The 144,179-nt window shown below is 40.2% G+C and overlaps 5 protein-coding genes across 6 annotated transcripts; 3 read left to right on the top strand and 2 right to left on the bottom strand.

The window, feature by feature from the left end:
• Nucleotides 1–1,426: 1,426 nt before the first annotated feature.
• Nucleotides 1,427–81,634, top strand: ptc (protein patched). Its single transcript, XM_065235702.1, has 7 exons — nucleotides 1,427–2,739; nucleotides 75,602–76,152; nucleotides 76,218–76,698; nucleotides 76,767–78,128; nucleotides 78,200–78,407; nucleotides 78,475–78,746; nucleotides 79,154–81,634. Exons 1-7 carry the CDS (start codon nucleotides 2,602–2,604, stop codon nucleotides 79,871–79,873), a joined length of 3,732 nt encoding a protein of 1,243 aa, XP_065091774.1. The 5' UTR covers nucleotides 1,427–2,601; the 3' UTR covers nucleotides 79,874–81,634.
• A 628-nt stretch (nucleotides 81,635–82,262) lies between these two features.
• On the bottom strand, nucleotides 82,263–83,222 carry LOC135712786 (uncharacterized). Its single transcript, XM_065235843.1, has one exon. The coding sequence runs from the start codon at nucleotides 83,220–83,222 to the stop codon at nucleotides 82,263–82,265; it is 960 nt and encodes a 319-aa protein (XP_065091915.1).
• Nucleotides 83,223–102,880: 19,658 nt separating this feature from the next.
• On the bottom strand, nucleotides 102,881–105,070 carry LOC135712798 (nischarin). Its single transcript, XM_065235855.1, has 4 exons — nucleotides 104,092–105,070; nucleotides 103,911–104,032; nucleotides 103,440–103,842; nucleotides 102,881–103,376 (listed from the first exon to the last, which is right to left on the bottom strand). Exons 1-4 carry the CDS (start codon nucleotides 104,840–104,842, stop codon nucleotides 103,150–103,152), a joined length of 1,503 nt encoding a protein of 500 aa, XP_065091927.1. The 5' UTR covers nucleotides 104,843–105,070; the 3' UTR covers nucleotides 102,881–103,149.
• A 4,723-nt stretch (nucleotides 105,071–109,793) lies between these two features.
• LOC135712719 (uncharacterized) lies at nucleotides 109,794–116,857 on the top strand. Of its 2 annotated transcripts, XM_065235743.1 has the most exons (6): nucleotides 109,794–110,030; nucleotides 110,092–110,832; nucleotides 110,897–111,697; nucleotides 111,757–112,554; nucleotides 112,627–112,807; nucleotides 116,780–116,857. In XM_065235743.1, exons 1-6 carry the CDS (start codon nucleotides 109,908–109,910, stop codon nucleotides 116,836–116,838), a joined length of 2,703 nt encoding a protein of 900 aa, XP_065091815.1. In that variant the 5' UTR covers nucleotides 109,794–109,907; the 3' UTR covers nucleotides 116,839–116,857. The 2 variants fall into 2 exon arrangements, with proteins under 2 accessions (XP_065091815.1, XP_065091816.1); XM_065235744.1 differs by lacking the exon at nucleotides 116,780–116,857 and having other exon boundaries at nucleotides 109,795–110,030; nucleotides 112,627–113,905.
• Nucleotides 116,858–129,178: 12,321 nt separating this feature from the next.
• Nucleotides 129,179–131,781, top strand: LOC135712728 (uncharacterized). Its single transcript, XM_065235762.1, has 4 exons — nucleotides 129,179–129,381; nucleotides 129,438–130,184; nucleotides 130,248–131,075; nucleotides 131,133–131,781. The coding sequence occupies exons 1-4, from the start codon at nucleotides 129,259–129,261 to the stop codon at nucleotides 131,355–131,357; spliced, it is 1,923 nt and encodes a 640-aa protein (XP_065091834.1). The 5' UTR covers nucleotides 129,179–129,258; the 3' UTR covers nucleotides 131,358–131,781.
• The last annotated feature ends 12,398 nt before the right edge of the window (nucleotides 131,782–144,179 follow it).

The following is a 144,179-nucleotide window of genomic DNA, read 5'->3' on the forward strand; positions in this document are numbered from 1 at the left end:
TAGAAGTAATACTAAAAACATATAGTCAAAGTATTATATATGTTTTCAAAAAGAATATTAACCTTAAATTGTAAGTTTGACTAACCTTGTGTCTAGTTTTTGTTTTGATCGTGTGCTTTTTTTTGAATGTTTGTTAATGTAATAGTTGTATAATTACACTGCGGATAACAAATTGAATAGGAATAAGTTCATGTTTTAGGAATAATGAAATATTTGTATCATAAATCATAGCTCAAACCTCCTTCTCCCTCTCCCCATCCATAAAACTGTAAATCTCTACTAACCTCGAGACGACCGCGAGTAATCGGTTCAATTCCTTTAACTCTAGATTTAAGACATGAATTATGTATACCGCAAATGATAACTTGGCTCTGTAAAGTTTATTCGATTGAGCCTGTACAAATAAATTAATACAGGGTTGGTTGGAAATGCTAACATGAAGCTTTAGTGTGATGATTTATTAGCTAGAGAATGATCTTTAGAAGAGGGTAGGTGGATAGTTCCGTTAGAGTACGGCAGTATGAAAATTGAATAGAAGTTGAAAATGAGCGAAGGGCCATTAATGCGACAGTTTTTTATGTTAGACGCACATCTTTTGCCTAACACGTACGATGCACGCGGAGACTTGAAGTATGTCATGAAGTAGTCTCTCTAGACCCTCTTCTAAAGATCATTCTCTAGCTAATAAATTATCACACAAAGCTTCATGTTAGCATTTCCAACCAACTCTGAAAATCGTTAACTTCGCGTATGAAGTAACATAAAAACACTTTGAATGTAAAAAATTAATACAAAAAAAAAACAATGCGTCCCCATCAGGTTGATACTTTTGGAGCAGCTTTTATAATACTATTAAATACTTAGTTATTTATTGAGCATCTTAACTGGCAACACCGGATTGTTGTTTTCAACCGAACCTCGAGTCAGCAGCTTCGTTGGTGATCCTCCTGCCGCAAGGGTAAAGTAGCAACACAAGCAAAAAAAAGTTCAACATAAAAGTTTCTTTCAACTCTCTCCGCTGCTGCTGCCATAGCCTCACACTCATCCACCACCCATCGAATCGAACGCCTCCTCACTCTGCGTTCGACCACGAACAAACATCCTTCGCATATGTATGAATATGATCTTCGCTCTTCTGCTGAGCTTGCCAGTTCTCTCCACACCATGCTCTTGCTCTCTTCCCAGCACGGATACAACCTAGGAAATCTGTTCCAAGCTGCGTGCGATCTTCCAACATCTACACACATAGAAAACCACCTACCGCCGTACATACCAGCAACAGCATGGGAGGAGGTGGACATGTGTCCGTGCTGAGAAATTTACTCACCACCTATCCCTCTCTGCTCTCAATCTCTCTCTCACGGTGAGCACTCGCTTGTACAGATGTATACGTACACAACATAAGTCTAAGATGGCCGACTTTATTTGATCGAAAACAATCGCGAAGTGCGGACGCAACTTGAGTGCGATCCTCCTCAGGCAAAGCCTGACAGTAGAAAAACCACCCAAGTAGAGAGAGCAACTCGCACTAGAACTCCAAACCCGTACGGTCTCGAATCGTCAACCCGCCCAGAGCAAGTGTTCAAGTCTCGTTTTTCTATTATCGATTGCATTCGCGTTACAACTGGATTCTAGAATTAAGTTAGAAGATTAATCGACCGATCGTGAGTGTAGATTGCTTGTTTTCTTTTACGGACTGTGTAAAATTAGGCTATCTAGGCGATCATTGGGAATTGTGTTCAACGAAACCGTGTGACTGAATCGAAAAGTTCAAAGTGGATTTTGTAGTTTGATGGTTTGATTCGACCGAACTTCTCTGCCGAACCATACACGCTAGTGCAACAGGGCAAGGGAATACCCAACGATCAACCAGGAAAGAAAACGAGAAATAAGATGTCATGAAACATCATTTTGGCGGAGTTTGGCGTACATCTACACCGGGCTGGTGAAAAGTCGGCCTACAGTATTTCAACTAGAGGTGAAGAGTTTCGTTCCTGGAAGAGTGCGGTGATCCGAGAAGGATGTTGTAAATCCCGCACATGCTGATCCTCGTATGTCAGTAGGAAAAACAAACCCAACAGAAGTAGCGTGAAGTGAATTGTACGGCAGCATAATAGGGTGAAGAGAAGTTCTGTTCCGAGAGTGCAGAAGAGTGTGGCTGAGGAAGTGACGACCGGGAAGGCCTCAAAACTAGAAATAGTGTCAAAGCCGAAGTGAGTGGGAGTATCAGTTCTTTTTCTTTGCTCTTCTACTGGTCCTTATTGATCTATGCTTCTGCTGTTAGGAGAAGTTGGATATGTAAACCGATCCATAGAAAAATATGTTGATTGAGAAGAGAAAAATATCTTAAACCGAAAAGAAAAAAAATCGAAAACAACAACACAGCTGCCAGTTTTGTTCGGAAATGGAGAATCCAATCGAATCGAATGCTACAGTGAATTAATTGATACAGTGAGTCAATCGCAGAATACGAAAACAAATCAAACCTCAGTGGATGCGCGCAGGTTTCGGTATGTTTTAGCCTCGTTAGCTAAAGCTCAATTCTCAAATAAAAAAAAAAGAAGCGAAGTGTGAAGTGTATCAAGCTTCAGCAGCAAAATTATGGTAGTACCAACGATGGATAGCCTACCACGAGTACCTGACACCCATGGAGACACCGTGGACGAGAAAGTGTTTTCCGACCTGTACATTAGGACTAGCTGGTTCGATGCCTCGATCGCGCTGGATCAAATCGAAAAGGTATGTGATGGATTTCGACTCGTTTGTTTGCGGACGTTTAGCTGCTTCCTGTGATATTTTTTTCTGTTGTAAATTTGATTTCCTTGCTGGTTCATTCATTGCTTTTCTCTATGTAGGCTAAGTCGCCCATTTTCGATACTGTTCACATGTTCCTAATTTTTTCTAATGATTGATTGAGTACCTAATATTGTATGAATATTTGTATTTTCAAGAATAAATTAGGATAACTTTTTTTAATCCATTTCACTGAAATTGTTGCACAAATAAAAAACCTTTAATTGCTTACAGATTGTCAACTTTCAAAGTCACGTGAAACATAAAGACCAATGAAATCAAAATCATGCTTGATTACGAAAATCCCCTAATATGCTGGTACGGTTTTGCATTCTGCCGCTGATTGCAAGTCGGTCCAATTTGCGTTTTTGTCAAATCTGTGTTTTTCAGTGGAAGTGGTAGCATCCATAGTTTCATAATACTGGATAAACTCAACAACTTTGTTCTGGAAAAGTTTGGAAAAAACAGACAACCGGGTTGTCCCATTGTATAAGAAGCAATGGTATAAGCTAACTTAAATCGCGTTTTTCCTGGCTTGCTGACGAACTTGTCATGAGCGACAGTATTGGTATAACTTAAAACGCTAAATCACTCTACTTGTCACAGTTTCACATCTGAGCAGTTATAGTTAATTTTCATAAAAAAATATTTACATCTTCGTCAGTTCCTTCACCAATAAATAAGCATCGCATTTCAAAGTATTTCATCGCTAAAAAAATGACTATAATGTAACTAAGTATACAAACTGATGGAGTCGTTCTATCACACTATCTTTATTTAATAAAATTGGCTTTTTGATTTCATTCAAGTACCATTTTTAAAGAGGAACGTGGAAATTCAAACAAATTGGAACGGGGAAATAAGCTGCTAAATTCTGATAATCAACCTCAAATATCGTTTAAAAAAATTAATACAGTTAGATCTCGATTTTGGCAACACGTAGTTTTTGCCTTTTTTTGCGTTCCACATGGTTTATTATACGGAAATCTTCTAATCGGTTTCCTGTTAATCCTTGGGAGTCACCCATAAATTATGTATGGGATTTCAATTGATTATTTCACCCTCCATTGCAAGACACTTACGTTATCTCTCTTCCCCCTTAAATTTTAGTAAGATTTCAACATTTGCAGAAAATCTTTGAATAATAAATTGGGAACACTTATATATAAATTTATCACTTTAATACAAACATAAAAACGGCAAAGATCAAATTATTTTCTGCTAACTATTAAATCTTTATCTACTCCCATTGTAAGAAACTGTAAGATTTTTTTTTTGTATATCGTCATGTTAGGCATGTTTGACGACCTTGAGCCTTAATTTTTTTTAATCTGGTCTTAAATTTAATATATTATATCTGCTCACGATCTTGATGATTCTCTGGATGCGAGAATGAGGCAAACTACTTCCATTTTAAGATTAGATTTTGTTTGTGGATTTGCATAAAAATACTCTAAAAATCAGATATTTGAATGCAATTTATTCATCGAAATTTAGATCTATTTTAAAAGATAAGTTAAAAAAATTAAACTCTGCAAAACACTCCCTACAATGTTAATTATAGATTGTATACTGGGGACGGACTCAGCGTAGTGTTTAGTATCCATACATTTTATGGTAAAGGTCATGAGTTCAAATCTTACCCCAGACAAGTCAAGAGTGATAAAATGTGCTAACCAAAGTACGCCCACGCAAACCAATACCAATATCTAACTTTCGGAAAGGTGAGAGTTGCTCCTATCCGATGATGTTGTTGGTTAGCGTGAGCGAAACTTCAGTTTGCGTGTAAAGGGTCTTAAAAAGTTTGTTTATAAAAGCTTTTGTGCTGTTATCAAATGTTACGCCTGACATGAATTAAACTAACAATTTTTTTTAGACATATCACCGAATTTGTTAAAAATTTCAGCTGATGAACATTTGGCAAAACGTTGATCCTCATTTCAACATTTTTTTTAAAAGGAAACAACTTCTAAACGTTGTTGAAGTACCGGAAGAATCGGGTATTAACCGTGAATCGAAAACAACCGGGAAATAACCAAAAAAAAAAATTTACAAGCTTACAATATTTTGTTGTGCCTTTATTAATCGAATGCTGTTAAAAAACATTCTAAGTATGATGTCTTGAATATTTTTCCTAAAATCTTAAATATTTTTTTTTATTTTCCATGGCACAGGATACCAAAAACTAAGCCCGAGATCTTTTTTTTTTTCCTCTGTTCGGGACCTAACACTACTGCGACCAGTAAATTGATCTATTGTAGTATATCCCGTGTCCTTAGTTTAGTGCATGTCGTATTACTCCATCACTATTGAGAAATGATGAAGTATTCGATTTTTTTACAGTTGCCACTCTTGCATTTATCGCAAGGATCCGAGTCTAATTGAAAGGTCCCGCTATTTATACCCTTCGGAGTGTTGAAACACCCTCCAAAGGCGCGCCCCTTTGTCAGTCAAAATTGGATTCCTTAGCAACAAAATTAAGGTATGACACCGATAATAACCATGCATCAGCACCCTAGTCTTAACCACTTCAAACTAGGGAACAACGAAGAGAAGATTAGGAATCACATAGATGAAGACAACTAACTCATTTTTTTTGCCTTGTTTCAAGATCATCCTCGGTATACAAAGCCGAGTCTTGTCACTATCAACAAGGCATAAAAAGTAACAAAGACTAAGATGTGTTTCTTGGATTACTGAAAAATCCTGTTCCCCTAGTTTGAAGTAGTCAGGACTAGGAATCGGTGGTAGATCTTACATCCCTTAACGTACCACGAAAAGGTGATCTACCCACGCTACGGGGTAAGTCCGAGATCTAAACAATATTAAAAATGTCCCAGAGACTGGCATTTAAAATATTTTCGATAATTTGTTCTCAATCAAAGTCTCACAAATTTAAGATATTTTTGTTAATCCTTGATCTTCAATTTATGTGCATGGAATATTGAAATGTTTTAAATGTATTAATTTACTAATTGTTTCTGGATATCTTTGCAAATTTGTCAAGGATTTACTTAGGATCATTCTAAAAAGTCTTCAGAATTACTTTTACTTTCATGATTGCCCTCAATCTTACACTTAGCACTTTATGAATTTTCCTTATCTCTATAATTTTATTGGAATAATCCTCGGAAATTTCAAGGCATGTCATTTAGAATTTCAGAAATTAATTCTCTCAAAAATTTCCTAGGATTTCCCCTCAGCATTTTTCTTAAAATGCTCTAAAATGATCTCTTGGAATTATCTCGGAATTATCTAGAAACTTCTCTTAGTATTTTCTTGGAAATGTCTTCAGATTCTCTTGGAGCACTACTCAATATTCTTTGGAAATATGCTCAAAATTACTTGCCAAACTCGCCCGGAAAAAACCTCGATATTGAAATTTATGAAATTCTGCTATGAATTTTTTGAGTTATTTATGAATTAGATTTCCATGGAATTCTTATCCATATTTCCTTGCAGCTCTCCTCAAATTGTCACTCTTATTGATTGATTGATCAACATTTAAGAGATTTTCATCCGTAGTTGATCATTAGGCGAAATATCAGAATTGTTCACTTTGAAGAAAAGAGGCTCCGAATTCCATTAGAATTGTTCCGAAAATTCCTTTCGATTTGTTTTAGACTTCCGTGGAGTTATAATCACAATCCCAATAATAGCGTCATCAGAACTACTCACCTTTACTTATCCTCACTATTTTCATGAGATACATCTAAAAATTACCTGAAATTTCTACATACAATCAAAGTGTGTTGTTACTTCGTACGTGAAGTTTACGATTTTCAGAGTTGGAAAGAATTGCTATAATTATATCAACATAAGGCTTCAGTGCGATAATTTATTAGCTCGCGAAAATTCTGAAGAGAATAGATTGAAAGTTCTCTAGCGGAACTTGTGAAAATTGAACAGGAGTGTAAATTGAGCGAAGGGATATGAATGCGACAATGCTAATTTAACGCGCACTTCCTTACCTAGCTCATATATTGATGGATGAGGGGATTTGAGGTATGTCCTCAAATCCATAGGCAAAAGAGTGCGCCTAGCGACGTTTATCACTACCTAAAGCCCCACGTTTCCAAACGATGGTGTGTTATAATGCAACTCTTCTTTACCCAACTATTGTTTTGCTTCTTTCGTCATGTCCAACGTAGTCATCTCAGAGAGAAGCAGTAGGGTGGTACTGCATGCTATACCAGCATCAGCATTGTTGACGGTGACTACCGCTTTGAGTTATTACATTAAATCAAAGTGTGTTGGTACTTCGTACGTGAAGTAACTCTATAAGTAAACTTCTAGTTAAATTCCATCGGGATTCTCCACAAAGTTCCTTTAGAATTATCTCTATATTTCCTCTACATCTATCCTCAAAACTCTTTTTAATTCTCATTATAATTCTCTAGCCAATGCTACATCGTAGCAAAACCCTAACATTTTATTCAAGTCGAAGAGCCATGATTTTTTTTTAATATGAGAATTGTAAAGTATCGCCGAAGATGAACCAGCGTCTGGCTGAAAATCTGCTTACCAAAGACAACCAACCAACATACCAATCAACCAAAATACGCATCATTTAAAGTAAAAACACTCACAAAGCTCACGACCGGCCTTGCCTCATAATCTTAATAATTTTGTCATGCAATCTTCGAACAAAAGTTCAGTCCGAGTATTTAAATTGTTTTCTAAAATTATTTCCATTTGGGTCTAGTGTCCTTCCAAAATTTTACATGTGATTTGTATAAAATTGAAAATTCTGAGACTATTTATGGCCTTTATAAAATGATCTAAATTATAGAGCATAATTGACAATTTGTTGCGATCTAAAAACTTAATAAATTTTCAATTTTTTTAAAATATATGTTGTGTTTTCAGTAGAGGGGAGAAGGTTTTGGTGCAGTTTTCTATTTATTTTTTTGTATGACATCAATCTAGCCGGTATTCCCTTTTTTTACCATGTTAAGCTATTTGTATGAAATCTGGAAAAATATGTTGAGCACTCGAAAAAACCGGGAAAAACCGGGTATTGTATTTCTTAAATTCAGTGGCTACACTGCATATCTATTGAATGTATTAAATATTGGGTAGTTTTTAAACTTCTCGACTAATAAATAGAGATGCCATAATTTAACCAAACAGTTCGGCTTTGAAAGTTTCCTAAAAAAAATACAATATGATTATTACAATGGGGACGACCCTGGTTAATTTATTATAATTAACTTCACACGCTAAGGTTCTGATTCCAATTTCATCTCCAGATAAGTGCAAAGATACCGCCAAAAATGGCAATATTTGTACAATAACAATCAGGAAAAGTGCACATAAATCATTCTTTAGTACCTATCAACATAAACATAAACGTTTAACAAGGTTGTCTTGTCTCCCCGTCTCGATGAGTCTCATCGTCACCCACTGGTCACCATAGTCGGTCGAACTCCAGACGAATCTAGTACCACACTACCGTTCATCTTAGCGACAACGCTCTGATGGGACAACAAAACCCCCCAAGCTCCTTCACGATCCTATCCTTCGACAAAGTACCCCTCTAACCTCGAGTAAGCCGCAAGTATTCGGCCCAACTCCTACTAGAAATTAGTTAATTTTGACACAAACAATGAACAATTAATTATCGGCTCCGTAAAATTAACACGATTGAGCCTTCGAAACGAACAAGATAAAAAACAATTCTATAAAATGCTGCTAATGGGTCATATACAGTGTATCACGAAATTGTTCGTATAGCTGTCCTTATAGTATCTAAAAGCAGCTGTAAGGGCACACTTTCAATCAATAGATTTCTAATCTTGGCTGCTGGTTGATCAAATATTCCAGATTTTTTGGTACAATTTGTTGGGCTTCATGAAGCCTTAGCAGTAAAGCACAGTATGACCAAGTCGGAGTCGTCGGGTTGGATTTCCAGTCCGGTCTAGGACATTCGTTAATAACTCTACGCTCGCTTAACGAAATACTGTTTTCTTGAAGCAACTGATAGAAAATAGTTTGAGGTTTCTATTGGTACGGTAAAACACAGGTGTATTCAGGCGAAAAGCTGTTCTCATTTTTGCGACATAAAAACGAAAAGAGAAATAAACAGTGCTCATTTCGGACTTTCAATGACAAAATGCATTGGTGTGAATTCAAATGTTTTGATTTAACTAACGGCTGTTCAATAAAAAATGAGAATTTTTTCAGTCATATAGCTAGTAAAAAAAATTTTGTTTTTCAACGAATTCGGTATTTTTTATTAAAAACATAATGTTTATTCTTCAAAAAAATGTCAATGAATATTGGAGATGGGGCCCTGGTCAGCCGTACGATGCAACTTAGTCGCGATGCTCTCACAAGAGCGCTGGACGGCACTGAAATCATTCTCATTTTTCACAACACTTAGTAAAGAGCAGACGGAACGAGGAGCGTAAAAGCCAGAAAAAAGAAGCGGTTTAGTTATTTGTTTGATTCTCTAATTGTTCATACAGTGAACATGCGTTTAAGTTATTTTAGTAAAATTTTAGCTAAAGGTTGAATGAACAAACATATCGTAGTTGCTACAGGCTATCCCCCTGCTTAATCCGATCCCAACTCTACCTAATACTATAAATCATAAATGTATACGATCGACATTTAAGAGCAGGCAGCCCGATATATCCTTAAAAAATGAAAACCACAGAAGAATGCTGAATTATTCATAACAATTGTATAGATATGTATTGTAGTGTATATTGTTGCACAATTTCTAAAATCAACAGCAACATAAAAAAAAATGTATAAAATAGCTTAAAACTAATAGTTGTACGAACTATCCACAGTCAACTCTCTACTACTCGATATTGAAATGACCTGGAAATTAATAAATTAGATGCAAATCTTGAAAAAAAAAGTGCGGATAATTGTCTAAGCAGAGTGACAGGGAGAAGGTAGCCCACAGTTTATGTGCAGCGCATAGCTAATTCAAAATTTAATTATTATACTTTCCATGATCTAAGAAATCAACTTGATAAATTTAATCATTGTCCGATAATTATGTCTAAAATGGTCACGTGGTTTCTTGTTCAGTTATAAGTTTTGCAGTACATTAACTTACATAATTGATACAATTTTAAAGATTAGTTCTTTGTGGTACCAGTGGCACAGCCAGAATTGCTGTCTGGAGAGTGCTTTGTAAAAACTAACATGATTTAAACTCTTTGTAGAACTATCAATAAATCAAGATAAATTTCCAGTGGAAGCTGATAGAAACTTTTTAGAGAGGTGACAAAACAGTTCAAGAGAAGTCGAAAGAAACTTCCGGGGAAAGTTGAAAAAACATTCGAGGAAGCTGACAGAATCTGTCAGAGATAAACCTTCAAGGAAATTCGGAAAAATTCCGGGATAGTCTGAAAGAGCTTTCAGGTCAAGTAGGCAGAAACTTTCAGAGAAAGTTTAAACAATCTTCCAGAGGAAATCGGAAGACACTTTTGGGCAAGTCAGCAATACTGAAGTCGGAAGGAGCTTCCAGGAGAAATCGTAAGAATCTTTCTCTAATAGGCAGAAGAAACCCAGATGATTCGGGAAGTTGCATTTGGAGAAAGACAGTGGCAATTCTAGGGGAAGTCGCAATAATCCTCCAGGAGAAATTGGTGGAATCTTCCAGTGCAAGCTGTAAGAAGTTTCCTAATAAAACTGGAACTAGCCTCGGCAGCAAGCTGGGAGAAACTTCCGGGAAAAATTGAAAGAACTTTCAGCCAGAACAAACTGCCTGAAAATTCGGACAGAACAACTGTAGAAAGTATGAAAAAATTCCGTGTTTTGTATGAAGAACCGTTCAAAAGAAACCGGTAGAAACTTTCTGAGATAGTTCAAAAAAACTTCGGAAGGAAGTCAGAAGACACCAGAAAAACTCGATATTGAAAGGATCATTGAGTTACGGAGGAAAATTTTGGTAATTTTTATGGGAATATTTGTTGAAGCAGTCTGGATTTCCATGAGATCCAGTTGGCTATGTGAAGGAGTGCAAATGTCTTTTTTTTGGCTCAGGAAGTACCATATTTTTGATTTCAAGCATTCTGAAGCACTCCTTAGAACATAATATTTCTACGACCCCTTGTTTGCTTTGACGTCCAGTGTCAGCAGGAAAAATGTGAGATAAAATCTAATCGGTCAGTATGGGGAGGTTTTTCATTAAATAAATGCTCATAAGTTTTTTTTAAATCGTAATAAACCTTTAAATATTGAATTTATTGAATTTTACTGTCATGATGCTAAAATTAAACATTACTGTTTTCAAACACTCTGAATCGCTCCGAGCATTGGGAGGGAGTCTTATCTGGAAATGGATTACCGTATGCTGTTAATTCTAATCTCACAACTTTAGCATAGGGGCCAAATGTTGAAAGTTATGGCGGCCTACGTTCGGACTATTGAATATTTTTATGAACTTATTAATAAATCAGCTCTCTATAGTTTTAAGTTATAAAGCTACTGAAAATATCAAATTCGTACATAATAGGGTATGCGTACTTATTTTAGACCTACTGCTATTATTCGATTATCGGATACTCATAAAAAAAATCAATCTATATATCGTGTTCAAACATCAACATCAGATGCTGCTGACAAATTAATACAATGGATATTTGTGTAAGTATCTAATAATGCATATATGACGATGTCGTAGCATTTTATAATAGGAGAGTTGGACGAAAATGTGACCGGCTAAGTATTTGGTATAGTAAAATACGCTACGAGGAGGAAGGGGTCTCGAGTAACATTTCTGGTTTTATGAGGGTTCAGAAGACTCTGATTTAAACATGTAGAAATCCTCGATTGCGATGTTGCTTGGAGTGTCTACATGCTACTTAATCGAAGTATGTCCTCTTAGAGCATTTCCAGGTCCAATAGTAATACAAAAATCAGACTCGACATCGTCAGATATGCATTAAACTATGCTTTATTCTTTTTTTTTTTTGAGCTAAAATTCGGCCATTGTCGGGAAAACATCAAAATGTCGAATTCGATATTTTTCAACAAATCATAGTTCGAAAATGTCACTTCAAATTCAAATTACGTATGAGACATTAGTAGGAATGTAATTTTGGATAAAAAAAAATCAAAAAGTGTTTAAAATTTAAATAACAAAAAAATACCCTGTTCTATATTTTTTGAATAATTTTCCTCTGAGAGCTTCTTTTTCATGGATCATATTATCAATTCTAACGGTGCATACTAACGGCTGCCATCATGAACGCTATTATGAGAGTTCACAACACTAACCCGTCAACTACTACGAGTTCTACTAAACACCCCTCATGCTCCGTCCTTTCATCGAAAAATTGCATCCGATCTCAAGTCCCTAATCTGACGAAAACTACAAATCCAGCAAAGAAAATCCATCAAAACCTACGGGGTGTTCACAGTAAGCCATCGAGCACTGCCGGTTGCTTGATCGGACCGCCTAGCTAGACCAACCGGCCGGACCGAGACAGAGATATACTCTTGACCTATTTGCAAAAAAAAAACGATCGTTTCGCTTCACAGTGCCACATCGGACAATGCCACACACAACGTTTAACATTTTTGTTTTAGTTTTCAGTTGTTGTTGCTGATGGTTGCTTTCTACCCGCTTCCATGATTCCCTCTGGGGGAATGTAGCGAACGGTGGAAGGGAAATTCCATTTCCCTGAATAGTCACTTCCTGGTAACGCAAATTCCTCAACCGCTCAGGCAGGGGAAAAGTCACGTAATCTTGTTTGTTTGTTTGTTCGTTTGTGTGCCTTGTCTGCGGTTAATTGGGACCACCGACGTTGTCGTCGCTGTGAAACGCAAAAAAAAAAACAAATTTGCTGCCCAAAGCGAAATGTGACAATCGATTAAGTACATCCCTGTGTAAGAATCTCTGGCTGTTTCAGTATCAATGAATAAAAAAAGCAAGCATGGCTCACAACTTGAATGGATTGCGCTGATTTCATGAATGAGCCATCCTATGCCTATCGGTTCGCCTCTATCAGCTTATGGTTGTTATTGTTATTAGCTCTGCTCGACAGTGAGTCTCGCTGCGGCTGATAATTGTATTCCGCTACGAAAACAATGACATTTCGGCAGCACCCTGATGACGGTCTAGAAACGTGCACAGCGTACTGATACCGGTATGGTCATTGGATTGACCGCTGTCGGCACTGCAGTTGACAACACACTACAACCACAGACATTGGAGAGCTGGATCAAGGTGACGAATGACGCGATGCCTAGCTTAGACGAACACTCTCCGCCCTGAAAATGGGACTGGGTGTGGTTGATGAAGAAGGTGACCGATCGGAGTTTTGCATTATCGTTTACGCCGCAGGCACGTCCATCAGTTTCCACTTTTGGCAATGAAACTTAATTGGACCTCCATCGAAGAGACTGTAGTGGATTAATTTCCGTCCAAAGGGAAAAGCAATATCAAGATATATCGGTTGCTTGCTACTGGGCACCACTACGGTACGGCGGCTACTGGAATTGACTGAACGCCTCCGAAACAACAAAATACGATCGAAAATGATTGCATTCAATCGATGCTGACCGTTCAAAGACTGACAGCTACTAACGGACCTTTCAAGAAGTATAGAGTTTAGTCGACCCTCCTGCCTAATGGCGTGAAATGTGCCACGCCGGGTGGTCCCGGCTACATTTAATGTATTGGCACATTTCTCGTTTCCTTTTCCTTCTGATATTTGAGATTTCTTTCCGCGCATCGCCAAGTAATTCAGGTAGCCGTGTGCACAGTTCAAAACTTGTTTCTTCCTACCCCTGATCCTGTCCGAATCATTCCACTCCACGTCGTCCAACAGGCGGTTTGCAGCTTTGATTCCGATGGAAAGAATTACACCGAACAGGCAGCGTATTTGTTTAGATTGTAAAGCTGAAATCTCGAACGGGATCTCTTGAATTCACCGCTCGCGCGTGGAATGAGGTCCGCCGACCAGTAAGATCTGAATCATCGATCGTCGTCGTCGTCGTCATCATCGTCATCTCAGTCAGCAGAGCGGACTCTCGGACGTCACCGTCCATCCAGGGCGACAGTAGTCTGCAGTGTCGACCGTGACTGATACCGCATACAGAGGAAAAGAGATCGAACCGGGCAGAACAAAAATCTCCAATTCCTCCTATTCCCGGCCTTCTCGGAGTTTACAATTCAATTCAGCCGGGACCGACCGTTCGTTTCGCTTTAATTTTTCGCTTTTCTTAATGTTTGTTGTTCTGCTTTTTCTCCCTGCCTCGCATCCCATGTTTGGATCCACAGGAGGTTTCTGCTTTTTGTCCCACACACTTCTCTCTTGCTTTCATTCGGAGAAGATTGAGTTGTAATGGCTAATGGAATAATATCTGTGCTGAGCTCGACGACTTGGGTGAACTGATGACGACGACGACGACGACGACGACGACGGAGCGGCACGGGAAGATTGAAATGGACCGACGGCGATCCCGTTGTTGTTGTTGTTATTGTTGATGATGATGTTCAGGAAGAAGATATCTGCTCTCGTTGATCTTCCCCCGGTGTAGGAGCGTATAGGAGAAATGTCGGTCGGTTTGTGTGGCTCGTGAAAGGAAAACAACAAACCGATTCCGGGTGGGATTCGCGTGCAATGGAGAGGTAAGGCATGTAATATGTGTGTGGCGGCGCGGTTTCACTTCGCTCTAAAGGTCACTACCGAGCGTTGTGCTGCTTGTCGTGTTTGTGCGACAGTAATTACAGCAGATGCTCAAATGTAAATAAAGAGAATGGGACCGATTTGCAACCTGCTTTTAAGGGGTAATTAGCTTTGAAATGTACGATATTTGCATGCTGATTGTTTGAGATGAAATGGACTTTTTGTGTTATGATAAATTGGTGTTATTTGTTATTTTCCGTTAGAAACTCCAGGACGTACTTGAATCTACATTCTAACAAAGTAGATGTGATTTTCATTTTCGCTGTCATACTTTCATTATGATTTCAAACAGTTGTACACGTAAAATAGATAGATGTCTGAAATTCTGGCTGCTACTTGATCAAATATTCAAGGTTTAACGGAAGAGGTTTAGGCTTGAATGGCCTTGTGCATGACATTGTAGCGATTTTAGTGGGCACTCCAAATGGCTACAATTGGACTGGTTTTGGAATTCTCATGTGATTTGAAGTATCGCATAATGGATTTAAACCATAGTCATAAACTGGTTACCTCCCCAGTGTTTTCTCGGAATATGGCCGGATGTGACCAGTGTGGTCCTGGGCACTACAAATAACTACAATAGAATTGATTTTGGAATTCTCATGTCATTTAAGGTATCGTCTTATGGATTTAACCATAATAAAAAAACTGGCCACTTCACCGGGGGTTAGGAACATAGCCGGATGTGGACAGTGTAGTCCTGATTACTTCAAATGACTAACATTGCACTGATTTTTTTTTTTTTTTTTCAAGTGTTGGGTTTTATTTTATTCGTTTCATGTCCGATTTAGTATCATGGCCCAGTTTCCGGAAAAATAGCGAGAAAAAATTAGTTTTTGAATCAAACTTCTCCGATTCGTATGAATTTTTGCGTAATTATTTGTTATGGACAATGATTCACATTTTTGTTAAAATTCGGCCATTTTGGACAACGTAAAATTTTAAATATGGCGCCCATGATTTTTTTTTCAAAGCATTGTTGCATGGAAACGGCATCTCTTCTTGAAATGACGGCTGAGACAAACTTGTAGAGAAAAATAATGTCTTTCTGGAAAAAAAATAAGCAAACAGTGTTTTTTTTAAATAATTTATAGTAAACATTTAAAATAAATATGAAAACTCAAATAGGGTAAAGACGGCTTTGGCACCCATTGAACAAAATTTAAACGTTAATTTCAGTGGATTTTCCCATCAAAACACTTCGCTGAATGTAATCAAACGATTCCTTAGTCTTTCAGCTTCAATCTTATTACATTTTTACAACTGAGGATTCCAGTTATGCCAGAGTTTCCTTTAAATTAAATATACGCACTACAAAATGCGGCTGATTTCTATATGTCGATAATAGAACAACTTGTTAACTTACAGTTCAAATGGAAAGGTTGCCGACGAAAAAGAGGCTACCGACAATAGGCACACTCACCTGAGAAGTTTGAAGCGTTGTAAAATCGCTTTCAATCACGTTTGAACAATTCTGTCGATTGGAATGTGTAAAAAAGCAAAAAGCTGATAAATATAAACAAAAAAACCCGTTATATGTGTGCGTGACGCTGATAAAATGCTAATAGAAACAGGGACACTGCTTAGATTGACGAGAGTACGTAAATTCTCCTATCTCAAAATGTCTTGGTCCGATGTTTTAGATTTTTTTTAAGAAAAGCTTATACAAAAATTTTTAATCTTCAAAATCATAGACACTTGGAAACTTACCGAAATCGTAGAACAAGAACGTTTGGTCAAATGTTTTAACTTTTTGTTAGTACGCTAATTTACAAAATTAGGAATACACCATTTCAAAAACAGCCATAAACTTCAATTATATAGAATTGGTGGTGGACTTAGATTATGTCTAGACTAACATTTGAAAGGGGCGTAAGAGCCAAAATGTAAACAAACCATATTTTGCCACATATAGAGAGAATAGTTCACAAACTTCTCGATAAACACGAAAAAGTAGAAGAAAATATCACTTCAAATCACCAAAAACGTTTCTTCTTACATGGCGTATTTCCAACTTTCAAATCTATGATGAATATGGTTGTTACGCCTTGCACCAGAACAACGAATTATATTGTTTTAATATGCCAAACGTATTGACTCTGTAGTATCTAGTCACGCCCGATTCATTTGAAACGCATCCGATTGATATTTCACGTGTAAACAACGAACAAAAAGAAGACCAAAAAATCTCCGGGCGTAATTCCACTCTCACAAAATTTGCGAACGAAGAACCAAGGCGGAACAACAAACAAAAAATCCCGAGGGTGTACTTCCACGGCGTATCACCAGTGTTGGCAGTTCAAAGGGTGGATGATCTGGGGGGTAACAACATGTATGAAATTATCAGGGCGTATGATGTTTTCTTCTCAATTTCACGACAAAGAAAACTTTTTTTGAGTTTTTAGTGATGCACGATGATAGATTACACTATTAACTATATGTCAAGCTTATAAAATCAACCAGAAAATCGAAAGTCGTCTAATAGGATTAATTTTTAGGTCAACAAAATTCAGAAGCGATTTTCTCGATATGGTCATTTTGGAATTACGCCCTTTTCAAATGTTAGTCTAGATGTATTGGTGCTTGAGTATTTGGCACTAAGGTAGTCTACAATGTACTTTACATTATAGTCGCTATATTCATAGTCTGGCTGATAGAATCTCGGGAACCAATTGAGCTGTCAAATAGCTGAACCAATCGAGCAAGTCACGACCAACAACAGAAAAGAGCCAATCAGCTATTGCGAACAAAACTTCGGAAACCCGTTTCTCGTGACTCAAGGCTCGCCTACGCAAACTAACACCATCTTTGGGTTGGGGAAAGTTATCCGATGATAAAGTAATTTGCGTTCGATTGGCGAAGAAAGAATAATATGGACGAAATACGCGTATACGTAAAAAATTATGCAATTAGGAAGCATCTATAAATTACATCACGCGTCTAGAAGAGGAAGGGTGTTTAAGAAAACGTGGTCAAATGTGAAAAACGAGGGAGGGGGGGGGGGGTTTGTTCAATCTTGACGCCACATCAACATATTTTTTAGTGTTAATTTGGTTTTATAGCATGAGTACATTGCAATAAGTCAAATTTGCTAGAATTCACAACATTTTAACATCGCTGATATGTGAAACGTTTATTCACTTTCAAAATGCACAGATAGCTCACTAGGTTTAAAATTTGTTAAGATGTAATTATAAGGTTTTTGGTCCAATTTCCGTCCTACTAAGCACAACCCACGCTTTACCTCTCTTTCTAGAACGGGATTTAAGAATAAATGAAATGTTTGTATCAAAGATGACTTCTAAATTTATTCCCCTTTCCATAATTACCGTTGAATTTTATAAAGATCCACTCATTGTTGATATATTGTTAAAAATCTAACACTGCTTTTTGATTCCAAAAAAAATTAGAAAAAATAGTGTAAATATTCACACAATAGGTTGTAATAGGCTGTGTGTTCTAGCTTTTTAACTAACGCAACGATTACGATGAAGTAGCGCTCTACCCTACCATGAATTCGACAATTTAGAATAACAAAGAGGGAAGTTCCTTGAACTAGTTGGAGAAAACCTAAGAAACATTAAGAGTTTCGTGAGCCAGTAATTCGTAAAAAAAACGTAAAACTGTCGTAAGATCCATGAATCAGCCAGACCTTACGTTGAACTTTTTGGAGGTTCCTTGTACTTTTCGTATATCCGTGAGTGTTTCGGAAAAACTTATCGGAAAATCTATGAAATTTTCACATGTTTTGTGAACAATAGAGTTTTTCAAACTTGTCAGACGTTTCGTGTTGTTCCTGTCTGGGTATTGTGGAGATGAAGTTATAGATTGTTGAACTTTGAGAAGTCTGTAGAATATCTGAGGTGCCTGCACAATATCCTAAAAATCCGTAGAATTTCCGGGAAGTCCATAGAGCTTCCCAGAAGCTCATCGATCTTCCGAGAAGTCCAAAAAACTACTAAGTCCGTAAAACTTCTGAGAAGTTTGTAGAATTTCCGGAACATCCGTAGAATATCTGAAACGTCTATAAAACTTCCGAAAAGTCTATAGAGCTTCCGAGAAGTCCATGGAATATCCGATAAGTCCGTATAAAATCCGAGCAGACCGTAGAACTTCCGAAAAGTCCGTAAAACTTTCAAGAAGCCATAGAAATTCCAAGAAGTCTGTAGAGCTTACGAAAAGACCGTAGAGCTTACGAAAAGTCTGTAGAACTTTTGAGAAGTTCGTTGAACTTTTGAGAAGCTCGTTGAACTTTTGAGAAGCACGTTGGACTTTTGAGAAGTTCGTTGAACTTTTGAGAAGCTCGTTGAACTTTTGAGAAGCACGTTGGACTTTTGAGAAGTTCGTCGAATTTTTGAGAAGTTCGTTGAACTTTTGAGAAGCTCGTTGACGTTTTGAGAAGATGGTTGGACTTTTCAGAAGTTCGTAGAATATCGGAGAAACCCATATAACTTCCGAGAAGTTCGTGGCAATGGATCAAATCATTCGAGCAGTTTAAATGACGTTTCCTACCACTCAAACTTTACCGAGGAACTCGAGAACTCGAGAAAATAGGGTCTTACTTAAACTAAGCTGGAAAAATCTAGAATTTATTTCTTGATTTTATTATATTCGTTGGTAGAAGGTCGTCCTAAAAGTGCTAGGCAATGTGATTTACTTCGAGAAGTTAATAGAACTTCCGAGGGGTCCGCTGATCTTTCGGAAAAAAAAACCCTTGATCTTCCGAGAAATACGTTAAACTTCTATGTTGTCCGTAAAATATTCGAGATGTCCGAAGCACTTCCGAGAAGTCCGTATAACATCCAAGAAGTCCATAAGTTGGGCAATGATAGCGTGACGTTACAGCGAGGAGGGAGGTCGAGGTAAATGTGAAAATCTGTGAGAAAGGGTGGTGAGGGGTTTATTTTTGGTAAATTTTCACGTTACGTAATTAATTGATACTCCCTTATAACGGAATTAAAAAGAAATTACTCAACCCACCAAAACCCTTTAGCCTGAACCATTTTCTTCCCAGAAGGTTTTTTGTTGATTTGAGATGTAAAAATGTGTTTATGAAAAAAATAGGAGCTAGAACAAAAGATGTTCCATACAGCCTCAAATTGTTGTTTCAAATCAGTAGTATATTAATTGTTTTTCAATAACCTAAATTGATCGATGAGCGTTTTAGTAGAATCATTGTTTACCTTATTACGTTGTTTTTCATTTTAATTCTACTACTATTTTCAATAGTAGCTCAGTTGAACTCTCAAGAATACATATGGCTGAGAACAATGAGCTTGGGGCAGCTTAAAAAAGTATTGACTATTTCATGGACGATTGACAAACAAGAGACACACCGAAAAGTTGTGGATCCCCTGTGCTATCATGGGAAGGAGATGGTTAAACGGTGAGCAGCTTTCAGTCTTAAATTCTGCGCAGTTTTTCAGGGTCTGAGAGGAATGTGAGATTTTTGAATGCCCTAGAATTACAAAAATTATATTGTCCATCCAGAATCAAGAAAATCACCACGATCTGGGACGCGAACATATCTGCCAAGCCTGGCATGTTTAAATGTTTTCCTATAACGAGGCAAAATTTTAAAATGTTTGCCTTGGATATATAAATTTGTTCTAAGATTGAGATTTAAAAAAAGAATCTTGATTTAACAATTGTAGAATCTGTAATTTTTTTTTTAAATTTCCAAATAAACCAAGAATCCATTTAATTTTTTTTTTATATTCCGAAATTTTGTCATTGATGAGTTTCTCAGAGAGCCACACGATTTGTTTAACTCTTGAAGCTGAGAAAATACATAAAATTTGAATTATCAACCTGAGTTGGTCTCATCGGCTGTGTATAACAAATCAATGTGACCCTCGCAACATCTTATTGTAATGGAGCTTCGGATTGACCCATTGGACATATAACTACAATCCACAATGATTGCTTCGAACACCTAGCTCGTGTGTTGGTATTGCCGTTCAAATCCGTTACGACGACGATTGTCACGCAAAATTAAGCAACATAGTAAGAAAATGACAGAAACGAAGGCATTGACGTAGAATAACTTCCTCAAGTCAACCATAATCAGGATCGAGCGTGCGTCGTTATACATCACAAATGTCGCTCATCTCATAAATAAAGGCTGAACTCTATAATAGGTATCAAAGAGGGGCAAATAACTTGGTAACTTAATAGTTTTTTTGTAATTTTGAGTTCAAGATTGTTGAGAAAAAGTAAGCTCCATCAAAACATCGAAGTTCCAGAATTAAGGTATTTTTCTGTGTCTGATTTATTTTTAGTTTTCAGAGTTACAGAATCATTAAACCTTGTTGATGGCAAGGAATGCTGTTGGGCTGAATAAGTCATTAGAAAGAATTTTGGAAAGAAGAGATTGACCTTGATTTAAAGCGTCTTAAACTATTAAAATTCAGATCCATTTACAAGCTATTGAGATTTTTCGGCCTAAGAAGAATGTTCAAGATTCTGAGACATAATAAAATCGTTACAAATTTAACAAAAACTTCACTATCAAATTCATTCGGAGCTTTCACCGATTGTATGATGAATCATAAGAGTGAGTCTTCCGCATATGGTGTCTTCGTAAATATTCAAGATGTCAGCCTTTTAAATTTTCACAAGAACCAAAATTATTATTTTTTGGTTATCACAAACACCGTACGCTTCTTTATTTTGACTTAAATTTTATGCAAACCAACACACAGTGCACTACCATCAGACCAGCAATCATATATGCTTGTTTAAAAGAAAATTAATTAAGGAACCCGGTTTCCCAGTTCACCCTACTCAATCTCCCTGTATATTTTTTTATTTCATACCGACACGATGGTGGCGGCTGCATCACTGAATTGCTCCGCTAAATAATGATCGTGATCATAAATTTATGCGTGCATACGCGGATGACGAGTCGACTCCGCCGGCTTCTGTGCTATTAATGCTTGATGAAGTAGCCGCCGCCACTAGCCACCACCATGGCAACGACGACGTCGTCATTACAAGGGGACTTTCGGCCGAATCACAGTCGACACTAATAAACACATAACCGAGCAGGAGAGGAAAAGTAAACATAAATATCCGCAAAGAGTTCAAATAAACCCACCAAATAGTGAGGAAAATAAAACAAATCGGTTCCATGTGTATATTTGGCATGTGCGGATCAATATTAATAAAATATAAAATGCTAGTATGTGCACAAAGCGGCGGCTGGTCACGCGGAAATCTCATCAGCAACAAGGCGACGCCACAACTGTAAACGAAAACAAATTTGCGATTGAGAAATCCGGTAGCAATTTATGAGATGGCAGAATTTAGATAACGCAAATGACTTTTTTTTTGCTTTGCGCTTCGTCGCATCGTCAGTGGCCGCCACCGTCGCCGTCGTCTGATGTCGTCATTCAACATAGGCCGCTGCCTGCTGCTGGAGCCTCCAATATTCGATTGAGAGACGGCAGCACGACAGACCACTATGCTGCATTCCTCTTGTTGTTTGTGGAAAACTGTCCATTCCCCGGGTCTCCCCGAGGGTACGGTCCCCGTGTGTAATCGAACATCAAGTTTGTTCGTAGCTATAGACGGTACCACCACAGGATGGCGGTGGTGGTGGTCGCTTATGACGCCGATATTTAAATAATATTAATTTCCAAACGAGCTCAAGGCGGAATCTGTGCGTATATTTCTGACCACGGCAGCTGCTGGACATGGACATACGCAGAACATGTCAAGAGGGATGATGCTACTGGTCTTGGGAGAAATGTCGAATAGAGGATTTGCGTATACAACGGAGTGAACAATTTTAGTTTCTCCACAATGCTTTTGTATTATATGCTTATGAGATAATTTGTTCACAATTTCATTAAGTAATGTACCGCTCTAAAAATAAAATGTTATGGAAGTGGTGAAATATGCAACTTTTAACTGAAATTCCATATTTTTACAAATCTTTTAATTCTACGATGATCTCTGAACATCTTTGCACTTCGGGAGAGACATCTACAAATATGCTTTAACATCTAGAAAGTTCCTTTAAATTTAACGAAGTTCCCAAAACCTCCAAGAAGTTCAAGTAATATCTTTGCCAAACTAAGTTCCCTTATCTGAAGCGAGGATCCCTGAAGTTCTGAGGAGTTTATGAGATTCTAGATCTTCTACAAAATTCTATGAACTTTTTCGAAATTCCTTACACTTATAAAAAGTTTTACGCAGCTCCTTAAAATACTACAAAATTCGCAAAACTTCTATACAGTTTGCCGCACTTGTACGTTTCTCGTTTTTTTTGCGAAGTTCCACGAACGAAATTTCTTGAATTTGGCGTAATTTCCACAACTATGAGGCTTCAAAACAAGAGCTCTAAAATTATATAAAGGTTCACAACCAATAATAAGCTTCCCTGAAATAAAATTATGTTTCCTAAACCCCTACGAAGCTCCTCAAACTTAAATAAATTTTCCACTTATACGCAGTTTTCAGAACTTTTCCTTTCTTCTACGAATTTTTCTGAAGATCTATGAAGTTTCCAGAACTTCTACTAAGTTTCCTCAATTTCTACGATGTTCCCTGAATTTCTTAGAAGTTCTTGAAGTTTTACGAAGTTCCAAGAAGTTAAAGAAAAATCACTGGGCTCAAGGCCAATTTGTAGAGCCTGAAGACGTATTATTATGACATCGATTAAATATCGATATAATATAATTTATCAAAATGGTTTCTAGTCCATAACAGGAGAAAGGTAGTCAACATAAAGGACTTTAAAAGATATTTGTTTGTGTTTCACTTATATATATCGCTGTTAAATAGTAACAACGAACTTGACTAGCTTCACAAAATACCAGTGACTCATAAAAAAAACCCAAAATTATGATAGGGTGGCTTGATTATTCTAGAGGGGGCCTGGCCCCCTTGGTACCCCCATTTGCTACGCCAATGTATATTATTAAAAAAAGTTAAACATGCATTTTAATAATAAATCATTACATTGGAAACGCATTTGCTAGTAGTACTGGTTTGAGAGGTGTCTATTTGTGTGCCCCCCCCCCCCCCCTCACAGACCTGGAGCTGGCCCACCTCGAAGAATTTAAAAAATAAATACCGGAGCAATCTATTTTTGCTTTGCATAGCGCAATTGAAATATTCTTCCAGATTATCTAAAATAAAGTCTGCTGCGACTTTGAATTTTTTAATTCATTCACAGCAAAAAAATAATTTTGATATCACGTCAAAGTGGATGCACTACAATCATGTCGAAAATATGGTGTAATATTACTTGCTAAAAAGGACAAAATTATCATTAATACAATGCATGAACTGACATTACGCTGCTTTTACTGCATTTGTTTATTTATGTGGTCATAAAAATTACATGAAATTTTCGACATGATTGTAGTGCATCCACTTTGATGTGATATCAAAATTATTTTTTTGCTGTGTTGCCTATTCAAGGATTGGCCTTCATCTTTTATTCAATTTTTGCTAAACGCAAACGTATCATATAAAGGTTGAATCTCTTCATTCGTTTCACTTAAAAAATCCATAGATATCATCTATGTTCTATAAATCTATATGAAAGGCTCCTGAACTTCTACAAAGTTTCATTAATTCAATTCCACGTACTCAAATAAAGCTATGGAGTTCCCTGAATTTGTGGAAAGTCCTGCGAATTGCTGGAAAGTTGCGTCCACTTCTACGATTTTTTCAGTACTTATAAAATTTGAGTATAGCTTACACAAACTTTTGTTATTTGCTCTTAGGAAACTAGGCTGGACCTCTTTTCCCCTTCCTTCTTATGAGTTCCGTTGCATGTTGATAAACATTGAAACACTTAAGAAACGAAGAGAAATTTCCATGATTTCCTTTGTTAATGATATTATCTCACAACGCGTAAATTCAGAAAAAAATATTAGCAAGCTTAAATTTTTACGTACCATCACGCATGTTAAGAATTCGAAATGTATTTCAACTGTCACTTCACAGAACGAATTATGGTAAAAATGGACCAATCAACAGAATGATGAGAGTTTATAATAATTATTGTGAGCGTATAGATCTAACGATGTCTAAAGATACAGTACCCGGAAATTTGACCAATGTTGAATTTCTACAACATTCCCATCTATAATACTCCCTGAAATACACGGAAATTTTAGAAAATCTACGCGAACTTCTATGAAGTTCCCTGAACTTCTACATAATTCCTTGCGAAGTCTCTCGATTTTCTGTTTAATTCGCCCAACTTGTACAAAGATCGCTGAACTACTATGAATTCGATGCCCTTTTTGAAGCTTTCTGAACTTTTAAGAATTTCGTTTATTTTATTTTTTCGCTTAAGTTCTATCAAAAATATATATTCTATTAAATTCCCTAAACTAATCTAAAATATATTTTTTAAGAAGAAGGTCCTGAAAATTTAATAGAGTTTCCTGCAATAAAACAAAGTTTCATTAACTTCATTGGTGTGTCCCAAACTAGTACATGTTCCCCACTTTTACAAAGTTAAAAAAAATCGAAGCTCTTCAAATTTTTATTAGATTAGCATATCTCCACTAAAGTCTAAAGAAACTTAATGAAGGTAGAGAAAATTGCCAAAACTTTAACGAGCTGCAGAGGTTATGAGGTTTCTTGAAGTTTTTAAACATTTTCCCAACAATAACAAGTTTAGTTTAGCTGTCGAAACAAACAACTGTGTGTTTTTTCGGTGCAAGACACGCCATTGTATGTTTTTCGATAGCAACTCATTGTTGTGGTGCCTGCTCATTGTTTGAAGGTCATTCGCTTTTTCCGTTGCCCCGTTGGAAGCAAACAACTAGTGGAGATGTCAGTGGAAATAAAACTGACGATAACATTCAGCTTCGCACATACCAGTGAGAAGCCATCTTTGGAAAAAAATTGCAAATTTTGAAAAATCGATGGATGCGGGATCCGACTCAGGTGGGAAATCAGTCGAGGTACGCATGTCGCCTGCTGGGGGCACCGTTCAACGTTCAATACGTGAGAGTTTACGACCTCCCATCAGAAGTCCCGGATTGCGATCTAACTTCGGTGCAAATACGGTTATGTGAAGCGTGAGGTTTGGGAGAAATTTTCAGCCACCTTGGGACTCGATATGCATACAGGTGTGCGGGGTCTATATATGGATATAAAAAGGAGATTCCCAAGATTGCAAGCAGCCAGTAAAACAACGAACGAAAGAAGCAAATGAACAACGAAATGAGGAAGATACCAATACATACGCTGGTGAAGTGTATGGGGTGCATCGTCGAACGAGGAAACGGTTGAAGTCCTGGAAGGAGGTGATAGTGATTGATGTGACGTCAGAAGAAAAGTGGAGAGGAATCAAGTGATGCTGAGAAACAATCAATATTCCTCATTAACATTTTATTGTAATCATAATATTAATAATGGTTTTCAACTCCATGCAGACTCTTGGACATTTGAACCTAACAAAGAAACTAACATACAATCAGCAAAATTTCCTGAAATCCATCTCTTAAGTCATAGCTTCTACGAATTTTAATTGATTTCTAAGAATGTTCCTGAACTTCTGTAAAAACTCATTTTAAAAATTTGAAAGAGTGTACATATTTTGCCACCCGCATTTTTTAAATTTAAAGGTAAATACATTTTGTCGATACCCGATAACCGATGGTTTATGATTTATATCTAATCAACTAGGGTCATGGCCCCCCTAATCCCAACATCCTAATTACGCCTATGCTCACTCCAAGCATAGTTGTCTAAAGACGAAACATAAATCCAGCTCAGAGAGGAAGAAGAATTATGTTTCGCATAAAAATACACACTCTTATGAATTTAAACCACTTTCGAAAAATTATTCTGAAATAAATAAGATATCATATTTTCGCGTGTTTTAAGGTATTCGTGTGCTATTTTTACACAAGATGTAAATAATAGTTGACGTAAACAAATATGTCATGTACAGTTCGTAAAATTAAGCTTTCCGAAACCGAAACATACGCAACTCTACGAAAAGTGCGTTTGATTGAATTGACTTACTCGTCTCTTTCAACGGATTCTTATGTCATAAAGGCCGCTTACATGGGTCGGTCTCAGGGCACCGAACTTTACCTGTATTTTTCCTAGTGTTCACACGCCAGTATCATTTAGGGATCAGAAAAAAAACAGCTAAAAAGCACACTAAGCACTTAAGGATCCTAATCCACCGGACGAACTCATTAGAAGGGTTTACCAATCATAATCTGTGCATTCTAACCAAAGATAATCGATGATTAATAGGGCTAAACAAATTCAGAAAATGCATTAATTCCAAGCAAAGGATGCTAATCCCTGCTAATGGCAGCTAAGTCAGCTGTCGGCAACCCGGGCAAAGACGGAAAAGGTCGAAGCCAGCGATTAAAATTAACCCACAACTCATTTGGCCGGATTTGAAAACATTAACACTCACTGTTTGAGCTTCGTCGCTATCAAACAGGTCGCCGCGAAATGTCACACATTGGCGCTAGTGCCGATTATGCGCGCGATTCGCCCGTCTCCGCGAGCCCACACACGAACAAGCGAACTGCCAAAACTGCACGTACGCGCGCTCCTGCTGCTGCTGGGCCGCCACTCTCGCTCGCCTGGTAAGACCGCGTAGCTGCGGTTCTCTCATCGTCGTCGTCGTCGCCGTGCGATGAAAAAAGGTCAGTGATCGTCACTTCGATACAGACAATTAATTCTGTACACAAACCGCGCACAAACAGTCAACACAACAACTACAGCAGATTTCCAGAAGCTCGCAGTCCAAGACGGATGAAGAGGAGGAGGATGATGATGCTGCTGTAGTCGGGAGGACTTGACGACAATAGCAAGACAGTAATAGAAATGAATGGACTATAATTAAAATAAATATTTATTATGTAATTATTCAGATCTCACTGCACTGCAACTGAATGCGGCAGGAAGGGACAAACCTGGCTTAAGGCATAACGAGAAGGGCAACGGGGTTTCCTGAAACCGGTTGAGCACGGTGCGGGGAGTAGTCTACCGCACAGCGAGACAACACACCGCGAGAGAGATAGTGCGAGCAAAACTGAATGACGGCGAAGACGACCGAGGTCACCTCCGTAGAAGAAAAAATGTTTGGCTTATATTAATATTGCCTATATTATTATTATTGTTATTACTATACATATAGTTGTAGAGCGGGATTCCCTTCAGAGAGTTGACTGCGCTCGTGCTGCACCCAATCACCACCGCTCTGCCCCTCTACGGTCGCACACTACAGTCGTTCGTTCGCTGTCCATATTTGGCACAGTGGACCACCCCGGTTCATAATTCTTTTTCGTTCTGAATTTACTACAATAATAAAGACATTTTCCGTTGAGGTCGGGAGCCGAGGGCCGAAAAAGAAACGTGTAAAACAAAAGCCAGCACCACTACAGACACAACTTCCGTAGATTTGTTCAACGATGTATGCGTGCGATGTCCGGTCGGTCTCTCACGAATAGCCGAATTCCTCTCACATGGTCACTCTCACTCTCTCACTCGCGCGCGCGATCAGTTTCAAAAGAAAAATCCTCGATCGCCGTAGTGTTGGTAGACGTTCCGTGGAACAATCACCACAAGGCTGTACATAATACGCGATCGCGTTCTTCTTCTCTCCTTTTCATGTGTTCTCTCTCACTTTTAGGGAGAGATTTTAGGTGTTCAAGGGACGGCACGGGGATGGCCATTCGCGGGGTGGAGTACACGTCGCGGCAACTGTGCCGATGCGGTAGGTCCGAATATCAGATTAAACAATTCCACATATCCGCGCGCGCGGTCGGTCGCGTGTAAAAAAAAAAACAACAGAAAAGAAGAAAATCAACTTCTTCACGTCGACGTACAATGGTCGAGGGGGATGAAAGCACAAGAACTATAAATTATACGGTATTTTTGGTATTATTAATTGAGACCTACTTTGCTTCTTCTTCATCGTCATTGATCTTCTTTTGGATGAAGCTGAGGCGTGTTGTAGTAGGCGATGGATCATAAATTATGTCCAAGTTCAAGCACGGTTTGTGACCTCCAGATTGGGAATGAAAGCATTCTGGACGGGAGGCTTAAGCTATTGTGTAACAATTTATGGCCCATTTACAGTTAAGCTTGAACAGTTGAAAGAGTCAACCAAAATATTCCCCGGCATAAAACGGATAATATAAATACCATACGCTTATCGTGTCTCTCCTTTATCCACACATTCTACGCTGCACGATACAGGTTCGCAGGTCTCCGGAAAGTGCGGAACTCGTTTATGCTCAGCGGATGACCTTGACATTTTTTCCCCTCTTTCCGTGTTTCACGCGGCCATCCGCATGTAAGGTTGACCTGTGCATGCGCATAGGAACTTCTAAGCATTGTTCAGTCCTATAGCCGATATGGGATAACCTTGCCAAGGTTTCACCCGTAGCTAATATCGCGTACATGCAGCCGATCAATGAATAGCAGAGAACGCAAGAAGAAGAAGAAATTACCGTCAGTAGACCACCGCCAACGAAGTCGCGGTGCGAGCACTGTAACAACTTTTATGGTCAGGAAGGGACTTCAGGCCGACGGGACGGGTGGAAGGGAGCCACCGTAATCGAATTCACTCGCGCAGTGTGGCGCTTTTCTGGTCTGCTTACGACCCAGCTAACGAACGGGCCATAATTCAGCCCGTAACATGCCTCACAGCACGAACTAGCCCGGCTAGAAATCGCGAGGTGAGTGGGTTGCTCAATCAAATGTGGCCGCCGCTGTAGCATAGAGCAGCCGTGTGACGTATGCTCTAAAGCGCGCGCAGTCGATCGATCGTGATCGCTGTTGTTGTGGTTACCGGCTGACTTCAATTTCCGAGTGCTGCCACTACGGCGGCTGGAGAAGGAGTGCAGGGCAGCTATCTTTTCTAAAGAAGTCATTATCGTAGGCAATCGAGGTGGATTGCAATAAAAAGGCAGCCGAGAGTAAAAACTATTGAAAGGAAAATAATAAAAACGGCAAAAACTTTACGGGGAATCCGAAGGGAACGATGAGCGGGCGGTGAGAGAGATAGCAAAGGTGCGGCAATCAACTGTGCACAGTGGTACAAAGCAGAGAGGGAGAAAAACTATGATTTCTTAATTTACATCGAGGCGAATTAAGTAAATCGAGGAGCGCCCGGACGCGGCAACGGAATCGGTAGGAGGAAAACAAAACCCACTATAATAACAGATTTATTATTATTCACTTCTTGGTTGAGCCTTTCCTTTCGCCCTCCGTCTATCGCTGTCGCCGTGCTCGTAGCAAACATCGTTGGAGCCCCTGATATAGACACACAAGACGACGATCAACGACGACGACGACGACGACGACGACGACGACGACGACGACGACGGTGGTGATCAAGGTGGGATGCTGCGATCGAATGCCAGCAAAAACGCTTCAAAACAAACCAAACATCTTAATTATGTTTTATTTCTTCTTTCGTCATTCCGTTTCTCTCCTTCGCGTCACAGCTACAACTCAAGTCAATCTCTTTCGCTGACGGTCGCTTCTTCTGTTTGACCGCGACCGGAGATTCGCGCGCGCTTTACTTTGACGGTAGAAAGACCGATAACTCTTGTTCGCCAACCGCAGATATTGTGCGACACAGATGATTCACTCGCCCAAGGAATTCCCGGAATGCTTCTGCCGTAATGGATCGCTTCGTGGGAAATTGGACCTTCTTTCGAAACAGCTAGACCGACACAGTGAAAGATCCGGAAGATTAGAAGCCTTCGCAGAAGCGTAGAAAACTTCAACCGTTTCCACTGTTGTACTCTGTTCCAACAAGCCACGTTCGTAAATCTTTTCCCCAATCGTCAACCTCAATCTGAGCCCCGCTATTCGCCCCGTGTGGAGCCCGCAAATAAAAACTTCACCAAAACCAATAATAATCATCTACCTACTGGTACGATTTTTTCCCATTGTAATATCTCAATTTAAACTTTATACTTTTCAATTGAGACATTAGTTTCAGCAAAGTGCTTGGAGCGTGCACGGTCGCCGCCGCTGCCGCTGCCGCCGCCACCATACCGTAGCGCTAAAGCCCGCCGAGTCGCACCGTATCTTTTGCCTTTTATCTTCATTTTCCCTAGAGTTTCTTCGGGTTTCTGTTTTGCCCAGTCTTTTTATGCTCGATTGCATGCGGACCGGGCTGCTTTGGTTCCCTGGTGGATTGCGCCATCTGTCCGTTGGTAGGATCCCCACGAGGAGGTGGTGCACAACGACAACGACGACGACGGTGGAGTTGTCGTCGTAGATTACTCTCGTTGGGATCCCATAGGTGGAGCAAGAAATCGTTTTAAACATTCAGCTGCTGCGGTAGCTTTTATGCGTGTCAATTAAGGTACACTGCACCTATATCGATCAAACTCTCTAGTCAATAAGATCTAGCTACGGTAGGCTTCAAAAGGAAAACTGAAATTGTTACCGTTCTCGCGAAAAACAATGTTTAAGATTTTGACCAATATTTATTCTAGTGAGATCCACTGTGTAGCCATCAATCGTCAACTTTCCTGAACGCAAAGTTTTCAACACCCTATAAACCTACCCTAGCTCCATCACTGTCACCTTCGTCTTCACCTCCCCAGCCATCATCACACCGACCGAACCCACTTGAAATCGTCGAAATCCCCGTGAAATAATAACTTCATCTGCGCCGCGCGAACTTGCAGCAATAGGAGTCGGCAGCAGCCACACATAGTTGTTGTTATTCGGATTTCTCTTTCTCCTCGCCACCAATCGCACCGGTAATGGATGGTGTAGGCTCTGTTGTTGGCTGCATAGCAAGACGTCAAGACCGACCTACACCACGCCGCCACCCAGGCATCTCTCTATAGTAGGTAACTACTTTCAGCAAACGTCAGTGCGAGGCTGGACCAAGATGAAGGCAGGAATCCAGCCCGCTCTCGTTCACACAGCTGGGTATAAGTGAGTTGCTTTCATTAGTCGCGCGCGCGGTTGGTCCTCAGTCTCTTTGCAAATTAATGTCTCAATTCCATCGCTGCTGGTTCACAGAGGAATGGGCCGCCATGGAAAGTACTCGATCATACCTTTACCTATCTAAGCGCTAGTAATTAATATATCGAATGTATGTAAATTAATGTATCTAGATGGTATCAAAAAAAAACGTACAATAAGCGATACCTACGAAAAGTGGTTGACCCTGAGGAAATTTTTGCACGTAAAGCCATTAAACTCGACACATGTGTCAGACAGTCGCCGACAGTGCCAATTTCTAAGGAATGTAGCCATCTACGCTCAACCAGCTACCAATCGATCTTCCCTACTCAGTCAGACAGACAGACAGACAGACGGACCGACAGTCAGACCGGGGAATGAGAACTTAAACTTAAACCAGTAGCGCAATTGTCGCATAACGAATGTCTCGCCATTTGTCTATTCCACGCTACCAAGGTGCCCCACGCACCGGCGAGGATTCACGAAACCACGTAGACAAATAGCGCGCGACAAACATTTTTTATTTCTTGCCGATAATTTATGAATGCCTAATGACCGACCGGTGGGAATGAAATTTATGGCCAAGCGTGCTAAAAAAAGTTTTGTTTGTCACTTTTTTCCGGCTAAACCGTCCGTCTCTCCCCGCTCGATTGCATCGGCATGCTTCCCACTCCTTCCGATGCATGCTGCTCTCTCAGCAAGTCGACGGCGGAGATTAACGTTCCGTGATCCGGTCGTGGCCTCCCATCAGGCACGACACTTTGTCACACGGGTCTTTTTTTCGTCAATTTTCAGTTTTATTGCCCCTTTAATTGCTGTGACCTCCTTTTCGTACCGCAGTGCAGCACGCTGCTCGCTCCAAGAGTTGACAATATGTATACCAACGACATACCTCTCTGAAGGCATTCAATCAAGCCATCAGTCAGCGAGCCGCGGCACCAGCAGTGGATTGATGATGGCACTGATGTGTTGCCGTTATTGTTGTTGTTTGTAGCTTTATTGTGAGCGGTTATTTATTTCCCATGTGTGAGAAAACGAACGACCGCAAGCGCGCGAAGATCTTAATTTGCGGTTATCAACGTAAATCATTGTGGAGTCTTCGGTCGAAGAGGCACGGTGACTTTCCGTCCATCATCATCGGGCAGCACTGCGCTTGTTATCGTTGCTACTTTAAAAGAAACGACGAGGTGGTATTTGATTCCGAATGAGAATGATTTAATTGGTCTAGTCAGTGAAGGCGCAACTACAAAGCAAAACCATGCCGGGGGCAGCGGGTTTGAATCTTAGTCCGGCCGTTGGATTTTTTTTTTTCTGGTTGATCTTCTTTTCTCGACTTTCCTGGACATTAATCAACCCAAATTTTTACGGGAGCATTTTTTTTTTCAATTTTTACAACAGGTCACCCCCAAAAAAATGTGTTATTAAATGAGAAACCACTCGCTGCAAGTAACAGCTCATTTGGTTGTAACACGAGCTGGCGTTTTTGATTTAAAGTTCATATGGGAATTATTGTTGAGAAGTATAGAGCACACTTCTTCACTTTTCCGTGCACAGAACTCGATTAAACTCACAATTTCAGCACTTGTGTGGTGTTCATGAAGTGTCCTTTACTTCCATGAGATTCTCTAATATTTTGTTATGCTTCCTGAACTTATTTTATGATTTCATGGCTTTTTTGAGGATCCTTGATTTCTGCTTAGATTTTCTGGACATTTTTGAAGTAATGAAGTTCCCTACACTTCTTATAATTCTCTAAAATCTTGTTTAGGTTTCCAAATCATTTTCAAGATTTCTCAAACTTTTTATAAGCCCTCTATATTTCTAAAAATATTCTATGTTTCCCTAAGGTTTCTTTGAATGTCTATCTTAAGAGCCCATTTTGTGGATTCTTAACGTCTCTGAAGTTCTCACAAGCTTCTCTGAGGTATTATCTGAATCTTTCGCTGAATTTCTCTGAAGTTCATTGATCTTATTTGAAAAAGCAAGCAATCCCTCCTAAATTTCCCAGACTTCTCTGGAGTTTACCAAAAACCTCTGAAATCTATCTTCCCTGAGTCTTTCGGAGATTTTCCATGCTTCAATGAAGCTCCTTAAGCAACCAGTAGATCACCTTTTTGTGGTGCGTTACTGGTATAAGGTCTACCTCCGAACCCTAGTCCTGACAACTTCAAACTAGGGTAACAGGATTTTTCAGTAATAAAAGGAACACATTTTAGTCCTTGTTACTTTTTATGCCTTGTTAATAGTGACAAGACTCGGATAAGTAGTCACTATGCCTGTTGAATTGTGAAGGTAATTTAAATCAAATTTAAAATTTAAATGAAAATTTCTTGAAAGAAGGGATACTTTCACTGGGTAAATTGCTCAGCGCTTATCTACTATAGTGCAAGGTAAAAGTGGTTGTTGCTGATATTTCTTAATGAACTCGGTGCTAGTTTTGTACCAAATCGGACTTGTGCCTTATCGTATTTAAAAAAATGCTATGTACGCGCCCGGGAAAAAATAATAGTTGTTGCATAAATGTGATACTTTCAAACAAGCATGGACAATTATTTACATTCATTTCATGCATTCATTTACATTAATTTTCCTTTAACCTTTTTCTCAACAAAGTTCCGTAAAATGATGGATGAAGCTATCGTAGGTTTTGGTATTAGCTACAACTTACTCAAATCTGTACCTCTTATGCGTGACGGGCTAGAGCGGGAAGAACTTGTTATTGTTTTTTTAGTGAATGTTTCATCATGTATAAAAGATACAGATTTGAGTTACCGACAAAAGTTGCAACTAATATCAAAACAGAAATTTTACGGAATTATTGTGATAAAATAAGTTAGAGACAAATGAATGTAAATGAATGTACGAAATTAAGGTTCAATTTAATTTGATGCATTTTCGAAAAATTCAAATGCAGTTTTTTCAACGCATCATTTTAGATTGCAAAAAATTTCGAGTCATTATAATCTTTTTGCTATTTTACACATTACAATTTATCCCAGGTTACTATTGTTGAAAATCGTAACCAGGCATGGAAAATCATTTGCATTCATTTGCCTCTAACTTTTTTCATCAACAAAACTCCTTAAAATAATGGTTTTTGTTGATTTTTTATTAACTACAACTTTTTTGAATAGCCCAAATCTGTATCACTTATGTATGATGATCCAGATCGAATAGAATACACCATTGTTTTTCAGTTAATGTAAATTATATTCATTGAAAACAATAACATGTTCTGCTCACTCTCTTTCGTCATGTATAAGAGATACAGATTTAAGTTAGTCACAAAAGTTGTAGCTAATATCAAAACCTACAAACGCTGCATTCATCATTTTATGGAATTCTGTTGGTTAGAAAGTTAGAGGCAAATGCATGTAAATCAATGCATGAAATTAATGTTAATGATTTCCTCAGGCATGGGAAACTATAACTTCTAGATATTGGGAAGAACGCTTCGGAATGTCTAGAAAAAATAGAGCACACGCTTGATCCAGTTTAGGATAAATTATGGACTGATTTCGAGAACGTAATCTTATTTGAACAATCATCACGTCGGTCAAAGCATATTATGATTTGCGTAAAGAGCAAATCGAAACATTGAACGTCGCGTGAAAGTAGAATTTGATGAAGGCCTAAACGCTTTATCGTAGCTTTTAGTTTTCAGATTTGAAAGATCATCGGTTGTAGTGGCTTGCTTACTAAGCAGTAAAACTCGGTCCCAGGTCCATTCCTATTAAAGAGATTTATGATCAAATCGCTTGTTTATTGAGTATTTGTGTGTAACAAATTGAGTAACGGTATGATGTGATATGAGGAGCTCAGTGGCCTTAGAGCGACCGTTTTTGTTTATTGAGCAGAACATCAAACGTCTAATATCAGGCCCATCCACCTTCAATATTCGTCAATCGTTTTGTTGTTGTTAATGTGACTACATGGTAATAACAGCAACTCGATTATTAAAAAGAAGATCTTTGGCCTAGTGGCAAACTTTTTTGCTTACTCAAGTTCCTTCGCGTTATATGATCGTTGCGACATCATTTCAGCTTATCGTTTACCAAAACGAACCATGCTGCAAACCCAACACTCTTACCTAAAATCCCAGTGATTCCTCGAGGTAGGGCAGAGGGCTGCTCGGCTTCCATCAAAGCAAATGTCACGTCAAGACATTCATATCCATTCCTTCCATGACCTGCGCTCAGACGCGGTCGGCGCTGGTATTGACTAGCTTTAGATCACCAGTTTTTACGCATTGAGGATTATTGCTAGTCCTAAGCATCGTCTATTGGTTCTCCGTGTCTGGTCTGATCTGGCAATAACAGAGTATCAACCGTGTGCGGTCAACCATGCTCATGCGCATGCTGAACGAAGCTTCTTGAGCTTCCCAAAATTATCATTTTTCCAGTCTACTGATCTTCTTAAGAATTCAGGGAATTTACCATAAATTGGCACGAATTACCTGGAGTTCATGGAGCACATGGAACTGATACGGTCTGAAAGGTTTCAGTGAATTCAGATTTATGAAGGGTTTCAAATAAGCTCTGGGAACTACAGAAACGTTCTGGATACATTGGGGATCATTGGAAAATTTCATAACACTTCAGCCTTATAAAATCAGAGTATTATTTTAACAATTCCATTAAAAGAAACTTCTTCCGAAGAAGTTATCGAAACTTCTTCTCAGCTTCCATTCTATGGACGCCCTCATTATCATATGGAATGTCTTGTTTGGCATTAGAATGTGATTCAGAAAATGTATATGCCAAGACTTGGCGTTTGTAGACCATAAAAGCACTGGCTGAAAAAAAGCAGCACTAAGAAAATTTCCGCTACCTGTTTGTGGTATTAGCTGGCGAGAAAGCAGTCATGGCAAATTGACGATCAAATCAATTTTTAATAGAAAATTTGTCCTGGATATTATTGGAACGGAGTCTTCAAGTAATTTAAACATAGTTGGATTCAAACTTAGTCGCACTAAGCCATGCCAAAAACACTTCAGAGAATTACAAATTTGGCAGAAATCCGAGTATTTCGAAAACTTACAATCAAACTAGCAAAAAGCTTTCGGATGCAATCATAGCTTTTTCTAGAAGTACGTTATGCATCAAAAAGTTAAATATCTTTGAAACCCTCAACGAATGCGCAAATATGGTCATGTGGTCTATTTTTATGAAACTCTATGATATTCTGTGAAACTGTTTCCCGGTTAATAGAACCAATTTCTCGATAGCTGGGAAACGTGATTTTTGGTAAATATCCCAGAAATGGTTATCCAGACTACCCACAAGTAACCACCAAGCCCGCTAACTACCCGATAATCGCCCTTTTTGCGATATAAGGTAAATACAGAGTTTCCGAACTTTATATCAATCGTATAGCAGCCTTATATAGCAAAACGGGCGATTAACGGACTTGTTGGTTACTTGGGTATCCCGAGCACGAAACATAAACTGGTGTTGGTAGGAAACGGCACGTCAATAATGACTCTAATCTTTGCTGAATCCTGATGAATTCTATTGGAATCGATGAAGCACCCCAATTGAACTCAAATTGCGCCAGTCAGGAGGAAGTAGGCACCTTGCCGATCTCATCCGGAAAAAAAGTTCACTGATTGGAAATCTGGAAAATCCTAGCTGGGATTTGAATCTCGAATTGAATATTGGCTGAAACACGTATCCTGTATACTCCGGAATCACTGCCGAGATTAACCGGAACTACAGTCAAGGTTTTCCAGAATCCCTGTCGAGCTTCATATGAATCTAAAGAATACGGCGATCCTCAATAGTGATTTCTGCTGTTTCTTTAGTTCCTTCTAGGACATTGGATTAATATGGGTTTCAGTAGGCATTCTGTGAACACTAATCGAGGTTCTCTGAATCCAGTATTCGAAATCTGAATCAGCCAACAAACAATTTGAGGCTGAATAAGCTGTGTTGAGCTGCATTCCGGTGTTGGGGGCATTCCCATTGCTAGCCTACAAGATATCGTCGATGGCAATGTCATTATACCTATTTTACCTGCCATTAGTCCTCACCATTCGATAACAACCGATGGTGTCCTAGCCGCAGCAAAATGATTGAAAAATTCCACCAGTTTTGGCCCCGATGACATTCCAGCCATTATCCTTAAAAATTGCATCCATGCAATTGTATCTCTGTCAGCATCAATATTTGATTCTTCGTTGGCTTCTGGTGTTTTTCCTAGCTGCTTGAAAAACTCATTCGTTTTCCCGGTCCATAAAAGAGGATGCAAGCGTACTGTTCCCAAGTATCGAGGTGTTGCCGCCAAAACATTTTGAACTGATTGTCCTGGACATCCTATCACAGAAATGCTCGCAATATATCTAATAAGATTAACATGGATTTGTTCCCAAACGGTCGACTACTACCAACCTTGTGACATTTACTTCTTTCGTCGTTCGCCAAATGGAGAAAGGCTCGGAAATAGATGCGATTTATACGGATCTGTCACCTGCTTTCGATAAAATGGATCACGAAATTGCCCTGGCCAAGTTTGACAGCTTAGAAATTAACGGTAACCTTAACTGTTGACTGCGCTCGTATCTGACTGGACGGAAAATGTCCATCAAGCTTGGTGATCACGTTTCGTCTTTGTTTCTAGTTAAGTCCGGAGTACCAAAAGGCAGTCATCTTGGACCATTCCTTTTCCTGCTATACATGAACAATGTTAACAACGTCCTTTCATGCCACAAAAAATCTTACGCTGACGACCTCAAGCTATATTATGTGATCAACAAACCAAGTGACGCTTTCTTTCTTCAAGAACAACTAGAGGCCTTCGCAGCTTGGTACAAGACTAATTGTATGGTCTTACATGCTTCTAAGTGTTCTGTTATTTTCTTTGGGCGTATGAGACCACTGGCCCTCCACGACTATTTTTTAAGTGGTACCTCTCTAAAATGTAAGAGCACCGTGAAAGATCTTGGAGTACTTCTCAAGATCAAGTATCATACGTCGTGTCAAAAGCCACATCACAATTGGGATTCATGTTCCGATTCGGCAAACATTTCAATGGTGTTTATTGCGCTTTATTGCATTAAGTATTCTGCTGTGGTGTGGGCGCCGTATTATCAAAACGGAATAAATGGCATTGAAGTCGTCAAACGGCAGTTCGTGCGTTATGCACTTCGTAACCTGCCATCGAATGACCGTACTAATTTTCCCAGCTATGCAGATCGATGCAGGTTGATTCATATTGATTCACTCAACGTTAGGAGAGATGTAGCCAAAGCTTCTTTCGTCAGCGACTTTTTTTTCCTCTGTTCGGGACCTAACACTACTGCGACCAGTTAATTGATCTATTGTAGTATATCCCGTGTCCTTAGTTTAGTGCATGTCGTATTACTCCATCACTATTGAGAAATGATGAAGTATTCGATTTTTTTACAGTTGTCACTCTTGCATTTATCGCAAGGATCCGACTCTAATTGGAAGGTCCCGCTATTTATACCCTTCGGAGTGTTGAAACACCCTCCAAAGGCGCACCCCTTTGTCAATCAAAATTGGATTCCTTAGCAACAAAATTAAGGTATGACACCGATAATGACAATGCATCAGAACCCTAGTCTTAACCACTTCAAACTAGGGAACAACAAATAGAAGATTAGGAATCACATAGATGAAGACAACTAACTCATTTTTTTCCTTGTTTCAATATCATCCTCGGTAGACAAAGCCGAGTCTTGTCACTATCAAAAAGGCATAAAAAGTAACAAGGACTAAGATGTGTTCCTTGGATTACTGAAAAAATCCGGTTCCCCTAGTTTGAAGTAGTCAGGACTAGGAATCGGTGGTAGATCTTACATCCCGTAACGTACCACGAAAAGGTGATCTACCCACTTTACGGGGCGTCATCGACTTACTAACATCCAATACAACTGAACGTGAACATCCGCTGACGTACCCTTCGTTCCCATACGTTTCTCAATATAGCTAGATCTAGGACTAATTATGGAATGCACGACCCCATGAAGAGTATGTTTCATGTTTTTGACAATTATTTCAAGTGTTTCGATTTTAACTTGTTTAAACGTATGATAAAACATAATTTTGTGAGAGCCCTATCTGTTTTTATGTTACTTTTTATATGTTACTTAATTTAAGTTACACTGCAAAAAATTAATTTTAATATCACATCAAAGTGGATGCACTTCAATCGTGACGAAAATATGGTGTTATATTACTTGCCAAAAAGGACAAAATTATCATTAATACAGTGCATGAACTGACATTACGTTGCATTTACTGCATTTGTCTATTTGTGTGGCCATAAAAATTACATTAGTTTTTTGACATGATTGAAGTGCATCCTCGTCGATGTAATATTAAAATTTATTTTTTGATGTGGGGTTGTTTTAACCTGTTAACAGTACACATAAAAAAATAATAAAATAAAATAAAATAAAATAAAAAAAAAAACAGATTGTAGTGTGTACATTATAACATGCTTGTGCATTTGCTTTGAACATCGATTTTGAGATAATCGAAGTGTGTGGTAGTAAAATTAAAACTTTTCAAGATATCATGATTTCAACACTTTCAGCAATTTGTCTCCTATTATTGAAGGAATTCTGCATTTTAATCAACTTAGGATTGATTTTTTATTGATCTCTCAATTAACAATTTTTATTTCTTATAATTGCAGGTACTAAACCAATACACCATGTTCAAAATCCGCCGTAAGTAACAACCAAACCAAATTGAATCTGCTTAACAGTTTGAATCTTGTGATCAATTTAACCAAGTCCATTTCCTACACAGCAAAAAATAAATTTTAATTTTACATCCAAGAGTATGCACTTCAATCATGTCGAAAATCTCATGTAATTTGTATGACCACAAAAATAAACAAATGCAGTAAAAGCAGCGTAATGTCAGTTCATGCACTGTATCAATGCCATTACACCATATTTTTGACACGATTGAAGTGCATCCACTTTGATGTGATATCAAAATAAGTTTTTAACTGTGTAATTATTTAACGCTGACGTTGCTCTAGAGTCCGAAAGGATACATGTGAATACCATCATGATCAAGAAATGAATAACCTTCATGTTTGCGAACAACGCCTATTTCATAACACGTAATCCATTCACCTTCCAATTTACACACTTTGTATTACATTTTAACACCTAAATCAAACTGACTGCGGTTGGTATCGGATGCCCCAGGAGATGAACATTCCTCTCGTCCACACGCACATGGGGTTCATAAAAAAAACATTAAAAAACCTTCCACACGATCCATCGCTCTCGTCTCTCATCAGCGCACAACAGCACGACGACGAGGTTCGCTTCAACAACATCTAATAATGACTGCTCAGTCCCCTCCCCCATATGAAAAAGTGGAAAAACTGCCTAAGCCCTTTTTTGTACAAAAAACGAAAAAAAAAACACTACAGAAAAAACGTGATCTATATTTAGCAGTCCCGCTACTTTCGTCTTCCTTTCTCTCCCTGCTGCTAAACATGTCATCATCATTATTTTAAAACCTCGGAGTGGGTGGAAAACCCGACAGCAGGAAATGTGAGAATCTTCATCAACCTCGATGACGTAGTAATTAGTGCACGTCTTCGGTTTCGTACCTCCTCCTCCTCCTCCGTCTTTACAGCCAATCCCGACCAACTTCCAAAGTGCTTTCGGAAATCTACCGTGTCAAATTGGTAAAACGAGAAAGGTCCCAATTTTTCTTTTCACCAGCTCACGTTTTTCTGTTTTATTTGTATTTTGGAAAGGGGGAAGAAGATGGATTCAATGCGGGATTTTTGAACACACAAAAAGGTATCGATCGATCGTGCCGTCACCGGACGGATGTTCGGCACACTATGTAGGAACAATGCGGGTATCCTTCCACCACGTGTTCCATCGCGTGTGCACCATTTTGTATTGACCAGCGTGCGTTGGTGATCTCCAAAATCTTCTGGATTCTTCAAAGGTCATCCCACCGTTTCGTTTTCGAGTGAAATTGTTCAAATTCTTTGAATTCCTCGTATAACAACCTATACAAAGCCACTGCTCAAGTGATGCTCTTGGACAGTTTGCAGAGTGAACTAGAGCGTCTTCCATCGGCTCGATCTGTTTGCTCGGACCGGTGGCGGGACGCAGAACAAATAGTAGCCGGACGTCAAATTGCCGGTGCTCCCGCCGTTAGCTGTGTAAATATACACACCGGCGGCCGGCAGCAAGATTCGACTTCGAGTCTACCCGTCAAGGAACGATGCGATGACTTATGTTTACTTGTTCATTATGAACTTTCGTAGTTTTCATTTTTGCTTGTCTATACCATCTTTCATCATCGGCAGAGGGCTTGGTAATGCAGTGACAACTGCTTCTGAACAGCTACCCGGGAATGGTCGTTAGCCGTAATTTGAACGAAAACATATGTCTGGTAGTGCATTCCCTTTGCGCAAAGATCTAACCGGTTTGCACTGAATGAATATAGGATGTCGTCAGTGGGAGTGTGCTCGCGCCCATTCCGAAACGTCAGAAAGTTGCCTCCAGTCTCATCACATCATTATGCAATTGTTGATCGAGCATCTCATGAGGGGTCTATAGTAGTAGCCAAATACAGCGTGTGTGCGGTCGTCGGTAGCACTGACATTGGTAGCCACCATATAGAAGCAGTTCGTTCGTGAAGAGCAGCAGTCAATGATGAAGTAGTCAAGAGATCCCCGCAAATCTCTCGATTTCCTCCCCCCGTTCACCCACCTTATTGCGTTGGACAAACACATCACTCAAAGGGAGAAGAAAGCCATCGAGCCAGAAGTAAAAGAGTGTTTAAATAAATAAACATGCCGATTTAACTGACTCGAATTGTGAGGATCGAGCTCACTTGGCAGCCACCACCTCCTCTAGGGCCTTCCACGTCACCATTTGCACCCCGTCACGATTTGATCGAAGGCAAAATATTGTGCATTATGCAGTTTTGTTTGTTTTGTTTCGGATTCTCACTAATTAGTCGCTTTAGTAACTCCTCTGGTATATTTACGAAAGAAGACTGGGATATGCGGCACATGCGGTGGTGGTGATGGTGGTAGTGATGATGGTGGTTTTCACGCAGTAAAGCTGATCAAATTTCAAACGGCTTCCTGTGGCAAACGGTGCACGAACGCATCGGTGTCAAACTGAAAGATGCAATTTGGCCGACTTGGTCGGGCAGGAAGTGGGATGAATTATGATGGCGAAGGGAAGTGAGCACTGCGATATTGGCCTGTAACACCGCAGAGGCCAGATGACGGCGAGATGGTAGAAATTGCACTGGCATGGTGCCAAGGCACGACCGGCGAACGATTCTCGTGATGTTGCATTGCACTTTTTTGAACTTCCAATACGATCAATCGTTTTACAGCATAGGAAAAATATGGCAATGCAAACTGCAGGAGTTCAAATAGTTTCTAATTGTAGGTACATCAACAAAATATATGTAATTTAGATGTTTCATAAGTATAGTATTCAGCTGCTCATCGGATGTTGGTCCGATTGGCGTTGTGATGAAAATTTAGATTTAAATTATGTAAAGCATGGCCCACTTAGTAATGGAACAACATCATTTGGGTCTATTTCGGATTTGAATTAACAGATTTGAAAACGGTTTTCACTCAAGTGCATACCATTCCTTATATTTTAAGAAAAAAAAATACGAAACGAATTATTCGTAGCGGTTTCAAAGGAATTATCCAACTTTTCCTTAATATGACCCAGCAAGCGGCGCACAACGGTCTCGTCCACTGTTTTTGGCGATCTTATCTCACTAATGTTTCATCTGAGCTGCCGTTTTGATGACTGTATCTTTTACCTTCAGTTTCTTCTTCATAATTGCCCAGTAGCTTTCAATGGTGCTGAACTGGGGACAATTGGGCAGATTGAGGGTTTTCTGAACAAACTGAACTCCGCTGTCATTGTACCATTGTTGTATTTCCCGGCTGTAGTGACAACTCGCAAGATCCGGCAACAATGTCACCGGACCATCATGTGACTGGATGAAGGGCAGAATTCGCTTCTGGAGACATTTGGTTTTGTAAACCTCCGAGTTCATAATTTTTTCAGTGACGAAAATCTTTGTCTTCTGGCCGTAGCTGAAAATTCCCTGCCAGATCATATATTTGCGTTCGAATTTAATCGCAAAAACAAATTTGAATCTACCAGGGACACTTCAATGCAACCTGGTCTATACAAGGTGTGGAGATCTAGCCCTCACGATGTTTTGTCAGTTCCTGGAGTTCAATATTGTTCCAGATGATTGGAGGCGAGTGAGAGTTTTAGCCATTAAAAAGCCTGGAAAACCCGCGTCAGATCATAACTCGTATCGTCCCATCGCGATGTTATCGTGCATTCGAAAATTGTTGGAGAAAATGATCCTTTTTCGCCTCGACAAATGGGTTGAGACGAACCACCTTCTCTCAGATACTCAATTTGGTTTCCGTAGGGGTAAGGGAACGAACGACTGTCTCGCGTTGCTTTCCACAGAAATCCAGTTGGCTTTTGCTAAAAAAGAGCAAATGGCTTCTGTGTTCTTGGATATTAAGGGGGCTTTTGATTCAGTATCGGTTGAAGTCCTTTCAGACAAACTCCACGCTTGTGGCCTTTCCCCATTAATTAATAACTTTTTGTACAATTTGCTGTCAGAGAAACATATGAGCTTTTCTCATGGAAACTCTACAGCTTCTCGATTTAGTTACATGGGTCTCCCCCAGGGCTCATGTTTAAGCCCCCTTTTGTACAATTTCTATGTCAGAGAAATTGACAATTGTCTAAGTGACAACTGCACGTTGAGACAACTTGCAGATGACGGCGTAGTGTCTATGACAGGGCCCACAGGGGTCAACCTGCAAGGACCCTTACAGGATACCTTAGACAATTTGTCTACTTGGGCTATCCAGCTAGGTATCGAATTCTCCACGGAGAAAACTGAGTTGGTCGTTTTTTCTAGGAAGCATAGCCCAGCACAACCAAAGCTTCAACTTTTGGGTAAGCCGATCACTCATTCCATGTCTTTCAAATATCTTGGGGTCTGGTTCGATTCCAAATGCACCTGGAGATCCCACATTGAGTATCTGAGACGAAAATGCCAACAAAGAATCAATTTTCTCCGAACAATTACCGGAACGTGGTGGGGAGCTCATCCGCAAGATCTTCTAACGTTGTACCGGACAACGATTTTATCGGTTTTAGAGTACGGTAGTTTTTGCTTCCAGTCGGCGGCTAAAACTCACATCATCAAACTGGAACGTATCCAGTATCGTTGTCTTCGTATCGCGTTAGGATGCATGCACTCGACTCATACGATGAGTCTCGAAGTGTTGGCGGGCATGTTGCCACTATCGGATCGGTTTTCGGAATTGTCCCTCAGGCTCCTCACCCGTTGTGAAGTTATGAACCCACTGGTAATCGAAAACTTTGAGAAGCTTCTTGAGCTAAACCCTCAAACTCGTTTTATGTCATTGTACTACGTGTACATAACACAGGATGTCAGCCCTTCACAGCATAATCCCCATCGTGTATGCTTCTCCGACTTCGGCAATTCAGTTAGTTTTGATTTATCTATGACACGGGAGATTCGTGGAATCCCAGAACATCATCGTTCCATGATTGTTCCGTCAATTTACGCTGCAAAGTTTGGCCAAGTTGATTCCGCAAGATCGTTCTTCACAGATGGATCACTAATAGAGTCGTCCGCTGGTTTTGGTATTTTTAACGAATTTCATAGCGCCTCTCGAATGCTTCAAGCTCCTTGTTCCGTATATGTTGCTGAACTGGCGGCAATACACTATACGCTAGAAACGATCGCCTCACTTGCACCAGATCACTATTTTATTTTTACGGATAGTCTCAGTTCTGTCGAGGCTATTCGATCCATGAGGCCGGTAAAGCACTCCTCGTATTTTCTCATGAAAATACGAGAGCTTCTGAGTGCTTTATCTTTAAGATCTTTTGTCATCACCTTTGCATGGGTCCCATCTCATTGCTCGATTCCGGGCAATGAGAAGGCGGACTCACTTGCTAAGGTGGGCGCTATGCAAGGCGATATTTATGATCGACAAATCGCCTACAATGAATTTTTCTTCATTTATCGTCAACAGTCGCTCGCCAGCTGGCAAAATAAATGGAGTGAAGGAAGTTTGGGACGATGGCTATTCTCGATAATCCCTAAGGTGTCGAAGAGTCCTTGGTTCAAGGGGTTGGATGTGGGTCGAGACTTCATTCGTCTGATGTCTCGCCTCATGTCCAATCACTATTCGTTAAACGCTCACTTGTTTCGTGTTGGGCTGGGAGACAGCAATCTCTGTGAATGTGGACAAGGTTACCAAGACGCCGATCACATCCTTTGGTCTTGTGCTGAGCATCGTGGAGTCAGATCTGAGCTGTGCGATTCCCTTCGGGCTCGAGGTAGACAACCTAATGTTCCAGTTCGGGATATTTTGGCTAGACGTGATCTGGAGTTTATGAAACTCATATATGTTTACTTTAAGAATACTAACCTTAGATTGTAAATTTGATTAACCTTGTGTTTAGTTTGTGTATTGTGCGTGTAGTTTTTTTTTTTATGTTTGTTTTCAAGATGAACAGAAATAAGTTCATGTTTTAGGATTAATTAAATATTTGTATAATAAATCATATTTCAAACCTCCTTCTCCCTTTCCCCATCCAAAAAATTGTAAATCTCCACTAACCTCGAGACGACCGCGAGTAATCGGTTCAATTCCTTTAACTCTAGATTTAAGACATTATTCATGTATAATGCAAATGATAACTCGGCTCTGTAAAGTTTATTCGATTGAGCCTGTACAAATAAATTAATATAAAAAAAAAAAAATCTAGCCCTCACGTATGTGTTGGTAGAGGGAGAAAGGTAAACATTGCTGGAGAGGATGACCACGACGTCATAGCAGTCGAAAGCAAATTTGTGAAATATGAAGTACAGCAAATTCTAGATATGTTTGCATGATGATTGCTCTTGCTTGTATGCGTTTGTAAAGTATCCGGGAAATATCAGCAGCCGTTTTGTATTTTTATAGTAGCTACTTACTTGAAAACGGGCAAAAACTGACCAGGAGGCTGCTTTTTCCTGGTATACAGTGTGCTAATAAAATAATCAATACATTATCTCAAAATTCAGTGGGAAAAAAATCATATATGTTGGCTTCATACAGAAATTCTATAATTCATATTCAATTTCCAATGCAAACGCTGATTGAAACAAACGTTATGACGTAACTACGAGCGTGTTTGAGCGTACGGAAGAAGCAAATCGTGCGAAGCCGACTGAAAGCCGAGTGAAAAACGAACTGCACCAATACGCACAGGCCATCAATTCCACACCTTGTATAGACCAGGTTGACCTCAATGAGCCTTCGCCTTGTAAAATGTTGGTCCTGGAAGCTGTCCGAAGTTGGCCTTTACATAAGTTTCATTATCCAAAAGTATGCACCCATCGGACTTAGTCAGCAGGTTGTCATACAGTTTTCGAGCATGGGCTCAAGCTACAGTATTCTGTTTGACTGATCGATTTGGTTGCCTACTGGCGCGGTATACATGTAAGCCTTCGGGTAGCGAATTCGCTGTGATATCATACTTTTTACTCAAATCGCGATCGGACATACCTGGGTTGCTTTTGATAGAACTGTCGACCTTTCCATGGAGCTGACGGGTGGCAGGAACATTCCAGCGTTTACTTTAAGGCTTAAGATTCGCCGTCAAAGTTTCCCTGTTTATAGGAAAATTTAACGCTAGTCAGCTTGGACGCGGACCACTATGGATTTTTTTCTACGCTCCTCTTACATTGTGACTTGCTCCTGTACAAGAGCGTTTTATGGACTTAAAAAATACACTGTTGTTTTTATTGTTGTTGTCAACAAATAGACGTCAAAAGCTTCCGAAAACGTTCAATAGGAGCGCTGTAATAAGCAAAAGAGTTTGTTACATTACAAAGTTGGCCATGGTTTATATATCAATGTATTCAGTAGAACTTATAAAATACCTTAAAGGTCTTTACATATTATTAAATTATTCTGGTATTCCTTTGAAATTCTTCTAAAAATTTCTTTTGATCCTCCTTGGAATTTTTTTGAAACTATACCGAGGCTTAGATTCTTTTGAAATGCTATTCAAAATTTACTTAGAACTTTTCTCTGGAATTCTTTTTAGCATACCTTGGAATTTTCTTCTGACTGTTCTTATGATGTCTTTTAATTTTTCGTCCATTTTTTTAATAATTAACGTCAGAATACGTTTCTTCTTGTAACATCCTTGTAATTCACTTCTAAATTTCCCTCAGTATTTCTCTTTAATTATCGTCAGAACACCCTTTAAATTCTCAAAACGCGACGCGAGACCACTTATCTTTCATATAACGTTCGTATAAACTTGGTAGTTTTTGATCTGTTTTAACGTTGTAAGAACGACTGTAACGACACTGTGTAGTTTTTACGTTAGCATAAAAAACATTCTATTTATTTTAATTATCTCTTGAAATTCTCCCTAACATTCAGCTGCTGTTTTCCTGTATACGACCATACCGTGGAAGCACCATTTTTGACGTAGATCCAACTTTGACGCACTTTTGTACTATGTCCACATTCAGACAACTATTTCACGAAATTGCTCCCCATAATCAGCCAACAGTGTTTTATTAACACTCAACCTTTGCATTTTCCATGAAAAACTGTTTGTGGATAACCTTTTTTAACAAATAGGGGAAATGTCTCTAATGTTGGCCTATGGATCTAAGATTGGGTCCATCGCTAAAAATCTGCTATTTATCAATTTTATCTAGATGAACGCGTTATTGGGACGTTACTAATGGATATTTTTGGTGGCTATTGAAAATTTAGTTGATTGCTGAATTTATGTATGGGCCCAAATTAGGAGCACTTAGGCCGACATTACCTGCATTTCCCCTATATGAGCGAAAGAAAAATTGCATCAGCCAAATGCGTCAAATTTCATCCGCCCTACCAATGAAGCTAAGAAGTTGGTTGATCCTTTTTTATCAGTTTTCGTGTTAAAATTCAATTTTTAGTAATAATAGAGGTGATTTTAACTGGAAGAACATCAGCTTCAAAGACGTTCCGGACTATTAATGCAGTTTGATCATGCTTTTGAATGGTTATATTAGCTATGATATTTGCATTAAATTAGGCTCATAGTGTTCCTAATTACTTTCAGTCTAAAATGTGGAATCCGAAAGGAAGAAAAATCATACGAAAACTACATGACGTCTGACGTGATGATAAATGGAAGTATTGAAAATCCAAAACTTGATAATTAAAAAAAATACTCAATAACGAAACAAAACACATAGGGGAAATAGATGTAATGTCGGCCTAAATGCCCCTAATTTTGACCCATACATAAATTCAGCAATTTACTAAATTTTCAATAGCGACCAAAAATTTCCATTAGTACCGTCCCAATGACGCGTTCGTCAAGATAAAATTGATAAATAGCAGATTTTTAGTGATGGGCCCAATCTTAGATCACATAGGCCAACATTAGAGCCATTTTCCCTAGCTATATTGTTTGATATGTTGTGTAAAAAAGCCTAAATTTTCAAGGAAAAATATAAAAACATATTGCGCCCTCTGTCCACAAACCATGAAAACCATTAAAAAACGAATACATTCAATGTTTTTCAATTCAAAATTCCAATTTTTTAAATATTATTATATTTTTCCTAAAAAGAATTTCTAATTACCCGTCATTTGATAATTTGATCTTTAAAATCGGCTCAGTGGTATTTTTTGACTAACATGAAAATGGACTCCCTAATGACAAAAAAAACGGCGCCGGTGGTGTAGTGGTAAGCGTGATTACCTCTCACCCCAGCAGGCCTGGGTTCAATCCCAGTCGGCGCCGCCGGGATGTTTTGAGGCATAACATCTCTGATCACGCCTTCCTTCGGATGGGAAGTAAAGCCGTTGGTCCCCGGTTCATGAGTTGATGGGTCGATAGGTAGGGTCCAGGTGTGGGAGCTGCTTTCCTGGCACGTCGGTAGCATTGGTGCTCAGCACGGAAAACAAGATCGACGGAAAAAACAAACCAAAGGAAAAAAAAAAAATGACAAAAAAAAATACGGGTCTAATATTTTGCGATAAGGAACAAAACTACAAATTTTAACGAAATTCTAACCACTGTATCGTTTTGCTATGGAATTGCTGTATGTGTATTTGAAAGTTTATCGAAAACGCTAATTTTTCTTTTCTTAAAAATGACACAATGGACACTTCAAAATTGACCAAAATCGTAGAGCATTAATAAAAAAAAATTACTATAAGTTTGTGCTCTACGGTTTTGGTCAACTTTGAAGTGTCCATTGTGTCATTTTTAAGAAAAGAACTCATTTTTGATAAGCTTTCAAATACATACAAGTTAAGTAATCTATTAAATGTACTTTTTTGGATATTGAAGTTCCTAACAATGTTTTGATTTTTAACGAAAATTTTGGAGTTATTGTACAGTGTGTATTTTTTTTTCTGAAGAGGCAATCCAGTTCCTTACAACTTCATGGACAACAAAATGAGCCAAAAATCTGCGTTTCCCGAATGGGTCATTTTCAACATATTCTAAGTACTTGACTAAATTTGGATGGTCGTCAACAGGAATGCTTCAGAAAATCTGACGATCCTGCACAACAATCACATAAGCGTTCAAGGTTCAGTGATACCATCTTAAATCAATCTGACTGATTTCCTAATCTAACTTACCAGAAGTTTTCTTTTTTTTCGGATTGACAACTTCCTCCAAGCCAAATAAATGAGCCGTCAGTGACTCTGTATGCTATAAGTTCCAAACGACCTATCGCTTCTGGCAGCAATGTTTATAGCGTTGAAATTGTCATAAAGTTGGCATTTCTTGAGTGACCACATTTTTTGTGCTGCTCAACTGGCGTTGAAATATGACCCCCAATGAAACCGATGCCTTCCAGTCATTTTCATCGGATACATAAAATACCACACAATCACAGGTCATTAATCAAGAGCCACCCAACAAGTTTCGATATGGACGGATGGCGTCCGCGGGAATTAACTTGTAGCACAACCGTTATTAATTAATACGCTCAATTTTGCGTCTATCGAATTGTTCACTGCACTCAAGCGATGATGGACGAGAACTGCGCTCAAATCCTCGAGAAACTGTCAATTCCATACCGCCCATATAGACGCTAAACTATAATTCACTTTAACGCAGCCTCCAACATTCCACTCATGAAATAATACCCGAAAAACGTAACCTCAACCCCCATAATTTTGCCTTTTTTTAAACGAGCGCTAATGATTTATCGTATTATTTTTTTGTGGGTAGGAGGCTTTTGTGTCTAACAAATCCGAAAACGATCTAAAAAAGCGAACATCAGCTCAAACGATCACATTTCGTGGGCCTCCCGCGAGGTCCTTTCCCTCACTCTCGGAACCCAAAAGAAGGCATTATTGCCAGCCTCTCTTTCTATTGCTCCCCTTACTGGAAACAACATTTTTATGTTAATTGACTAAGTATGTTAATATTTATGAAGCAATGCGCATCCACCAAATCACAGAGAGGTAAAATCAGCTCTAAACTGTTCCACCTATGCTGTTGTAGGAGGATGAGCAGAGGTTTCTTTCGGCTCCTTTTGGTTTGAACGGAAAAAGTCAGGCAGTATTCCACCACCGACTAAGAACCCAGCTTCATTGTTGTCGAATAGCTATAGATCTTCCGTCCAGGTAGGTGCCTACCCGACGACGGAGAGGAGGCGTATTGAAGACACGCACAAAATCTCCAAAGAGGTGTGGCAGAAATGACGACTTCATCATACACACACGCTGTGTGTGTTTCAGACTTCAGTTCAGAGCAAGAGAGGATGGGAAATTACACCGAACTGGTCAGGTGGTCGTTTCTGAGAGTGCGACCGAAGGCTGCCAGCGCTCGAACGGCAAGTGAGGAGAAGGAAAATGCTTCAAGCATTATTTTAAGGCCTAACCTCGGCTTCACTGAAATTGTGTCAAATTCTAGGAAATTAAGTAAATTTATACATTTTACCTAGCAATTAGTTTTTCTCGTTATACGAGTTTTTCTCGGCTGTTCGGCGCACACACGCACACTGACTGCTGGTAGATTCGCCACGGACGAAACCGGCGTACCTACTAGGGTGATCCGACATAACATCTTGTCTCGGATCCTACACGCTATTTCGAAACTATCCAAATTTGGGTAGAATCCACCCAGATCGGTCAAAACTGAAACTACCCAAAAATGGGTAAACTATGTTGACAAATGGACAACATCGACATGAATCCGATCGACTATGTTCATTTGTCAGCTTGCCACCCCCAACATAATAACCAATTTGTGGTTAGTTTTGAAATAGCGTGTAGGAGCTGTTTAAGTGTTTCCGCATATGCTGCATATGAAAAAGTCACCTAGAGGAAATGGCTCGAATGTTGGCCTATGGATCTAAAGATTGGGCCCATCGATACAAATTTCATATTCTTCAATTTTTCTTGGAACAATGCGACAGTACAAATGGATACTTTTGGTTGCTATTGAAAAAATTTCAAAACATGATTTTCTTCGAAATTTATGTTTATAGCCCAATTTTGGTGTCACTTAGGTCGACATTAAGGACACTAACCTACGGAGAAGTAAGATTAAAATATATTGTTGTGAAAATATGTTTACGGTAGATAACTAAACCTTTAAATTAAATAAATTACATGTTCGGAACCATAAATTAAGATTTAGATCAAATGTAATTTTGGCCACCCTAATGCATCGTATCAAGATATAATGAACAAGTGAAAACGAAGGCGGAACTAAGCGTTGATATATTTAGAGTTGTACAGGCAATACCAATAATCATTGAGTGAACCGCATAACTTTCAGTGTTTATTGATTAACCATGATTCTGAAAACTAATGCACACATTTCAATTCTAAACTGACATTTGCAACGCATCAAGTTGAAAATGAAGCAACAGCCCGTACCTACAAATGCACCTGCTTCCATTTCAGGATTCATAAACCTGCAGCCTTTTTCGTTCTTCCTTTATACCGAGCATCCGATCCCCGGAGCTATCTGAGTGATGATTCAATAATTCATAGTAAGACATTCCTTTATTCAATCGGATGCTAAAGCGAAGCGATGCTTCAGAAGAAACCTCCGACCATCAGAAAAATAATACGAAATAAAGCCATTCAAACCATACAAGGCAGAGGCAGAGAAAGAGAAATTATACCCTAGAATCAGCCTGAACTAATGTACTTTTGTTCCCTCCGGCTCTGGTGGGCACTTGGTGCTGGCTGCCGGAAAGCGGCCCAAGGAAGTGATCCTCTCTAATACCCAACACTCCTTCCCGCCTTTCGCTCTTCTTCCCACTCCCGACGCCCGTTGTCATCTACCGCAGACATTGATCGTGCGTTGGGTCGTCTTCGATGGGTTTTCGGTGGGAGGGCAGAGGATTCGGCTGGGGTCGGCACGACCGCCTTTAAATTATGTTCTGATAATTTCTTAATATAATTTCTGTGTGCTGGGTGCACTCGGTGCCCCTAATTCGGACGTTTTACTCCATTTGTGCGTGGCTTGCGTGGTATTTTCCTCTGTTTTTTTTTTGGACCTGGCGTCTCATAATTTTCGGTATTATAATTATGTTGTTTTTCCTCCGGGCGAACGTCTCTATTATAGCACACGGCGATGAACCATGTGTGCGGGCTCACCGTGCACCGCCGAGGTTGGTTTGCGGCCAACGGAGCGGAACCCACGAGGGCGCATCGACGGCGCGGTGGCGGTGGCGGCGAACGATTATTTATGTTTACTCTGAAATTTTACGCTAATGATCGTCAAAGTCAGCTTTATACGATAGGGGCAAGCGTCGGCCAACCAACCGACTGACCGTGCGCGTCTTTGCACCGAACAATAACCAACGGGCCGGCGTTTAATTAAATGTGAGCACCTTTGGTCTTCCCACACATTCGTCAAAACGGATTTTACGTTCCCGACGGCTTCATTTGGCTGCGGCGAGGATTTCGTTAATTAACTGCACACCTACGGAGTCGCTTTGATTGGTGTTGACATGACGAGTAGCATGCTGGTTATATTGTTAGATACGGAAACAAACGAGTTAATTGTTGTGCCGTGTCGTGATCACTATCATGTAACTTAATTGGAGATGGCTAAATGGTCGATTGGTTTGTGTCACATAAAACTGTTGTTTTAATTTTTGGCCAAAATTGACTTTGTTCTCTAAAATAACTGCCATGATACATGCTCTTTATTCTTGAATTCAAGAGAATTAATACAAACCTACCTAAATTTTTGCAACAGTCTAATATCTGACAGTGAACAAAAATCAAAATGAACGAATTAAATTTCTCGTGATAAATTTTTCGGCACAACAATAGAGGCTCCAAAATTCCCTAGTAAAATGATCCAAAACTGAATTTTAAAACACGTAGGATCGCAGAAGAGAATGAACTCAGCACCAGTTATTTATTTATTTATTTATTTGTTTGTATTCCTTCATCTAGATAGGTTTGTCTTAATAAAGTTGGACAAGGAAAAGCCAATTTGAGCCAAGGGAAGCTCAATTTGTCATAAAAATCATGTTTATTTTCTGTTATTATACACATTCACAATGGAACTCCCACTATATTCTGATATCAGTGCACACTACGAAAAAGGCACGTAAATTTCGGTGCCCTGAGACAGACACATGCAAACGACCCATATGACATAAGAATCAGTTGAAAGAAAGGAGAAAATCAATTCAATCAAACGCACTTGTCGGCGAGCTGCGTATGCTTCGGTTTCGGAACACTTAATTTTACATGACATGTTTGTTTACGTACCATAATTTACGTCAAAGTTAAAATAGGTATTTCTAATAGCGAATTCGTTTATTATCGGGGTTAACACCAGTTCCAACCCAGTGCGAAACCGAACTTTTTGTCAGTGTGAACCTCAACCTGAGCTAGGTTTTAAAAACAAACGAGCAAACTGACGTTTGTCAGAAAACAAGCAGACCCAATCTTGATACCCGATCCAGGTTGGAACTGAATAATAAACGAATTCGCTATAAGTGTGTGTATACTTATTTATTACACGGCAAGAAAAAAATACTCAAAATTAAGTATAAAAAAACTCAACGTTGGGTTCTATCATTTGAGGTCCGCCGTTGAGTGAATCAGAAAAGCGGCGTTGGTTAAAATTTACTCAACTATTGAGTAATAATAAATGAACTCAAATTTAAGTTTATTTTCATTGAGATTGCTTTTATGCGCCTTTAACCATTTCATTTTCACAAGCGTTGATAGACGAGTGGTCAACACACGGGTCCGTTAATCTCATCGTCCATGGTTAGGTTCCAGTCTGGCCCTTTTTTTATTTTTTTGTCAACTTGGTCAACGATCAGGATTACTCAAAATTGAGTTTTCTTCTTTAACTTAATTTTACCTAGCCCCACGGAAGCCACGTGATGAGTGAAAGCAACTCAACTTTGGGTACTTTTTTCTTACCGTGTAGGATGATTCAAAATATCGATTTTGCTCCTCCAAGCTAAATAGATTCCAAATCAGGTACTGAGCATTCTCACAAATTTTGAACTGTTCAAGTTATAAAACGGTCATCAAAAATTGTCTGCAACTTATTAATTTTACAATCCAATCCAAACCAAAAATATACATTGCTTAAATTAATGATGATCAAACGCATAACTTCAGAATGAACCATCAAAGCAAGTATTCTCAAAAAAGTGCAATTACATAAAACAAAAGAGCAAAATTTAAAATTTATATATTTACATAGAAGACTTTAGGTAAACATTTGTATACTTTATATTTGTCAGATCATTTAATTAGAACAAAATGTGATAAAATGTGTGTTGACATAGTCATTTTCATTTTCATTTAATGATGTACAAGGGGGTCAGGGGCCATGTCACCGATGTGAATATTCACACCATCCATAATACACCAGGGAAGGGGAGAGGAGTGAGCAACACAGCATCTTTACCCAGGGGGGTTAAAAAAGTTCTGCGAGGTACGCTTATGGTAAACCCAGCTGCTCAGGGATTGTAGAAAGGAAAAGGGTAGGGTAGGTTTAAAATGCAGAATTAGATGCCGTCGCGATTGAATGCGCATGTTTAAATAACGTTTATCTAGGTACCTAACATATAAATATGCATATCATCTAGTTATGATTATTGTCAATAATACTTACATTTCGATAAAGATGATACTTCCTATTTTATCCTTTATATGATACTTATCATCACAGAATCCAACCTTGAATCGCAAACCAGGTCCAATAACAAAACACTCGTTCCAAGAAGGGGCTCATGGTCATCTTCTTCTTCTTCAGGTTCGGTGCGGTTAGTAATATCAAATAGTGTTACATGCAAACGAAAAAGAGATACAACCAGGATTAGTTTTTTAAAGTAATAGTTTCGTTTGAATACCCAGCTAACCATAACTCAGTGACATTACACCAACATGATAATCTACTAAGAAACACCTGAGAATGTATAGAGATAAAACTCAAAAATATAGTTTTAACTGTTGGTACTTTATAAACATCAAACTGTCCAATATTGGACCCTGCCAACACACGGCGCCTGCACGGTAATGTGGGCCGTCAGAATGGTTCATCGGTTCCGAAGTGAAGTGCCTCTCAAACTGAAGCGATACATTTCTCAATTTTTCAACGTTATCCTAACGTAAACTTAATATTATCACCCGTATGCCCGTCCACGCCCGAAACCCATCCACCACACAAAATCAAATAAAAATGTTTCTGTATGGCAAACACGTCCAGACATTAACGATAATATGGGTGTATATCTTCACTGTAACAACTACGGGTAATCATCGAAAGTACTTGCATTTTACTTTTGAGCAAACTGCAATTACTCTCTCATACTCGAAATGTGCCACGACCAAATTGGCACAACGACGCCCTATACGCTATCTGACCAAAGCGCAGGGAAAAAGTGTTGTGACATAGTCAGAACGAAATTAATGTTATGTATTACAAACGTGTACATTAATTTCAAATTTAATGAAAACTGTCACTGAATAGTTTAAAATATTATAGAAACAGAATTTTTGAGATATTATTGTCAGTTTTCCAAAGTTGTGGGACGAAAAATGATACCGAAAGTTATGCAAATCGTACAAACACTTTGCTCTACGAAATTCATATTTATTTTAGTTGGTGTGTATCATCTTAAAAAATTATCTGGCTAGACACAATTGCATAATTTATCCTGGTGTTCAAGTTATATTACTAAGAGTATAAAAATGGCATTTTAGAGCACATGCACATACATGCATAAGTAGAGCTTAAATCTTTCCCAAGAAAGCATTAAGCTAAGTTCAAATAAAAATTTTGGGACTGTAAGTGCGTGTCCGTTTTATAGCTTGAACAGTCCTTAACAGTGCAAGAAACAGTGTTGCCCTGAAAGCAGTCGATGAATCATATCAGCAAGTTATTGGATTCGAAATCATTCAATAACTCATTTTATTTACGTACCATCAAGAAGTGGTCTTCAGCAAAGCTGTAGCTAAGGCTCTGAACCATTTGGTGGATTATTTTAACTTTTGGTTAAAATTTGACAGATGGAAAGTTATCGATTAACCCTGCTATCCGAGCGTGGTTATTTCTGACAGACAAGAAGTTAAATTTTGACGACCGTGGCTCGAAAACCGGTCGATCGACAGCACGGGGATTTTCGAACATAAGAAATAACTTTCGAAATGTCACTTTTAACTACGAGTTAAATTTAACTCGGCAAATGGTTCACAGCCTAAGAATGCAGCATAAATACAGATAGCAAGCTACCCGCGTATCATTATATAGAGAAAGGCTAGGAAGGGTGAACACGAAATTATTGCAAATTATTGGTGATATCTTTATTACTACTAGGCGGAAATTAACCAAACTTGGCATAGTTTCTCTTTGAAGTGTATTGTTTACATCCTGTAAATTGCGTTATTGTCTGTTTCGATGCGGCTAAACGGGAAGTGAGTCAAGTGAAAGCGCGTGACAAAAATGTGTACGCTCACATGGAAAATTCGGATCTATTCCATCGTGCTTTAGGAAAAAATACTGCATATCAATCATTCAACCGTATCAAGAGCTATTAACAGGTTCAAGGATTGGTTGACATTGGATCACAAGCATGGAGCAGGAAGGATACCGAGAGCAGCATGTAGGAAGGCGTAGGGAAAGGTGAAGAGTAATTTCACTCGAAATCCCAACATTTCAACACGTTATGTTGCCAAAAATGTTTCACGAATTTATGTGCAGAAGGTCAAGGCAAGAGCTGGATTACATGCATTTAAGGTTCAAAACTTCCCAAACCGCGATGAACGCCAGCAAACTGTTACCAAAAGCCACGCAAGAGAGCTCTACACGGAAATGTTGACCAGATACAATTGCTGTGTAATTGATGATGAAACATACGTCAAAGCTGACTTCCAGCAAATACCAGGACAGGAGTTTTACACCAGAAAAGACAAGTTTCAAATGGATAATCGTTTCAAGGAAAATAAAATGTCGAAATTAGTATAAAAATACCTTATTTGGCAGGCTACCTGTGCACCTGTGGAAAAAGAAGTAAAATATTCGTTCCAAAGGGCACCATCAATGGTGAAATTTACAAAAATGAATGCCTCCAAAATCGTCTGCTGCCATTTTTGAGGCAGCGTAGTGAAAAACCATTGTTTTGGCCGGACTTCATGTCACTATTCTAGAAGCGTGCTGGAATGGTATAAGGTTAAGTCAGTGCATTTTGTCCCCAAGGACATGAATCCACCGAACTGTCTAGAACTACGCCCAATCGAAACCTATCTATGGACCATGATGAAGTGGGAACTCAGTAAGACCATAGAGGTAACTCTAAGACCAGAAGGTCCCGAAGAAACGAGCTCAACTTTTTGGCTCAGCTCTGGTACTATCTTTGGTCCCAAGCTAATCGATGCACCCCTTGAAACATAGGAAAATCCACGAACCCCTCATTTTATATGTCAAACTTTCATAGCTAATCAAAACAAACATAGTGTAGTACTGGAATTTATACTAGAATGGGGTACGTTGATCGATTTGCTTGGGACCAATAGGCTAGTCAAGTAGTGAGCCAATTTAAAATCGTTAGTTTCGAATTGATTGTTGGTAAGACCAATGAGAAAGTAAAAGATGCAAATGACATGCGGAGCTAATGGATAAAAAATGATAAAAAGGTACCGGATACGACTGTACAAGCTCTTATGGATGGCAAAAGTGTGTGAAGCAAAAGTGTCGTGCAATTTACCAAACAACCCCCACAAAATTGATCCAATATATGTATACTGAGCTAAATACATGTATATAAGCACCCTACAAATTTGGTTTTTATCTGATAAATACGTGAAATTTGAGAGCAAATTAAATGTGTTGCAATAATTTCGTGTTCGCCCTTTACCATAGAGGTAACTCTAAGACCAGAAGGTCCCGAAGAAACGTGCTCAACTCTTTGGCTCAGCTCCGGTACTCTCTTCGGTCCCAAGCTAATCGATGCACCCCTCGAAACATAGGAAAATCCACGAACCCCTCATTTTATCTGTCTAACTTTCATAGCGTATCAAAACAAACATAGTGTAGTACTAGAATTTCGACTAGAATGGGGTACGTTCATCGAAGTACTTGGAACCGATAGGCTAGTCCAGTGTGAGCCAATTTAAAATCATTAACTAATACTTATATTCTTGCTTCAGCTCGTTTTCCGCTACCCTTCTTTTGTTTACTCTCCTCTATTTTATTCGTCCTTGTCATCTTATTCTTCATTGGATCCCTTCATCTACCACTGCCATCGTTTCGCTTCCTTGTTAAGGGCAGGCGTTGTGCTGCTTTTCATCACTGCTTATCTTTGGCATAATTTCTCTTCATCTTTCGTTTCACCATCGATGGACCTTCAGAACATGGTTGATAGAGTTCACAAATGTCCATTATTATCGATGCCTTGCTTTGCCACTTCAATTGTATGGTTGTATCAACACTTGTACACTCCAGCCAGTATCGAATGCATGGTCCCGGTCTTTATTTCCCCGGACAACAGGAATCGCCCCAGGAAAGATTCTGACTGCCATTGAGAAGTGAACAGAATCTGTGTTGCTCGAATGTTGTTTTACCGTTTGTGTTGTGTAAGAGAGACGACGGTAGAGCATGAGAGTACGAATACAAACAGGCTGTCGCGCACGTCATCGGAGCGACATACCCATGATTCTATTTTAAATTGCAAAAGTTTGGAATGCAGTTCAAACTCCTCATATCTGACCAATCGCAAGCTAATAGTAAGATTCAAAGGGAAAAAATCAACCCCTATTCATGCCACATCGGGAGTTCCACAAGGCTCTTATTTAGGATCTCTTCTATTCATCCTATTTGTAAACGATGAATCCTTCATTCTGAAAAAAACTTAAAGTATTAATTTATGCTGATGATATGAAACTTTTTTTACAAATTAAAAATACCGAAGACATCAACACATTCAAAACTGAAATACAGATATTCCACACTTGGTGTAACAAAAACCCGCTACAACTAAATGTAAAAATTATAACTCTTACCTTTAGTAGAAAACGGAACATACCCAAAATAACAATTATCTTACATAGCAAAAAAAATCTGAATTTATGTTTTGATGTAAACATTCATTCACGTAAAATTGTATTTCATTTCACGCAAAGGAGCAACTTGTAAGCAATGTTGATTGCAAAGACGGGCTTTTGTATACAATATTTACACTACTTTTTCAAACTGTGTAGGATATAGGAAATATGTGATAAATTTAGGGGCTTAGGTATTACCTTAGACTCTAAACTTACATTCATTGATCGTTCGAGCCAACAACGCTTCTGAAGATTTGCGATCTCTAAGTAGATGGTTAAAGTGTAAGCAGTTGAAATTGAATACAAGTAAAACTAAATTCATGGTAATTTCGCGGAATCGAGTAATCATCTGTTGTTATTGATGACGAGACTGTTGATCGCGGTCGGGAGATTAAATATCTTAGCGTGATTATTGATTAATAGTTAACATTTAGCTGCCGCGATATTTGTGTGATCAAATTGAAAGAGGAAGTGATTTTCATAGATATAATACTAGAAACGCGGATGAAATAAGAACGCCACATTGTTTGACTTGTGCTTCACAGAATTCATTTTATTTTAAAGGAATAAATGTTTTCAATTCGATGCCTATACGTATTAAACGTGCAACAACACTAGCAGAATTTAAAAGACATTGCATTGCAGACTTCTGGCTTTTTTTAATAAATCTTGATGAAAGGTGCCGGGGCTAGCATTGGGCAATCTTGAGGCATTTTGAATCGATCTATTTGAATTGATCTTTTGAATCGTTTCATTTTTCAAAATGGTACAAAAATGTTTCAAATATAACGGATCATAGGAAAGTTGGTGCAGATTAACGCCAAGTTCAGTCTAAAGTTGATATTTCGTTACATAAGCTATCTTGTTATAACATTTCAAGCTGAACATTGCACTAGGTCCTAAGTAACATTGATCGATTCTCTTCATCGATTTTCTCTTTCGTTAATAACTTGGGTATAGAACCATTTCTTGTCATCCCAAGTAACAATGTAATAGCCTTTTGGCTTTCACTCTGATTTATTGTGGTTTTATAAAGGCAATTAGCAGCATTTAACAGTGCAAAACATTCTTGATTAGTAGTTCAGCTTTATGCTGTTTTAAAACCCTTTTAAAGCCTGACGAGAAAATCAGAAAGTGTCTGGTTTTGAAAATAAATTTAATGCAGCACTCTATCCCTTTATAAAACTGTTCAGTAAATCAATTGGTATTTGTTTAATTGATGTCACGACAAAATTCTCCATAAATGTGTTTTATCATTATAAAAGCAATTACGAAACCGGTCGGTTTCAAACAGGATCAAAAAGCATATATTGATGCGTTTTGGTGTCAATTAAGTGGATCACAAAACCTCCCACTGTTTACAAATAAAACTAAAAAGATGGATCCGCCTAGAGACAGATAAAAACATAATAGAGTGGGGCATTCAAACGCAGAGTCACAAGGAAATGCCAAAGTATAATCGAGTAATAATTCTAGCTATGCTGTTGACGGAAGAGAAAAGGAATCTAATTCCAGAACTTTCTGGGAGGGCAGCTCCAAGAAAATCGGTCAACAACAACAGAGCAGCCGACTGAGAGCAGCGAAGTGAATGGGGTTTACGAATCACTGGAAGCCGTCAAATTAGACGCTTAAAATTGATGGGAATACACAGTATATTTTCAATGGCAGTCTTCTCCAGAAATAACGATGCGATGATGATTCGGACTCGGACTGCGGAAAACTGCTGACAGGAAACTCATCAGGTAGAAGGAAAACTTTTCGGGAACGATTGAGCTTCCACCTGTTCCAAGCTACGTAGACTCACTTCCTGAGTAACTGCTTCCAATAGATGAATTGCCCTTATCAAGAATGTCACGTTGATTGTGTTGATCCAACGCTGGAGTTGCACAACAAAACTATCGAAAGATAAACAAATTTTGACGTTTAACTTTTTCGAGGCAACTTTGCCACCATTAATGCCGTCATAAAACTAAACGGAATAGGATCAAGCAAAATGGCTTCAGATGAAAACAATTCAGTCTGCAAATTATCTTTATAAAAGCCGCATTAAAATGTTTTGCATTTGTTAACGATCTCATGAAAGTAAAACAGCTTTTTCACAAATGACTTATGGAAAATTATTGTTTATGCTATCGCCATCTTGTTATTATTCCATCTTCGTTTTTCAAGATGTTTTTCTTTTAAAATAACTTTATTCTCATCAATTCATCAATGAGCAGTAATAGAAATTACGAAAATCATCAAATTGTCTCCGCTGTGAGCAATGATAAACATAACATGTTTATCATATTACAAGATAGATAATAGCTTCTTTCAACGATCTGTGAGCTGGGAATGTCTTAACATGGCCATGAGGATGCAAAGAGAAAGTTGACAAATTTGATCTGTCATTGTTACTTAGGACCTAATGCAATGTTCAGCTTGGTTTCACTTATAATGGTCATTTAGTGTGATGATTAATAATTTAGAAATAAATTGTGTAGTACGTTCGCAGTAAAAGTTGTAAGTGTAACATACATACATGATGAGAATAAGGTAAACAACTATTTTGATTTAATTTGACATATGGAAGTTTTTGCTCAGAATACTTGATTAGGTGAGTGATTTCACAGGTTATAATATTCGTTTTATTGGTATTAAATGAACGATTTAAAAAACGAAAGATTAACATATGCAACAAAAGGATAAGATGGTCGGAGTGTAAAATCAGGTAAGTACGGAAAGTACTTAATTCAGGTATCCCAAAACTCATCCGAGAAGGATCCCAAGAAAACTAATTGAACCATGCGTTTTGCATTGAGCCAATATCGATTATGTGTGGTTTCACCAGTTTAAGAGAAAAGTCTTTCTGGCGAAACACTTGTTACCATTCTTGATAAATATTCTCGAGCAATAGGGTGTACGGCGATATTCACTACGGATTTTCTCCCATGTTTGAAAAGGATCGACAGAACGTGGGAAAACAGGTTGATGCAAGAAATGTTGTAATTCTGCCGACATGCCCCAATGGCGATCCAGTTCTGACATAGCAGAGGACTGATGAACCAGAAATATGTCATAAAAAGGGAATGTTTGTACATATTTAGAAAAATTACTTTCTTTTCCATTTCATCATGAATATTTTGGAATTTTGGTGGGGACACAGATGTGTGCATGTCATCGTATACTCTTTCGGTACTATATATCTGTTCAGACACAATTTTAACTGCCCGAACTTGAGCTGAAGACTACAGGTACAGTGTCTTGAAACGAGGATCATGGAGCGTTGCAATAGCTAATGTATTCACCAGCTCAACGTCTTTGAACCTCTCGTCAAACTGCAGTGAAATTTTTTCCGCCAAATCTTTCACTGAATCCATGTTCAAGGCAAGTGATGTGATGTTGTTTGGTGAAGACAAAAAAAAATCAATATTAAATTGCAAATGCAAATGTACTGAAAACATTTTTTTGGATCGAAACCAAAATCGAATGAAAAGGATCGATCCAGTCGATTTTTGTCGTGGTTGAGATCGATTCAAAAAATCGATTAATCGAACCAAAAGAATCTAATCCAGAAGATTTTTTGTTATTTCCATTGTTACACAAATCTGTGGAACAAAATAACACAAGGTAAAATAATCTTGTTACCAGAATAGTTAGTCCGAATAAAGGCGTCTATGTAATGTTTTGCTGTACCTATTGTGTACATTTAGTTCATCCTTTCCCTTAAACTTTTTGATGGTACTCTATATTGACTCAAAAGTTATTCATTTTAAAGTACTTATAATAACAGCATAAATTTGAAGACGAATGTTAAGCCCGACATGAATCCTTTTAGGATTCATGTCGGGCTTAACTTGACAAAAAAAAGTCCAAGTGGACATCAGGGGATGGTGGTAGGGGTTGACCCTATGTCAGCTCTTATCCACGGAGGAGAAGGGAGAGTCAAAATAATGCTTTTTCTGTCTACGCGGTGTATATGGATGGCCATTAGAACATTCGGGAAAAAGAAGACTTCAAACTTCCAGAAATGCTCTCTTGCGACTGACTTTACACCGGCTCTCAGCTTAGTGTTCAATTTTTGCATTAGTCAATCATACTCTATGCCTATAAAAATCGTGAAATTTTCCAACGCGAAACATTTCTAGACCGAACCGCGCATCCTGCATGGTCTTGCTAGGCTCCTTTACCGACTTAGCTAAGGAAGGCCCGCAAGTGCATGATTCCTGAATAAAATGGGTTGGCTACCAAATCGGTGTTTTATCCGACTTTAGGTCACATCGTCATAAAAGTCCATAATAGGCTCAAATCCCTAGCTCCGCCGTTTAGCGGAAGATTTCCGCTAATCACATGAGCATGAGTTGAACCACAGATCAACACACAACTTCGCTACAAACGTACTAATTCTGTTCCCATTCAACCGCTAATCCTCAGCTCGTTATCCCAACGTTGAGAAAAGACATTCCGAAGACATCTTAATTAAAACAAATGTTTACTGCTCAATCTTAGCTCGAACCGCACCGCGCAGATTGATCCGCGGTAAACATCTGCACGCGATCGCCGACCCGTGATTTCTGCGATTGTCCGAGTTCCACACCGTTCGTCCGCGCTGCAAAAGACACGCTCACTCAATCCATCAATAAGAGACCCCTCCGGTTCGTCCGCCATCCCCCAACCACCCACCAGGCAAAGGGATCACGTACGTTTAGTTTATCATACGTTAGTACAGCACACATTCACGGACGATGGAAGGAAGCGCGATCCGATGAATACAACTTGGTACCAAGATTAATCGAATTAAAGGAAACCACACGGGAAAGAGAAGGAGGGAAATAAAGACATAACTATAAATAAAGTTACGATGGGCCCGCGTGTTCCGCGTACACACCCGCGGACCCACCGGTTCCACCGCCTGGTCGGGGGGGGGGGAGGGGGGAAGAGGTATAGTAGCTCTCGATCGTCGTCAACGACGTCGTTGAAGAAAGCGTGAAAGCAACGGACGGAAGAAAATGTAAATAAACAAGCCAGCGATCGCGCTCGGTTCGGAATCACTGCGTGCCACACGGGGCTTGGGTTACGCGAGGTTGATCATACGGGATAGTATAGGTAGCTGGCACCTCACTTTTGGGAACCGGATTGGGACATTACGGTGGTGTCTAAGGTCAACGGGTTTCAGGCACCATGCGACACAGATATGAAGCTTAGGCTTAGAATAACTGCTCTCTGTCCGGATGGCTTCTGGTGTGTGTGTGCCCACACGGAATCTACAGCTAACAACTTACGGTCGACTTATCGGATATCTGTTTCGCTTTCAGTTAGATATAAATCACAGATTACCATTCCCCTTCTTCCCCTTTTCCGCAGTTTGGTTCCCAACTCGTGATCATTGAAATGGACACAGCCCGTAGCCCTGCTTATCTCTCTTTGCTCATCACAATAGTAAGGCACGTACATACGGCGTCAATTTCGGTAAAAGCGGAATCGTACACCGGGTTCCATTCGTAGATATTGTTTCCGTTCCCACAGGCACGCACTAGCTATCCGAGGGTCACCGAAACACGGAGAAGCCCATGCGGAAAAGACCCTACCGGTCGGTATCCGTTCAGGTACCGTGGGTTGTACCAAATTTTTACGATCGTAACCTGTCATTACTTATGCACACGTAATTGTCCTTCATTTTCTCTTCTCGTTCACACACACTCATGTAGGCATTAAGGCAGAGGTTCGTTCGATTTCTTGACGTACCATATCCCGCCCTGCACGTCGCGGCGCGCCATAATGAATGATAATTATCAATAAACTGATTTATTATCCTTGGGTACATTTCTGTCCGGCCCGGCGCGGTACCATGTTTCTGGTTTAAGTGAGTCATCCAAGCGTCATATTTTCTTGGTTTCCTCCGAACCACAACAATGCAGGCTATTTTCCTGGGCAGATGGAAGGGAATCATGCAACCACCGCGCACACACGCAGTACCGGCAGCCTCGTCCAGACTCCGGCTTCCATGACATGGATCATTAAGAATAACTCATCAAGAGATATAATTTAAATAAATTTCGAACGCTTACAACATGCGCGGTTTGGAATACCGAACCGAAGTTTTTTTTTTTGTTTCGTTTTGTTCTCTCTGGCTTTCGGAGCCATCTCTGGGCTGCCGTGTCTGTCTGTGCGGAAACAGACATACCTACCACTGGATAATGTCTCTATAAAGGTGCTGTTCTCTTTTGTATACCTACGTTTGGATTTTATCGGATTCTCGTGTTTGCAACAAAACAACCCATTCGACGATCGAGGCTCGCGTGTTCGAAAGAACAAAACATCTTGTAAGGCCGAGCCCGAGCCCGAGTTCGAGGGAGAGGATGAGGAGATATTCCGCATCGACCGGAGATGATCTCGTGCAGATTGCGAGCACCTTCCTTTTAATGTTCAACAATGACGCCACACAGCAGCAGGTCTAGTCGGATCTCCCGCTAAACGGGGAAGGAACATCAAGCTCGGCGCAAACTGCCATGAGTTCGCCGTTGATTGAGACATTATAAGAGCAATAAATAAGAAATTAATATCATTCCGCACCTCCACACGGTTCAACGGGCCTTTCGCAGCGTGTGGATCACACACAATGAATTCCCCGCCCGTTCTTCACCTGTTGACGACTTCATCGGCTTATTCCTTGCGCTGCGCTGAAGAATGTCTCGTAAATGATTTATTCCATTAATCAAGATGTTGGAAAAGGAGATTGCCGCGCCATTCGACGACCGCCAACGATGTTCCTGTCTTCGCGGCAGTTTCTAGTCTGACATCATGCTAGCTGGATTGCGAGATCGCTATAAATCGTTTCCATCAGCTTTTCACTCGTCTATACTGCACACCGGACGACCGACGACGGACGCCGGGGACGATGGATGTGCGTGTGTCACGTGTTCGGCTTTGATGATGGTGGCAAACTCGAATCAAAAAATCGACGACCTTCAAATCACTCATGTTCCTACAACGGACACACCACGACGACGACAGGGTCACTTTTTCCTTGCCTCCCATGAAGCTGGCTACAAAACCATTAAAATTCTCGACCATATTAGAGACGGGGTTTTCGATGGAGGAACCTAAACGCAAAACACCAAGGCCACCCTAGAAGGAGCTCGCCGGGTTTATGCGTGCGTGCCAACTGTAGACGGTACGAGTCTAGAGTTTCACGACTTCCCATTGACGATGTCACACACTAAAGCACCTCTCTCGTTGCATTTTACGGTTATTACTTTAGGACCCCATTTAAGGCTAATGTTTCGCTCCGAAGTCTCCGATCGCTTTCCAAAGGCACTGCAGCAGTAAATCATTCTGTTTACAAAAGTGATCGAGTGATTTGCCCCTCGTAGGTTTTGTTTTCGATTCAATTTTGGAGATCAAGCTGAGATCTCGTCAGGGCAACGAAAGCATTTCACGTACTTAAATGATATAAAACAGTCAACTCTCCCTTAACTCTCTTCTGCCCAAGCCTGCCTTTTGGTGGGGTCAATTTAAAGACCTTACGTGGTTTCCAGCAAATCCCGATTATCAAATTCCCGAGTTTTCACGTTATTTCCCGGAATTCTGAAAATTTCCCAGTATGTCACACACATTCAAATTAAGCATTAAAGCAAATGTCATTGAGCCGAAGTGATCGCAAACTTTATAAGATTGTTTTCTTCAGATATACATTTGATATTCTCTCTTGAAGTCCCTTGAACATGTATTTTTAACAATCCAGAAATTATCTGCAGAACACTCGAAAAAATTCAAGAAATTCCTCCTTAGTAGTTCAAGCATTCACTGAAGCTTCCTTCCAATTTATTAAATTCGTTTGTTTCTTCCGTAGAATTCTGATGCAGCTTCTTATAGCTGTCGTAAAATTTTGTTCAAGATTATCTTGTAGTTTTCTTCTAAATTCACTTAGAATTCTCCTTAAAATTATCTAGAAATTCTTTTCGAGATGCCCTTGAAAATACAATGAGAATAAAAATTCGTTTAAACTACAAATGCGTTCGTTTACCCCACAAAACCATTCGTTGTTTTCCGCAACGAAATAAATTCGTATCTTAGAAGAAGCTAGTTTCGTTAAAATTCGCAAAACTGTGTAGCTCGTAACATTCTTGTATTTTCCGAAACATTTCCACACTCACTACGAATGTTCCATGAAATTAATACGAATTATTCTTATCTAAAAACCTATTGATTAGAAATAGTACGAAACATCTGTACACACCCAAAACAACATGCGTACATAGTAAGAGTAGCAGTACTTAGGATTACGAAAATTGCGTTCAAAAATAAAATTGTGGTTTTGGTAGACAAAACAAAAACTTTATTATTTTTTTATGCGAAAATGTGACATGCGAAAATCGAGCAGCTCTTCCTGTGGCAGCAGGTCACCGATGATCGAAACCCGCTTTGGTTGACACACTCTATACTGCTCCAGTAGAAAGTAGGTCAGAGCCTTCCGGACCGGTAGCAAGTTCCAGAATCTCGGTCCTCAATGCAGTGATCTAGGGGAATGAAGTATTCGATGGTGCATAGAATGGAGGAAGTTCAGGTTGTGGGACAGGTAGCACTTGATATCCATTAAGTTTGCCAGTCACCTTCCGATGGAACTCTGTCAATCGAATCGAGGGATTGCTGATATCAGCCACTAGCCACTACTCACTGGATTAAGCGTTACACAATTAAAGAAAAAATATGTTCGGTGTATCCTTAAAACTTTTTGCATAATTCCTTTGGAACTGTACCCTCTAAATTCGATTCTATTGGTTTTTTCAAGGGTCCTAAAATTCTCTTTACAATCGCCATAAAATTGTCCACAGAGCTACTTTAAAACAATGCTCTGAACTCACACAATTGACTTCGAGTTCTAGTCAAAACTCTCTTAGAATTCATCCCTAGGATATTTTCTCTGAAACAAATAGAATTAGTTTTAAAATCGGCTCAAAATTACTCTCTTTTGATGTTTTCTTTTTCTAGATTAGGTGCTATGCTTTATGCATGATGATATTTAGGTTGCATACATGTACGAGCTACCCGTGCAGATAATTGGTGGAAGTATACATTTAGGATGCATTTAATACACATTTATAAGGTTTTCACTTTCTGTAGCTCTTGTTTTGCGTTACTCTTAACAGCAATTCAAACTTCAACGGTTGCTCACGAGTTACCAATAAATCGGCGCCGCCGGGATGTTCTAAGGCATAACATCTCTGATCACGCTTTCCTTCGGAACAGAAGTAAAGCCGTTGGTCCTCGGTGCATGAGTTGATGGGTCGATAGGTGGTGTCCAGGTGTGGTAAATGCCTCCCTGGCGTCGGTAGCATTGGTGCTCAGCACGGAAAGCAAAATCGACGTAAAACAAATCAAGGAAGAAAAAAAGAGCTACCAATATAAAAAAGTTCACGAGGCAAAGTTCGCAATCCATTTCATCACATACCGGGAACAAAAAAATGTACAAGGAAGCTAGAGCATTCGTTCCACTCAATCTCAAAATCGGCTCAAAATTACTTTGGAAACAAATTCTAAAAGTCTCTTAATAAGTCTTCAATGTGGCTGTATCCTGAAAATCTAGTCTAGTCCAAGCGTCTTGACATTTTTTCAAGGTTCAAAATATTATTTTTTTCGAAGAAAGGAGTTTATTTTTTCCCGATTTGTCATCGAAATCCTAGGGTTTTTCCCGGTTTTTTTTTCAGTGACTTAGATTTCCTGGCTTTTTCCTGGTTTTCCCGATTTCCCGGTTCACTGATATAAAAATAATTGAATTGTTCAACAAATGCTGTACCAGTGGTTGAAACGGTACAGTGTTTATGTACCACTTGCACGATCGTTTGAATTAAATAAATGGCAAAATCATTCGAGATTCGATCTTGAAGTTGTACAGGTTCAACAACGTATTATACGATGTCCAAAAGTAGTAAACAATGTTCTGATCGAATTTTTGATTTCGTAGAGTTTAATTAAGCCTGTATGATAGTTAGCTATGTTGACAAAATATCACTAGTTCTACAAATCATCCTGAAGTTAAGCTCTTCAGGCTCAACGGTGTCTTGTATGATGCACCAAAAGGTTTTTTTTTAATCCAACCTGCCTCATAGAGCCCCATAATATCATGTGAGGCATATAACCATAGAGGTAACTTTAAGACTAGAAGGTCCCGAAGAAATGTGCTCAACTTTGTCAAACTTTCATAGCGAATCAAAACAAACATAGTGTAATTTCTACAAGTCGATTTGCTTGGGACCAATAGGCTAGTCAAGTAGTGAGCCAATTTAAAACCGTTAGTTTCCACCGATTGATAAACCGGTGTTAACGAAAAATGTTCCATTCTCGAAATTATCCTGGAGTTCTGATCTTGAAATTCTACATATTCAACGATGCTCTATGATGTCTCAACTAAATTTACGAAAGCAACATGCTCCGTGGAGTTCAATATTATCATGCGCGATACGTGTTTTTCGTGACAAAATATTTTGGGATCTAAAAGTTATCCTGGGTATTGTTTCTTTATGTTCCAAAGACTCAACAAAGTCTTGTGTGATGTCTACATTTATCATACAAATCCATGAAGCTCTGTGAGATCTCGTCGCCTTCATTATCTCCTAATTATTCTGGAGTTCAGATCTTGAAATTCTACAGAGCATCGTTGAGCTATAGCTATAATATCATGTGGGCTATATAGTCATAATTACAATGGTTGTTTGACGACTGGGTTCGAATTTGGGTACAACGGTTGTTCGGCTCGGGCAGTCTTAATAACAGCTGTCTTAATAATGACCGAAAACCCGTTGTACCCATAATTATAAAGTATTTTGAGATATTCTCCTAGATACCCTGAGTATTGGATTCTACAGGCTGTACGATGTACTTATGTATCATACGAATCCGTAGAGCATTTTGCTCATAGATCTGTGCAACTCCTGAATCGGATACAGGAGAAGATCGACGCAACTCTATGGTGGCAGCAGGCAAATTTCCGTGCTGGAATATCTTGTTGAATCATAGTATCTCACTCCGTATCATACTGAAGAAAATGCTTCCGACGGACTCAATCACGAGTATTTATGGCGAGTCCAGAGGCACAAGAGAGTTCCACAGTATGAGCAACCGGTGGAAACTAACGATTTTAAATTGGCTCACTACTTGACTACCCTATTGGTCCCAAGCAAATCGATTAACGTACTCCATTCTAGTTGAAATTCTAGTACTACACTATGTTTGTTTTGATTCGCTATGAAAATTTGACAGATAAAATGAGGGGTTCGTGGATTTTCCTATGTTTCGAGGGGTGCATCGATTAGCTTGGGACCGAAGAGAGTACCAGAGCTGAGCCAAAAACATGAGCATATTTCTTCGGGACCTTCTGGTCTTAGATTTACCTTTATGGTATGAGGCTACTAAAGGTATAACAGGCCAGTGTTGGAAGTTCATTTTCAAAAAAAGTTCTTTCGCAGTTCTTCAGAGAATAATTTTGCAGCAGAACTAGCTATGCGAAAATCCCGAACGAAATGAGAATAAAAGTTCCCGAAACAGTTCAGTAAACGAGAATTCCGATTTCGCTCTCTCAACCTATTTCACAAAAAAAAAATCGATAAAAGAGGTAGCTGAGGTTCTTGTCTCCTATGTCATGTTTCGTTGCGGAGCAGAATGAAATTATCATTTATCAATTTTCATTTACTTGTGTGCAGTTCGTATGGAATTTTCCACTGGCTTTTTAACCAAAAGTAAGTTAGTTGTACCCAACAGTAGGTAAATATGATTATACTCAACGTTGGGTTCCCACACTTTACTACCCCTGTTGGGTGGTTTTGCTACTCCGTTTTTGACAACATTAGAAGGAGAAAAGGAGACAAACTAGTCAATAGTAGGTAAAAGTGAACTTTCCGTTGGGTACTTTTTTCTTACCGTGTAGCTTAATTTCTGCCACTCTTTTGATGTTTTCTTTTTCTAGATTAGGTGTTATGCTTTATGCATGTTGATATTTAGGTTGCATACATGTAGGAGCTACCCGTGCGATATAATTGGTGGAAGTATACATTAAGGATGCATTTAATACACATTTATAAGGTTTTCACTTTCTGTAGCTCTTGTTTTGTGTTACTCATAACAGCAATTCAAACTTCAATGGTTGCTCACGAGTTACCAATAAATCGGCGCCGCCGGGATGTTCTAAGGCATAACATCTCTGGTGCTCAGCACGGAAAACAAAATAGACGTAAAACAAATCAAGGAAGAAAAAAAGAGCTACCAATAAAAAAAAGTTCACGAGGCAAAGTTCACGAGGCAAAGTTCGCAATACATTTCATCACATACTGGGAACAAAAAAATGTACAAGGAAGCTAGAGCATTCGTTCCACTCAATCTCAAACAAGAAAGTTCGCTCGAGATATAACGCTTTGTGAAATTCCCATCGATAATTTCCTTAGTGAAAGCATCTCGCTAGCGATATTAAACTTTTGGCGATATTTCCAACACTGTTATAACAGAGGCTTGTCCGCCTTTATCCGAGTAGTAGCTGGTATGAAGCAAGAATGTAGACTATTGCCACTATTGTTACTCATCTTAGTCGACGAGATCTTGGTAGGTGCAATTGATAGTATTGCCTGAAACGTAGGCTGTTTTGGCAGCCAATAAGGACTGTTCATTAAAGAAGGTGGACACCTGTTTATCAATGGTTTAGGGTTAAAACGTAACGAAAAATTGTGTATTTTCACTCAGTGTGTAAAAACATTGTTTATTTTTGGCAACACACCTGAAAAATAAAAAATAAAAGTGAGAAATTTTGAACGATGGGTCGGATCAGCTTATCAATTCGCAGATTAATTCTGCACAAATGGTTTTCTGAAAAGTTGTCGTTCCGCGAATTGGCAAAAAGTGTGAAGTGCAGTAAATGTACAGTGTTCAAGATTGTTAAGAAGTTTGGAGAAACGTGTTCTATTGAAGATTTACCGAAATCTGGGCACAAAAAGGGGGCATCGGACCAGAAAAAGGAGCGTACGCCTTTTGAAATCGCAAAAACCGTGTTCCGTTCGTGAAATTTCCAAAAAAAAATGGACATTAGCGTCGGAACTGTGCAGAACATCAAAGAATCTACAAGACACCAAAAATCACCCAAAAAGACGTATTTACAGAAAGTTTCTTCGAAAATACGGTCACGGAATGTATGCTGTTCTCCTTCAAAAGCCGAACCGTATGTCAAATTTGATACCAGTACACTTCCCAGGCCGCAATTTTTCAACGCTGAGCAGAGGACAGATGTGCCTGATGATGGTGCGATACATCCGAACCGAAAAATTTGGAAAAAAAACGGTTTTAGTGTGGCAAGCCGTTTGCTCCTGTGGCTTGAAGAGTTCTTCGTATTTCACAACGGGCACAATCAATGGTAAAAATTACAGAAAATAATGCATCAAAAAAATTCAAAAATCCCCAAACTGCGTCCTATCGAAAGATACTGGGCAATAACTAAACGACATTTTAAGAAAAAAAGAAAGAGAAGAAAGCTTTGTTGACTGCTTCAAAAAAATTGGTCTGCAGCACAACGAAAAATTAAGAAGAAAGTTGTGGAGAATCTAATGCGCGGTATCAAGAGAAAAGTCCGAGCGTTCTTCAGAAATGAGAAGTAAACATTCAAACTCACGTGGAATCGGTCATATGTATGTTTATTTTCATTTATATAAAGTAAACTTATGAATTTGTTCGAAAATAAATATTTTCCCTTGAGAAACAGGTGTCTACTTTCATTAATGAACAGTCCTTAGAGCTTCTTAACGGCTTCGATTTTGTTGATTCTGTTGATCTGTTAGCACAACGGTGCTCTGATATGCTGAGTTAAAACAACGACCAAGGCTACAAAAAACCCAATGGTTTTGACAGTTCGGAAAACTGCACATTTAAATCGGCCGTTTACGATTTTCTGGCATAAGTCAGCATTAAGTGTCATGTCGGTTTGTCGGTGATAGCGCTATAACATGTCATAACTCTGTAGTCTGAACAAGGCATTAAATGTAGGTTGCATATATTTATGCGCTATCCGTAAGTTTTATTGCGGGAAGTATAAAGTTAGGTTGCATTTAGAACACTTTTATAGGGTTCCCACTATCTGTAACTACTGTTTTACGTAGCTCATGCGACCCATTTAGTTGAATATGCTATCAGATTTAGAAAATGCTTGTTTTGCTACTAAAGATGTTTTTCCACAAAATCACTTCGAACATTTATACGTGGTCAGGTCATGAACAGTTTCACTTTTTGCTGAATATTAACAATTTGGAAAATCTGCGAACCCTACTGGCCAACCCCTATCTTCAACATAACAGCCTTGCTTAGACCATATCCAATCTTTGAGACTTAATTTTTAACCTTATTTCCCATATTTATTATAAATTATTTAAGCTGTGCAATTTAAGCAAAAAAAAATACCAAAATTTCGGTTTTCGATTAATCCCATCTGTTCCGTTGGAGCACATGTTGCTTCCAACCCTGATGGGAATAGAACATGAAACCAGATGCTTCCTAAACGCTGCAAAAAAACAGATCCTAATTTAATTCCCCATACAAAACCGCAAACCCTTTTGAACTGGAAAAAGGTTGTCCCCCGAGTTACGCGGTTACACTGCTTCTGGTTATTTCATGAAGAACCCCAAATAAAAAAATGATCTACTCAAAATGCAAAAAAAAAACATCACAAACCCACCAACTTCCACCGTCTTCCAGATGTTGTGTTTTTATCTGCTTTTGTTTTTTGCTTTCGTGGTTCCACTTTTACAATCTACCTTCGTTTTTTGCTCAAACCAAATTTGCAACATTTATATCGTCCGGCTGCTGTAGGTTGTCACCATCGTTCCCATCATCATCATCATCAGAATGTTGTTTTTGCTTTCGTGATCTCCAAGGAAGCTCGTAATAATAATTACGATTAGTGCCCACAAAACACGACCAATCCGAGCGCGCCGAGAGGCGACAACACTATAACCAAAAAAAAATCCAGGTCCGACCCTTGGTGGTCGTTTGAGTGGTGGGTGCGTGGTGTAATCCGATCGCATCGTTCCTCCCCAACCGACCCACCTTGCTGGTTGCTGGTTCACTCTCTGGTGGTGGGTAATTTGATAGCTACTTTTCTCCCTCTTTACGAGCGTTTATAATCCCCCGAGGGTGCTGCAGTGTGAGGTCCTCCAACCAACACACTAAACCATATGTTGCAGCCGGGTCGATTTTCCGGTCGAGTAAACTGAATCACGGAATTTGTGTTATTTTCCCCCTTCGACTCACCGAGGTTTACCTATACTTACTCCTAGGTGGAGTAATAGCACGGAATTCGAAACTCGTGTACAACTCGAGAAGGGAGTGAAATTTGAGACTGTTCTGCCTCACCTTGTGGTTGCACAGGCAGGCGCAGTTCATTTTGCGGTTCTTTAGCTTTTACGCTCAATTTAGCTTCTCACCCGAGCGTGTTTGGTATATGTACGTGCGTTCCCAGTCTCTGGAAGCGAGCAGTAGTCAAACGATTTCAACGCCTCGCAAGTGATGAACTCCACATTAAATACCTACTAACCAATTGTTTTTCTTCTGTTTCCATTTTTTCGCAGGGCAAAGCGCGGGGGAGAAGGTCAGCCGTATACATGCGATCCCTGTTCCAGTCCCATCTCTACAACCTTGGCTGTTCGATACAGAAACACGCGGGAAAGGTGTTATTCGTAGCAATATTAGTTCTAAGTACATTCTGTGTGGGCCTCAAATCTGCGACGGTGCATTCAAAAGTGCATCAACTATGGATACAGGAAGGCGGTACGTTAGAACACGAACTAGCCTACACACAGAAATCCCTCGGCGAAATGGACTCCTCGACGCACCAGCTACTGATACAGACCCCCAAGGACATGGAAGCCTCGATACTGCACGCCAACGCATTGCTCACGCATATGGAAGTGGTGAAACAGGCGATTTCCGTCCGAGTGCACATGTACGACATCGAGTGGAGCTTGAAGGATATGTGCTACTCGCCGAACATCCCAAATTTCGATACGCACTTCATCGAACAGATCTTCGAGAACATCATTCCATGTGCGATCATCACTCCGCTGGACTGCTTCTGGGAAGGTAGCAAGTTACTGGGACCTGAATATCCGGTTGTCATTCCGTAAGTTCTCTACCACATTCCTTCTCTCACTAGATACTTACCTTGCTTTTACTCCACCCAAACAGACACCTGGCCAACAAGGTTCAGTGGACCTCACTAAACCCGCAGAACCTGCTCAAGGACATTAAAGCTCAAAACTATCAGTTCCCTTTCGATACGTTGGAGCAGTACATGAAGCGTGCTGGAATCGGAACTGGTTACACGGAAAAGCCTTGCCTCAATCCAAAGGACAAACAGTGCCCGGAAACGGCTCCAAACAAGAAATCCCAGCAAACTCCGGACGTGGCGTCCACGCTCACCGGAGGTTGTTATGGTTTCGCAGCCAAATACATGCACTGGCCTGAAGAACTAATCGTCGGTGGGGCTACGCGGAATCGATCACAGCACTTGAAGACAGCCAAAGCTCTCCAAACTGTTATCCAACTCATGGGCGAACGGGAAATGTACGAATACTGGAACAATCACTACAAAGTGCACCACATCGGATGGAATCCGGAGAAAGCAGCCGATGTGTTAAATGCATGGCAGAAGAAATTCTCAGCTGAGGTAAAATCAAGCCTTCTTGATCTTTTTTATCAAATCTCTAACAAATGTTCTTCTCCCACCCAAAATAGGTCAACAAGATCATGCAGACGGAGGTTAAACCACTGTCATACTATGAAGTGTATGCCTTCTCGTCGGCAGCTCTGGACGACATCCTAGGCAAATACTCCAATCCGAACCCAATCAGTCTTGGCATCGGAGTGGTCGTCATTCTGATCTACGCAGCCATAACGCTACTTCGGTGGAATGATCCAGTCAATGGTCAAAGTGGCGTGGGTGCAGCCGGAGTTTTGCTCATCGGAGTAACAACTGCAGCTGGACTGGGATTCTGTGCCCTGCTAGGAATTGCCTTCAATGCTGCGACGACTCAAGTAATACCGTTCCTTGCACTCGGATTGGGTGTAGATCATATATTCGTGCTTACACACGCCTACGCCGAGCGAGACAACAACGAACAAACTGGACAAGTCTTGAAGAAAGCTGGTTTGAGTATCCTTTTCAGTGGTGCTGCGACGGCGGGTTCCTTTTTTGCTGCCGCTATGATCCCCGTTCCAGCTCTCCGAGTATTCTGCTTCCAAGGAGCAGTCCTTCTCGTTTTCAATCTAGCTGCCGTCCTACTGGTATTCCCCGCCATGGTCTCTTTGGACCTGCGACGACGACGAGCTGGACGGGCAGACATCCTTTGCTGTTGCCTTCCAGCACTGCCCACCACGAACCAAGATCTTAAACAACGCCAACAACACCAACCATCCAACCCTGATGATTCCCTCATAGACTGTCCGGCTAAAGCCTGCTTCAGCTTCTCAATTTCCAAGTTTGCCGTCAAACACTACGCTCCATTCATCACGAAGAGTTCAATCAAAGTCCTGTCCATGTTACTCCTCACCGGTATTATAGGCGTTTCGCTATTTGCCTCGATGAAGCTCCCCGATGGCCTTGAACTAACCGACCTGGTACCTCAGAACACCAACGAACACAAGTTTCTCAGCGTTCAGGGCAAGCTCTTCGGATTCTACAGCATGTTCGCCGTCACACAGGGAGACTTCGAATACCCAACCAATCAGAAGCTACTGCACGAATACCACGAAGCGTTCGTAAGAGTGTCGCACGTAATCAAGAACGACAACGGAGGTCTACCGGAGTTTTGGCTAAGTCTGTTTCGAGACTGGTTGATCAATCTACAGAAAGCATTCGATCGAGACTATCGGGAAGGGAGGATAACGCAGGAGCGATGGTTCCCGAATGCTAGTGACGATGCGATCCTAGCGTACAAATTACTAGTTCAAACCGGTCACGTGGACAATCCAATCGACAAGAGTTTGGTGGCACAGGTACGACTGGTGGACTCGGAAGGCGTTATCAACCCAAGAGCTTTCTACAACTATCTATCGGCGTGGGCCTGGAACGATGTCCTAGCGTATGGCGCGTCACAGGTAGGTTAATTTTACGGTTATTTGATTCGTGGTTCATTGGAAATAATTATGATGTTTTTACGCATCAATAGGGAAATTTGCGCCCTGAGCCACGGGAATGGTTCCATTCGCCGAGTGACTTTGAGTTGAAGATTCCGAAGAGTGCACCGCTGACGTACACACAGCTGCCATTCTATCTGCACGGACTGAGCGATACCCAGGATATTAAGGTTATGATCGGACAGATCCGTGAGCTGAGCAGGAGGTTTGAAGCGAGAGGCTTACCCAACTACCCGTCAGGTAAAATCAGAAAAATCTAATAACTTTAATTAGATCATTGAGTAACACCTTGCATTCCGTTCCACAGGAATCCCGTTCCTCTTCTGGGAACAGTACATGAACCTTAGGCCGTGTCTGCTGAAAGCTATCGGATGTGCTCTGGTGGCAGCATTCTGTTTGGTCGCTTTGCTGCTGATGTCCGTTTGGGCGGCCATTCTGATCGTGTTCAGTATCGTAACGATGCTCATCCAGCTGTTGGGAGTCATGATTCTGCTCGGAATCAACCTGTCGGCCATTCCTGCGGTCATATTGATAGCCAGCATCGGCTTGGGTGTCTGCTTCACCGTTCACGTGTCATTGGTGAGTTTTTTTTTTTTTTTGCTGTTTCATAGCCTTAATATTAATTTATAAAGATATAAATTTAGTTAAGGTGAATGTCGATAGAATTTGAGTTCTGACGGCACGAATCTCAGAAACTATCAATATTTCGTGTGCGAAACTATAATCACTCATGTTTCTGAGATTCGTGCTAAAAAAAAACAATAGCCGCTATCATTTATGGATTCTATCAACTTTCACCTTAAGTAGTTGACTTAATTGAAATTCCCATCAGACTAGATTAGACTGCTTGGTGGGTGGGTTGGTTGATTAAGGTGATTTCTAGCCAGACGCTGGTTCATCTCCGACCTTAGATTAGACCTTGCTTCCCATTCGTATCAACTGTATGGCGTAAAATCAAAACTAACATTCTATTTCCTATCGAACAGGGCTTCATCACAGCGATCGGTAACCGTGATCGTCGGATCAAACTAGCACTGGAACACTCGCTCGCCCCTGTGATCCATGCCGTGATGACTTCCATCCTAGCGGTCCTAATGCTGTCGACCTCATCCTTCGAGTTCGTAGTCCGGCACTTCTTCTGGCTGTTGCTCTCCGTTCTCGTAATCGGAGCCATCAACGGCCTGTTCTTCTTCCCGATCTTACTGAGTTTGGTAGGACCGGGAGCAGAAATCATCCCTCTGCAGTATGCCAACCGAATATCCACACCATCGCCACCACCGAAACGAATCAACAAAATATCGAACAAGGCGTTCATCCTGAACAACAAACGATCCTCGTCGAGGAACTGTTCGAAATCGCACCACCATCACAAGCACAACAATGTCAACGTCAATAACGAACCCTCACTAACGACCATAACGGAAGAACCACAGTCCTGGAAAAGTTCTGCCTCCTCCATACCGTCGATCCACGAGAAAAGTAACCTGAATGTCAACTATGGCAACCATCAGGCACCGGAACTGCAAAGCATCGTACTTCAGCCGGAGGTCACTGTCGAGACGCACCACCATGGAGGTGAACATCAGAATACGAAAGTAACTGCCACTGCCAACATCAAGGTCGAACTGGTGACCCCAGGTCGGGGCGCTCCCCGGATGGTCAGGACGAGCAGCACCAGTAGCAGTAGTGGGAACAGTAGCAGTTAACAAGTAGGTAGCTTTAGATAAACCTGTACGCATTTGTAAATAGGTCAATTCCTTCTTTTATTCTAAATAATATAAAATGCTACAATTTATTTATTTGTTTTCCCTCCTCCAAATGAAGAAAGTATTATTTTACTACTAGAGTAGCAAAATCCGTTGAAGATTTATGTCTATTTTCGCCAATACTCAACAAGATTGAAGAACGTGTCTAATGTTAAAAGCATAAAAGCGAATCGATTGTGTATTTTGCGTCGATGGACCCCTCGGCGCGTGTATAGCAGCTTGAAATTTGTTCCTCCATTTATTCGAAGAGAAAGATCAAAACAAAGCAACGACGAACTGATTAAACTAGTGTAGTACGACTGTAGTAACTTGTAAGACTTGTATCTTCTGCAGCAGTATAGAAACAGAGAGCCAAGATGATCTATTTCTTACAATCCTTCTAATCATGTAAAATAAAACAAATCCTAACTTTATCTACTCAATTGCGGGTTCGAGACACGATGATGCATGCTTTAAGGCCAAATATTTTCAGTTTTATAAACGAAATTTTTACTCCTATAGCTTATTTTGCCGTTAAACTGCAACAAAACTAAGTGTAAATAGCAACCAAGATTCGAAAGAGCGTGTATAATTCCCACACAATAAAAAAAAAAAACAAAATAGAAAGTTTATTTTTCTGACAAAAGTCGTACTTAAGAGTAACCAATTTTGCTTTTCTGTAACATAAACTACAAAAGCACTTAACTATAGAAACGCATAAATGTATACCGAAAATGAACTAAAGACAGAAACCAAACGCATTTCATCAGCAATTATCCAATTGTTACTAAAACAAAAAGCAACAAAAAATAAAACAACCGAAATCTATTGTTACATAATTCTGAGATTGTTTGGCTTCTTCTTTCAAAATTATTCTCTCAAAAAATAGCAATTAATATATTTTGAGCAACTAAAACGGAAAATCGAACTGTACAATGAAATCAAGAAACTTTTCTATCGTATGTATTTAAGGATGTTACCAATTTTGAAGAAAGTTTTCCACGCCTGAACAAAATGGAACATACAAAACTTAACGAACGACAGAATCAAAGCAAAGGTTTTGCGGTGTTACTTTGTTTAGTTAGAAAACTTATTACTGGTATATTAAGAAGAAAACAACAAAACGAAATATTTTTTTTATTATTATAAACGTAAAAGTAAACAAATATTATTACCCTAAAACAAACAACTAAGAACCTATTTATTTATTGTCTGCCGATTGCTCAGGCACAAACGTAAGGTAGTAATTTAAAAAATAAATCTTTATTTTTTGTTAAAAAGAAAAACGCATTCGGAAGTACCGGAGAGGAGAAAGAAGGAGGGCGGAAAGATGGAATTTTTGCTGTAGATGAGAGAATGCTGATGCTGAAACTACATTACGGCATGATGAAGAGTACAAGCTGAATCGGAAAGAATGATATTTGCGGTTGTAATTAGGAGCTAATACCGGTGAACCCCGGTGAGCACGACGCGAGTAGAAGAAAGTTAGTAGGGAACAAATCTGTATAGGCAGTGATGATTGATTGTTTGATTGATTGATGATTGTGGATATGTTATTTTAAATGGAAAAAGAGAAACAGCACGCTAGGTAAGAAACAAAAAACGGAAAATTCTTAACGAGTCTAGTAGGTTTACAATATTTGAGTTTTATACTATGTATGGTAACGTGTTTCCAAATAAAACAAGAAAAAGCAGCAAAATAAATGCATGGTATTGCCTGTAACTAAATATATAAACCTCCAGAATTTTAAAGTAGACGGATAATATCACACCCATCGGTATAATATCACATCAAAGGAAATTAAGCTTGACGTTTTCCTCGAACATTGGGACGGATGCCAATAGTAACTACCATCACAGACAAACATACAAGACACTTTGTATTAATTTCCATCGTAGGTAAACAGTTGTACCACAGACAAACATTTCGCACACTTTCATCGAATAAGCAATTAACGGTCAATTTAAAGTTTTCTTGGTTGATAGTATCACCAACAATCAATACGAAACTAACGATTTTAAATTGGCTCACTACTTGACTAGTCTATTGGTCCCAAGCAAACCATTAACGTTCCCCATTCTAATCAAAATTCTAGTACTACACAATGTTTGTTTTGATTCGCTATGAAAGTTTGACAGATAAAATGAGGTTAGTGGATTTTCCTATGTTTCGAGGGGTGAATCGATTAGCTTGGGACCGAAGATAGTACCAGAGATGAGCCAAAAAGTTGAGCACGTTCGGGACCTACTTATTATTATTTTTTTATTAAAGAGACTTTCAGCCGTAGGCTGGTTCGTCTCTGAAAAAAAAATGAAAATACAGTTAATTCAAATTAATTGTTTTTTTTTTTCACTTTCTTCCTAGCTGATTATTTTTGCTCCTCGTCTTGACTGGTGAGTCCGGAACTGACAATTCGTCTTCTTTATCTTCCATCGAATTTTCATTTCCTGCTGATTCATTATTCTGGCAACCCTGGTTCGTAACATATCGTTTCGCATTGTTGTGTTTTTGTTTCGTTGACAGCCTTCGTTTGTTGGTGACGGTTAGAAATTCATCCGATTCACTATCCGTCGATTCTTGTGCGCTATTGTTTCCATCGGAGTGTTGGTGCTGGGTGTTTTTACTGGTTTCGCCTATTGTATATTGGGTTTGATTGGTATCCAATAATGTTTGTTCGCTGTTTCCATCGTTTGTGACCTTTTCTGCGTCTGTAGGGTCATTGCGGTCATTGACAGTAATGCGTGATGTAGAGCTATTGCACTTTTGTCGGGGATGAGCCTTTTGTCCACAGAACCTGCAGGTTTTTGCTTGGTTACGATATGTAATCAAAGTTGTCTCACCGTCGATCATCAGATAGGAAGGGATGAGTTGTTTGATCTTCATCCGTACTATACGTACTCCATTGTGGATGCCGGGAAAATAATTCTTCCACATTTCTCTGCTGATGGAAAGAATAGTACCGTATGGTCGCATACTTTCTATAATCACCGTGCTAGGTGTTTTCGGAGGGAGATCATGGATTCTCACGTTAACGGCTTCGTCTTCCACGAACACGGGAATTTTGTAAGCTTTTTTCTCACACTGCATAGCGTGTTTTAGATGGTGTGATGCAAAGAAGCGCTTGGCTGTTGCTGCATCTACCATCTCGACGTAGACACAGTTTCTAACATTGTGAAACTGGATGTTTAAGGCGTCCGCTATGTCCAGTTTCAACTCACCGTACATGAATTTCTGTACGGCAGATGCATCTGGTCGCTTCGGCAGCACACTAAAGTCTACTACCAAGGTGTTCTCCCGTTTAGCACCCATATGATAAAAAACTCATAAGCTTGTAACCTGATAACGAGATGGATAAAAGAAACACGTCTTTCACGCACAGGGCTTAGCTGTCAACTGGGGACCTACTCTAGTCTTAGAGTTACCTCTATGGTATCACCACCTATGGCGCTCACAGTCATGACGTTTAAACACTAGCACCGACAAACCGACATGAAACTAAAACTTAACTCTTGATCGATAATCCATAACGGTGGATTCAAATGTGCAGCGATCCCATCTGTCAAAACCATAGAAATTTGTTATCTAGATAAAAATAATTTGCCCGGAATAGATTAGACACGAACCAACTCATACATTTAGTATGTGTGTTCGTGGCTAGGATACACATTTTTCGCGAACACGACGGCAGATGTCAGTTTTGTGCTTTGATCAGAAATTTGATGATACTTTGTATGATCATTCATGTCGGTTTGTCGGTGACACTACCGCCATCTGTTGAGCGTGCTACCCATGATAATGCACTCAACGGATGGCGACGGTGTTTTTCAGTGATAAATATGTCATGTGTTATGTGTTTGTCTGTGGTTGTACATCCAGTATACTGATTAAAAATTAATCTAAAATGAGGATTTACATGTAAACTGACGAATCATGATCGATCTGTCTCGACCATATCCAATGTCGATGAAACTTTGTATTATTACTCGCAATGGGTAATATCAATCCAATTTCTGATGAAATTCTGGCTGAATCAGCCCCATAATATCTAGATCCAATACATGTGAAGTGTAGCTGAAAATTCGTGGTTTCTGGTTCCACTGTATCGGCCGTTTTAATGGTGTAATTTTGACGTAGGACTACGTCTCTGATTTCTATATGGGGGTACACTTTGCGAAAACCTAAAAAGGAACATGTAACACAATTATGAAAGCTTTTGAGCGTTAATAACTCAGCTGTCCCTGGACTAATTTCAATAATATTATCACTAATCGATCAGATATATTTCTACGCATCTGTTGAATTCAAGACTTTATCATTTTTCAAAATTTCACTATTGAAAATTGCACGAATGTGCAACTGTTGCTTTGATAATAAAATTAAAACCAATTGCGTGTGAAAAGCGATTTCCCTAACACAGATTTCAAAGTTGAATTTCATCCGCACTCACCAAACGGTGTTTATTCAATCACCGCGTGGTGAGTGGTGGTGTTCTCCAGTACATAACGAAAGGCTCCTCGCAAGCAGCTAGCTACCAAGGCTGGCCTCAACCGCTGATCGGATTCAGTTTCAATCACCGTGTGTGGTGGTGTCCGGTCGTCGGCATCAGCAGCAGCAGTGCTTTCGGCGCGTGGCGTTGAACATTGTTCTGCAGTACTTAACGAAAGGCTGCCTGCAAGCAGCGAGCTGCAGCCCGCATGAGCATCCATATAAGGAGGAAGAAGCTGCACCGCTATTTATTGGAATCAGTAGCTCTTCGTGAGTCGCTCTGGGCCATTTATGCCAAGCGCGTCACCCTCATTCCAAACAACATACAGCTCACCAGCCTCATCTGTGTTTAACACCCTAATTGCTCAGCATTACTCAACCATCACGACAAAACGGTTCTTTTCAGGACCACCATAAATTTGTAAAAGAGTATTTTTTGGATCGGATGTCAGTTCCCAGACTTTATCATTTTTCAAAAAATTGCACGGATGTGCACCTTTTGCTATGATGATTAAAATTATCACCAATTGCCTGCGAAAATCGATTTCCCTACCACAGATTTCAAAGTTGAATTCCAACCCGTCTCACCAAAAGGTGTTTATTAAATCACCGCGTAAGTGGTGGTGTTCTCCAGTACACAATGAAAGGCTGCCTGCAAACAGAGAGTTGCAGTCCACATGAGCATCCATAGAAGGAGGCAGAAGGCGCACCGCTATTGATCGGAATCAGTAGCTCTTCGTGAGTTGCTGTGGGCCATCTATGTCAATCTCGTCATACTAAAGAGTATAAATAGAGAGAACCCCGCTCAAATTCCTATTCCTACACAAAATACAAGCTCCTGCTGCACAATTAAGAATTATTATATAAGACCACATAGTTCTACCAACGTTCTACCACCTACGAACCGGCGTGCCAGCTCATAAAAGCTACATTCAAATTCTTGCCCAAGACGGCATATTTAAAATACGTTAAACACTACCGCCATCTACTTATCCGATCGCGTCATATCGTGAGAAAGGACACGAACACTCGTAAAATTTATATTGACTTGGTTTGCGTCTCGCCTCGTTTGACAGATCTGATCGTCCGTTTGACAAATCGAATCGCTCATTTGACAAAACGAATTGAGGACAAACTTGATGCTCCAGTGGCATGTCGGTTCGTCGGTGGTTCTACGTCACCATTGCGTACAACCCCATAGTTTTTTTTTGACGTAGGACTACGTCTTTAATTTCTATATGGGGGTACACTTTGTGAAAACCGAAAATGGAACATGTAACAAATTAAGAAAGATTTTGAACGTTAATAACTCAGTTGCCCCTGGTCCAATTTCAATAATTTTATCACCAATCGATGAGAAATATAGCTACGCATCGATAACAATGCTTCCTAATGTTGATTTTAATCAAGAAACTATTGAAAAACTGGTAAATGTCCAGCATTGTCCAAAAGCGTCGAATTAACTAACAAATCCACCAATTACCTACATGCATATGCTGCTTCCCCAGCACAGTCGTCAGAGAGTAGTAAGTAGACGAAACAAGTCGAAGTGGCCTTCACCTCCGATCCTCGGGCGCGTGCGAATAGGGAGGATGGAATTGCGTAATATTTTGCACACTCATCGCCATATTCAGAACCAAACGCAAATTCTTCGAGATAACCACCATCCGTCGTCTGGCTCGCCGTGGCGGTGTCTGACTTATCTCCGGTCTGATCTACGAGGCGTGCTGAAGGTGTTCCTGAAAAATGAGATCCGTGATGCTGTCACCTACACTAAACACGCCAAGCGTAAGCGGCCATGGATGTCATCTACGTTTTGAAGTGACAGAGAAGCACTCTGTTTGGTTTCGGAGGTTGAATAATCACCAACTTTGGCATCAAAACGGCTCTTTTCAGGGCCACCAAGCTTATTACAGTAAAGAGTAGGAATAGAATTCATCTGCCTGTTTGTTCATATTCAGAACCAACGACCACACAAAATGCTCATGTAATCAAACTTGAAACAGGGGTACAAATTATTTTGATCAACCTTGATCAACTTTGAATCGCCATGGCCGGATATTTTCGATGAAAGAAGCAACAATCTAGCGTCTAATTTGACGAAGACGGCAGGAAACATTTGTGAAGCCGAGTTATTTACGAAAGAGAGTGTCGATGAAGAGAATCGATCAATGTAGATAGGACCTATTGAAAAGTGACGCGAGATTTGTTTTCCGTACACTGAAGCAATATGACATATTCCTGTTATGTGGAAATCTTATAAATTTGCGCTATAAGATAATCCATTGAAAATTATATGATTGAAAATGTGCCAGGTAAATTCTATATGAATATCTGATACATTTACAATGCTGATAATTTGGTAACTTCTATATGATCGTCGTATGATAAATGAAAATCGATCAAATTATAATAATTAACTGAAATGGATTTGAAACCCATAAGCATAAGCTACACTTTTCACCACAATATAATATATGTGTCATAAATCAATCGAAGTAAAGTTTGTGTGAAAATCACATGAAATTTACTTCTTCTTTTGACACATATATTTAATCGATTTCTAAAAATAAATCGAAAAATAAACATCAGGCAGTGGGAGCCTTTTTTTTATTGTAGCTGATTTGGGATTCGATCAAGGACTGTTGAGGTGTGATGCTTTCGGTGTCTGCGCTCGATTTCACTGGGCCACGACTGACTTCAAGATTGAGCTCGTTCAAATAGCATGAAGTAAGAACAGCTCTCCCGACATGGAATGCAGTCCAACGTTATGCTCGTTTTGCTAGAGTGAAGACAAATAGCACTGACAAATTTATGTTCCGTTTCGGTGGTGTGTTTTGTTCAAATCTTTCTTAATGCACCTGTGTGCAATAAATCAACGACTAAATTATATAAGTTGATGTAACTGGTTCATAAAGTTCGAGTACTAGGACTGGAATCTGAATTAGCCGTGTAGAAGGCTTACAATTAGAATCATAGCAAAGTAAATATTGCAGTAGAATCATTTTATTTTTCAATCTCAATACATTCTTTTCCGGAAACAAACAAAGATTATTCAATACAGTATCATTGTTGTAAGTAGTATTTAGTTCAACTAATCATTTTAATGAGTGTACGATAACATCGTTGAAAATTGTTTCAATAATTTATAAAGAACAATCATGTAAGATGTATTTTATTGGGAGCGATATTCATCCCAGAAAAACATGCAAAAACAAATGCTTGCTGTTGGATTTCTTAAAAGGCATTTCTATATGACTATTTAATGATTGGGATAGATCTGTTACAATCTTTAAACGTCAAAAATCAAAGCAAGCTATTACAATGAGATATACATGTTTTCCTATACTGCAAAGTTAAATGACAGTCCAATAGTTTCTACATGTCTATTTACACGCGACATATCAACAAACGTCAAAAATCAGTAAAAGCAACTCCAATAAAATAAACATGATTATCTTATAAGATATATCTTTTAGTGAGCAATATTCATCATGAAAACAGGTATATTTTACTGAATTTTCTCATAGTGCAAACTCATATGATTTTCCATTAGTTTCTAGATGTTTGTTCCCACCCATTACATATCACCAGTTTTTCACCATGAAATATATCAGACAATATTCATATACATCTTACGTATCGCTAACCACGTTCGAAGCAAATTTTTATCAAGTACTAAGTATATGAAATTACGGTAGAAATCATTCCATATCGCAGTCATAGTTTTTAAGTGTTAATCCGATGGAATCTATCAATCATCACATAGAATGAATAAATCTGCTGACATTGCTATGTTAAAAGATGGATCCAATAAACGGTACATGTCAATTTGTTTCAGTGTACTGAGCTCCAATGCTACCGACGCCAGGGAGGCAGCTCCCACATCTGGACCCTACCAATCGACCCATCAACTCAACCGGGGACCAACGGCTTTACTTCCCGAAGGAAGGCGTGATCAGAGATGTTATGCCTTAGAACATGCGGGTGGCGCCAACTGAGATTGGACACAGGCCTGCTGGGGTGAGAGGGTGAGAGATAATCACGCTAACCACCGGCGCCGATATCTTTCAAGGTGATATCACGGCGAATGAGATCGACCCAAATTTAAGTTTAGTTATCTCAGAAATAAGAAATAAAGTGCAGGAACTCAGCGATGAGTAAATTTGCCTCATGTTTTCCCAGGATTTTCCAGGGAAAAATTCCAGAATTTGAGAAAAGTAAAGATTGGATTCACTGGAGACTGACTATTGGTACTACTCCGAGGCTGAAATAAATTTTCGTCAATTTCCTCATTTTCTGGCAGATTTTTTAGGTTTTCCACAGGAAACCATGAGACAAATTTACTCATCGCTGAGTTCCTGCACTTTTGGCGATTATGAGTGAACTAATCTCAAACTTGGGTCGTTCTCATTCGCCGTGTACGCTAAAGGAAAAGAGCCAGTGTCGCTACTTGATAGCAAACTACACGCTTATTCTGATTAGCTCAAAATTGAGTCGAATGTACTCATCTCAGCGGTAAGTAGGGCTACTCAAAATTGAGTAGCCTTATGTTGACTCACTTTTGAGTAAACGACGTTCTCACGTAGACTGATTCAAATTTACTCAGCGTTATTTTCAGTTGCGGGGGGTTTTTGTTTTGATTTTATTTAAGGAAATGAAATTTGTCTGCTCCTGATTCATTCTACCGGAGCAGAAAATGGTTCAACACCATTGCCCTAAACAATTTCTACTTACCTGAAGGAATTTCCGCCCGTTTTGACGAAACATTCACCCGTTTTCAAGGACGTTTTCTCCAACATGGTTGTCATTTTTTCTAAGTCAAGGATTTTGCTGACTGAGTGGCTGTTACTTAGTTTTTGACAACTCGATACACCGACGAAAGTGAGTACGATCGACTCACCCGGTGAGTAAACTGAAGTTAGCGTGTACTCATAATGGGAGGAATCTTTGTAGCTTTTATACCACTTGGTTGCACATCATTCTGCTTTAACCTGAAAAGATATAAAAGAGCGCTGCTGTATGGCAGTTATTGAGATGAGCAAAATGGAGAATCGAACAGTCTTGAGGAATTCCCTCTCAGACTTCAAACAACTTACAAACACAACGCCGAATCCTCGACCGACGAAAGCAAAGGGAACAGTACTCTCGTGAAAACTCACGCCGAGCATACTCACCACAACCTAGTGATATAAACACTATTGAACAAAATAGATTTAATACTTTTCACCAATATTTATTGATCAGCTTTTCCAAAACAGATTGATTTTACAATTTTTTTTTTTTTTTTTGACTTTGAATGATCTATATTTCTTGTATTTGTTTGGTTTACATGTATGAATTTTCAAGTGACACAGATGCGTCTTTTCAACTTTAGTTATTTTGAAATTTTTAATTATTATTTACTGTTCCTAGTCCTACCAGGCTTGTTAAAGTATGACCACCTTAGTGGGATTGGTTTGTTTTGAATTGGAAAAAGGAGACTACTTAAAACTACTATTTACAGCTACAACTAATCTACAACTACTATATACACCTAACCTACTATATACAAATTGCTTATCAAAGCATGTTCTGATGTATTGCATTTCTGTACAAATTTGTTCCTAGTTTCGTTAATTTGAGAATCTACTTTCGGGATGTTAGCCTCTTGATGGAGGTCGGAAATGCGGGTATCGAAAGGACGATCTAGGATCATCCTCAATACCCTGTTCTGCGCTACCTGTATTTTGTTCCTGTGAGTTTGTGCACATGATTCCCACACCGGAGCTGCGTAGAAGATCGCAGGCGCAATGATTTGTTTGTAGACAGCCAGTTTGTTCAGCCTAGAGAGACGAGATCTGCGGCAAATAAGTGGATACAAGCACCTAACTAGATTGGAACACTTAACTACTGCCCTATCTATGTGCGAGCGGAAAAGGAGCTTTTCGTCAAATAACATACCAAGATATGTTACTTCGGTGGACCACTCAACCCTTGTGCCATCCATTATTACAGTACAAGAGGGAGCCGGTTTTAGTTTGGGAGATTGTCGATGGAGGAACATTATTGATTGGGTTTTGGAGGCATTGATTTTGATTTTCCACGTGTTGGCATAATCAGCATCAAGGCGTCAAGGCATCGTTGAAGTTTGTTCGTTATTTCACGAGGCCTCCTTCCCTTGACGGTTATAGCGGTATCATCTGCGAACAGGAAGAACACGCAACCGTTGCCCAAGGGAGGAATGTCGGAAGTGTAGATGCTGTATAGCAAGGGGCCCAGCAGACTGCCTTGCGGAACACCTGCTGGGATGGAAAAGGTGTTTGAATTGCAACCATTCAACGATACCTTAAACGACCTTTGCTGGAGGTAGTTACGGGTGATTTTTACAAGATGTGGTGGAAAGTTGAAGTTGCAAAGCTTGTACACAAGTCCGTCATGCCAAACATTGTCAAACGCCTTTTCAACGTCTAGCAATGCCATGGCTGTGGACTTGGATACAGCTTTGTTACTTCGAATGTTATTCATCACCCGAACTAGCTGGTGATTTGTGGAATGCCCTTTCCTAAACCCAAACTGTTCAGGTAGGAGAATGTTGTTCTCCTCGACGAACTTGAGCAAACGATTGAGAATTAGTTTCTCGAACAATTTGCTCAGCGCTGAAAGGAGGCTGATTGGTCTATAGCTGGAAGGTAGTGATGGATCTTTACCGGGTTTGCGGATTGGTATGATTTTTGCTATCTTCCAGATACTTGGAAAGTAGTGCAGTTCCAAGCATCTGTTGAAGATAGCAGTCAAAAGCGAGTACACTTTCGTGCTCAGCTTCTTCAATACCAAGTTGAATATACCGTCAAACCCGGGAGCCTTCATGTTCTTGGTGTTTTTCAGCGCTGAGCAAATCTGCTCCACTGTAATATTTTCTGCCGGAGGGACGACACAAGCGGAGGCATCCAAGTTTTGTACGCATTGCGTCACCTGATTTTCGAGCGGACTTTGGATAGTTGAGCCAAGCAAATGCGATGCAGCAATATGATTGCCAATCGCATTTGCTTTCTCTTGTGGGGTAATGAGCCGATTGTCATCATTTCCGACTCTGAGAGGAGGAATGGGTTTGGGATGAGTTTTCAGCACCTTGGCTACCTTCCAGAATGGACGGGAGCGGTCATCCAGATTCTGGACAACACGCCCGAAACTTTCATTTCGGAGTGAGTCCATTCTGGAAGCAATCTGCCTGTTCAGATCGGCCATTTCATGTTTTTTGCTCAGATCTCCAGTCCTCTGAAACTGGCGTCTACGCACATTTCTCAAGCGAATCAGTAACTGGGTGTGGGAATCAATAGCAACAAACTTACCCCTCACAGGAATTTGTCGAACGCATGTCTCGTCAGCCACGGATATGGCCTGGTGGAGTCCTTCCAGAGCCCGGTCGATGTCCTCTACGGTGTCAAGCGGCGGATTTTCGTTGATGTTCAGGTCTACCACACGTCCAAACTGGACCCAGTTTACGTGGTGGTAGTCTTTTCGTAGGATTGGAGCAGGAGCTATGTTGATGCCGACCTCAGCCACCACCGGTTGGTGATCGGAGCTTAAGTCGTTGATTGCCACCGGCTTGGATAGCCCGAAGTTCGTCAGGAAGAAGTCCAGCGTGGAAGGGTTTCCCGCCGGAGAGATGAATGTTGGTTCATCCGGAAATTGCACTGTATACAGCCCATGCTGCGAGTGGTCGAAGAGCAGACGTCCATTCTGATTCCGCTGATAGTTCCGCCATGCTTCGTGGCGGGCATTTAGATCGCCCCCAATGACGAATCGTGAGCTCGTACGAGTGATAGCGGTGAGGTCGTTCTTGAATTTCATCCTTAGTCCGTTGCTGGCAGCACACTGACGAGGGCAGTATACGGCGATGAACCGGACGTTTCCGGTTGATGATTCCACCTCCACACTAAGGGCCTCGATGATAGAAGTGCGGATATGCGGCAGCGTGTAGAACTTTATTCCTTTCTTGATGATGATCGCAACACCACCCCCCCTGGAGTCGATACGATCAAGCCGGATAATGTGGTGATCAAGTAGCCAAAAACTGTCACCGGATTTAAGGTGGGTCTCTGTTAGGAGGCCCACGTCGATACTTTGCTTGCGGAGAAAGTCAGCAAGCTCGAGTCTTTTTGCTCTTACAGAGCATGCGTTCCATGTGACGACAGTTATCGGTTTAGACACCATACTGTATAATAAACTTACCGAGCACTTGGATCTGTTCGGGCTTGCTGCGGCACTGACGAAGAGCACCGGTCATGTCGACGAAAATCTTCATCAGCTCATCCGCAGAAAAGAGATCAGGATTGGCGTTTTGTGCTGGTGGTTGTCTCCAGAATCCAGGGGGGGATGGAGAGCTTTGTCCAGCTGAGGCACCAGACGTTTCTTGACGGGGGCCGGATTGCACCCGTGGATTTGCTTGACCGTGTTGCGTATCACGAAGAGGCGGGAAGTCCTCCACCCTGAATGCCGGAATGTTTTCCTTCTTCCGTCCTGGTTGACTTCTTGTGGACGCCTGCTTTCGGATCCGCTTGAAATCCTCGCGTTGACGATCAAGCAGAGAATCTGATTTTACAATGTTTCTTCTCTTCGTCCTAACTGCCAAGCAACATGTTAAACTAGTGATTGATATCTCTTCAAATCCTACCATCAAGCAAAAGCTCTCTTGTCGCGCTGCTTGTTGCCGAGCTCTCTGCTCTTGAGCGAAAGCTCACCTTTCTCTCTCTCTCTCAAACGTATGCACTGTCAAAAATAACACATAGGAAATTGCCTGATTTTTACCATCTCAACACTTCCCCTCAATTTCCATTCCTAACAGACTAATCATTTTCAAAAACTTTGATCTTGTTAGGGGTTTTGTAAAAACATCAGCTACCTGATTCTCAGAAGGCACATATTTCAATGTTATCTTCTTATTTTGGATTTGTTCACGAATAAACATGTACTTCACGTCAATATGTTTAGTGCGTTGGTGATCGCGGGGCTCTTCCGCAATTTTAATGCATGGAATATTGTCCTCGAATATTGTGAATGGAACTGCTAGAGTACCAACCTCACACAACATCTTTGACAACCAAATGCCCTCCTTGGATGCTGCACAAAGCGAGACCAGCTCCGCCTCGGTTGATGACAAGCTGACGAGTTGTTGCCGCTTCGTACTCCATGAAACGAGGTTCCCATATACCGTAAACGCACTTCCAGAAATTGATCTCCTATCCTCTTCGTCATTGGCAAAATCTGCATCCGCATATCCCAAAAGTGGTGCCTCGTTGTCCCTCCTTCGATAAATCAAGCATAGATTGCGGGTTCCTTGAAGGTATCTCAGAATCCGCTTAAGTCCAGTCGTGTCATCTGGGTTACTCTAAAATCGACTGAAAATACTGACCGCAAAAGTAATGTCTGGTCTACTCATTAATGTTAAATATTGAAGACAACCCAATAAAACCTTGAATGGTGCATTGGTCTGTTGTCCTGTATTTTTCTTCCATTTCATACTAGGGTCAACTGGAGTGGATACAGGGTTGCAATCCCCCATTCCAAATTTATTTAGGATCTTTGAAATGTACCTTTCTTGAGACAAAATCATCCATCCCGATTCAAAGTCACGTCGGATATCTAGGCCAAGAAAGCTATGGACTTCCCCTAAATCCTTCATTTTGAACCGTTTGGAAAGATTTTCCTTTAACCATTTTATTTGCTTGACATCTTTTCCGAAAATAAGTATGTCATCAACATATAATATGATGAACAAACCTCGGCTTTCGCAAATGTAAAGACATGTATCAGACTCAAGCTTCTTAAAACCCAATTGAGTAACAATTTCATTGAACCTCAAATTCCACGTTCTACTAGACTGCTTAAGTCCATAGATACTTTTGTTCAACTTACACATTTTAGTGCTTCCATCCATATCAGGAGGCAATCTCATAAAAACTTCTTCCTCCAACAGTCCGTTAAGGAAAGCCGTCTTAACGTCCATTTGATGAATGAGAAAGTTATTTTGGACCGCCATTGAAATCATTGCTCGAATTGTACACATTTTGGCCACCGGTGCAAAAGTTTCGCCATAGTCCAAACCTGGACGTTGCGAACAACCTTTTGCTACTAGCCTCGCTTTATATCGATTAGACTCATCGTCCTTTATCGAAAATATCCACATGGAATTGATAGGTCGTCTTCCTTTCGGAACGACACTCACCAAGGTCCATGTCTGATTCTCCAATAAAGAAGCCATTTCTTCTTCGATAGCTGCTCTCCACTTTGGCCAATCATCACGTTTCATCAAATTTTCAATATTTTGTGGGATTTCATCTTGTAAACTTGTCACAAAGAAACTACTATCATAATAAGTATCATAATCCTGATGCCAACCAGGTGCTCGACGAGATTTTTGACTTTGACGTTGTACCTGATGTTGAATTTCACCATTTTCCTGAGCATTTTCCATCTCATTTTCCGCTTCCAAGAAAATATCTTCTTCCTCATCATCATCATCTCTTGTCTCCTCATTTTTAATTTCTACAAACTCTGGTTCTTGAACTTCAGGGAACACTTGAGATTGTGGTAAGGCTACCTCAAAAATTTCATCATTCCTCTCTGGATTGGACTCTTCCTCTTTGTTGGAAATTTCATCCTTTCTATGAAAATAAAATTTTCCTTCATCGAAAATGACGTCTCTTGAGATGACAATTTTATTCTCATTATCATCCCATAGACGAAAACCATTCGGAGCATAACCGACCATGGCCAAAATCCTGCTCTTTCCATCAAGCTTGCTTCGATGCACCTTGTTAATGTGTGCATAAGCAATACAACCAAACACCTTTAATTTACTGACATCTGGCTTGCAATTGAACCACATTTCATAAGGTGTCTTTAATCCAGACAATGCACTTGTGGGGCTTCGGTTTGTCAAATAAGCAGCGACATACACCGCCTCTCCCCACAAAGCATACGGCATTGCACCTTCATGTAATATGGTTGTAGCCTTTTCCATCAGAGTGCGATTCATGCGTTCGCTCACTCCATTCTGTTGAGGGGTGTATGGGGCAGTAGGTATCATCTGGATCCCTTTGCTAGTGCAAAAGGCCATGAATTCTTTACCGAAATACTCACCACCATTATCCGATCTCAACTTGGAAATTTTCAAATTAAATTGAGCTGAGACCATTGCCTCATACTCAACAAATTTTTGAAACACATCACTCTTATGTTTGATCAAATAAACGATCACGAAATGAGTGAAATCGTCAATAAAGGAGACATAATACCTGAATCCATCATAAGTCTCGTCAGTCATATGGCCACAAACATCGCTATGAATCAACTCTAGAGGCCTCCTTGAACGAACTCTTTCTTCTTTCTTAAACACTTCTCGTGATTGCTTACCTATTATGCATCCTTTGCATACAATAGGATCAAGCTCCTCACTTCCAAGTCCAATATCAAGCCCTTCAACCATATGATTCCTGACTAACTTTTTCAAATTGGTTTCTCCCAGATGAGCGAATCGTTTGTGCCAAATACCAATATTGCTTGAAATTTTTCCTAGATTTGCATAATCATAATTCTCATTTTGAGTTTCTTCCAGGCTCACATCAAGTGCATAAAGTCCATTGACTTTCCTGCCCTTCGCAATCACCTGTCCGAATTCATCTAAAATTTCAACCCTTCCATTGCAGAATACAACTCGCTTACCTGTTTCCTCAATTTTCGAAACCGAAATCAGATTACAATGCAGTTCAGGAATGAAATACGAGTTGTACAGGTTCAATCGGAATCGTTTATTACCAACATCACTTCGAAGCACAGCATTACCCATTTGCTTACATTTCACCCTTTCACCATTGGCCATGGAAATGGATTGTTCATTTCCCACCATTTCCCACAGATGGCTGAAATAACGCATTTCTCGGAGCATTTGCGCACTCGCACCAGAATCCACGAAAACAGGTAATGTAACCGGCATCTCATTCCATGGCAGTTCTTGAATTGTCTGGTCTCTCAGCTTCTCCTCAATTTGCCTCACACGGACCATGTTGATCCTCTCCAGGGGAATTTGCACTCTGAATCCATTTGGACGCTCCACTTCAGCTACATTAGCTACACTTGAAGCATGATTTTCAGCAGAAGCACGTTCAATCGAACCAGCATCCGGAACATCCGATTTTGATTCATCCTTTTGAATTTCAACTTCTCGACGTGGTACGGGATCGCTGATGATGGGAGCAGCCTGAGCCATCAAAGCCACATTCGAGACGGCATTCGCGAGGTTGTCCATTGAAGACTTTTCCTGGCGCATTTTCTTCTTGAGCCGGAAACAATTCCGACGCTTGTGGCCGGCTCTGCCACATTCATAGCAAACAACCTGCCTTCTATTATCCCGAGAGTTTTCCCTCGGATTCCTGCTTTGAATCTCCTTTCGACTGTCCCTGTGACCAACAAATGCTGTCTGTGACGGTAAACCTGAAGGTTCTCGCGATGCAGCCTCGTCAGCATCCAGAAAGATGCGCTTTATTTGCTCTAGTGACATCATTTGCAAATCCTGCTTCCGAATCACCGACAACGCGCCCAGCAAATGCTTAAATTGCTCAGGGATGGCAACAAGGAGCGTACGGATTTGCTCCATATGATCCACTGCCTCTCCCATGCTCTCAAGCTGGCGTACAATGTCATGATGAGAAGCAAACAAATCCTTCAAGGTTTTGAATCGTTGATTGCTCAGCAAATACAGCTTGGATCGCAGGCCGATCATTGCAACTGCCCCTTGAGGTTGATAAACCTCCTGCAGTTTTTGCATCACTTCCTTCACCGATCGGCACTGTAGCACATGGCTCATGGATTCGTCCAAAAGCGCTGTCCAAAGCTCGTTCAGAGCCGCATCCTCTTGTTTGATGCGCAACTCGAGTTGCTTCTTACGGATTTCCTCCGCTTCCGCCGTGGCACCTGCCACCGGCTCAGCGAAATCCTCCTCCGCAACCGTTTTCTCCAAAGTATGTAGCAAACCATCCTGCTTAAGATGTTGCTCCATGCGCACCTTCCAGAACGGGAAAGATTTCTCCTCCCCGTTGAACAACGGTGCCAGCGTACGTCGTGGTCTGGTCTCCATTACTCTGGCCGTAACTTTATGCGGCACCTGGGCCCATAACCTATTGAGATGAGCAAAATGGAGAATCGAACAGTCTTGAGGAATTCCCTCTCAGACTTTAAACAACTTACAAACACAACGCCGAATCCTTGACCGAGGAAAGCAAAGGGAACAGTACTCTCGTGAAAACTCACGCCGAGCATACTCACCACAACCTAGTGATATAAACACTATTGAACAAAATAGATTTAATACTTTTCACCAATATTTATTGATCAGCTTTTCCAAAACAGATTGATTTTACAATGTTTCTTCTCTTCGTCCTAACTGCCAAGCAACATGTTAAACTAGTGATTGATATCTCTTCAAATCCTACCATCAAGCAAAAGCTCTCTTGTCGCGCTGCTTGTTGCCGAGCTCTCTGCTCTTGAGCGAAAGCTCACCTTTCTCTCTCTCTCTCAAACGTATGCACTGTCAAAAATAACACAGAGGAAATTGCCTGATTTTTACCATCTCAACAGCAGTAGCTCATCATAACTCATTCCATTCTCTGCTTGAACGGTAAGCAGTTTAGTGCGGTTTGAGCTCGCTCTCGTGAGTTGTTCGGAAAGTTATTTTTTGAGTTAGTGTTCGCGCTCTTTCGTTCGTGGTTTGTCGTGCGTGTGTGTGTGCCCCGAAATGGGGAAGCATCGCTCGCGAAGCCTCGTGAAGGAACAGAACCCCGGTGAAGGAAGCTCCGGTGTGCCTACATCAAACAGGTTTGCTGTTCTTCCCATCGATGGGCATACCCAGCCAGCTGTAACAGGAAAGCGCAGCAAAAAGAGGAAGAAGAATCGGGCCCAGTCCGACTGCACGATTTCTCGCGACGATGCCACTGCGACGAACGGCAGTGATGTCGGAGATTTCGGTGACGTTGCCGCCATGAGCACGGCAAAAGTAAAGCTACCTCCGTTGGTAGTAAAAAATGCCCATCTTAACGATCTCATCGCAGATCTGGCGTCGCTGGGCGTTAACGCCGAATTCAAGTTGGGCAGAGTCGGCACCAAGGTGATGCTCCGAACGAAAGTGGAGTATGACTTCCCTAATAAAAAATAACCATAAACGAACGATAACCCAAATCATTGAACTATTCCACAAATTGTTTGGATGATACCCAGAACACGTCGTTAAGCAAATTAACCATACAATTTTTATTAGGGTTGGTCGTTGCCCACCTGAGGATTTCCAAGGTGGAATTCTTCACCCACGACATTCCCGGTGAGGAACCATTCAAGGTCGTCATCAGGGGTCTACCGAACTTTGACCTGAAGTTGATCGAAGCGGAAATCAAGAACCGCTACAAGCTGGCCCCAACTGCCGTCTTCCGGATGACAAGGAGGGACGAGAACGTCAAGAAGTATCCAGATTGCCTTTTCCTGGTGCATTTCCAGAAGGGAACGGTGGCGCTCAATGTGTTGAAGGCCATCCGCTCCTTCAATTCCATCATTGTCCGATGGGAGCCATACCGTGGCGGCCGTCACGACGTCGCCCAGTGTCAGCGTTGCCTGAATTTCGGGCACGGCACCCGAAACTGCTTCGTCAAGCCGCGCTGTGGCAAATGCGCCCAAAACCATGTCTCCTCCGTGTGTGTTGTCAACGAGTCGGAAACGGCCAAATGCGCCAACTGTGATGGCGCTCATCAAGGGTCCGACAAACAGTGCCCCAAACGCGAAGATTTCAAGCGGATCCGAAAGCAACCGTCCACAAGAAATCAACCAGGACGAAAGAAGGAAAATACGCCGGCATTCAGAGTGGAGGACTACCCACCTCTTCCTGCTACGCAACACGGTCAAGCAAATCCGCAGGTACAATCCGACCCTCGTCAAGAAACGTCTGGTGTTTCTGCTGGACAAAACTCTGCACGCTGCCGCATATCCGCACTTCTATCATCGAGGCCCTTAGTGTGGAGGTGGAATCACCAACCGGAAACGTCCGGTTCATCGCCGTATACTGCCCTAGTCAGTGTGCTGCCAGTAATGGATTAGGCATCCAATTTAAAAATGACCTGACCACCATCACTCGCACGAGCTCACGATTCGTCATTGGAGGTGATTTAAATGCCCGCCACGAAGCATGGCGGAACTATCAGCGGAATCAGAATGGACGTCTGCTCTTCGACCACTCGCAGCTTGGGCTGTATACAGTCCAATTTCCGGATGAACCGACATTCATCTCTCCGGCGGGAAACCCTTCCACGTTGGACTTTTTTCTATCGAACTTTGGACTATCCAAACCGATGGCGATCAACGATCTCAGCTCCGACCACCAACCGGTGGTGGCTGAAGTCGGCACCCACGTGATACCTGCTCAAAGCCTGCGCAAAGACTACCATCATGTCAACTGGGTGCAGTTTGGGCATGTGGTTGACAGAAACATCGATAAAATCCACCGCTTGACACCGTAGAGGACATCGACCGGGCACTAGAAGGACTCCACCAGGCCATATCCATGGCTGACGAGACGTGTGATCGACAAGTTCTTGTGAGGGGTAAGTTTGTTGCCATTGATTCCCACACCCAATTACTGATTCGCTTGAGAAATGTGCGTAGACACCAGTTTCAGAGGACTGGAGATCAAACGAGGAAACGTGAAATGGCCGATCTGAACAGGCAGATTGCTTCCAGAATGGACTCACTCCAAAATGAAAGTTTCGGGCGTGTTGTCCAGAATCTGGATGACCGCTCCCGTGCATTCTGGAAGGTAGCCAAGGTGCTGAAAACTCATCCCAAACCCGTTCCACCTCTCAGAGTCGGAAATGATGACAATCGGCTCATTACCCCACAAGAGAAAGAAAATGCGATTGGCAATCATATTGCTGCATCGCATTTGCTTGGCTCAACTATACAAAGTCCGCTCGAAAATCAGGTGACGCAATGCGTCCAAAATGTAGTTTACTCCCCTTGTGCCGTGCCTCCGGAGGATAAAATTACGGTAGAACAGATTTGCTCAGCGCTGAAATATTCAAAGAATATGAAGGCCCCCGGTTTTGACGGCGTATTTAACCTAATCATAAAAAAGACTTAGCATGAAAGTCTATGCAGTTTTAACTGCCATCTTCAACAGATGCTTGGAGCTGCACTACTTTCCAAGCATCTGGAAGTTAGCAAAAATAATACCGATCCGCAAACCCGGTAAATATCCAGCATTGCCGTCAAGCTACAGACCGATCAGCCTCCTCTCAGCGCTGAGCAAATTGTTCGAGAAACTCATTCTCAATAGATTGCTCAAGTTTGTGGAGGAAAACAATATTCTTCTACCGGAACAGTTTGGGTTCAGGAAGGGGCACTCCACCACTCATCAACTAGTACGGGTGATGAACAACATTCGAAGTAACAAGGCTGTATCCAAGTCCACAGCCATGGCCTTGCTAGACGTCGAAAAGGCGTTTGACAATGTCTGGGCATGACGGACTTATATACAAGCTTTGTAACTTCAATTTACCGTTGCATTTGGTCAAAATTACCCGTTACTTCCTTCAGCAAAGGTCATTCAAGGTATCGTTGAATGGTTGTCTTCCGCAAGGCAATTTGTTGGGCCCCTTGCTCTACAGCTTGTATACTTCTGACATTCCTCCCCTCGGAGACGGTTGCGTGTTCTTCCTGTTCGCAGATGATACCGCGATATCAGTCAAGGGCAGAATGCATCGCGAAATTAGAAACAAACTACAACGATGCCGTGACACCTTTGCTGACTATGCAAACACTTGGAAAATCAAAATCAATGCCTCCAAAACCCAAACTATCTTGTTCCTGCATAGGCAATCACCCAAACTGATACCGGCACCTTCATGCACAGTAGTCATGGATGGCACAAGGGTTGAGTGGTCTGCTGAAGTTACGTACCTTGATATGGCATTCGATGAGAAGCTCCTGTTCCGCTCGCATATAGAAAAGACGTTAGTTAAGTGTTCAAGCTTAGTTAGGTGTTTGTATCCGCTGATTTCTCGCAGATCCCGCCTCTCTAGGGTTAACAAACTGGCTGTCTACAATCAAATCATAGCACCTGCAATTTTCTACGCTGCACCGGTGTGGGAATCAAGTGCTCAAACTCACAGGAACAAAGTCCAGGTGGCACAAAACAGAGTGCTTAGGATGATCCTCGATCGTCCTTTCGACACTAGAATAACAAATTTACACGAAGAGGCAGACATTCAAAAATAGATTCCAGAATTAACGAAATTAAGACTAAATTTACACAAAAATGCAATGTATCAGAACATGCTAAATTTGCGTATAGTATATAGTAGGTTAGGTGTATATAGTAGTTGTAGTTGTAAATAGTAGTTATAAGTAGTTTCCCTTTTCCAATTTAAAACAAACCAATCCCACCAAGGTGGTCATTCTTAAAAACAGGCCTGATAGGACTAGGAACTTTAAATAATAATTAAAAATTTCAAAATGAACTAAAGTTGAAAAGACGCATCTGTGTCACTTGTTAATTCATACATGTAAAACCACACAAATACCAGAAATAAAGATCATTTAAAGTAAAAAAAAAGGCGGTAGCTCATTTTCGCTTCGGACGGCGTGGTGAACAGCAATAGCAGCAGTAGGAAGGTGGTGGCTAGTCCACTCCTTCACACCTAACAAGCAACAATTGACTGGTCGTGACAAAGGAGGAAAAGGTCTGGTAAAAGAGGCGCCAAGCGTCATCGCAAAGTTCTTCGAGATAACCGGCATCGGTCGTCTGGCTCGCCGTGGTGGTGTCAAACGTATCTCCGGTCTGATCTACGAGATGTGCTGAAGGCGTTCCTGGAAAATGAGGTCCGTGATGCTGTCACGTACACTAAACACGCCAAGCGTAAGTACCCATGGATGTCCTCTTCAATAAAACGGCCCTTTTCAGGGCCATCAAGCTTATATCAGTAAAGAGTTGGAATAGAATTTATCTGTGCTTGTTTGTCCATATTCAGAACCACAAGCCCCCAACGGCCACACAAAATGCTCTCCAGAGTTGTAATCTTGTAACCAAACTTGGAAGCAAAGGTGCAAGTGATTTTGATTGATTCTCTTAATCAACTTTCTCTTTGAAAAAAAAAATTACCACAAATTTGGTACACCTACAATTCAAAAACGGAAAGAGTTGAGATAATAAATAATTGATCAATTAAAAGAACTAAATTCTCTTCACATTTATTCCGTCAACTAGCGGTCCTACGTCAAACTTCCGTTCGGGCCTCTAGGCACAGACCCTTCTACTTTTTTAAGAATAAATCAACAAAAACTTGGAATATGAAGATAATCAATTTGTTTATTTTTTAGGGTTAATGGTGAATGGAATTCGGGAGAATGTCTTTCGGACGAATGGTATTCGGGGGAATGTTATAGAATATACTACGTTTATCCTTTATATTGGCCGACTCATTTAATAGCATCAGATGATACATGTGTACAAACCTTTAATTCTTCATGATAACGAGATAATCGATAGAAATATGTTCAAGGCGGTGGTGTATACTAACTAATTGATTTGAATTGCACTACCGAGTCGATCTGAAGTTCGAGGTGGCCTTGACGCATAATACAACATAAAACATAAAGGTATGCATAAAACAATCAAACTAAGTCTACTCACGTAAAACATGACCCTACTAATCGTGGTGACCTTACGCTAATGTTATCTGGTCCCACTGCTACTACTGCCGCTTCTTGCACCGGAAAGTTTCTCTCCGACGGCTGCCGTGTCTAGCAAACTGTGTAGCTTTCGTTGGGAATTCTGAGCCGATATGCGTAAGGCCGAGAGAACCAGTGCCGTGTCGTATTCCGTTTGATTTCCCTTTTCATTATCCAGATAGATTTCTTGCAAACGTTCACCGAAGCGGGACAAAACACGGGCCCGATAATCTAAAAGCAATCAATACTATTAATCGCAATGATTGAAATTTCGGATAACCAAGCAAATCTTACCCACACTGCCTGCCACCGGGTTTCCCATCAGTCGTAGGTTCTCTAGCAATGGGAGATTCCCAATGTGATCGATTTCATTTATATCATCAATCTGATTGCAGCTCAGATCCAAATTGACTAGGGAGTACAACTTCGAAAGGCCTTCCAGCAAACGGATCCGGTTTTGCGACAGATTCAAACTCACTAAATTCCCCAGCTGCAAATGCCAGTCACGACATTCCGCTATCCGATTGGAGCGCAAGCTTAACGCTTGTAGGTTATTTAAGTGACTCAAATGTGCTATGCTTCCGATTTGATTCTTGTCCAGCACTAGGTCCTTTAAATTTGGAAATAGCCGAATCGAGTGATCGATCTCTGTTAGTTGATTATCTTTAAAGACGGCGTGCCGGAGGTTCTTCCACAGCTGAAAAGGAGGGTTAAAAAGTTTTGAACTTAGCCTAAATTAAAGCTCCATCAAAATAATACCCTTACCTTCGACTGATCCAGCTCTTCCGTATCGTTCCTATGAATATCATCACAAAGTGTTATCTGCCGTATGTGCTTGATCTCGCTTTTGTAAATTTCAATTCGAACCAAACTTTCACGAAGGCCTCCTGCAAATAATAAAAATGTTTAAACTATACCCATCAGAAAACAAGCAAACTATACTCACCGACATTCTCAATGTTTTCCGTCGAAATGCCATAGATAATGAGATTCCTTAAGCCTTTGAACACACTCAGCTCATATCGAAGCTGCGAGGGTATCAAGTTACTACTACCGATGGGTTTATGTAGCGCATGCGGAATGTATTTATCCGAATCATCATCGTACAAGATCATCGGAAGGCTGTTCTTCGCCGGAAGCACTATCGCCGTTTCCAGCTGAGAACAGAAGTCCATAATGTGGGAAAAATTCAACGTACCATCAGCAGATTCCGTCGAAGGACATGGTATCTTCAGTCGCTCGCTGATGGCATGCAGTTCCAGAACGGAGAGACCATACTTTTTCGACTTTGCCAGAAAACTTTCCCCCCGTAGGAAGAACGAATTGGCCAAGTTTTGCGTCAGGAATATTATATCGTACCGGTGGAATTCAAGGAACTCTACAAATTCTTTTGGCATCGTAACTTTTAGAAATATAAGCATTTCCTTTAGATACTGTTCAAGTGCTTCCTGGCGCTTTTTCAAGAAAGTAGGACTTTTATTACCAATCACCTTCTTTGGCGGTAGCTTGTCCTTGGCGACGCTGCGCTCTTGGACTAACTTATTGTGCAGATCATCAAAGTCCCGGTATCTTCTGTTGGCAGTCCACATGACATGACCACATTTGATCATAATTTCGTAGTAGTTCACACTGTCGACGGTGATGATTCTGGGAATGGAAATGCTGGTTTCGTTGGAGTGCTGCGAATAGTTGGACATTGTGTTCTCTTTTGTGGGGAGCTCCAAGGTCACTCGTTCATCTAAACAAGCCGTGACGGTATGCAAGTTCTACCCCAGTACGGTTGCTTACCATGCACACAACTTTTCAATCTTTTCAACAGTTAATCCATTTACACCCCGGAATTGCCAGCCTTTGTAGTATTCCACTTATCTAATAAAAATTCTAAGCGAAAAACGGGGATCACAACAAAGAGTTAACTTTCTGATGACACGTTTTGACGTTTCTCCTTCTGCTGGAAGTTGCACTCGCACTCGGTTGCACTTGCATGTTTTGCGTTTGTTTTGATTATGATTAGGGATGTCGAATATGTATCAAAAATCATAATCGAATGCAAAAAGAAATGCAACTTCGAAAAATGAATAAATTGAATAATGATTGTCGCTAATTATTGGGACACCCGGACAAAAAATAACCATAAAATTACAATAAAATACAATACATTCTATTTTTGTAATCCTATTGTAATTGCATTGTTTGCCACCACAATCCAGCATTTTACGATCGTTTATGGCCGCCACAATCTGGCTGAGTTTCTGGTAGGGAACATAAGATTTGAAGTTTGGCTTGTGTCGTTTGACGTGTAAATGATCAAATTTGAACGTTTACCAGTCAAACGACACAACCCAAACGTCAAATCATATGTTCCCTACCAAAAACTCAGCCAGATTGTGGCGGCCATAAGCGCTCGTAAAATGCTGGATACATTTTTGCCAAAACAACAGCCTTATACCAACAATCAATACGAAACTAACGATTTTAAATTGGCTCACCACTTTAGTAGCCTATTGGTCCCAAGCAAACGATTAACGTACCCTATTCTAGTTGAAATTCTATTACTACACTATGTTTGTTTTGATTTGCTATGGAAGTTTGACAGATAACATCAGGGGTGTGTGGATTCATGCAGAACATGCAGGGGTGAGTGAAATAGCTTGGGACTGCTTGGGACCGTTGTTCTGGTACTGAGTGAGCCAAAAATAATAATGATTTTCTTCGGGACCCAGTGGTCTTAGAGTTACCTCTATGCTTATACCATAGAGGTAACTCTAAGACTACTGGGTCCCGAAGAAAATCATTATTATTTTTGGCTCACTCAGTACCAGAACAACGGTCCCAAGCAGTCCCAAGCTATTTCACTCACCCCTGCATGTTCTGCATGAATCCACACACCCCTGATGTTATCTGTCAAACTTTCATAGCGAATCAAAACAAACATAGTGTAGTAATAGAATTTCAACTAGAATAGGGTACGTTAATCGTTTGCTTGGGACCAATAGGCTACTAAAGTGGTGAGCCAATTTAAAATCGTTAGTTTCGTATTGATTGTTGATACTAGGCTTAAGCAAATATATTATATTAACAATATGGTCCACTCTTTCGCTTACCTGGCGAACCCTCAGGCGAACCATTTTTTTTTTGCGATGAAAGCGCTTCTGTGGTCAAAAAGGCTACCAATGTATTTCAAGCTGAACATTGCATTTGGTCCTAAGTAATATGATCGATTTTCTTTGTCGACTTTCTCTTTCGTTAACTTGAGCACACACAGCAAAAAAAAATGTAATATCGATCAACGTAATTCAAGCTGATCTATGAAATAATGATGTAATAGCAAAAAGCAGATACAATATTACATCAATGGATGTAATTTTGTTCGCAAAATCGATGTACATCGTACAATGTGATATTACACAACCGATGGATTGACCTGGTTGCATCAGTTTTGATGTAATATTCAACAACTTTTTTTGCTGTGCATAACCGTTTCATTTTGTGTTTGTCGTATTAGATGCTAGATAAAATCTTCTTTTATCGATCTGTGTGTTGAACATACCTGGGAACTCGCCTGGGAATGTCTATACATGGCCGTGGAAATTCTAAGAGAAAGTCGACGAAGAGAATCTGTCAATGTTACTTAGGACCTAATGCAATGTTCAGCTTTATTTGTTTATCTTCACGGGGGGTAAACCAAATGAAATTTTGTATGATATTTTAAATATATGTATTACAGCATATTATTTTATTTGATGACAATAGTTACATGTCAGACAGCTTTTCATGTAATTGATTTTTATTTTTGTAATAACTGCTTTATTCGCGCCCCTCGATTGTAATTGAATTACTATTGTTGACCTTTTTTAACGCTAGATGGTATGAATAAAAACGTTTGCTTTACTTTTCCCGTAAGAAAAGTACGGGAAAGTAAAATCAATTCTTTTTATTCATACGGCCCATTGTTTGGGTCGTCATTGCGATGCATAGAAAAAGTATGAATGGATCATATTGTTAATAAATATAATATCTCGCGCAACACGAGAAAAGGGCCTATAATTTTGGATCGATTCTCTTCATCGATTTTCTCTTTCGCGAATAACCCGACTGCAAATGAATTTCCCATTCAGTGTGTTGTTTCAGGCGCAAGCTAACATCATGTTCTGTTGAACTGTGCTGCGAGCTTAGCGAGAAATTCATTTATGTAGCCGTGGTAAACCAAAGGGAAAGTCGATGATGAGAATCGATCAACGAAGGTAGGCGCTTTTCAAATGTTACTCGACATATATTTCGACAGTGAGGATGCATAAGGGCGAATACGCGATGATCGATTCTCTTCACCGATTTTCTATTTGCATTGCTACAGCTAAGCGAAACAATTTTCTAGAATTTGTTCAATGCAGAGTTGTAACAGGTTGTATTGGCTATCAAAAGCAACAGCAAACGCACCGAGAAACGTTAAATCTAGCGAGTTATTAACAAAAGAGAAAATCAACGAAGAGAATCGATCCTCGCGTATAGGCCCTTATGCATGCTCACTGTCGATTTGATTTATGCAATGGTATTTTTGACAGTTCAATATTTTTCATTTTAAAAATATTGTCTTTTAAAATCAGGCATAACATATGATAACGGCACAAAAACACCTTTCCGAAAGTGGTATTGGTTTGCGTGATCGTACTTTGGTTCGCGTGTAAAGGGCCTTAGAAAGTTTGTTTACAAATGCTTTTGTGCCGTTATCAAATGTTATACCTGAAATGTTTTAATTTTAAATATTGTCGTAGTTGAAACCGAGATTGAAACCACAGACAAACAGACATAACACTCGCAAGTTGTTCATCTAACAAGCATTTAACGGTCAATTTAAAAGTATCCTAGTTGGTAGTACCGCCACCGTTTACACACTACCGCCATCTGTTCAGCGTACTACCCACCACAGTGAACTCAACAGATGGCGCTAATGTTTCAGCGACGATGTTTTACAGTGAGAAATATTCAACGTGTTATGTCTGTTTGTCTGTGTTGAAACTATCAAAGTGGGGAGACTTTTAATTTAAAAACGAATTATTTTTCCTATTTTTTATTTTTTTTTTAATTAATTATATGATTTGAGTAGTAGCTATACTGAAGATCCGAGAGATGTCGCCCCTTCAGTGGTAGGAAAATCATTTTTGCAGTATGGAGAATATCCGAAAATCCACAATTTGTGACTTAACATGCTTTCACAGAAGGAAACAAATAAACGAGTGTTTACCTTATCACCATAGTAATGTCACAGACAAACAGACATAACTCTCGCAAGTTGTTCATCGAACAAGCATTTATCGTAGTTGGTAGTACTGCCAGCTGTGGCGCACACAGTCATTTCCGTTGCGTTTGAAGTTTACACACTACCGCCATCTGTTCAGAGTACTACCCACCTCAGTGTACTCAACAGATGGCGGTAATGTTTTAGCGACGATGTTTTACAGTGAGAAATATTCAATGTGTTATGTCTGTTTGTCTGTGGTAATGTACTCGTGCAATTTTTGTGCATCTAAAACTGCTCATAAAGACGATAATGAATAAAAACTGAAAATTTTCATGCATTTCCAAATGGTTTCCTACCATTCCCATACATTCGAAAGTGACTGGCCCTCTGGATGTGGATGATGTCAAAAACAACAAAACATGATTAATTAACGTCGGTCTCTGTTCCGCAATCTAGTGCCAATAACCGACGGACATCGATTGCCATCCATTGACGGCAATCGAATGTGCAGGAAGGCAGCTTCCACACCTGCGTAGGATATCGCACCCATTCAACACACATGGGCCGGGACCAACGGCTTTACTTCCCTTCCGAAGGAAGACGTGACCAGATATTTTTATGCCTCATAAAAAACCCACCGACCTCGGCTGGGATTGAACCCAGACGGCATAGTGAATCAAAACAAACATTGCGTAGTACTAGAATTTCGACTAGAATGGGGTACGTTAATCGTTTGCTTGGGACCAATAGGCTAGTCAAGTAGTGAGCCAATTTTAAATCGTTAGTTTCGTATTGATTGTTGGTTCTATCCTCGGTTCTATCCGAGGTTCTATCTGTGTCACTCTAGCCAAAGCCCTCGTCAAAACCGAAATGCATGACAAAATGGTTTATATTCAGCCACGCTGTCAAAGATCATTGCATGAAAAACCACCTGTAATCATATCAAAACAAACATACTAGCACATCTGCCAGCTGATGGCACAAGCTTCTAAGGAATTTTCATGATTTACAGTGAACCATATTATTAAAATTGACTTCTACGCCAGTTAGTCGTCTGTCACTTCGTCTGTGCTGTTTACTAAATCTGATAGGCCCTTTTCAATTGTTACGTTAGTTTTGACAGATGCACGAATTCAGTGCTAACATTTCATTAGGGCGAAACTGGTTTTGTGAAAAATTACTTCGACGGCTGATTTCTCGCAAATGAAAGCAATTTAACGATGTCAGCGTAGAAAAAACATGTTTCTACCTGATGGTCGCTTTGCATGTATAAGCTTTTGTTCACGTGAAATGCGAGAAATCGATATCTAAAACCATTGTTTACTAACTATATTTCGCTCTTTTGAAATGTTGGCACTGAATTTACTCATTGTCACATTCATCTCAATGCATAAATAAAACAAGCGCAAAAACGCGAATTAAATTTTATAAACAACCGTGACCTACTATTACATCTTTTAGTTTATTGGTTATTATGGAATTATAATAATATTATACTAAAATATTGCCTCAAATTATCCACTATGAGCTCGTCCGTGCAGCTCGCATCGTTTTGTCGTCTTTGTTTGTCGGTAATCAAAGATAAGGTGCCAGTTTTCACCAATGGAAACATTCTGGAAAATCTGTTGCATTTGATTGAGATCCAGGTAATCTTTTTGATTTGGCATTTTGTCGAGCGGTTATGGTAGGTATGTTATCCTATTGCAGATTAATCCGGATGATGAACCAGGTGCAGTCGTGTGCCTTGATTGCGTTGTAACTTTGGAGGGATTCCAACAGTTCAAAGAGCAGTGTCATATAAACGATGAGTTCGTTAAGACTATTTCGCCCAAGCTTCCGTGTTCCGCCTCGTCAGCCGAGGTGCCGGTGGGAGAGGAGGAAGAGGATCGAGAAGATTTGTTGGAAGTGGAGGAGCTCGAAGAAGAAGATCGCTTGGAACTCAGCGAAGCCGAAGAGGTATTTCAAAATATACCGCAACAGTCAGCAAAATCCAATAAAAATAAGACTACCGCAAAAAGTCTCAAGAAGGTTCCTGATCTGCAACGTGCAAAACTATCTATTGCGATGGCTTCTACAAGCAAACAGCAGGAAAAGCATAAAGAATCACCTAAAAATCCTTCCATTGACGATTTACAAGTTTTGGCAGAGTCATATCCGGATGACTTTTACTTCGAGAAGGGTCCTCGCTCAATTTACTACACGATGGTGTTTCACGGAGAACGTTACAATTCCGCGCTTTTCACCGAACACAGTACCTACTGGCAGTGCATTCATCGAAGAAAATATCAATGCCCGGCTCAAGTTTGGGTGAAAAATAATGATTATAAGACATTTGAGCAACTGCACAAACACACTCATGGTCAACTTCCCGAGAAAGAGGGACAAGCTTTTACGCCATATGAAGCCCTTCCGCAAATATTCCAGATGTGTAAGAAGATTGTCTTACAGGTAACATAACCGGTTCAACAATGCTTATAAAGGTTGGTTTAATGGAAATCATATTTTCTTTCAGAAACGAAGAGAAAGCGTGAGAAAGGCGGCAAGCTTCGAAGATAAATTTCAGCAGTTCGCTGCAAAACTATTGGAGAAAGAGGAAGACGAATCTGAATCACCACTAACTGTAGATGATTCTGATTCAGATGAAGAAGCTGAGGTTGTTAGCAGATTACGACCAAAACGGAAATTAAAATCAAACGATCGCTATGTCGGTAGAGAAAATCAGTCAACGAAGCGATTCCTTGATCCAGAAACGAATCCGAAAAAGCAAGCAATTCAACAACGTGAACCAAAACGGCTACAATCAGGTGGTAGGTCAAAAAAGAGAGTAGTGGAGTTGCGTCAATGTAAAAAACGTGAACAGAAAATTCAGGAAACAGATGAAGATGAGCTGGAAGACGATACCATTGTAGAAGAAGATTTGGATCTGGACAAAATCGAGGAAGAATGCAAAGCACTTAAAATCCGGAAACGGGCACCGCTAGGTCCCTCGCTAGATGAACAACTTGTATTGGCCGACTCGTACCCAGACTACTTCTTCTTTGAGAAAGCTCCTCGGTCCGTGTACTTTACCTTGGTGTACTACGGTGAACGATTCCACTCGGCCTTGTTTACGGAATATTATACCTACTGGCAGTGTCGACATCGCCGGAAGTACAAATGCCCGGCCCAAGTGCGCGTGACAAACGATTACAAAACGTTCGAACGGCGATACGAGCACAATCACCCGTATCTTACGGTCAAAGAAGGGCAACCGTTCACCCCGATGGAGGCCCTCCCGGAGCTATTCGAGGGCTGTCGAAAGGTGGTTCTCAAGGTAAGAATTGTGTTTATAATCTGTAATATATTAATTTCGGTTATGTATCGCGGTTTTAGAATCGGGCGAAGTTGCGGAAGAAGTTGTTGGAGAAGCATAAGTTTTTGCAAACAGTCAACCTCAACAGTTCGGCGGAACAGCAAGTTTCCAATACCGAAAGCAAAGAGGAAGTTGTTGAAGTAGTACAAGACGATAATGAAGAGGAAGTTAATGGTGAATACGTCGAAGAGCTGATCGAGGCAAAATCACCACTAACAGTAGATGATTCAGATTCAGATGAAGAAGCTGAGGCAACCACGCGCTATGCCAATGAAGAAAATCGATCACTTGAACCAGAAGCTATAGAAATAAATGGATCAAAAATGCGAGAAGTAGATAAGCGCGAATATAAAATGCGTGAACAGGAAATTCAAGAAATGGATGAAGATGAGCTGGCAGACAATGCCATTGTAGAAGAATATTTGGATCTGGACAAAATCGAGGAAGAATGCAAAACCCTCAAAATTCGGAAACGGGCACCGCTCGGTCCCTCGCTAGATGAACAACTTGTATTGGCCGACTCGTATCCTGACTACTTCTTCTTTGAGAAATTTCCTCGTTCCATGTACTTCTCCTTGGTGTACTACGGTGAAAGGTACCATTCGGCCGTTTTTACGGAATATTATACCTACTGGCAGTGTCGACAGCCACGGAGGTACAAATGTCCGGCCCAAGTACGTGTGACAAACGATTATAAAACGTTCGAACGACGATACGAGCACAATCATCCGGATGTTCCGGTCAAAGAAGGAGAAGCGTTCACTCCGATGGAGGCCCTCCCGAAGCTATTCGAGGTTTGTCGAAAGATGGTTCTTAAGGTAAGAGATAGGACATTTTGTTTGAATTTGTAGTTTGCAATTCCTAATTTCGTTTGTGTATCGCGTTTTCAGTATCGAGCGAAGCGACGGAAAAAGGTGTTGGAGAAGCATAAGTTTTTGCAAACGGCCGAACAGCAAGATTCCAATACAAAAAGCATAGAAGAAGTAATTGTAGCAGTAAAAGGCGATGATGAATATGATGTTTATGGTGAATACGTTGAAGAGCTGATCGAGGAGGTGGTTGAGGATTCAAGTTAAGCTGTGTAGGGTTATCTATTTTCAGCAATATTGTTCATTGTAACTTTAAGTGAATTCTCATAAAAGTGCAAAAAAGTGTGATACAAGCGCACGTTTCCGTCAAATGGTCTTGGTGTCTTCGGTTCACTTATTTCTTGCTCCAGAATAGGGTAGAGGAAGTCTTCCCCTATCCAATGGTGATGTTGATTTGCGTGGGCATATACCTTGACCTTTTAGAAATCATCTAAAGAAGTAATTGTTTACAAAAGCTGCTACACCCTAATTCCAGCTCTATCAAGAATTGCACCAAAGAAAAATATGATGCATGCTCGATCCAGGCCAGAATGAAACATTCCAGAATGCACATACCACAGACAAACAGACATAATACTCGCAAGTTGTTCATCGAAAAAGCATTTAACGGTCAATTTAAAAGTATCGTAGTTGATAGCACCACCACCTGTGGCGCGAATAGTCATTTCCCTTGCGTTTGACGTTTACACACTATCGCCATCTGTTCAGTGTACCACCCACCACAATGTACTCAACACATGGCGGTAATGTTTTAGCGACGATGTTTTACATTGAGAAATATTCAATGTGTTATGTCTGTTTGTCTGTGTACCTACCATTCCCCAGAAAACAAAATTCCCGCGCACCAAATTTTGAAATCAAGTTCCAGCAAAATGATTTGCAAACATGCTCATTTTACTGGAAGCTCAGTCCATTCTATGCGCACGAGTGTTGATGGTCTGAAAGTGAGGATAACAATAACAAACCAAAAATTTAGGCTGATGCGAAAGTGAGGAATTTTGGCTCTTTAGTTAGGATAACCAGAGTCCCGCCAAGAGAAAAGGTTGCGAACAATCAGCACTGTTTGTGAGTTATTTTTAGGAAACCAGATTTTTTGCGTTAGTATCGGATGACTTTCAATCAGAAATGAAAAATTTGCTGTCGATAACGGACGACGGGTTTCTACCAAGCTTGTAAGGTGATCGGTAATCAAAAACTACCACAAATTATTAAAATATTTAGTGAATTTTCTCAGTAATTTCAATGTAATAAAAATAATTGTGGGTAATTTATGGGTAATTTCAGTAAGTCCTACTGCTTGGAAAATAATTGGGTACTTTTAAAGATAATTAAAAAGGAATTCGAGTAATTCCATAAATATTTGAACTTTGGAATTATCATATTCTGTCTTATTCTATGTTATTATTGTTATTAAATTTTATGATTTTAGTTGTCTCAGGCAGTCAGTTGTAAGTGGTCACGGTCGAGGTCACGGTAGTCGACACATTTTCTGTGATAATCGACTGCCTTTGCTTCAGACATTTGCAAAACAAGCTATCAAATTACAGTACCAAACTAAAATTTCATATGACAGGCTCTGTCATACGACACTGTCGCCGAACACCGTCACGAATGTCTGTATTTTAGTTTTTCTCATAATAAGAGCTGCTGATGTTGTGCTTGAGTGAATTCTGAAAATAGTAAGCAATGATGTCCTAGTAATAACATTTCTGATAAGAAATGGTTTAATTTACACAAAATTGAGGAATTACAACGAAATCACACATGTCATATGATAGTTATTTTGATAATTTTCTTTTAGCTCGAATGTTATTCTACCGTTTGTGTTTTGTGAGAGAGACGACGGTAGAGCAGTGTACAAACAGACTGTCGCGCACGAAAACGAAGCGAGTGTAGTAAAAAACGTTTCAACCCCTGGTCTCAAGTATAATTAATTGTTGAATTTTTAGAAATCGATTTTAGATTTTAAAAAAATCTGGAAAAAATTAGAAGCCACAATATGCAACCCCCGACGCAACCAAATCAAATCGACTTTATCATATTGGCGCTCTTACGAAAAATGCTTCGTTTCGATTTCTGCAATGAGGCTTCAGTTAAAAATACGAATAAAATATTTTATCTATGACATCATGACACACATTTGACAGGAAAACCACAAAAAAAACGACCTTCAGATAGACTTTGTGCTACAGTTTTCCAACGCAAATAAGACCCGGGGTATTATAAATGAACCTCACTTTTTTCCATCCACCAACTAGACCATACAGAAAAATTGGTGGTCTTATAGTTGAAGTGGGTCCTTTGATTATAATGCCGCGTAAATGCCTCTAAATCCAAATCAAAACAAAAGCAATAGACGAGTAACGCTATTGAAAAATTGGCTTGTTTAATCTCGAAAAATATACCGATTTTTATACGTCATCTGATAGAGCTTCGTTTTCTAAGCACAACGATATTTTTATCGATCCCGTAGACATTCATCTCGATTTTTAAATGAATATTTAAATTTTTTATTGTTGACACTAAATCTATTCGTTGACAGCTCGCTCCCTTACACGAAACGAAAATCAATTATTTTGTTCATGTGTTTCACTTATACATTTTTGCCAAAACATCAGCCTTATACATTCCATAAGACAAACCACATAGGTCCTATAAGAATGCATAAAAGGTATGTGTGACCGCTTATACATTTCATTTGACACATGAGCTTCATTAACTTTTTGCAAGGCGTCTGCTTATTAGTTGACTTATACATGTTATGAATAATCAGCAATTGACATTTGCCAGAAGGTATAAGGAGATTTCTATCCGTGTACAAAGTCCCACCAAGGGCCGCTAAGAAGGTGATTTTTGCTAATGTAATCGTACTTAATTAAAATAGTTCCAGTGTACCAAAACTGATGCAATTTTGGATTTCGGTTCCATTTTTAATGCAGATAACGAATAAGTAGTAAATACCCCTAAACAACCCAATTAAGTAATTTAAAAAAAATATTCAAGTAATCGTGGTAATTTCAGTAATCGAAAATAATAAAAGTAATTTCAAAGTAATAAAGTAATTTTACTTAATTGAGCAGTAATCAGAGTAATTTTTGGTAATCTGACTAGCACTGATCGGTAATTAACGCTGGTAGAAACCCCTCGATAACGGAGCTTCTGGGAGACAAAAACAATTTTAGAACATGAAAAATGTTCAAACAAGTGCTTGATACAACTTATAAATACCACAATGTTCTAAATAAAGCGAAGGAATCATCTAAAATTACTAAAATATTGTCAGTAATGAATGCAATACCACAGACAAACAGACGTAACACTTTGAAAAAGTTTTCTTGAAAACATAGTATCTCAAAATATAGGACCTCAGTAACGACATCTCTCGGGCTTCTCGCGGAAAACAAGTTTGCTCGCTAACTCGCAAACAATATTGCATGAAAGTTCTATAGAATGTATAGAAACGTCAAAGTGATCCGATGCCAGCGCTGCGGCGAGTAGTTCGCGGAACTGATAATATTCAAATCAACCGTTAAATGCGTGAACGAAGATACACAATGAAGTGTTACGTCTGTTTATCTGTGGCAATACTTTTAGTTCACTGGCAATGGGAACAATAATGTTTATTTTTTGTGTGTTTCTGGGTTTTGTAGTTGTTGTTGTCTGGTTTATATTTGTATTTTCTCTTCTTGGATGAACTTGTGCACGGAAAGGAATTATGCAGTAGAAACTACTATATTGGGGATTTAAATTAAATGCAACGCACCTACGTTTTTTGCAGACTATAATATAATATTGTGTTTTCTCAACAAGCACAAAGGTTGTCAAAAATACTATGCAGCAAAAATTTACCTTAACTAGTATTTCTAACTAGGCGTGCTGTCGTTTTTACTATGGGTTTGTGCATTGGCTTGTGTGTATTAAGGAACGAAATAATTGTACAATTTACTATGAGCAGTGATTATTTACTATTTCATGGTATAAAGAGAGAGAGAAAGATTAGTAATTTCCATTAAATTCCACAACCTTTTTGCTTATCCTTGACTCGAGTATTAATACAAGACACTGAAGAAGTCTGCACATTGTAGACGAAATACGCGTATCTGTCAAGGATAAGTAAATAAGGTAGTGGAATTAAATGGAAATTACTAATCTTTCTCTCTCTCTCTTTATACAGGTATTCCACTAAGACGCCCATATTCATCAGGATGCCATGGTAGATTATTTTTTATTTAAATAAACTATTGGATTTTATTAAATACAACCGTAAAAAGACATTTATTTGAAAACGTACCACATTAAAACATGTATTTTTGCATTAATCTTCTGAGTCACACATACCTTGTTATTGATACCTGCGATATTCAGCTTGGTTGATAGATGGCTAAATTGAGCTGCTGGTAATCTTTTGTTATCTACTGAAGGTGCCAACAGTAGCGTAAGCGTAGTTTGACCTCTTTTCGATGCCGTAACCCCATCCAAACGACCTCTTTTTGACGTAGGACTACGTCTTTCGGGAAGATGGGGGTACACTTTATGAAAACCGACAAATGAAATTATGAAAGATTTTGAATGTTGGTAACTTAGCTGCCCCTAGACCAATTTCAAAAAAAATTATCACCAATCGATCAGAAACATTCCTACACATCGATAACAATGCTTTTGATTGTTGATTTTCAAATTGAAACTATTGAAAAAGTGGTAAATTTCAAGCATTGTCCAAAAACTTCGAAATAACTAACAAATCCACCAATTACGTACGCATATGCTGCTTCCCCAACACAGTCATCAGAGAATGGTTCCTAGATGAAACAAGTGGAAGTGACATTCGCCTCCGATCTTCGGGCGTGTACGAATAGGTATGATGCAATTGCGGAACATGTTGCTGCCAATTCAGGACCACACGGCCCCAACGACCACACAAAATGCTCTCCGTTTTTTCCTTGGATTTGTTTTCCGTGCTGAGCACCAATGCTACCCACACCTGAACCACAGACAAACAGACATAACACATTGAATATTTCTCACTGTAAACATCGTCGCTAAAACATTACCGCCATCTGTTGAGTACACTCTGGTGGGCACTACACTGAACAGATGGCGGCAGTGTGTAAACGTCAAACGCAAGGGAATTGACTATGCGCGCCACAGGTGGCGGTACTACCAACTACGATACTTTTAAATTGTCCGTTAAATGCTAGTTCGACGAACAACTTGCAAGTGTTATGTCTGTTTGTCTGTGCCTGAACCCTACCTATCGACCCATCAACTCATGAACCGGGGACCAACGGCTTTACTTCCCTTCCGAAGGAAGGCGTGATAAGAGATGTTATGCCTCAGAACATCCCAGTGGCGCCGACTGGGATTGAACCCAGGTAATAACGCTCGAGATAACGCTTACCTGAGTAAGAGGTAATTACGCTTACCACTACACCACGCCAATACTTACCTGGCGTAGGGGTTACCGTGATCACGAAGGCGGTTCCCCCAGGGAGAGGCCCTTCCATTGCACTACACCACGCCGCTGATCTCCAGAGTTGTAATCCTGTAACCAAACTTGGAAGCAGGGGATACTGTATATAAATTCTATTCTAACTCTTTTCTGAAATGACTTCTAACTTTTCAGGGTCACCAATGTTACGTTGGTGGTGAGTTTTAACCTCCGAAACCATACAGAGTGCGTCCCTGTTGCTTCAGAGCATCCATGTCCGTGATGGTTTTGCGCTTGGCGTTCTCAGTACAGGTGACGGCATCACGGATCATAATTTCTAGGAACACCTTCAGCACACCTCGGGTTTCCTCGTAGATCAGACCGGAGATACGCTTGACACCACCCCGTCGAGCCAGATGACGGATGGCAGGCCCTGGATGTTATCACGCATAATTTCCCAATATCGACAAAGCTGCATCATCATGACTGTATGTAGCCAATGGGATGCGAGAAAATATGGTATAGAGCTGGTTGTTTATATAACAGATTGCTAACTACGCTTTTGGCTTAGTTTCGATTCACCCGTTCAACGACAAACATCAAGCAACAATGACTAGTTATGGCAACCCGCATAAACGCGAACCATATCTTGACCTTACCGAAAATGGTTAAAAATTGTTTATAATCCTTCCTAAACTTTAACTTAAATGGTTATGGAACTTTACATGAACGTTTGTGTGATAAAGTTTTAACCTTATGTATTATGGTTTTTTGGAAGTGAACCTTACAAATAATGGGTTGTTAAGAACCATTACCATTCAAAATTCTTGTTTTCTCCATACATTTTCGGAAAGAAAACTATATTAGAACCTTTTTACTTATGGTTTGAGAATTTTAATGGTAATGGTTATGGTAGTCAGTAAGGTCCATGGATGGTTTTGTATTGTCGGTCAACTTTACGTGGAATATATCACGAATTGGTAATCATTAATTTACAGGCAACCTATTCGCGATATATTCCACATAAAGTTGATCGATGTTACAAAACCATCCATGGACCTTACTGAATACCATAACCATTACCATTAAAGTTCTCAAACCATAAGTAAAAAGGTTCTAATATAGTTCTCTTTCCGAAAATGTATGGAGAAAACTAAAATTTTAAATGGTAATGGTTCTTAACAACCCATTGTTTGTAAGGTTCATTTCCAAAAAACCATAATACATAAGGTTAAAACTTTATCACACAAACGTTCATGTAAAGTTCCATAACCATTTCAGTTAAAGTTTAGCAAGGATTATAAACAATTTTTAACCATTTTCGGTAAGGTCAAGATATGGTTCGCGTTTATGCGGGAAGGGAGACAAAGCTTTTGCAAAAGAAGGCGCCAAGCGTCATCGGAAGGTTCTGCGTGTTAACATCCAGGATATTACCAACCGGTGAACACTCGTGTTTATTTCAGTTACCGTATCGACGTAATTTGTGATGAGCCCCGGTCCCTTTCAAATTGTATCATTATTTATGTACGGTCCATATATTTGAAATGACGTTTCACATTCATCTAGTGATGGGCGATTTTCATTCGAATAATCGATTAATCGATTAATGAACCGAAAAGTAAAATATTTGTAATCGGTTATATCATGCCGAAATAAGCATTAACTTCTCCAGAGGATCATCACCGCTCGTTTCAAACATGTGCTGCACTCTCATTGGTGGAAATATGGCAGCACAGCGAACAAAAAAAATCGATTAGTTGTTAATCGAGTAATTAAAAAATGGGACACCTCTGATTTTGGTGTGTTTGTTTTGATAAAAATGAGCGCAACATTTCATCTCTGCCGAGGGGGCAGCAAAACCACAAAATTACCTTGAATACAGGGGGTATTCATTGGATGAAAGGGACCGTGAAAGAGGACACTAAAATAGAAATTTTTTCTTCAGACAGTTTCATCTTAGTATTCATCTTTGATATTACCATGCCTGCCATCCGTCGTCTGGCTCGACGTGGTGGTGTCAAGCGTATTTCCGGTTATATCTACGAAGAAACCTGAGGTGTACTGAAGGTGTTCCTAGAAAAATCCGTGATGCTGTCACCCACTGAACACGCCAAGCGCAAAACCGTCATAGGTGTCGTCCACACTCTGAAGCGACAGGGACGCACTCTGTACGGTTTCGGAGGTTAAAACTTATCACCAACGTAACAAAACGGCCCTTTTAAGGGCCACCAAGTTCATTTCAGAAAAGAGTTAGAATAGAATTTATGTAGAGTAACCCATGATTCACCCATTCAATTTGTCACTAAAAACATCAAAATGATACAAAAATCAAATAATTTGTTTATGAAATAAATTATGTTCTATTTGTAGTCGGTGGGTTAAATTTATTCCGTTTCACTTTCATAAACTGAGAAACCCTCATCGTATGCATTCTCCTGCTGCGCGACATCTTCGAAATCGTCCGAACCGTTAAATAATACCGAAGACAACAACTGGCAACTTTGCCAAAATTCAAGCGACAGATAAAGTAGCGCTGCGCTTGAGTGAAGGTGGAAGCAACGCGTAGAAAAATGAGCATATACACAAACCCTTCGTCTGAGGATGTAATCTTTGGAAATTCGTTCGAAGCATTTACCTTTGAGCGGCAGATGACACGATTGTACGTGTTCGTACACAGAAAAAAAAGTTGTTGAATATTACATCCAAACTGCTGCACCCAGGTCAATGCATCGGTTGTGTAATATAACGTTGTACGATGTACATCGATTTTGCGAACAAAATTACATCCATTGATGTAATATTGTATCTGCTTTTTGCTATTACATCATTATTTCATACATCAGCTTGAATTACATTGATCGATATTACATTTTTTTTTGCTGTGTATGAGAAAATGGAAGAGTTGCCAGTCTTCTTGATTTGTTGTCTTCGATAATACAGAGTACAGAGGGTATAGACTTAAAGTACAGAGAGTATACAAAAGTACAGGAGCCAGTGTCGCTACTTGATAGCAAACTACTCATGATGGGAGGAGTCTGTGTACTTTACCGGTGTGTTCAAAAAGAAAGGCAATCAAAATTTCATTTGTTACATACATGAGGCATATAACAAAAAGTCAAGCTGAACATTGCATTAGGTCCTAAGTAACATTGACAGATTCTCTTCGTCGAATTTCTCTTTGTATTCCCACGGCGCCATGTAAAGACATTCCCCGGTATTTTCAGCGCACAGATCGATAAAAGAAGCTTTTATCTAGCATCTAATACGACGAACACAACAAGAAAAGGTTTTGTGCTCAAGTTATTGCGCATTTCACACCAAACTGGACTAATAAGCGCGTTTTCACTTATTAAAAAGTGTGATTAAAGTGCGAGCTTCCGTCTAATCGTCTTGGTGTCTTCGATGCACTTATTTCTTATGATGCAAGCAATAAGTGCTCCGAAGACACCAAAACGATTTGACGCAAAGGTGCACTTTTATCACACTTTTTGCATTTTTGGGGCAGTCCAGTTTCAGATGCAATCAGCAATATTAAAGAAAGAGAAAGTTGACGAAGATAGTCGATCAATGTTACTTAGGACCTAATACAATGTTCAGCACTTCAAGTTGGTGAGTTCTTTGGAGTGAATGTTCCCGAAAAGTTCAGTATTTTGCTAAAAGCAAATGCAAAACAAAAAAAATATTGACAGATTTGGGTAAATTTTGACCTGTTTCATGCTACTGGAAGGCAATGAGCTAGATTACCGAGGTGAAGCAATCGGTTAAGTTGTGTGAGTAAAACCCCTGTACGATACAAGCAATTAATGACGTCACTACTTGCGTTTTCGTTAATTTTTTTAAATTACTAATACAACCATATTTCACGACCCCGGCGTACTGGTTAACATCCATACCTCTCACGCCAAAGTCATGAGTTCAAATCTCACCCCCGGACAAGTCACGAATGACCCAAGAGTGTTAAAGTGACTATAATAATAAAAAAAAAAATCACGATCTGCTTCACCTCTTTCTGTACCTCATTGACTGGTAGGTACGCTGGTCACAAATGCCGTGCCAAACTGATTTCATGCGCAAGTGATATGTATAAACGCGAATAACCACGAGGTCCAGTGATTATTGCAAAGCTTGCCATAAATAAACCATCACAGTTCAGGGCCACCGCAACTTTCTTAACTTTAACTTTCACTTAATTCCAAAATAATACCGAAACAACAAAGTAGAAAATCGAACAATGCGGTCGTGTCTTGTACACCACCCTCCAACTTTTTCCTAAAACATGTAGTCAAAATTCCAACAGCATGACTTGAGCTACCCCATCCAGATGTTAAATCATGCAATCGATCTCCCCTACTTTTTATATTCCACAACCAGCTCCTTTTCTATTTCCAACAATCATATTTCCTCCACTGAGTAAGGCATAGGAACCAGTTATCCTAATCTTCCGGTTCTTCGCACACTAATTTCGAACGTTTTAGTCGTGGTAGTTTACTTGTCCAAATTTCACAGCAATCGAATTCTATGACGTCGACTTCGATCAGCTCCATCAGACCGGAGTGGGAGTAGTTCAGTTTCGGTAGTGGAAAACAGTTGTAATCCTCGTCGGCATCGATCAGTTTGTTCAGACCGGAATAAGAGCTATCCAGTTCCGAATGCCGGAAACGTTTTTGTTCCTCTAGCGTTCAGCGCAGCGTTTGGATTGATGTTGCTGTTTGTGTTGCGCTTGCTGTGGTGAATGAGTGCAATATACGAATATGCTTTCGACTACAATATACGAATAAAAAAGATAGTTTTATCACAGACAAACAGACATAACACTCGCAAGTTGTTCATCGAACAAGCATTTAACGGTCAATTTAAAAGTATCATAGTTGGTAGTACCGCCACCGGTGGCGCGCATAGTCAATTCCCTTGCGTTTGACGTTTACACACTACCGCCATCTGTTCAGTGTACTACCCACCACAGTGTATTCAATGGCGGTAATGTTTTAGCGACGATGTTTTACAGTAATAAATATTCAATGAGTTATGTCTGTTTGTCTGTGGTTTTATCCTTACCTTATACCCCGGACAGACTACGGCTTATATTATGTAATATAGGCTCGATGTGCGGTATAAGAGGTGAGGAGAAAGGAAACTAGTGGACTCTTTCGTTCTCGTGTCTTCTTATGCAGCAACAGACGTGACGTCACGTCTGCTGTTGCATAAGAACACCGTCAGAATGAAAGAGTCCACTAGTTTCCTTTCTCCTCACCTCTTTTACCGCACATCGATATAGGCTGTCTTGCAATGAGCATTCATACATGGGATTTCCAGTGAAAACTATATATATGAGTGCTCATTGCAAGACAGCCTATATTACATGATATGAGCCATATATAGCAAATCTTTTCATCTAAAATTTTGAGATTTCCTAAATACAGATTAGGGTAAGACCCTACACTGAAACAAAATCCATTGTTAAAAATACTATATTGCTGATTTAAATTAAATACCCTCACCAATAGATTTGTGCAGAAAACAATTTCATTTAATTTTACTATTATTTCTTTCAAAATTACTATGCATTTTGACCAAGCATAGTAATTTTGTCAGAATCATAGTAAATTTGTTAACATTCCCGCATAAACGCGAACCATCACATGACCTTACCGATAATGGTTATAAATTGTTTATAATCCCTGCTAAACTTCAACTGAAATGGTTATGGAACCTTACATGAACGTTTGTGTGATAAAGTTTTAACCTTATGTGTTATGGTTTTTTGGAAGCGGACCTTACAAATAATGGGTTGTTAAGAACCATTACCATTCCAAATTCTTGTTTTCTCCATACATTTTCGGATAGAGAACTATATTAGAACGTTTTTACTTATGGTTTGAGAACATTAATGGTTATGGTTATGGTAGTCAGTAAGGTCCATTAATGGTTTTGTATTATCACTCAACTTTACGTGAAATATATCGTGAATTGGTAATCAGTAATTTACAGGCAACCAATTCGCGATATATTCCACATAAAGTTGATCGATGTTACAAAACCATTCATGGACCTTACTGGTTACCATAACCATTACCATTAATGTTCTTAAACCATAAGTTAAAAGGTTTTAGTAAAGTTTTCTTTCAGAAAATGTATGGAGAAAACAAGAATTTGGAATGGTAATGGTTCTTAACAACCCATTATTTGTAAGGTCCACTTTCAAAAAACTATAATACTTAAGGTTAAAACTTTATCATTAAACGTTCATGTAAAGTTCCATAACCATTTCAGTTGAAGTTTAGCAGGGATTATAAACAATTTATAACCATTATCGGTAAGGTCAATTTATGGTTCGCGCTTATGCGGGTTCATAGTCAACTATACTGAATTCATAGTAGATTTAACGGCAATAAGCATGGTTATATTGAGAATAAGTGTTTTCTGCAAAATAGTATTCCTAACTATGGTCTTTGTTTCAGTGTAATACAATGTTCAGCTTGAAATGATCGGTATTTTTTACCGACTATACACGGAGAAAAAATATTACCCAAAATTTGAGTTCTTTTTACTTAATATTGACTTCAGCCTTTCACTTGCACTCGTTATTGTTGTCAAAAAAGGAACGAGAGATTCGACCCAACGATATAGTTCAGCCCAATAAGTTACTTTTGAGTAAATTGCATATTCTCAAATTTACTTCAATTAAACTTAATTTTGTGTAGAATATACTTAAGAGTAGGTATTTTTTTTGCTGGTGTTAAATGGAAACTACTATATGCGATTTACTCAAATTTGGGTTATTGGGCTGAACCCCGGAATTGAGGGAAAAGTACTTAATTTTGAGTAGTTTTTCATCTCCGTGTAGACCTTTTTGACGTTTAATCATCTTTCTCTATCTAGCACACATGGATGAATGGACGGTTTGTTTACCCATTAATCTGTTTCCCTCTTGCTCGCACTCGTTCGCTTTAAATGGTTCGCCGATTAAACGTCAAAAAGCTCTACACGCTATTTCAAAACTACCCAAATTTGGGTAGAATCCACCCAGACCGTCAAAACTGAACCTACCCAAAAATTTGGGTAGAATCCACCCAGATCCGTCAAAACTGAACCTACCCAAAAATGGGTAAACTGTGTTGGGAGTAACAAGTTGACAAATGAACAACGTCGATCGGATTGATGTCAATGTTGTTCATTTGTCAACTTGTCACTCCCAACACAGTTTACCCATTTTTGGGCAGGTTCAGTTTTGACGGATCTGGGTGGATTCTACCCAAATATGGGTAGTTTTGAAATAGTGTGTACACGGTAAGAAAAAAGTACCCAACGGCCAGTTCACTTTTACCTACTTTTGACTAGTTTGTCTCCTTTTCTCCTTCTAATGTTGTCAAAAACGGAGGAGCGAAACCACCCAACAGGGGTAGTAAAGTGTGGGAACCCAACGTTGAGTATAATCCAGCTGGCTGGCATGCCGCCATGTTATTGAAACTAGAGTCGGTGTATAATGAGTCACGCCAAGAGTGAAGCCAAGTCTACCTATTGAACTGTCAAACCGGCTACCTATCGTGCAAAGTAAACAAGCATTACGATGCTATGAAAGGTCCACGAAAGGTATTGCAATTAAATATAAAATATAATCGAAGAAATGATCATAAACACGCCGGGAGCATTACATTTGTCATGCGATACGTTTTGTAATTGTCAGTAATGAGAATTTCTACTATTTTTCGTTAAGATAAATTGACAAAATCACTAATTTAATGATGTACTACAGACTTTAGTTTTTTTCTTCGCTAGAAGTCATTTGAAGTTGATGCAGAAGTCCTCTGTTGCCAAGTGAAAAGAAAGGGAATCTTTCGAAAACCGTGATGCGAGTTCAACTGTTTTTCTCTTGGCGTGACTCATTATACACCGACTCTAATTGAAACCAACATCTGAAACGTCACAATTCCAGTGTGAACTGCAAAAATGGCGTGACTGAATTGTCTTATTTTTATCAAATGAAATTATTTCCCTTTTATGCCATATAAATGGTTGACTTCGTGGAAGAAAATCAGAAAATAATATTTTATGAGTCCTAAGTTTATTTTTCACAAAATGTAAGCAAAAATATTAAGAATATCCATAATATCAGTCACGCCTTTTTTGAAATTCTGGCTTGAATCTTCTATTTGTTTACAAATTATGAGCTGTCAGTGGGGCCCGCAATTCGCGGGTCCGCAGCGATGTTAGCTCTTTTCAAGGCAAGGCAAACAAGATAGGGATGCCAGCTAGCTGGTATAATCATATTTACACACTGTTGGGTACAACTAAGGGGCTGTCCATAAACTACGTAGACAGTTTAGGGGGGGGGGGGTTGGCAATTATCCACGGCCCATACAAATTTTAAAAATTTTGTATGGACAATTGTCTACGCAGGGGGAGGGGGGGGTCAAGAATCCCAAAAAACTGTCTACGTAGTTTATGAACAGGCCCTAACATACTTTTGGTTAAAAAGCCAGTGGAAAATTCCATGCGAACTGCACACAAGTAAATAAAAATACTTTGACCCGCTTTATCTACTTTTGGATTCTTGCACTATAGTGTCGAGATGAGTGAAAAGAACTTAATTTTGTGTACTTTTTTCTAACATTTGATAACGGCACAAAAGCATTTGTAAACAAACCTTCTTAAGCCCTTTACACGCGAACCAAAGTACGCCCACGCAAACCAACAACATCATCGCATATGGGCAACTATCACCTTTCCGTAAGTGGTATTGGTTTGCGTGGGCGTACTTTAGTTCGCGTGTAAAGGGCCTTAGAATGTTTGTTTACAAATGCTTTTGTGCCGTTATCAAATGTTATGCCTGATTTTATGAGACGTTTCTGGTTCAACTCATGAATGAACTTTGACAGGAGGCGGTTACCTAACGGCTGTGAGAAGCAATATCAATATCATCAAATTCTGGCAGGCAAACCAGCTCCTGTCATTTCATAAAATGGACTATTTTTCTGAACATCCTACACTCTAAGCTATGATTACCTTAAATTATAGGTAAACAATTATCGGTATTTTTTACTGATAAAAATCGTTAATTTTTGCTTTTAATTTGCTATTTTTTTTATTATAAATTAGGACATTTTAAACGTTATTTTTGGGTTATCAATGACTACCTATAATTTAGGTATTCGCACTTTCTTCGATTATCGGTAATTTTTACCGATTTCTATGTATTCATTACCGACTTTTAGGTATGTGCATCTTAGTTTGTACATCTGATAATCTGAACGTAACCTCGAGCAAGGCTCATCAGCCATATAGACCTATTTGACGTTTAATCGTCTTTCTCTATCTAGCACACATGGATGAATGCACGGTTTGTTTTCCCACTAATCTGTTTCCCTCTTGCTCACACTGGTTCGATTTAAATGGTGCAGTAGTGTGCGTCGATTAAACATCAAAAAGCTCTATACATATGAGACAATTGTGATTTCAAAATAGAATCTGGGAAGCAGTACTACACTCTAAACTAATTTTTAGTGACGACTTTCCCCATGATTATTATGTGACCTCAGGGACAGTGACAGCATTCGGAAAAGCTCCTGAATTACACACTTAATCTAGCTCGGTAAAATCTACAACAGCCGATTACCTCGGCATTTACTTTTGCTGATATCTCTGAAAAATATCTGTTCGTTGGCCGATATCTCAGCAAAATGTTATGTTTCTGAGTCTCAGCAATTGTTTTACTGAATCTCAGCAAAATAAATTCAGTGTCAACATTTCAAAGGGGCGTAATTGCATTTGTAAACAATGGCTTTAGCCGTCGATTTCTCGCGAATAAAAGCTCACTCATGAAAAATAATGACACCAGCAGGTAGAGGAATGTTTTCTCTACCAGCTAGCATTGTTATTTGGGAGAGGTAGGATTTCATTCGCGAGAAATTGACGGCTGAAGTCATTGTTTACAAAAGCAATTACGCCCCTTTGAAATGTTGGCACTGAATTGCAGAATTACTCGGTTGTTGGAACCTCGGTGAAAAAATTTAGGTGTGTAGCGTTGTACTAATTTTGTTCCATGTACATATGAGTACCTCAATTAATGATTAGTTCATAATAAGGAAAGTTATCCTTTGGTTAATGGAACAAATCATGGTGGGTATATACATTATAATATAATAAGTTATTAACGAAAGAGAAAGTCGACGAAGAGAATCGATCAATGTTTCTTAGGACCTAATGCAATGTTCAGCTTGATATGTTTGATTTGGTGTGAAATACGCATTATTGAGATTTTCACGTCCGGTTGTATTGGTGCGATATGTGAGAGCGTGTTATAGCGAATTCGTTTATTATTCAGTTCCAACCTGGATCGGGTATCAAGATTTGGTCTGCTTGTTTTCTGACAAACGTCAGTTTGATCGTTTGTTTTTAAAACCCAGCTCAGGTTGAGGTTCGCACTGACAAAAAGTTCGGTTTCGCACTGGGTTGGAACTGGTTCCAACCCCGATAATAAACGAATTCGCTATAGAGATCTCCAAGCGCAATCTAACGAACACTAAAATCCAACATCCATACATAAAAATAAAGAATAAGAAGAAACAAAAAGGTATCGCGATATCACAACTACTTAAAAAGGTAGCGCGCGGTATCACGCACACTTTTGTGCATCTGGAGAACTCTATTAGTGAATATCCGAGGAAAATACGTAACAAATCGATGTCAAACTCATTTTGACAGGTCTACTTTCATACGTTTTTTGGTTAGCCAGAGGAACATAATAAACAACTTTACACGGCATTGCTTTCGCTAGTGTGCGTGCGTTAAACGTCACTAATCTCTATACACACTTTTATACATTTTTAGAACAGTCCAGTTTTAGTTGCAACCCTAATAAAATTGTTATAGTTATTTTGCTTAACGACGTGTTCTGGGTATCATCCAAACCATTTATTGAACAGTTCAATCATTTGGGTTATCATTCGTTTATGGTATTTTTTTAATTAGGAAATACTCATTTATCGGTCAAGTATTACTCATTTTATGGGTTAGTCCCTCCCTCAAAATGCATTCTTTTTAGTCATTATGGAGTATTTTGCGGTTACCGTGTACATGCTCATCGGGGTAAGAATGAAAAGGCCTTTTGAAGGCATTTGACAGTTGACTTGTAAATTAAATTGAATATTCGCGCTTCGTTTTCGTCGCATAAAATCGTAAAAAAACTTCATGTGAATTTTGCCTCGAATTAATCGAATTTATCCACCATGAGCTCACCCGTGCGCCTCGCATCGTTTTGCCGTCTTTGTTTGTCGAAAACTAAAGATAAAGTGCCGGTTTTTGCCAATGGAAATATACTGGAAAATCTTTTGCATTTGATTGAGATGCAGGTAACCTTGTTTGATTTGGCATCTTTAGTCGAGTGATTATGGTAATTATATTCCAGATTGATCCGGATGATGAACCGGACGCAGTCGTGTGCTATGACTGCGTTGTAACTTTGGAGGGATTCCATCAGTTCAAAGAGCAGTGTCATGTGAATGATGAGTTCGTTAAGACTGTTCCGCCCAAACTGGAGTGTTCGGCATCGTCAGCAGAGATGGAGGAGGAGGAGGATGAAGAAGATAATCGAGAAGGAGGGGTTTTGGAAGAAAACGAACTCGAAGAGGAAGATCGCTTGGAACTTAGCGAAGCCGAAGAGGTATTTCAAGAAAGGCCGCGCCGGTCAGTGAAATTCAATAAGAAGAAGTCACCCGTAAAAAGTCCTAAGAAGCGTCCTATCCAAAAACCTGTAAAACAGCGTATTGTACGAGCTTCTACAAGCAAACGGGAAGAAAAGCAAGCGGAAAGGTCACATAAAAAAGCCTCACTAGACGAACTACAAGTATTGGCAGAGTCGTACCCAGATTTCTTTTACTTCGAGAAGGGTCCCCGCTCAATTTACTACACGATAGTGTTCTACGGAGAACGTTTCAATTCAGCGCTCTTCACCGAGCGCAGCACCTACTGGCAGTGTATTCATCGGAGAAAATATCAATGCCCTGCTCAAGTTTGGGTGACTAATGATTATAAGACGTTCGAGCGACGGTACGAACATACTCATGGCCAGCTGCCCGAGAAAGAGGGACAAGCTTTTACGCCACATGAGGCCCTTCCTGTAATGTTCCAGATTTGTAAGAGGATTGTTCAACAGGTAAATAACTAATACAACATAGTATTTAAAGGTTGGTTTAATGGAAACTGAATTTAATTTCAGAAACGAGCAAAAAACGTGAAGCAGGAGGTGAGCTTCGAAGATAAATTTCAGGAGTTCGCTGCAGATACATTGGCGAAAGAGGATGATGAAGATGAACCTGCCAGCCCAACAAACGAGTCAAAATCACCACTAACTGTAGATGATTTAGATTCAGACGAAGAAGCGGAGGTTGTTACCGGTTTAAGACCAAAAAGGAAAATAAAACCAAACGCTCGCTATGCCGTAGGAGAAAGTCAGCCAAAAAAGCGGTCGCTTGAACCAGAAACTAATCCGAAAAAGCAAACAAAAAGTGAACCGAAGAGACTTGAACCAGCCGGTAAGTCAGAAACGAGAGTAGTGAAGAAGCGCGAATGTAAAAAACGTGAACCGGAAATTCAAGAAATGGACGAAGGTGAGCTGGAAGACGAAGACGATACCATTGTAGAAGAAGATTTGGATCTGGACAAAATCGAGGAAGAATGCGAAGCCCTTAATGTCCCGAAAAAACCACCGATTGGCCCCCCGTTAGATGAACAACTTGTATTGGCCGACTCGTACCCTGACTACTTCTTCTTCGAGAAAGGTCCTCGTTCCGTGTACTTCACCTTGGTGTACTACGGTGAACGGTACCATTCGGCCTTGTTTACGGAACATTATACCTACTGGCAGTGTCGACATCGCCGGAAGTACAAATGCCCGGCTCAGGTATGCGTCACAAACAATTATAAAACGTTCGAACGACGATACGAGCACACTCACCCGGATCTTCCGGATAAAGAAGGACAAGCGTTCACCCCGATGGAAGCCCTCCCGGAGCTATTCGAGGGCTGTCGAAAAGTGGTTCTCAAGGTAAGAGGAAGCAATAGAGTTCGTAATTTGCAATATAATTTCATATCGCGTTTTCAGAATCGAGCGAAGCGACGGAAGAAGTTGTTGGATAAGTATAAGTTTTTGCAAACAGTCAATCTGTCAACGTCGGAACAGCAAACCTCCAAGACAAAAGGCAATGTAGAAACTGTTATAGAAGTAGAAGACGACGAAGACGAAGTTTATGATGAACCCATGGAAGAGGAAATCATGCTTAAAGACGTTGAATACGTCGAGGAGCTGCTAGAAGTATCAGAAGATTAACGTTAAGCTGTGTAGACTTGTAGAATTATCTATCTTGAGTAAAATGTAGATGTAAGAGTAGATTTGATGTGGTAAACTACTATAATTTTTGTTCAGTAAATGTGGTTAAATTACTTGTTGGTTTTATAATTGCACCCAACAGGATCATGTTCGACACCTAATAGGAAAAAAAAAAGTTTAATAATGGTACAGTTGGTCGGAACAAATGAACAAAACATTATTTTACTTATGTAACACAACATTCAAATCTGGCGTAATAATAAAACATGAAATAAGGAGTTAAACTAAATCGTAAAAGTATATTTCAGCCGACTTGCATTATTTTTTAACATGGTATCTACGTGCATGCTTCTCAACCGACATATTCAAATGCAGAAATTCAATAACAAATCAAATTTTCCGAACTTTCAAATGTGTTGGTAACTTAAAAAATTTGAAAATTTGCAAATATGTTTAAGAAATCTCTAAATTCAGATAATTGCTTCAACTTCACGACTACAAATGGTTTCTAAATGTCTGGCTTGTAAAATATTCCAGACTCTTCCTATCAATACATGGAAAATCACTAAATATTTTTGGTTTAATCTCTTGCAATAAAAATTGCATAAAAATGAAATGTAAAGGTTGATTTCTTACAAAAAATGTGTACAACAAATCGCACGAGCAAGTTTTTCCAGGATTAATATTTTAGTATGAAACCTTCACGATATGTTTTTCTAGCCCCAGTACATTTGGAGAAATAAAGATTGTTCGAGATTTTAGCTAACATAAAAATTAGAAAATTAATTACAAAACTTTCCGACGACCACATTACAGATTTTTATGCAAATCGGTAATTGCATCTTAAACGCTGTCCAGATTGGAGAGTTATAACATGTTATAACGGTTGTCAAATAATTGCAACACAGAAACCACCATCAAGATAGCGCTATAACATGTTATAACTCTGTAGTCTGAACGTACTATATGTAAGACCAGCAGGTCCCGAAGAAACGTGCTCAACTTTTTGGCTCAGTTCTAATACCATAAAGATAACTCGTCTGATAGTACGTTCAGACTACAGAGTTATAACATGTTATAGCGCTATCTTGATGGTCGTTTCTGTGTTGCAATTATTTGACAACCGTTATAACATGTTATAACTCTCCAGTCTGGACAGCGTTTGACTCTGTAGTCTGAACCTACTATCACAGACAAACAGACGTAACTCTTTGAAAAACTTGTTCTTGAAAACATAGGACCTCAAAACATATAACCTCAGTAACGACATCTATCTGGCTTCTCGCGGAAAACAAGCTTGCTCGCTAGCTCGTAAACAATATTGCATAAAATTTCTATAGAATATATAGAAACGTCAAAGTGATCCGATGCCAGCGCTGCGGCGAGTAGTTCGCGGAACTGATAATATTCAAATCAACCGTTGAATGCATGAACGAAGATACACAATGAAGAGTTACGTCTGTTTGTCTGTGGTACTATTACATTACCAACAATCATTACGAAACTATCGATTTTAAATTGGCTCACTACTTGACTAGCCTAATGGTCCCAAGCGAGGTCCCAAGCAAATCGATTAACATACCCCATTATAGTCGAAATTCTAGTACTACACTATGTTTGTTTTGATTCGCTTTGATAGTTTGACAGATAAAATGAGTGGTTCGTGGATTTTCCTACGTTTCGAGGGGTGCATCGATTAGCTTGGGACCGAAGATAGTACCAGAGCTGAGTCAAAAAGATGAGCACGTTTCTTCAGGACCTTCTGGTCTTATAGTTCCCTCTATGGTTTCAATGCAATTCCGGGAAGAGTTCCAATAGAACTTGGAAGAGCATTCCAAGATAATCCTGAAGAGAAATTCATTTTTTGGAAATTATTTTGGGCAGAACTTCTGGGAAAATTCCAGCCAAGACAATTCTGACTCTGGGTAAGAATTCAGGACCATTCTGAAGTGAATGCCATGTTAACTCTAAGGGAGTTGCAGATTTCAATAGTGTATTTTATACAGAATTATTGAGAAATATTTAAGCAACTTCTTATAAATACACGGAACCGAATTTTGTTCATTTAAATCAAAAATAAAAATGTCCATTCTATAAACATTTGAATAATTCAAAATAAATTAAAAACATGTTTGCAACAAAAATATATATGTTTGAATTAAAGTCAAAAGCATGTTTATTTCAGCAATATAGAATTTAGGTGAACGATTTTTAGCGTGCCCTGTATTTATTCCCTCGTTTTTTCCTTCTTGTTTACATTCGGGAAAAAAAAATTGCCCCAGCTTCGCCAGTCAACTGAAAACGGCCCGCAACAAAACTGAAATCATGGATGCGGAAACCCACCTAGGTAAGTGTCTTAACAAAGGAAAACGGAAATCCGAAATGGCTTTTGAATCTATTCCGGATCCTACAACACGAATATTTTTAAAATAAACGTAACATTATTTTTATTTTAAACATTAATATTACATGACTTCAAACATGGAATACGTTTGAAATAAACAAACTGAGTTTACGTTTAAATTTACCTCAAATATTTTTGTTGCAACGATAAATTTTTCTGAGTGCAGCGAACCACATTATTTTAATTGATTTCTTCGCCAATAAGTCGTCTGTCACTTTGTTTGTGATATAACGTTGTACCACAGACAAACAGACATAACACATTGAATATTTCTCATTGTAAAACATCACCGCTAAAACATTACCGCCATCTGTTGAGTACACTGTGGTGGGTAGTACGCTGAACAGATGACGGTAGTGTGTAAACGTCAAACGCAAGGGAATTGACTATGCGCGCCACAGGTGGCAGTACTACCAACTGAGATACTTTTAAATTGACCGTTAAATGCTTGTTCGATGAACAACTTATGAGAGTTATGTCTGTTTGTCTGTGGTTGTACGATGTACATCGATTTTGCGAACAAAATTACATTCATTGATGTAATATTGTATCTGCTTTTTGCTACAGTCGAAATTCGCTGGTTGGGCCACCACCTCGGCCTGATACTCTGCGTAATACCTTATAACTCTGTAGTCTGAACGTACTATAAGGCCTTGTTGTCCTCTGCTGTCCGAAGAAGTCGTCTCCACTCTACTCGATCCATGGCCACACTTCGCCAACCTCGTAGTCTGCGAAGGGTCCACAAGTCGCCTTCTACTTGGTCGATCCACCTTGCCCGCTGCGCGCCTCTTCTTCTTGATCCTGCTGGGTCGCTTTCTAGAACCATTTTCACTGGGTCATCGTGCGGCATTCGTACGACGTGCTCAGCCCACCGTAGTCGCCCAATTTTTGCAATGTGGACGATGGATGGTTCTCCCAGCAGCTGGTGCAATTCGTGGTTCATTCGCCTCCTCCACGTTCCGTCATCCATCTGCACTCCACCGTAGATGGTACGCAACACCTTCCGTTCGAAAACACCAAGCATAGTGCAGATCTCGTGGCCGTAGAGCATCACCGGTCTAATCAGCGTCTTGTAGACAGTCAACTTCGTGCGGCGGCGAATTTTATTCGACCGGAGCGTCCTCCGGAGTCCAAAGTAGGCACGATTCCCTGCCATAATGCGTCTGTGAATTTCTCTGCTGGTATCATTTTCGGCGGTCACCAGTGAGCCCAAATACACGAACTCATCGACCACCTCGATTTCGTCACCGTCAATCTGAACTCGGGGTGGGAGGCTAACATTGTCTTCCCTAGAACCTCTTCCTTTCATGTATTTTGTCTTTGATGCGTTGATGGCAAGTCCAATCCGCCTAGCTTCAGCCTTCAGTCTGATGTACGTTTCCGCCATCATCTCAAAATTCCGTGCCATGATGTCAATGTCATCGGTGAAGCCAAGAAGCTGGATGGACTTCCTGAAGATCGTGCCACTCTCTTCTGATCACACCTTCTAACGCGATGTTGAATAGCAGACACGAAAGTCCATCACCTTGCCGTAACCCCCTTCGAGATTCACAGGGACTAGAGAGTGTCCCCGATACTCGAACATCGCACATCACTCGATCCATCGTCGCCTTGACCAATCGTGTCAGTTTATCCGGAAATCCGTACTCGTGCATAATCTGCCATAGCTGATCTCGATCGATTGTGTCGTATACGGATTTGAAATCGATGAACAAATGATGTGTGGGCACGTTGTATTCGCGGCATTTCTGCAGAACCTGCCGAATCGCGAAAATTTGATCCGTGGTAGCACAGGCACCCATGAATCCCGCCCACGAACTCTCTTGCAAATGGTGACAGGCGGCGGCATAGAATTTGGGAGAGTACCTTGTAGGCGGCGCTCAGCAGTGTGATCGCGCGGTAGTTACAGAAATCCAACTTGTCGCCCTTTTTGTAGATTGGGCATACGACACCTTCCATCCACTCCTCCGGTAGTATTTTAATAGCACACTTGGTAGTTGTACCTCGAGGTGTACCTATGAATTCCGGTGAAAATCTGACGTATGAGTGCTCATTGAGCTATTGTCTGAACATTACTACATAGATAATGCAACGTGAAAGCAAAGCGCACTTTACAAGGCTGGTAGTGAGTCACTTTTTAGTTACTTGGTCACTTTTTTCAAGTTAGTCACTAAAAAGTCTCTTTTTTAAGGCCAAGTCACTAAAGTCACTTTTTCTTCTAATAAGTCACTATTTTCAACTTTTTTAGCGTGAATTTATTTCAAGATTGAATATTCTTTGTGTTGTGACGTTTAATCGTCTTTCTCTATACACTTCTGGGAAGAATTACTTGAGTTTTCCTAGTAAGTTAGTCCAAGATCTAAAAATATTCAATGTCTTGAAGCTTCGTATTCCATGTACAAGTTCAAGATATTGAAAATATTCAAAGTTCTGGCACTAAATGATAAAAAAATAAATGATTTAAATGATTTATTTCAAGTTCTTAGTTAACTTTATGAAAGATTAGAGATCTTCAATGCAGTCCCATTAACTTTACAACAATTGTATGAACTTTGGAGAAGTTCTGAGGAATGAAAGAAAATGCTGAGAATTTCAGTAGAACTCACAAACAAACTGCAGAAGTTCATACGCTGGAAATATGGGAAGCTTACTGGAAGCTGTAAGAACATCAAAGCGGTTCTTTTAGCATCCGAGACTTTTCAGGAAGTTCAGGAAGTATGAAGTTCCTCGAATTTCAGAGAACTTCACAGGTGTCAAGCGAACTTGAGAAATTGAGAAAACTTGAGGGTATCCATACCTCAAATATTTTTGTTGCAACGATAAATTTTTCTGAGTGCAGCGAAGCACATTATTTTAATTGATTTCTTCGCCAATTAGTCGTCTGTCACTTTGTTTGTGATATAACGTTGTACGATGTACATCGATTTTGCGAACAAAATTACATTCATTGATGTAATATTGTATCTGCTTTTTGCTACAGTCGAAATTCGCTGGTTGGGCCACCACCTCGGCCTGATACTCTGCGTAATACCTTATAACTCTGTAGTCTGAACGTACTATAAGGCCTTGTTGTCCTCTGCTGTCCGAAGAAGTCGTCTCCACTCTACTCGATCCATGGCCACACTTCGCCAACCTCGTAGTCTGCGAAGGGTCCACAAGTCGCCTTCTACTTGGTCGATCCACCTTGCCCGCTGCGCGCCTCTTCTTCTTTATCCTGTTGGGTCGCTTTCTAGAACCATTTTCACTGGGTCATCGTGCGGCATTCGTACGACGTGCTCAGCCCACCGTAGTCGCCCAATTTTTGCAATGTGGACGATGGATGGTTCTCCCAGCAGCTGATGCAATTCGTGGTTCATTCGCCTCCTCCACGTTCCGTCATCCTTCTGCACTCCACCGCAGATGGTACGCAACACCTTCCGTTCGAAAACACCAAGCATAGTCCAGGTCTCGTGGCCGTAGAGCACCACCGGTCTAATCAGCGTCTTGTAGACAGTCAACTTCGTGCGGCGGCGAATTTTATTCGACCGGAGCGTCCTCCGGAGTCCAAAGTAGGCACGATTCCCTGCCATAATGCGTCTTTGAATTTCTCTGCTGGTATCATTTTCGGCGGTCACCAGTGAGCCCAAATACACGAACTCATCGACCACCTCGATTTCGTCACCGTCAATCTGAACTCGGGGTGGGAGGCTAACATTGTCTTCCCTAGAACCTCTTCCTTTCATGTATTTTGTCTTTGATGCGTTGATGGCAAGTCCAATCCGCCTAGCTTCAGCCTTCAATCTGATGTACGTTTCCGCCATCGTCTCAAAATTCCGTGCCATGATGTCATTGTCTGCGAGTCAATGCTGGTAGCGAGTTACTTTTTAGTTACTTGGTCACTTTTTTCAAGTCAGTCACTAAAAAGTCTCTTTTTTAAGGCCAAGTCACTAAAGTCACTTTTTCTTCTAATAAGTCACTATTTTCAACTATTTTAGCGTGAATTTATTTCAAGATTGAATATTCTTTGTGTTGTGACGTTTAATCGTCTTTCTCTATACACGTCTGGGAAGAATTACTTGAGTTTTCCTAGTAAGTAAGTCCAAGATCTAAAAATATTCAATGGCTTGAAGCTTCGTATTCCATGTACAAGTTCAAGATATTGAAAATATTCAAAGTTCTGGCACTAAATGATAAAAAAATAAATGATTTAAATGATTTATTTCAAGTTCTTAGTTAACTTTATGAAAGATTAGAGATCTCCAATGCAGTCCCATTAACTTTACAACAATTGTATGAACTTTGGAGAAGTTCTGAGGAATGAAAGAAAATGCTGAGAATTTCAGTAGAACTCTACAAACAAACTGCAGAAGTTCATACGCTGGAAATATGGGAAGCTTACTGGAAGCTGTAAGAACATCAAAGCGGTTCTTTTAGCATCCGAGACTTTTTGTTGGCAGAAACAGCAGCTTTCTGATTATGTAGTGAGAAACCAATGGGGTCGTCACCACTATCATAACCAGTATACTCACCAAGAATGTTCTCAACCTGAAAAAGAAACGGCTTCTTCCAGTTTCGGATCAGCTTTCAAAAATAGTTTCTGTGAATAAATTGCCTTACGCAGTCTTTATTCCGTCAACCGTTTGCTGATACAAAATGAGGATAAATTCACTGTTTTTTTTTTTTTTTTTTTTTTTTTTAATTCAAATGATCTTTATTTCTTGTATTTGTTTGGTTTACATGTATGGATTATCAAGTGACACAGATGCGTCTTTTCAACTTTAGTACATTTGAAATTTTTAATTATTATTTACAGTTCCTAGTCCTATCAGGCCTGTTATTAGAGTATGACCACCTTGGTGGGATTGGTTTGTTTTGAATTTGAAAAAGGAGACTACTTATAACTACTATTTACAACTACAATTAACCTGTAACTACTATATACACCTAACCTACTATATACAAATTGCTTATCAAAGCATGTTCTGATGTAATGCATTTCTGCATAAACCTAGTCTTAATGTCATCAATTTTGAAATCTAATTTTGGAATGTTCGCCTCTTGGTGGAGGTCTGAAATTCTTGTGTCAAAGGGACGATCAAGGATCATCCTAAGCACTCTGTTCTGAGCAACCTGGATTTTGTTCCTGTGAGTCTGAGCACATGATTCCCACACCGGAGCTGCGTAGAGGATCGCAGGTGCTATGATTTGTTTGTAGACAGCCAGTTTGTTCACCCTTGAGAGGCGGGATCTACGACAAATCAGCGGATACAGAGACCTAACCAAGGTGGAACACTTGATTACGGTTTTCTCCACATGCGAGCGGAATAGGAGCTTTTCGTCAAACAACATCCCGAGATAGGTTACTTCGGCGGACCACTCAACCCTTGTGCCATCCATGATTACAGTACAAGAGGGAGCTGGTTTTAGTTTGGGAGATTGCCGATGGAGGAACATTATTGTTTGGGTTTTGGAAGCATTGATTTTGATTTTCCACGTGGTGGCATAATCAGCAAAGGCGTCAAGGCATCGTTGAAGCTTGTTTGTTATTTCACGAGGCATCCTTCCCTTGACGGTTATAGCAGTATCATCTGCGAACAGAAATAACACGCAACCGTTACCCAAGGGAGGAATGTCGGAAGTGTAGATGCTGTATAGCAAAGGGCCCAACAGACTTCCTTGCGGAACACCTGCTGGGATGGAAAATGTGCTTGAATTGCAACCATTCAACGATACCCTGAACGACCTTTGCTGAAGGTAGTTACGGGTGATTTTAACAAGATGCAAAGGAAAGTTGAAGTTACAAAGCTTGTATACAAGCCCATTGTGCCAGACATTATCAAACGCTTTCTCAACGTCTAACAATGCCATGGCTGTAGACTTGGATACAGCCTTGTTACTTCGGATGTTATTCATCACCCGTACTAGCTGATGATTTGTGGAGTGCCCCTTCCTGAACCCGAACTGTTCCGGTAGGAGAATGTTGTGTTCCTCGACAAACTTGAGCAAACGATTGAGAATGAGTTTCTCGAACAATTTGCTCAGCGCTGAAAGTAGGCTGATTGGTCTGTAGCTTGAAGCTAGCGTTGGGTCCTTCCCGGGTTTGCGGATAGGTATGATTTTCGCTGTCTTCCAGATACTTGGAAAGTAGTGCAGTTCCAAGCATCTGTTGAAGACAGCAGCCAGCAGAGAGTAAACCTTCATGCTGAGATTTTTCAATACTAGGTTGAATATTCCGTCAAACCCGGGGGCCTTCATGTTTTTGGTGCATTTCAGCGTTGAGCAAATCTGTTCCACTGTGATTCTATCCTCCGGGGGGATGGCACAAGGGGAGGAATCAAGGTTGAGTACGCATTGCTCAACCTGAACTTCGAGCGGACTTTGGATGTCGAAGCCAAGCAAGTGCGATTTGGCAATATGCTCACCAATCGCATTTGCTTTCTCCTGAGGGGTGATTATGAGCCGATCGTCATCATTTTCATCTTTGAGTGGAGGAATGGGTTTGGGGTGCGTCTTTAGGACCTTAGCTACCTTCTAGAATGGTCTGGAGCGGTCGTCCAGATTCTGGACAAGCCGCCCGAAACTTTCGTTCTGGAGTGAGACCATTCTGGAAGCAATCTCCTTGTTCAGATCGGCCATTTCACGTCTCCTCACTAGATCTCCGGTTCTCTGGAACTGGCGTCTACGCACATTTCTCAAGCGAATCAGTAATTGGGTGTGGGAATCAATGGCAATAAACTTACCCCTCACAGGAACTCGTCGGACGCACGCCTCGTCAGCCACGGTTATGGCTTGGTGGAGTCCCTCCAACGCTCGGTCGATGTCCTCCACGGTGTCAAGCGACGGGTTGTCGATGATGTGCCTGTCTACCACGCGTCCAAACTGGGCCCAGTTTACGCGATGGTAGTCCTTGCGCAGGCTTGAAGCAGGAGCCACGTTGCAGCCCAGTTCAGCCACCACCGGTTGGTGGTCGGAGCTGAGTTCGTTCAATGCCACCGGCTTGGACAAGCCGATATTTGTCAGGAACAGGTCTAGCGTCGATGGGTTGCCAGCCGGTGAGATAAATGTTGGCTCATCCGAAAACCAAACGGAGTACAGCCCATGCTGTGAGTGGTCGAACAGCAGACGACCGTTCTGGTTCTGCTGGTAGTTCCGCCAGGCCTCATGGCGAGCATTCAGATCTCCTCCAACTACGAAGCGGGAACCGGTACGGGTGATGGTGGACAGATCTTTTTTGAATTTAGCCGCTAGTCCACTGTTGGCGGCACACTGTCGAGGGCAGTAGACGGCGATGAACTGGACGTATCCAGTCGACGACTCCACCTCCACACCAAGGGCCTCGATGATAGAGGTGCGGATATGAGACAGAGTGTGGTATTTTATTCCTTTCTTGACGACGACCGCAACACCACCCCCCCTGGAGCTGGTGCGATCAAGCCGAATAATGTTGTGGTCAGGCAACCAGAAGCTGTCGCCGGACTTTAGATGGGTCTCTGATAGGAGGCCCACGTCGATACTATGCTTGCGGAGGAAGTCAGCAAGCTCGAACTTTTTGGCTCGTACAGAGCAAGCGTTCCACGTGACTATAGTTAACGGTTTAGACGCCATACCGAATGATAAACTTACCGAGCACTTGGATCTGTTCGGGTTTGTTGCGGCACTGACGAAGAGCGCTGGTCATGTCGACGAAAATCTTCATCAGCTCATCCGCAGAGAAGAGATCGGGATTGGCGTTTTGTGCTTCTGGTTGTCTCCAGAATCCAGGGGGGGATGGAGAGCTTTGTCCAGCTGAGGCACCAGACGTTTCTTGACGGGGGCCGGATTGCACCCGTGGATTTGCTTGACCGTGTTGCGTACCACGAAGAGGCGGGAAGTCCTCCACCCTGAATGCCGGAGTGTTTTCCTTCTTCCGTCCTGGTTGGCTTCTTGTGGACGCTTGCTTTCGGATCCGCTTGAAATCCTCGCGTTTGGGACACTGTTTGTCGGACCCTTGATGAGCTCCACCACAGTTGGCGCATTTGCACGTTTCCGACTCGTCGACAACGCACTCGGAGGAAACATGATTTTGGGCGCATTTGCCACAGCGCGGATTGATGTAGCAGTTTCGGGTGCCATGCCCGAAATTCAGGCAACGCTGACACTGGGTGACGTCGTGACGGCCGCCACGGTATGGCTCCCATTGAACAATGATGAAGTTGATGGAGCGGATGGCCTTCAACGCATTGAGCGTCACCGTTCCCTTCTGGAAATGAACCAGGAAAAGGCAATCCGGGTACGTTTTCACGTTTTCGTCTCTCCTCGTCATCCGGAAGACTGCGATTGGGGCTAGCTTGTAACGGTCCTTAAGTTCTTCTTCGATCGACTTGGGGTTGAAGTTCGGTAAGCCCCTGATGACTACCTTGAAGGGCTTCTCACCGGGGATGTCATGTGTGAAGTATTCCGCCCTGGAATCCTTCAGGTACTTCACGGTTGCTTCGTACTCCGCTTTGGTACGCAGCATCACCTTGGTGCCGATCCTGCTCAGCTTGAATTCAGCTGCAACACCCAGCGATGTAAGATCGCCAATGAGCGTGTTGAGTGGCACTTTCATCACCACCAGTGGAGGAAGCTTGACTTTTGCCGCACTCGGGACGGCAGAATTTTCATGCTCGACGGTACCGCCGAATTCACCGATGTCGCTGACGTTCGTCATGGTGTCACGGCCACTCGCACCATCGGACTGGCCCTGATTCTTCTTCCTTTTCTTCGTCCGCTTCACTTCCGCTGGTGGGGCATTCCCAACATCGGTGGGAAGAGTAGCGTACCTATTTGTGATAGGTACGCATGAGCTACCTTCACTACTGTTCACTTTCTCACGGAGCTTGCTCCGGGAGCGCTGCCTTCCCATCACACGATGCGACCGGCACTACGACACGAACAAACGCGCAACTCGAACAACTCGACTGAGCGAGCCAAAACCGGACTAAACTAAACTGTTTGACTACTACACTACTCGAGTCTCAGTTGGAACCATAACTGTACATCAACTGGACTGAATGAGTGAAGTGCAAACGATCGACTCTGAAGCCTGATAAATTCACTGTTTTTTTTTTTGACTTTTGAATGATCTATATTTCTTGTATTTGTTTGGTTTACATGTATGAATTTTCAAGTGACACAGATGCGTCTTTTCAACTTTAGTTATTTTGAAATTTTTAATTATTATTTACTGTTCCTAGTCCTATCAGGCCTGTTAAAGTATGACCACCTTAGTGGGATTGGTTTGTTTTGAATTGGAAAAAGGAGACTACTTAAAACTACTATTTACAGCTACAACTAATCTACAACTACTATATACACCTAACCTACTATATACAAATTGCTTATCAAAGCATGTTCTGATGTATTGCATTTCTGTACAAATTTGTTCCTAGTTTCGTTAATTTGAAAATCTACTTTCGGGATGTTAGCCTCTTGATGGAGATCGGAAATGCGGGTATCGAAAGGACGATCTAGGATCATCCTCAATACCCTGTTCTGCGCTACCTGTATTTTGTTCCTGTGAGTTTGTGCACATGATTCCCACACCGGAGCTGCGTAGAAGATCGCAGGCGCAATGATTTGTTTGTAGACAGCCAGTTTGTTCAGCCTAGAGAGACGAGATCTGCGGCAAATAAGTGGATACAAGCACCTAACTAGATTGGAACACTTAACTACTGCCCTATCTATGTGCGAGCGGAAAAGGAGCTTTTCGTCAAATAACATACCAAGATATGTTACTTCGGTGGACCACTCAACCCTTGTGCCATCCATTATTACAGTACAAGAGGGAGCCGGTTTTAGTTTGGGAGATTGTCGATGGAGGAACATTATTGATTGGGTTTTGGAGGCATTGATTTTGATTTTCCACGTGTTGGCATAATCAGCAAAGGCGTCAAGGCATCGTTGAAGTTTGTTTGTTATTTCACGAGGCCTCCTTCCCTTGACGGTTATAGCGGTATCATCTGCGAACAGGAAGAACACGCAACCGTTGCCCAAGGGAGGAATGTCGGAAGTGTAGATGCTGTATAGCAAAGGGCCCAACAGGCTGCCTTGCGGAACACCTGCTGGGATGGAAAAGGTGTTTGAATTGCAACCATTCAACGATACCTTAAACGACCTTTGCTGGAGGTAGTTACGGGTGATTTTTACAAGATGTGGTGGAAAGTTGAAGTTACAAAGCTTGTACACAAGTCCGTCATGCCAAACATTGTCAAACGCCTTTTCAACGTCTAGCAATGCCATGGCTGTGGACTTGGATACAGCTTTGTTACTTCGAATGTTATTCATCACCCGAACTAGCTGGTGATTTGTGGAATGCCCTTTCCTAAACCCAAACTGTTCAGGTAGGAGAATGTTGTTCTCCTCGACAAACTTGAGCAAACGATTGAGAATTAGTTTCTCGAACAATTTGCTCAGCGCTG

The sequence above is a fragment of the Ochlerotatus camptorhynchus genome, unplaced genomic scaffold, assembly GCF_037179485.1.
Source record: "Ochlerotatus camptorhynchus isolate MF236.1 unplaced genomic scaffold, CSIRO-AGI_Acam_v1.1 ptg000503l, whole genome shotgun sequence".
NCBI classification, from domain to species: Eukaryota; Metazoa; Arthropoda; class Insecta; order Diptera; family Culicidae; genus Ochlerotatus; species Ochlerotatus camptorhynchus.

What these genes read in the sequence shown, in the direction of transcription:
- ptc (XM_065235702.1), top strand. Translation starts at nt 2,602, where the DNA reads ATGGTAGTACCAACGATGGATAGCCTACCACGAGTACCTGACACCCAT. An exon ending in CGCTGGATCAAATCGAAAAG is followed by an intron (nt 2,740 to 75,601) that starts GTATGTGATGGA and finishes ATTTTTTCGCAG; the next exon opens with GGCAAAGCGCGGGGGAGAAG. An exon ending in TAGCGTATGGCGCGTCACAG is followed by an intron (nt 78,129 to 78,199) that starts GTAGGTTAATTT and finishes ACGCATCAATAG; the next exon opens with GGAAATTTGCGCCCTGAGCC.
- LOC135712786 (XM_065235843.1), bottom strand. Translation starts at nt 83,222, where the DNA reads ATGGGTGCTAAACGGGAGAACACCTTGGTAGTAGACTTTAGTGTGCTG.
- LOC135712798 (XM_065235855.1), bottom strand. Translation starts at nt 104,842, where the DNA reads ATGTCCAACTATTCGCAGCACTCCAACGAAACCAGCATTTCCATTCCC. An exon ending in GGAAAACATTGAGAATGTCG is followed by an intron (nt 104,033 to 104,091) that starts GTGAGTATAGTT and finishes TATTATTTGCAG; the next exon opens with GAGGCCTTCGTGAAAGTTTG. An exon ending in AAGAGCTGGATCAGTCGAAG is followed by an intron (nt 103,843 to 103,910) that starts GTAAGGGTATTA and finishes CCTCCTTTTCAG; the next exon opens with CTGTGGAAGAACCTCCGGCA.
- LOC135712719 (XM_065235743.1), top strand. Translation starts at nt 109,908, where the DNA reads ATGAGCTCGTCCGTGCAGCTCGCATCGTTTTGTCGTCTTTGTTTGTCG. An exon ending in TGCATTTGATTGAGATCCAG is followed by an intron (nt 110,031 to 110,091) that starts GTAATCTTTTTG and finishes ATCCTATTGCAG; the next exon opens with ATTAATCCGGATGATGAACC. An exon ending in GTAAGAAGATTGTCTTACAG is followed by an intron (nt 110,833 to 110,896) that starts GTAACATAACCG and finishes ATTTTCTTTCAG; the next exon opens with AAACGAAGAGAAAGCGTGAG.
- LOC135712728 (XM_065235762.1), top strand. Translation starts at nt 129,259, where the DNA reads ATGAGCTCACCCGTGCGCCTCGCATCGTTTTGCCGTCTTTGTTTGTCG. An exon ending in TGCATTTGATTGAGATGCAG is followed by an intron (nt 129,382 to 129,437) that starts GTAACCTTGTTT and finishes ATTATATTCCAG; the next exon opens with ATTGATCCGGATGATGAACC. An exon ending in GTAAGAGGATTGTTCAACAG is followed by an intron (nt 130,185 to 130,247) that starts GTAAATAACTAA and finishes ATTTAATTTCAG; the next exon opens with AAACGAGCAAAAAACGTGAA.